This window comes from Scomber japonicus, chromosome 22, assembly GCF_027409825.1.
Source record: "Scomber japonicus isolate fScoJap1 chromosome 22, fScoJap1.pri, whole genome shotgun sequence".
Taxonomy (NCBI): Eukaryota; Metazoa; Chordata; class Actinopteri; order Scombriformes; family Scombridae; genus Scomber; species Scomber japonicus.
Window position 1 is genome coordinate 4,749,772 of NC_070599.1, and position 110,070 is coordinate 4,859,841.

The 110,070-nt window shown below is 38.4% G+C and overlaps 6 protein-coding genes across 6 annotated transcripts; 5 read left to right on the top strand and 1 right to left on the bottom strand.

Moving 5' to 3' along the window:
- Positions 1 to 13,206: 13,206 nt before the first annotated feature.
- On the top strand, positions 13,207 to 17,847 carry c22h4orf54 (chromosome 22 C4orf54 homolog). The gene has a single exon (XM_053343921.1). It carries the CDS (start codon positions 13,207 to 13,209, stop codon positions 17,845 to 17,847), a length of 4,641 nt encoding a protein of 1,546 aa, XP_053199896.1.
- Positions 17,848 to 22,146: 4,299 nt separating this feature from the next.
- Positions 22,147 to 23,517, top strand: LOC128384370 (zinc-binding protein A33-like). The gene has a single exon (XM_053343922.1). The coding sequence runs from the start codon at positions 22,147 to 22,149 to the stop codon at positions 23,515 to 23,517; it is 1,371 nt and encodes a 456-aa protein (XP_053199897.1).
- Positions 23,518 to 26,467: 2,950 nt separating this feature from the next.
- Positions 26,468 to 27,883, top strand: LOC128384295 (zinc-binding protein A33-like). Its single transcript, XM_053343845.1, has one exon. It carries the CDS (start codon positions 26,468 to 26,470, stop codon positions 27,881 to 27,883), a length of 1,416 nt encoding a protein of 471 aa, XP_053199820.1.
- Positions 27,884 to 36,500: 8,617 nt separating this feature from the next.
- Positions 36,501 to 41,212, top strand: trmt10a (tRNA methyltransferase 10A). Its single transcript, XM_053343846.1, has 7 exons — positions 36,501 to 36,822; positions 37,183 to 37,354; positions 37,452 to 37,523; positions 37,616 to 37,690; positions 40,082 to 40,231; positions 40,350 to 40,455; positions 40,666 to 41,212. Exons 1-7 carry the CDS (start codon positions 36,647 to 36,649, stop codon positions 40,851 to 40,853), a joined length of 939 nt encoding a protein of 312 aa, XP_053199821.1. The 5' UTR covers positions 36,501 to 36,646; the 3' UTR covers positions 40,854 to 41,212.
- Positions 41,213 to 57,177: 15,965 nt separating this feature from the next.
- On the bottom strand, positions 57,178 to 72,191 carry slc1a1 (solute carrier family 1 member 1). Its single transcript, XM_053343844.1, has 12 exons — positions 72,092 to 72,191; positions 68,702 to 68,842; positions 65,542 to 65,634; positions 64,833 to 64,947; positions 63,737 to 63,779; positions 63,513 to 63,608; positions 62,879 to 63,063; positions 61,392 to 61,499; positions 60,056 to 60,178; positions 58,935 to 59,129; positions 57,967 to 58,101; positions 57,178 to 57,854 (listed from the first exon to the last, which is right to left on the bottom strand). Exons 1-12 carry the CDS (start codon positions 72,189 to 72,191, stop codon positions 57,614 to 57,616), a joined length of 1,575 nt encoding a protein of 524 aa, XP_053199819.1. The 3' UTR covers positions 57,178 to 57,613.
- A 5,219-nt stretch (positions 72,192 to 77,410) lies between these two features.
- rap1gds1 (RAP1, GTP-GDP dissociation stimulator 1) lies at positions 77,411 to 106,135 on the top strand. The gene is made up of 15 exons (XM_053343843.1): positions 77,411 to 77,721; positions 81,613 to 81,720; positions 83,608 to 83,730; positions 86,884 to 87,009; positions 91,246 to 91,392; positions 94,008 to 94,136; positions 94,812 to 94,937; positions 96,313 to 96,456; positions 99,537 to 99,668; positions 99,914 to 100,048; positions 101,143 to 101,268; positions 101,397 to 101,536; positions 101,853 to 101,979; positions 102,412 to 102,540; positions 103,421 to 106,135. Exons 1-15 carry the CDS (start codon positions 77,718 to 77,720, stop codon positions 103,546 to 103,548), a joined length of 1,824 nt encoding a protein of 607 aa, XP_053199818.1. The 5' UTR covers positions 77,411 to 77,717; the 3' UTR covers positions 103,549 to 106,135.
- Positions 106,136 to 110,070: the final 3,935 nt, after the last annotated feature.

The window sequence follows — 110,070 nt, forward strand, 5'->3', positions numbered from 1 at the left end:
AATTTTACAACTATGACATCCTGTAACCAGCTGTTTATTGCAGACGCTGTTATTTTCCAAAGTGATTTCCCTATCACACACTGGCTGTCCGCTGCGGACGCAGAGCGTCAATGGTGTTGATGGTGAAGATCATTGTAGACACCTGCAGCTACAGGTACTCATACTTTCCAATTAACCCTTTAAGACATTTGCTCTGGTTATGTAGTATAACTAATTCCAGACAACATTCTGACTTTTAAGGTCAACGATGAATGGCAGCTCAGCAGTGGAAAACAACAGACAAAACCAGATAGAGGAATCAAAACTTCAGAAGAGCATGGACAGCTCCACACCAAGTCACACATGCAGTTCCATTTGATTGGATTTAGTCTGCATTTCCTGCTATTATGTTCCATAATTGCATGTATTATATTAATTCTATATAAAGATGTACATATATTCTGTCAATAATCCCTAAACCTTTGTATGGCAAGTTCTCCTTTTGGTTTCTTTGTTGTATATACAAATATACATTGTTCTCACTGCTTTAATCTATGAGCGTGTGTCTTTTGGCAAGTAAATATGCCGCATTATTCTAGTAATAAAGAATTTCAACCGTCTTTCAAGCATTTTCATAGATGAAAACAACAACACGTTATGTGTATTAGGGAATGGCCATACCGGTTCTGTGGGAATGTAGACCTGAGGAAACATAGAGCCTAGTGTTGATGGGAGGAACATTTCTTAGAAATGGGGGAGCATAGAGCTGACCCCAGACCATCTACCTCATCAGCTGACATGACTGCTGCTGAAGGAAGACTTCAGGGTCATCTACTCCCTCCTCTCATGTGACTGTATCAGAGGTCATAACTGAGCTACCACAGCCTTACATGATATATATGATCATAAAATAATATATATGATATAGAATATTATATTCTCTGCTCATGAGAATTGAAGTTGGAGATCTTGTGATAGTCAAAGATTCTTATTTTTGTCATTATTATTTTCATGTCTGGAGATGTTGAAGCTGCATTTCTCAGACTGTACACCTCAAATTACATCTTTATACAATATACAGCAAAACTATTTGATGCAACCTAAGATTTAATATATTTGAGTTTGGTCAAATTTGGGGGTTTATCATGATTTCACATCAACTGAAGCATCACATCCTCCAACATCTGTGACGGGTCTAAATCCAAGACTCAGTTCACAGATAGAATAATACAGTAGGTACTGTGACTGTATGTTTTTTGTGCACAGCATTTTTTAAATGTTTTTAGTTATTTTAGCTCAAATGAGCTCATTTGCATAATTTGGGATCATGCATTATGACACGACTGTAGATGATGAAATCATAGTGAGTGCCCAGAACTCATGTTCCATATGAGAGTCTTCATTACATTTAATTGTGGACCAACACAAAGAGTTGAAACACAGGTAAAATCAACCTATTGACGAATCCTAACCCTCTGATACAGGTACAGGTACATACAGGTATGTGTTCCTTTCTTCTTGATGTAAAAGATGATGAAATATAACAACATCAAGATCTGTGTACATTAACTCTAACCATGTGTGGCTACTTTTAAATTGAAAAGTTGGACAATGTATTGTTCTAGGTAACAGTTTAATCAATCAGTAGAAAGTGTAGCTTAATACTCAGTTTTACTGCTGTCTCTTCATTTGTGTGTTAAATAAAAATGTAGCTTGGTTTTGATTTTAAAGTTCCAGCAACTAGTTTGGATCAGGACAGTTTAACACTGAGGTGTTTATTATTAGATGGTAACAATTATTACATTTTGTTTTTAGCCATGTTTAAGAAAATCACCAAACTCCTCTCCAACAAGTACCAGCTACCCAGAAACTATCAGCTGGTGACTGTTCTGGGAAAGGGAGTGTTTGGAGAGGTGCTCCAATGCATCAAAGTGGACACCAAAGAGATGGTTGCTGTAAAGGTGCCACAAGATGAGAGAGACATGGATGATGATGTATGTTAATGTATTAAGTTATTCAGTGTTCAGAGATTATGTTGTGTTTGTGCAAGCATTAACATTTTCATGTTGTCATTCATCTACAGTTGACTGTATTTAACTACTTCAAGGAGAAGAACCTGGACAACAGCAACATCATCCGATTTATTGACTCCTTCATGTTGAGAGACAAGAGGCTTGCTCTGGTGTTCGAGATGATGGAGGTGACACTAAAGGACTTCTTAGTGGAGCAGAGGAACCTTACCCCTCTGTATTTCAGTGAAGTCAGGAGTATAATCCAACAGGTATGGACACAGTACCATCAGAACACAACTCAAAGAGCTGTCAGTGTTGGTGCATTCTGTGAATTTCTTCTCTGATCTTTGTTCTTACAGGTGGCAAATGCATTAAAAGGTCTAAAAGACATTAAAGTGATCCATGCAGACATAAAGCTGGATAACATCATGCTGAACGTGCAGCCCCTCACCGTCAAGCTAATTGACTTTGGCTTAGCTTTTCGCACTTGTAAAGGGGAGCCGGGTGACATTTTCCAAGTTCAACAGTATAGGTGAGCATCATTATTCTACTAGTTTTAGGATATTTCTGCCATCTGCTAAATTTTACATTGTTCCTCATTCTGTATTTAACATTTGTTTCATACTCAGGGCTCCAGAAATCCTGTTGGGACTCCCATATACAGAGGCCATCGACATGTGGTCTCTGGGTGTTGTGATGGGCTACATAACACTCGGTGACTCACTCTTCCTGGGCTTCTTTGATTATGATACAGTAAGTCCTCTTTACATTCTTCATATAGGATCTACTTTTACATAACTCTATATTGCATGAAGCATTATATTTAGGGTGGTGTCTATTTATGTTCTGGAAGCATCTCTGACAGTTGTAAACTTCACTGCATATCTTGATGTGATTCTGTGTTTTGTCTCCAGGTGCAATGCATGGTGGAGCTCCTTGGTGTTCCTCCGGACCATCTCCTGTGTGCCGGGATGTATTCAAAAGAATATTTTATCCAAGACCCTGCCGGACACTGGAGGCTGAAGGTATGGAATAAAATTAGGGTCATATGTTTTGTAGTTGTGTATTACCATATCTGAACGGTATCACAAGACCACAAAGTCATCTCATCTTTAACATTCTTTTCTTTAGTTAAGATTGTATGTTCATGGTTTCTGAATGTCTTTCCTATTCTTTCAGACACGTGAGGAGTACTGGGACAATAAAATACTTTCCTACGGCCGCAAGTTGTATCATTATTGCAGCCTGGACGAAGTGGAACATGTAAGTGTTTAAGTAGATGATACTGTAGCTGCTGAAGAGAGAATTTTGATTGATCACAAAGCTGATTTGATTGCTGTTGAATTTTCTCTTTGTTTCCTACATTAGTTGGACCTGGAGAACATGAAGACAGTGGATGCTGAAGAAAAGAAGGCGTGCATTGACCTGCTGAAGGGAATGCTTCAGCTTGATGGGAATTTGAGGATAACCCCCAATGAAGTCCTCACTCATCCCTTCATCACATGGAGCACCCAACAGTATACCTCATGGTAAGTATTTGACTCGTTATATTACTGCTTTGCATACAAACTATCAGACAATATAAGAGTATGGCAAGGTAATTTAGCTCTATTAGATTGACAGGTACATACATTCTTCACACTTTTGCTTTTGGTCAAATTTAAGGCTAATACTGAGATTATGTATTCAGTTTCAGTTGGTGATAATTACTTCTGAATATAACATATAACATATAACTTTTCTTTTGCCAGTCATGAAAGTTTGAAGTACAGCAGCATCCAGAGAACAGAACCAGGGACCAGCAAGACACTTGAACCTGGAACCATCCAGGACTTGGAACCAGGGTCTAGTGAGACAACTGAACCTGGAACCATCCAGGACTTGGAACCAGGGACCAGTGAGACAACTGAACCTGGAACCATACCGGAAATGGAGCCAGAAACCACCCAGGCAACTGCACCACCTGAATGTTGCTTCCTCTTGGAAGAAGACAGCGGACAGCAGAGTGAGAGTTGGTAAGATAATTTCTTCAGACTCATCAGTTATCAGAGGAGACAAATGGATAAGCTACATACAGGGTGATAGAAATGGAGATAAATGAGTAGTGGTCAAATTTAAGGCTAAAATTGACATCAAATGAGAGATTATTTATCCAGTTTCAGTTGGTGATGATTATTTCTGAATACAACCATGTTTGACTTTTCTTTTGACAGTCATGAAACGTTTAAGTTCAGCACCAACCAGGACACTGAAACAGGAAGCAGCCAGACTGATAAAGATAGAGACGTTCCACCAACAATACCTCTAGATGTTTTCTCGGGCTGGTCTGCATCACCCAAATTCTGCCTGCGCTGGGATGAGGACAGTGGACATCAGAGTGAGACATGGTAAGATGAGGAGACAGATATATACAGAATAAATTAGGCCACCATTAGAGCAGATTAGAAAGCATTGTGTACATCATGATACATCAGGAATAATATTTAACTGTGTGTGTGTTTTTAGCCCGTCCTCCAGGAGACAACGTGAGCTCCCTCTCCCTCCCTTTGTCCCAGAGCGGAGAAAGAAGAATTGCTTCAGGCGCCTCTGTTCATTAATGAAGAGAACGTTCTGCTGCTGCATCAACAGAGTGGACATCTACGAGGGCTGAACGGTAGTATCGGGCAGTACGGTGGCTCAGTGGTTAGCACTGTGACCTCACAGAGAGTTCCTGGGTTCTAGTGGTACTTCCTGTGTAGAGTTTGCATGTTCTCCCTGTGTCTGCGTGGGTTTACTCCAGGTGCTCTGGTTTCCTCCCACAGTCCCAAAAACATCCAGATTAGGTTGATTGGAGACTTTTAATTGACACTAAATTGGATTTTGGACATACTATGTAATATAATAGTTTGTAAATAAAAAAATATATATTCCTCACATGTAGAACTGAGTAACTGACTGAGACTTCCGGTAGTCTCAGTTTGTACCTCTCATTCATAATCATTACATTTGAAGTATCTTTTCACCTGAAACATAAATCCCTGGTGATGCTCTAATAAGACAAATGGTCTTCAACAACATTCACAATTCTGAAGATATTTGGTCATAAACATAAAGTATTAGACCAATTCTTTTGAGCCACACTGCTAGCATGGTCTAAAATGTACCGGATCACTTCACTATTTGATGGATCTATGTTATATATTCATAGGTCGATGATGTTTTCTTGTGTCCATGTGGTTTAGTCAAATTTAAAAGGGTTAAAATTTGAAAATAAACCTATAAATAACATAAAATTTCAGCTTTTAATGTAGGTGGGTTAAATATTTTCTTTTGTGGTTACACCATTTGACATTTTCAGGAGCATTCAGTCTTACTTCTGCAAATGACATGAAACCAACAAAAATACTAAATGTACATTTTAACAAACCTTGCTTATAAAACTATTTTTAAAACTATTTTTGAATTTCTCATTTTGCCATCCCTTATTTGTTACTGACAGACTTTAAGTCTCCATCCGAATGTAGTTTGATTTGACAATATCAAATTTAGTGATGTACTTTTCAATGTGGGTTCCAAATATCTGTCACATGACATGCAGTTACTGTCTTTTCTTGTGTTAAACACTGTTGACTTTTCTGCTGTGTAAAGCACCACCTCGACTTCTGCACTCTTACCTTCCACTCCCTCCTGCACTGACACTACAGTAAATATGGTGTTCAGTTATTAAAATTTAAGCTGCACAGGCAGAGCTATCCTAACTTTTACTGCCTGGTGTGAGTCAAGCTCCTACAATTCCCATACTGCAACTAGACTTGTAAACAACCATGTGTTTCAAGCACCACACCCCCTTCCTTTTTATTGCAGGTCGTTTTAAAGGCCTCAACCCTGAGCTTAAACAACCCGAATGACATAATCAGGGTTATTTTCTTCGACTAGAACCACAGAAGACATTATACAACTGTTTTCACAGGCTGAATAAGACTCTTTATGATCAGTAAACTGATCATCATGTGGAGCAACCCTTTAGTTATGACAGAAGATAAACCAAAGTGTCTGCATGAGTCTCTATTAGCCCCTAAAGAAGATGTCTTACTCTGCCATGCGACACAGATAGCTTTTACAACACTTTCATGTCTTCTCTGACTTTGAAACGGTATATTACACGTATGACCTGCATGTAATGATACGCATTTATTTATGTTTGGAGCTGCACTGCAGACTAATTACAGTAGTGGGTGTTTTATCAGTGCACTCTCCTTGTTAACCACCCATGTCGCCTTCTTAATCCTTTTTGACTAATGGCCCGACATGATTGACCGCCTGCTGTTTTAATGCGGACTCCAGAAGTAACTGTATCTTCTCAAGACCTGCAGTCACCAGGCTGTCTCACTAAAATAGTTGGCTAAATATATCCTGTTTGGGAGGCTGGGTTTACAGTATTTCAGCTCCAGTCAACGTTTGGAGCAACAACTGAGGTTCTCATACTGTTTGAACGAGGAGACAGTTGGAATTTTGCCACACTTATGACCTGAAAACTTGTCTCAAAGGCAAATATAGAAATTAAACCAGTTTGGACAAACTCTTTTGCAAGACTTGGTAACAGGCTTGCAATTTAAGGTTTAATTTCTTTGTATGAATCAGGCAATATATATATATACCAGTTCCTAGAGGTGCAGTGGAAGAAAATAAGACCAGAATTGAGTTACAGCTATGTCAGTCAGCTATGGTCATGGTTCGCACAAATCTTAAGTTTTAGTCATTAGTTTTCTGTTGGAGCTGCTATGTGGACTGTGTGGATATGTGTCAGAGTATTAGCATCCATCATCCTGCTGTCTTTGACCAGCTAGATTGGAATTTGACATTGAAATGACAGCAAGGTTATGTTTACTCTGCAAAACCATGACTGGCCATTCACATTATGTATTTAGAGTTGCAGGGCTGGTTTAACCTGTTTCGGGGGCCCTGGGGCAAAAATTAGTCTGTGGGCCCCTGCCATGTGTAATTTATTATTGGCTTCAGGTTTGCTGTGTCATTCGATAAAACACATATTGGCTGTGTCTGAAATCACTCCCTGACTACTCCCTGTATAATAAACACTACATAGTTCACTCTGTAGTGAGCAGCAAATTAAGATGTCAGACACTAACTAATCATTATCATTTGGTATCATCATCATCATCTGTAGAATCATACAAATAATGATTATAAAGACTGAATATTATAAGCAACTAAATATGTAAATAAATCTAATTACTAATGAATACTTAATGATAAAAGTTGAATACTCCTGAATATAGCAACGACAGACAGAAAATTCAAGTTATCTTTAAGCATTTCAGATATCTTTACTTCAAATTATTATTATTATTATTATTATTTTATTTTTTTCCCACTGAATGAATGAGTATGGAGTTCAACTTCCATTTTCATTATTCATCTAGTGATCAGACTCTTCTGACACATATGGATGTAATTAAGTGATTATCATATGAAAATGTACAAAAACTTCATAATCAGGCAAAATAGATTTTTAGTGTTTATCCACCTATCCACACACTTGTCCCAGCACAGAACACCTCCATCACAGTGATCCTCCAAACCATCATGAAGTAGGTTATGCTATTTACCACCAGTAAATAATAATAACACCATTCTGACTCAGGCAGCATCACCACATCACATGCTGTACATATCAGATTTATGCAAGTGCCTCAAATAGACATTTAAATATCAACTTCAACATGTTTTTTTCTGTGTGTTTATATTGTAGTTTTAAAACTGATCTGGGTCACATGCTGGATGAGGTAGTGTGGCTCCAGATACCTGAATTGCAGACATGTGATTCAAATAGGTCAGGTGCATTAATGTAAACAATCAGTCAGAGCTATATCTGTAAGAAGAGTGACTAAAATGGTTCCGAATGAAGCTGTAGAAGTTGTAGTAAGTTGATTTAAAGTATTAACAATTGTAGTATTGACAGTGATTGGTAAGAACAAACCAAAATAGCCAACATGAACATGATTTTTACCTTCAATCTGAATAAAAGTAAAGTAAAACTTAACTTTTTCTAAATCATCTCTGCAGGCACACTATCATCAGAAATGCTGACTTGACAGAAAGAGACCTACAGTAGGACTCAATGCTGCGGACCTTAACTGAAGCACCTAATACTTATCTTGCCTAATTCTTTCAGCATTACTATTAGCACAGGATATGGACTGGATACTAAAATAGACAGGTCATTGTATCACACTTGTATCACAGCCTTTGACACAAGTAGAGCAGAGTTTCACCCAGTTAAGCTCAGGGTCATCTCTGGTTTCCCCCTGCTCAGTATCTACTATGTTACACTGCTGGCAAAGGGTGAAGGGCATATTTTGTTGCCTACCAACAGCAGACATCACAGCCCCTCTCATAGCCTGGTGGTGAGTTCAGGGTCCATGCCAGCCAACCATCAGCATGCTAAGTTATTCATTCCAATTAGACTTTGCCCCCGGATGCTGGCTGACTTCTACAGTACTACTTCTGTTCCTACAGTTATGTCTCAGCCTGTTGAGACTCATGCCCGTTATCACTCATTTTATTTTTAGACATTTTTTAAAAGGCAGCAGATAGCATAGTTTTTATCTTTGGGAAAACATGACACAACTGTTTATAATGATTGTAGTTAAAGCTGCACTTATTAATATTCTATAGCCTCACTGTTCTTATCGCATTGGCCTTGTTTCCAGCTGCAGCAGCTGTGAAGCTCTAATAAACCCACTGACCACTACCTGCCCAACAGCAGACAGGCACAGTTAGTGACTAGCTGGTGAACATAGTGGAGCATTTAGCAGCTAAAGAGACACATATTTTACTCAGGAGATGGAGGAGACCAAAACAGAGCTAAAATAAAGTAAATATTGGACTTACATTCATCAAATGGATTTCTAATGAATTCTAATGTTGCTCTGAGTCTGCTAGACATAAGCAAGTGTTTGCTAGGACAATGACAAAATACAATGTAGTGTCCACAGACTGTTTTGCTGCCCCCATGTGGCCAAGATGAAAACAACAACAACAACAGAAAACAATCACTGCATCTTTAATGTGTTCCTGGATTGGAGTTGTTTCAGGGTCTTGGAATGCAGCTACAGTATCTTGTTTGATATAACCACACACAGTTGCCAAAATTAGATCTATTTAAACCTCACAGAGAGGCGCTTTGAAATCCTTTGGTGTCATGTGACTCATGTAAATACTTTAATTCTCCCTTAAGGAGCTGATTGCTTACTTACCAACTTATCATTATGGCTAGACCACTTCTCAAACAATCACAGCTTTTAGCTTGTGTAATTGACCTGTATTCAAATATTTGGACCTGCCATTAATTTTAGGCTTGAATAAGAAAAGTACTTTCGTTTCTCTTTCTCTTAAAACTATCTCTATGATTTACTATAAACTTACTAAAGAATGTATTGAAAAGCCCCCTCTGGAAATTATTTCAGTGAGACATTAATGGAGAACCACATTTTTAATATAAAACCTAAAAACCTACTATACCAATACATTCATTCTGAACTCCATCCATAGAGCTTACACTACACTCAGTGAAAGGTTGCAGATGTAATTACAACCCAGCTAAATCTGTCATCTTCGTAATTCTAACTCTCCAGAAACAGTACTTGTTATGTTTTAGGAGTGTACAGTGGTCCACAGCTTTTGGAGTCATGATAATAATGTCAGCAAATCTTGTGAAAATTGTGTGTAATCTTGTATCTATAAAGATAATTCTGATATTAGTCAAAACCAATTAAAAAACAAACCAAATTATTATTCCTGATACATAAAGTGGAGTTTGATGGGATCACATAATTCCAAGCATCCTTCTGTTGAACCAAAGCAACGTCCCAATCAGCCAGAATAGCAGGTATTCCACCCCATTAAAACTGTATAATCCAGGAATTCAGCTACAAAAAAATGAGCTGTCCATGGTGCTAAAAATTCCCATTGAAAGCAGGCCTTTCTTGTATTTTTTAAATTCTCGTCATTCCTAGACACTGAGATTTAACAAAGCTTGTCCAAGTCAACAGAAATTCTTCATGACATCCCAGAGTAGCTAAGGATACCAAACATGTCATCCTTTCTCTACACAGTTAAGGAAATATGTATAAAATAATACACAAGGCATCTTTTCTACTTCATAGAATGGAGCAAATCTAGGCTGCATTAGTTTCCCTAATGGGGGGAGCCTGGACACCGAAGCTCTTGTCCCCCAAACTTTTTACTTTTTACTCTGATTGGATAACACTGCTGTCAGGGGGAAACCTTGTAACTCTATATTTTGTTAGGACATACTAGGTAGGCTGACAGTGACCTCCATTATCAACATTGAGAGAATGGGTCAAGCACTGTGTTGTATTTCTGTAGAGCCGCTGAGCACTTGTCCAGATTGTCCCTATGTTTGATCCAGCCATGGTGCAAACATTAAGAAATACTATTTTGGGTTTGAATACTTCACTCACTGGTTAAAAAAACTGTTGGAGAGGAGGCTAGAAGAGTTAGAGCAAGCAGATTGGAACAAGAAGAGTAAAATGAATACACTGTAGTTTCGTTCTTGTTCAGTTCCCATCAGATACATCAGCTGTTAGAAACTCTGCAGTCCCTTCACGCCTGACGTTTATCAGACATTTGTTAGTAAGTACATGCAGTTCCAAGGGACATGGTGCACTCCACTGGGTTTTAATATCCAAGTCAGTTTTCTTGTCATGGCTAGTGTCAAATCAGCTGTATATTGTCATCTGTATCTCTGGAGGGGCTTTGTCAAAATCTGAGACAATGACTCCAGTGACCTGCTAGCTTGGGCTGAGATGTCAAAGATACCCTGTGGAGTCTTTTTGGCTGTAGAGTTTTTGACCTCTAGCAGCTCTTACGGGTCACTGTTTTTGTTTGTTTTGCACATGGCCGTGCACAAATGCAAGGTGACATGACACGCTGTCCTGCCAATGGTTTCACACTATTCCAATGATCTGAAGGAGGCTACAACACCCTCAGAGATGCAGTGATACACCAACAAAGGAGATACAATACAATAAAGATAGATGTAAACAAACTAGCCCACAGTGTTTTTAGAGTTAGAGTCAGGTTGTTGCTGCCTCAATTTTGAACATTCTGTTTTTAATCAGTGCCTTAAAAGTCTCCTAACTCTATGGAAACACAATCTTAAATTATTGGACTGCACCTTTAAATGTTATCAGTCATTATAGTGCAGCCGGTATCTCTACCAGTCACTTATCCATATGCTACGGACTCAAATGAGCCCCCTCTCCAAACTACCATGGGAAATTACACTTTGCCACTTATTCCCTCCATGGAGAAAATAACAACAGACTGAATCATGACCTACATATGTTTTGGACCCCAAGGCATCTGTCCAATGCCCCTGGTAGTCTCAGACCCCTAGACTGGCCTCCACTGTCACAGACTAACCCCTTGAGAGCTTCTGCAGTTAAACATGGCTCACTATTCATGAGTGTGTGTTGTTGCTGAGTCGTTGTCACTTGGGTGTTTATCTGCCGGGCTGCGTGCGCCTGAGCTGTTACGAAACCCTGCAAACATTCCCTCCTGTCTAACATAGCAGCAGTTTTCACATTTTGTCACGGTGCCTATATTTGAGCTGGACATATATATTTTTAAAAAGAGCTGCTGAGACGTCTGTCCGAGCAGAAATGTTATCTGTTCAGGCAGAAACGGCGAAGTCAGTCTGTTTGTCTGCCAGCACAGTGTCCTAAATACACATATATCACATGCCATTCAGTCTGCACTTGATGAGGTTTGTTGTCATGGAAACAAATCTGATATTGCTTGTGTATGTGCATAGTTACATAGATAATACCTGGGAATGTTAACATGTTTTACTCTTAAAATTCAGTCTAATGGGAATGTGTGATCAATTAATTAGAATTAATAAAATTAATAAGTTAAATACACATCTTATAACACATACAAGAGTATATAGTTAATAGTTTAATGTGACATAATTCTGCCATAATTATAGAGCTATAATTATAAATCTATAATCATGTGATATGAGAACATTGGTAAGTTAAAATACACATTTCTCATGGTTCAGTAGCATGATGCTTCACATTAGTCATACTTTATTTTTATGCTTTATTGCAAAAGTGCACAAGTTACATTTCTGAGTGATTACACTGCACACTTTCTGGAATATGTGTATATATTTTTTCTTTGACGAATATCAAAGATATTCTTTGACGATCATATCACATCATATTTAAAGGAAAGCAGAGTAATGTAAAGGTATTGCCAAAAGAAGAAGACAGTTACACATACACGGTCACCCATAAAGTTGGAATAATTTAGTTTTCAGACACATTCCTCTTTTTATTTTCTCTTTGTACATATCACTAATCACCTTTGACCAGGTATAATGAGGTTGATCAATACAATTTTGAGAATATATACACTTTATCTATCAAGAATAAATCACATTATCACAATCATTTCATGGAAAAAGGTAAAAAATATTTTATTCAAACTTTATGGGCAACCATGTAAAAAGTCGTTCAAGTCGATACTTTATCCTAATAATTTTATCCTCCAAAGATTTACTCATCCTCTCTGATATTCAGCTTGTTCATTTCTAGATCTGTAAGTAGTTGGAGTAGCTTTATTGTTAATAGTTTCAGAGCTGTAACTCTGGTGCTCCTGCATGGATATGGGTCGATTTGAGTTAGTTCATGTGGTGTTGTACCTAAAGGAATCAAGTTTGATTCAACTGCTTGTTTAATTCGAAATATTGAATTAGAAAGGATGTGTGTTTTTCATTTTTCTCATCTTATCCAACAGTATAAAGGAAGGAAGGAACCAGGCAGAGTTTGTAAATGTTAATAAATAAAGCATTCATTTTGAATGACATTTCAATAATCTCATTTAATTGGTTCATTGTTCAGGGGAGTCCTCTCAACGACCCCTATTGGTCCGTGAACCTCAGCTTGAGAATCATGTGGCCCAGACAGTAGTTAGTAATGTCTCTGGTCCTTTTTAGATACTCGGTTTTAGGCTTCATGTCGCGCTGAACTGGAATGTCAGGAGCGCTCCGTGCCATCCACGCTGACTGAGCTTTACTCGCAGCACCATCACTGCCTAAAAGACTAAGGAAATCCTGGGGAACCTCATCTCTACTGTGTCTTTGCCAGACACCAAATGTAAGCTTAACCCCGCTGGTTCAGCTATGAAGACTGATCAGAGCTGCGAGGAGACGCCGATGATTCTCCGGGAGGTCGAGGATCTGCTCCAGAAATCGGCGCACGAAAACGAGGATGCCACGGAGGAGCAAGACGAGGGAAACCACGTGTGTGAAGCCAAAAAACCAGCAGTGGACTCTGGCTTTGATGACAGAAACCTAATGTCTGTCCTCATTGACAGCAGTGACGCCGGAGTTCTGCGCGTAATGGAGCGAAATCACGATCTGGTGATTGAAAAAGACACTGAAACTGCTAGAAAAGATAATATCAGAGATGGGGAATGTGCAGAAGATGTCCAGAAGGGTCAGTGTGATCCCTTCTCTTCATCAAGTCCTCGCTGTTTTAAAACAGAGGACTGCAAATCAGGAAACGCCGACGAAAGCAAGTGCGCCATGACGCAACTTGAGATCTTCAAAGACAACAAAAGCACGCAAAGTAATGGAGATTTACACTGTGGTGATAATCAGCTGTGCTGTAGAAGTGATTCTGATGATTATGAGGAAGATGATGATGTAAGTTTGGTGCTTTCTGACGACAGCGATCCGTGCGTAACGGAGGATGAGTCCCATTACATTACCACACACGAGATCCAACTCTCAGAGCTGTCTGACCATGAGGGAGACCTCGTGGTGGGCTCCTCGGCCAGCTGGGACATTGAGGATGGTAACCAGGTGTACTCTTTTGTCGATTATGCGTCTTTTGACGGTGATGTAGTGGTGGTGGGGGAGAGAGAGGACGGCCGTGTGCCTCGTTCTGAGAGCGCAGCAGCAGCAGCAGTAGTCAGCACTCTGCTTGAAAATGATCTGTGCGAGGCGGCCAAGTTCGCCAGCTCAGATGAGAGTGTGTCAAAGCCCCAGCAGAGCAGTGGCAACAGTGCCGGACAGATCCAGCTGTCAATCAGAACCACTTCTCGAGCTATAAATGGCCCTAGCAACATCCAAGAAAAGGAAAACATTCTTTATCATGCCGGGCGCTCCGGAGACATGAGCCGATATGTGTTTAGGGGAGTTGATGGAAAGGCAGAGACGTTGTGTGACAGGGCAAAGTGTTTCATAGCCGCGCCCGGACGTTTACATTTTGGCGGCAAATTGAGGGGAAAAGAGGTCACAGGGTATTCCAGCGGTGCGTCCAGCGCCGTCAGCGAGCTGGATGACGCTGACAAGGAGGTGCGCAACCTGACAGCCAAAACCTTCAAGAGCCTGGCTTATCCTTACTTTGATGCCATTAATTTCAGCACCTCCAGTGAGTCATCTGCATCAGAGCATGGGCTAGGGATAAACAGGTGGTCCACGTTTGTCGACCTAAAATATGGCAACATGAATGTATCAAAAGGACTGGACCAAAGTGTTGTTTCCCACCAAAATTCAACGGCCTCATTTGAAATAGCCAAAAATATAGACAATAGAGGTTATAAGGGCATTGTACTGGCAAACACTAAACCGCCCACCAGCAAGATCTTCACTCTGAATGGGAATCCCCACAGCGCATCGTCTTCTACAAAGAAAATTGAGCTGATGGGCAAATTTGGAGAGGGCCACAGTGGGGTGATTAGACTCACAGAGACTTTGAATTTTCGTTGCAATGTCAATTCGGGAATGTCTGAGGGAGAAAGGCGCACTAACTTTGCACAAAACGCTGCAGGATCACGTTCCACAGATGAAGTTACAAACACTTTGCCAGGCGTCCAGAGAAGAGAGGCCAGCAAGCCGCCTTCGAAAACCATGGAAGACACACACAAGAAAGCCATATTCGCTTCAAGCGTGATCCAAAATGTGATTTCTAAGAAGATGCAGTTCGAGCAGGAGCGAAAGATGGAAAGAGGGGAGATAAGTGAGTCGCATCAGGTGCAGTCCCCGTGCTTTACGCACCAGGACAGCAGCGACAGTCACAGGGGGAAGGGAGGCAGAGAGCTGCACAGACAGAGCTCCAAGTTTTCCGAGAGCAGCTCAGACTACGCCATAATGTGCGTGGATGAATTAGGAGACTTTGTGGACAGCGGCTCATGTGATACTAAGAGCGACTCTCGGAGACAAGACGCGATCGCTGTCGCACCAGAAACTAATTTAGATCCGACGAATGAAGCTGGAATCGATACTAAAAAAGGCGCATTGGAAGCGTCCAAAAGCACGTTGTTTCGCAGCCAAAATAGCGCATTCAGATGCTGGAAGGAAGGGGAGCTAGAGTTTCAAAAGGATCATAAAAACGATAAAACTCCCGAGGAGAAGCCACCTTCAACTACCGACAGAGAGGCCGAGTGGAATCAGAACGCAGCGGGCAATAGCAAACTGACTAAAATGTCACATTTGTTTGTGCCAAATATCCAACTGCTGTCAAGTGACGGAGAAGCCGGACAGCAGCTGCCGAGCAGGATTTATTCTCCATGTGGAGATGGAGGAGGGATTAAACTACGCTCCGACAACACTTTATACATTGCAGACTCCAGGAATGTCACTACATCTAAATCTCCGGAAATTAAAATTAATTTAAGGAGCGTGAGAGACAATAAAAAGGAGCCTTTTGGCGTTTCCAAGCTGCGTGCTCCTAATATAGGTTGTAACGCTGTCAGCCTGATCAAAACAGATGACTTCAAATGCCAAGCGCTGGCTGCAGCTTTGAAGGGTGAGTCCTCGGATAAAGTCCCGCATTTTATGGTTAGAGACATTAGAGATAATAAAGGAAAGCTGCAGACGCCTATACACCAAGTGAGAGACGTGCGTAAATTGGTTAAAAGTTCCTATCACTTTGTTTCTTTGGATAACAACGAAAATAAATCCAGCATCGCCTCTTCTGACACATATCCAGAGCAAAAGAAGCAAATGTCATATAGAAACCCTGCTTCTGTTTCTCCTATAGTGATCAAATGTCAGTCTGTTAATACAAACAGTAACGGAAAACAATCTGGAAATCTTGACTCGTCTAAACATGAGCCGTTTGATATAGATAGATCGTCTCCAGAGGGCGCTAAAACTGCTCCACTGCAAAGGCCAGCAGGGAGAACACCCATAAGTAATTCAAATAATTCCACAGAGGGAGGCATTGGATTGAGAAGTGAAAGCAAAACAGCTTCAAAGAGACAGGAAAAAATACCACAGATAGCAGATATCATCACAGATAAGAAGCCTGAGTCAAAGATGGCAAATCAAGGCGCTTTGGAAAAACTTCAGGCTGCTGTGAAAACTATGGAGCAGCTCTATGTGTTTGAAAGAAATGAATGGAAAAGGAAGAATCAGCCACAGCCCCTGATAGACAGCCATGTGCTCTCACTGATTACCAGTGAGGAGATTGGAGGCCCCGAGGAGGAAGGGCCAATAGGGTTCAATATGGACAAGACAGTCAGAAGAGATTCGTATCCCCACACAGACATGATACCACCAGCTGTGGCAGCATCTCCCATGTCCCCCATCACTGACAGCCTGCTGAGGAGAGAGGAAAAAGATCTGAACAAGGCCTTTCAGGCATCTAGTGGCCGTGATGAAAGGCTGGTTGCTAAGTCCATGCAAGCTGCTAGTACCACAGGGAGTAAGAACATGTTCAGCCTCAGTTCCAGCCTAAAAGCATCTGCAACTGTCAATGCAAAGACACCCCAGCCAAATACCATCACCCAAACACCTTATAGCACCAAAAGCTTTGTCCCAAAGTCTCCCAAATTGCCAGTGTCCTTAAAAATCAGCCAGTCGAAGCTGAGTGGAAACGAAGGAGCTGATTTGAAGGAAGTGGAGAGAGCTGCACTGGAGTCCTTGAGGGCCTCGGCTGACAATGAGAATTACCTAACCATTCCGGTTAAGACTTCTGCCAGCAGCAGCAAACAGGCCTCATCTGCTGATAAAACATCAGTATATACATTCAACACCCAGTCAAACCCAACCACTCCTCCCGGATATATAGGTTCTGGTACCAGGGGCCAGGAAGACCACAACCAGTCCCCTAAGCGTGCCAGCATTGTTATGGAGACACGCTCACCAGAGATGCCTTCTGCCAGCATCTACCACTCCCTGCCAATGGGTATGTCCACCAATCAGCCACAGGTGTACTGCTTCTCCCCAGCAATCACCCCTGCTCCCACCCTGGACCCCTATCAGAACACCCAGAGGAAAATGCTCCTGGATCCCACCACAGGAAACTACTATCTGGTGGACACCCCTGTTCAGCCAGCTACCAAGCGTCTCTTTGACCCTGAAACAGGCCAGTATGTGGATGTGCCCATGCCCCAGCCTCCTATGACCCCTGTTCCCATGCAGATTTCACCTTTGGCCCTCAATCCTGGGGCATACGGACACACGTACATGATGTATCCAGGCTTTATGCCAACACCAACCGTGATCCCAACCAGGACGCTGGTGCAGTCACAGATGTCGGTGGCATCAGAGTTGGACTGTGGGGACAAGGTCCCATCACAGCAACCTGAGGGCATGTACATGGAAACCCCTTTCTACATGGCCACAGGGAAATCTCCATACCCAGGATCCGGGACTCAACAGCAGGCCACCACCACCACCACCAGGCCGCTGCAGGGTTTCTCCACCATCAAGCAGCCTGTCATCAGCATCACCTCACAGCAAGGGCCCCGGATCATCGCCCCACCTTCGTTTGATGGAACCACCATGAGCTTTGTTGTGGAGCACAGATGAACAGCTGCTAACCTGGATAGGTGAGTAATTCTTACTTTTCACCTGGTTTGTGTATGTCAGATTTATGTGGATCTAATGATGATGATGCATTTTGTGATTTCAAAACATATAGAAGAGTATTAAAAGCATAGAACAACTTATACTTTTACTACAGAACTATCACAGTGAACTCTTTCATTTTAATGCTGAAATTAACTAAGCACATGCTCTTTTTCGTTTCATAATGTCATGCTACAAATGTGTTTACAGTGGACTCATATTCATGTATTAAATTAGGCAGTAGTAGCCTACAGGTTATAGAAGTGAGCTTTTGGCCTGAGGGTTGTTCATTCAATCCCCAGACTGGCAGGATATATATGGGTGGGGAAAGTGAAAAAGCAGTGCTTGCCCCTCCCTTATTAGCACCACTGAAATGTCCTTGAACAAAGTCCTTAACCCCAAACCTGTCCAATGCAGCTGCTTGGTGGTTGTGTAGTTGTACTGGGCAACTATCAGAAGTGAATGTATATAACTGTGTGAATGTGATCAGGGCATTCTTGCAAAAGAGAGGCTTCCTTTAAGTTTCCATAAATATATAAATAAATAATTCAGCAGCAGTTCCCAGCCTTTAAACCTCTCTCTTAAACTTGAAACTTGAAACTGCGATTTGTTTTTTCCGAAGTCCAGACTGATTTGACAAAAAAAAAGTTTTTTTCATTTTCTCAATTTTTTCAATCAGCAAAACCTTAGCACAGAGATAACAATCTTTAAGGCAATGTTACTATTTATTTAGATACATTTCAATTGTTTCATAAAAAAGCACCAACATTTGTCTCTATATCGAAACCATCTAAATATTCCTTGAGTTAGTTTCTGCAATAGGAAAAGTAAACAATACATTTTACTGATGCTTCATGAGCAACTGTAATACAAGAACAGTATGACTGTTGCTATTATTTATAGTAAACAGCATTGGTACTGTTGCTGATAATGGAGCTACTATTGCTGCTACTGCCAATATACCATCACTGCTGCTTTTGCTACAAGTATTACTAATGTTGTTGTAGAAATACTACTACTACTACTACCACTACTGTTAATAGCACTTCTTCTAGTAATGCTGCTACTTCAGATATGTCTTGTATCACTATGTACCTATGATCATGGACTTTACACCATTAAAATGTAGAATCAACAAGATGAGAAGATGAGTTTTGTTCTGTTACGAAACAAAGTGGCCCTATTTTGTAGAGGCTAGTCTAGTTTTAAGTTGCTTATTATTAGCTATTATTAGCTTCTATTGTTCTCACAATCACATGCTCCATATTCTGAAATAATGCTGCGTTTAATCGAACTGCCTTAAGCTAACTAACACAGTTGTAGGCTTACTCGTAGGTGTCTGCTTCTCTGGGCTCATAATGAAGCTTCCCTTTTTAGTCTGCTGCGCACACTGTTCTTACCCGGAACTTACATTTAGTAGGGTACATTCAAAATACCAAGAAGGCATTAGGTGGGGGTGGGGGGTTATCAGGGACTCGAGCACATTTTTGACTTGGAGCTCCTTCACCACCCCCCCACCCCCCTCACTACTGGTCCTTTAACTATGGTTCTACTAGTACTTCTGAACTACTGCTAGCACTAATTCTTAAACTGTTGCTGCTTCTGTTGTTTTTCATGATTAGAACTAATCAACTAGAACAACAACTTTTTTCCAATGTGGTAGTATACAAGATTTTTTTGTAATTCTAGTGGTTCAAAGTTTGAATGTGAAAGTTACAAAGGCCCAAAGTTCAGACTTAAATACATAAATTAATAAAATTAATAATCATAATCATAATCATAATAAATAACACTGATAACAAAACAAAAAACAGTAATAACAATAACAAAACCATGAAATATCCCAATACTGTTCTAAAAATCATTAAAGCTCAATTATAAAGAAATGGTCTTTCATCATGCCTATTTTCACACAAAAGGTAATTTTTATGCAATTTCAGCAGTTTTAAAACATTAAGTGAAACAGTTTTAAAATGTTATTTTTCAAACGTCACTTTTTATTTCACAATGCTTTTCCCTCACTGCCAAAATAAAGTATTCAAAACAACAGAAATATTACGATACAAAACAAATATTCATAATATTCATTACATAAATACAGACCAAATTAACACAATATAAGACTTTGTGATTATGAGACAGATCTGTTATTGTGAAAAGAGCATTGTGAAATAAAATATAATATAACCTCTTTTTTTAAAGAAGCAAGCTAAAATAATCTTTTATAATAACAACATGAGTTTTATAAATTATTATATTATTGTTTTTGTAATATTTATATATGTTTTATTTTATTATCTGTATTTGCGCTTGTGATTCTTTACATCATGATGTCTTATTTCTTTATATTATTTTGAACGGGATGGATGGTTGGCACTCTATCTGACAAGTGAACATCCACCATTAAGGAACCTTAGTATTTACCAATACAGACTATTTACTCATTTTCTAGTATCAGGTGAATTGGATGATGGCATAAAGAATTGCAATTTGGATTCAATAGCAAAAGTAAGAGACACAATGTGATTATAAAGTCTGCAACTGATCACCTCAGCAGGTGCTAGCACTCACAACTTAGTTTGTGATATTACAGCAGAGATGGAGAGGATTATATTAATTCTTCATGGGCTAGGTGTTTGAATGTGTGTGTGGCATGGTGGACATAGTGTGTGCAGGAGTAAAAGGTCAGGCAAAGCAGGCGTTTGTTATGTGTATACATGGACAGTTTCAGCTGCTGGTGAACATCAAGAGGCTGTCTGGCAGGTCAGAGTCGCTGCGGGGTCACTGGGCTTTTTATAGGACCCGTCATTTAAAGCCAGAGAGAGTGAGAAGCCAGCTTCACATGGCCTCTGATCAGCTGTTACATAAACACACCATGCAACATAGCAGCGGATAGCCTCAGCTGCACTGGGGGTGGACATTTGGAGTTCCCCTTATCATCTGAGAATGAGACCCACATACTGGAGAGCTTAGTTATGATTGTAACGTAAACAGATATTCTGTAGTCTGATAGGCTAGAGGTAGAATAAATTGGCTTGAGTGGAAGATTGCTATGTCCAATTCTCCAGACTAGCTGGAAAACTGTCATTGAACAATGATTATGTACCCCAACAACTACTCGAGGAGCTCTTGACAAACCTTACCTGCAGATTTCAAAATTTAGTCATGAGAGAGCATATGGATGAGTTTGTGGTACTTGGGACTAATATCAACAGATGGCATAGGAACATGCAAGGAGAACTGAATTGCTATATACATTTTCCTGTTATATAACCAAATTTACTGTACGGAAGTTCATTCATACCAAAACTAAGTGGTCAGTGATTAGTCTGCAAAGGCCACATTTAAGATTGTACAGGGACAGACTGGTGAGCACAGAACATGGTTTATCACAAAAGGAGTATAAAGGAGTGTTATGTTTTGGTATGCTGTGAAACTGGATTTGTTGGTTTATGTTTTATCTTGTACATGTACCATGAACACACAAACATCACATAACAACCTGTTTCACTGTAGTGTCAGTCTGAATTACCTCTCACTTCTAAATCAAAATTGAACCTATTGTTCAGTGGGTGATGGGTGACAGATTAATGACGTTTATACTTCAATAGTATGGGTGCTTTTCCAATCACACTTTATTTTACAGTTAACCATTTACCACATTTCTGGTATCAATAAAACACTTACTGGGTACTTGGAAAGAAATGTGTGTGTACAGGGCAGGAAGACAAGAGGATAGAGAACATAAAATATTTGTATTAAAAAACTTTAAATTACATTGTAAGTATTTTCATTTGATTTATTATTAATATATCCAGGCCTGAAATTCCATACTGGTTACATCCAAAATGTAAGACGTGTGTTACTGAATATTGAAGATACAAAATAAACTGGCAGTGTACAATACCTAGTGAGCAATAAGATAGGAATACTTTGGAATGCAACGTACAACTGGTCGCTCCAGTTATTGGTTAGACATTTACAAGAAATGTTGTGACAATCTCCTCCTATTATCTGCCTGTCAAGATATAAACCAGGAAACACAGTTTGTTTCTCAGTGAAAACAGAGACATATCAAGAGACCACACGATACATCGTCCACTCAGAGAACTGAGAGAGCAAAGGGATCGCTACTGGAAAACTGCCACTTCCACCAGTTTTTTGGAGAAGCCACGAATTAAAGCGAAAGCAACAGTCAAGGATTTTTCAAGCAACACCTAAAAGGTGTGAAGTTTCTGTCTGCTGCGTTTTCACTCAAAAATGGGTTCATGGGTTTCTCGAACAGAGATAGATTTCTCTTGCCCAATCTGTCAAGACATCTTCAAAAATCCTGTTGTGCTGTCATGTAGCCACAGCTTCTGTAAAGACTGTCTAAGGTACTGGTGGACAGACAAACTCATTCATGAATGTCCAGTCTGTAAAAGAAAATCTTCAAAAAGTGAACCACCCTCTAACTTGGTGTTAAAGAACCTGTGTGAAGCCTTCTTACAAGAACTTTCTCTACAAGAGAAAGCTTCTGCAGAGTCTGAATCTCATGAACAGCCTGCATGTGTCGCCTCTCGAGATTCCACGGCACACACCAACCACAGATTCAGACCTGTTGATGAGGCTACACGAGATCACAAGGAGGAGCTCAGGAAAACCCTGAAGCCCTTACAGGACAAACTGAGGAAATTTAATCAAGTTAAAGTTAACTGGGATCAAACAACAGAGCAAATTAAGGAACAGGCCCAACAAACCGAGAGACAGATAAGGGAGCAGTTTAAGAAGCTTCATCAGTTTCTACAAAAGGAAGAGGAGTCCAGGATCACTGCTCTGAGGAAGGAAGAGGAGCAGAAGAGTCACATGATGAAACAGAGGATTGAGGCTCTGAGCAAAGAGATAGCAGCTCTTTCAGAAACAATCACAGCCACAGAGAAGGAACTGAGAGCTGCAGACGTCTCATTTCTGCACAACTACAAGGCTGCATTGAACAGAGTCCAGCAGCACCCCCTGCTGGATGATCCACAGCTGGCATCAGGAGCTCTGATAGATGTGGTCAAACACCTGGGCAACCTGACCTTCAACATCTGGAACAAGATGAGGGACACACTCTTTTACTTTCCTATGATTCTAGATCCAAACACTGCTCATCCAAACCTCATCGTATCTGAAGATCTGAGCAGTGTGATATTTAGGGAGGTAAAGAGAGAGCTTCCACAAAACCCAGAGAGGTTTGAAAATTATGTCAAAGTCCTGGGCTCTGAAGGCTTCAATTATGGGACTCACAGCTGGGATGTTGCAGTTAGAAATGATATAGACTGGGCAGTTGGTGTGATCGAATCATCCGTCCCACGCACAGGAGACATTCTGAGTGGATTTTCATCATTATGGTTCCGTGATGGTAAATACAGAGCGCACACTCCATCAGTTACAGATGAAGTTCTCTTTGTAGAGAAGCCTCTCCAGTTTATCAGAATGCATCTGGATTGGAACAGAGGAAAGTTGTCATTCTTTGATCTGGAAACTTATACACACATTTACACCTTCACAGAGACTTTCACTGAGAGGCTGTTTCCCTTTGTTAGCACTCTAAATACAAAACCATTGAACATATTACCAGTGGAAGTCATTACAAAGTTAGAGATGTAGATGATTATGTTGATGGATTGCTATCAGGATGATGATGTTGATGTTGATGATGATAATGATGACGATGATGATGATGAGACAACGAGACAATTATATTTTTAACAAGAGTACCACTTACTTAAAGTAATAACTGTGCGCGCGCCCATTATTTAAGTCCACTTTTCTATTCTTCTCAGTTGCCTGATGTTTTTTGTGTAGCTGTAGTTCACTTTCTTCACTTAAAACAGAAAGCATTTTTGAGGGAAAGACTCTTTACCTGCTGGTTTTGGAAATTCACATTGGTCTAGACAGAGTGTGTATGAGAATCCAAAGGTGTGTTGCGTTTTCCCACCAAATACCCTAAAGTAGGGAAGTTCATTAATGCCTACAAAAGTCAGCAGTGATAAGTCTGCAATGTTAAAAGATGGCAGTGTACAGTTAAAAAAAGGTAAATGCATAGCATGTTTTAGCAAACAAGCAAAACCAAGGTTGTAAATATAACATGTTTTATGCATGCAAGACAAATTGTGTTGAAAGATGTCAAATCAAACTGTAGACATGGATATTTTGCATGTAATCATTAATGTTTTGTCAGTGTTTTATAGAAGTCCCAGGATGACTATGTTAAATTGAAATGATTAAAATAGAATTACATTTTTGTTTCTGTATATTTTGTTATGTTGTAGAACAATATTTATATGATCCAACCCATAAAAATAAAAATAAAAATTGAATGATAAAATTTTCATTTTCATTTCCAGGTTTAAAAGTGCACCACCACTGTCAAAATTATAATCAAAACAGAAAATAATTTGACAGATAGTTTGCAATGTACTCTAGAGAACAATCCTAACATCAAAATGATCACCAAATAGACTTTTCCATTTTATACTGGCAGACAATGTGCCACTTGAATTTAAATATTCAAACTTGACCAATCTTATGCATTTGGTTTTGATTTATATCACATATAACTACAGATTAGAACAAAATGCATTGCTGGTTTGCATATTTTAGATGGCATTTTAAACCAAGACTTGGATTTTGAACTTTGTCAACATCAGCCATGAGTAACAAACAATAACACTGGTGTACTCTGTAGGCTAGAGCTAGAAGAAATTAGCTTCAGTGGAAGGCTGCTAGTTCTAATTCTCCAGACGAGCTGCAAAACTCTCATTGAACAATGATTATGTACCCCAACAACTACTTGAGGAGCTCTTGACAACCTTACCTTCAGGTTTTAAACGTTAATCATGAGAGAGCATATGGATGAGTTTGTGGTACTTGAGACCAATGTCCATAGATTGAATAGGAACATGCAAGGAGAACTGAATTGCTATATACATTTTTCTGTTAACTAACCAAATTTACTGTATGGAAGTTCATTCATACCAAAACTAAGTGGTCAGTGATTAGTCTGCAAAGGCCACATTTAAGATTGTACAGGGACAAACTGGTGAGCACAGAACATGGTTTATCACAAAAGGAGTATAAAGGAGTGTTATGTTTTGGTATGCTGTGAAACTGGATTTGTTGGTTTATGTTTTATCTTGTACATGTACCATGAACACACAAACAACACATAACAACCTGTTTCACTGTAGTGTCAGTCTGAATTACCTCTCACTTCTAAATCAAAATTGAACCTATTGTTCAGTGGGTGATGGGTGACAGATTAATGACGTTTATACTTCAATAGTATGGGTGCTTTTCCAATCACACTTTATTTTACAGTTAACCATTTACCACATTTCTGGTATCAATAAAGCACTTACTGGGTACTTGGAAAGAAATGTGTGTGTACAGGGCAGGAAGACAAGAGGATAGAGAATAGTTAATAGGGTTAGATTACATTGTAAGTATTTCTTAAATTACTGAGTACCTAACTAATAATTAAAAGGTAAGATAACTTGGTAACAAGGCAGATAAAAATGTGGTTGGGATAACATTGTTGATGCAGTACAGTTAATCATGGTTTAATTTAATTTTAATATTTTCAAAAATACTTAATAATATATGTCTTATTATTGCTTATAAAGTACCACTCAAAATTTTGGACATGCTTTCTCATTGGTCGTTGCCATACCAAAATACAAAAACACTAGGTTAATATTACTACTATAAACTTAAGTTGAGCCTATGTTTTGTAATTATCTTTTTTCATATTTCATTGTTATATGGCTACTCCTATGATTTAATAGAATACATACATGTCCTTTATAAATACATTGGTTTTTAAGGTAGTGAAATCTATTTTAAAAATTGTGAAAAATGTACACCTTCTTCTCAATCATTTGTTTTGTAGAAACAAAACCAAAAGCAGGTAAATTAAAATTACTTTGGGGTGTATGTTTGTGAATGAAAAACATGATCAATATAAATTGAGTCTCAGTCTCATATAAGTTTAGTTTATATAAATTAAACTACATGCATAATATGCACAACAATGAGAAGTTAATTTTTCATTTGATTTATTATTAATATATCCAGGCCTGGAATTCCATACAGTACTCACTTGTTACATCCAAAATATAAAATGTGTGCTACTGAATATTGAAGATACAAAATAAACTGGCAGTGTGCAATACTTAGTGAGCAATAAGATAGGAATACTTTGGAATGCAACGTACAACTGGTCACTCCAGTTATTGGTTAGACATTTACAAGAACTGTTGTGACAACCTCCTCCTATTATCTGCCTGTCAAGATATAAATCAGGAAACACAGTTTGTTTCTCATTGAAAACAGAGACACATGAAGAGACCACACAATACATCGTCCACTAAGAGAACTGAGAGAGAGCAAAGGGATTACTACTGGAATACTGCCACTTCCACCAGTTTTTGACTGTAGATACAGTTTTGGAGAAGCAACGACTTAAAGCGAAAGCAACAGTCAAGGATTTTTCAAGCCACACCTAACCGTGTGATTTCTTGTGTGAAGTTTCTGTCTGTTGCTTTTTTACTCAAAAATGGCTTCTTGGGTTTCTCGAACAGAGATAGATTTCTCTTGCTCAATCTGTCAAGACATCTTCAAAAATCCTGTTGTGCTGTCATGTAGCCACAGCTTCTGTAAAGACTGTCTGCAGCGCTGGTGGACCGAGAAACAAATTCATGAATGTCCAGTCTGTAAAAGAAAATCTTCTAAAAGTGATCCACCTTCTAACTTGGTATTAAAGAACCTGTGTGAAGCCTTCTTACAAGAACTTTCTCTACAAGAGAAAACTCCTGCAGAGTCTGAAGCTCTGTGCAGTCTGCACTCAGAGAAACTAAGGCTCTTCTGTCTGGACCATCAGCAGCCTGCGTGTGTTGTCTGTCGAGATTCAAAGGCACACACCAACCACAGATTCAGACCTGTTGATGAGGCTGCACTAGATCACAAGGAGGAGCTCAGGAAAACTCTGAAGCCCTTACAGGACAAACTGGAGAAATTTAATCAAGTTAAAGTTAACTGGGATCAAACAGCAGAGCACATTAAGGATCAGACCCAACAAACAGAGAGACAGATAAGGGAGCAGTTTAAGAAGCTTAATCAGTTTCTACAAAAGGAAGAAGAGTCCAGGATCACTGCTCTGAGGAAGGAAGAGGAGCAGAAGAGGGATATGATGAAGCAGAGGATTGATGCTCTGAGCAAAGAGATAGCAGCTCTTTCAGAAATAATCACAGTCACAGAGAAGGAACTGAGAGCTGCAGACGTCTCATTTCTGCACAACTACAAGGCTGCATTGAACAGAGTCCAGCAGCACCCCCTGCTGGATGATCCACAGCTGGCATCAGGAGCTCTGATAGATGTGGCCAAACACCTGGGCAACCTGACCTTCAACATCTGGAACAAAATGAAGGACATGGTCTCTTCCTCTCCTGTGATTCTGGATCCAAACACTGCTAGTCCAAACCTCATCGTATCTGAAGATCTGAGCAGTGTGATGTATAGGGAGGTAAAGAGAGAGCTTCCAAAAAACCCAGAGAGGTTTGAGGACTACGCCACAGTCCTGGGCTCTGAGGACTTAAATTCTGGAACTCACAGCTGGGATGTTGCAGTTAGTAATGAAACAAACTGGGGAGTGGGTGTGATAAATGTTTCTGTCCCACGTACAGGAGAGCTTCTGAGTGGTTATTGGGCGGTATGGTTAAGTGATGGTAAATACAGAGCATTCTCTCCATCATTCATAGATAAAGAACTGTCAGTAAAGAAGCCTCTCCAGAGGATCAGAGTGCTTCTGGACTGGAACAGAGGAAAACTGTCATTCTCTGATCCTGACACTGACACACACATTTACACCTTCACACACACTTTTACTGAGCGGGTGTTTCCCTTCGTTAGTACTCTGAATCCAAAACCATTGAAGATATTACCAGTGAAAGTCACTACAAAGTTAAAGATGTAGATGATTATGTTTGGGATTGTCAGGATGATGATGATGATGATGATGATGATGATGATGATGATGATGATGATGAGGTGATTCTATTTTCAACAAGAATACCACTTACTTTAAGGAATATCTATTTGCGTGTCCATTATTTTATGTCCACTGTTTTATTCTTCTCAGTCGCCTGATGTTTGTGTGTAGCTATGATTTAGTGTCAATTTCTTCACTTAAAACAAAAAACATTTTTGTACAGAGAAAGAATCTCTACCTGCTGCATTTAGAAATACACATTGGCCTAGACAGAGTGTGTATGAGAATCCAAAGAAGTGTTGTGTTTTCCTACTAAATACCCTAAAGTAGGGGAGCTCATTAATGATTATAACAGTGAGCAGTGATTAGCAAAGTTAAAAGATGGAAGTGTACAGTAAAAAAGTTTAAGGGTTTAGCATGTTTTAGCAAGCAAGTGAATCCAGGTTTGTAAATATAACGTGTTTTGCATATGCAAAACAAATTGTGTCAAAAGATGTCAAATCAAACTACAGGCATGCAATATGTGCATGCAATCACTAAAGTTTTATGAGTGTCTTACAGAAGGCCAAGGATGACTATGTTCAATTGAAATTATTGAAGTAAAATTAAAAAGTTTGTTTCTATTTATGTTGTTATGTTGTAGGACAACATTTACATGAAACAACCCATAAAAGTAAAATTAAAATTGAACAATAAAAATTTCTGTTTTTCAATTTTTCATAAAGGTCCATGGCTGTCTATATACATCAATGTATAAAATAAATTTAAAATTATGTTTCTATTACCATCTTGGAGGACAAAATGTAGACACACAACACTAATCTAAATTCCACTATTTAAAAATGTGTTGTTGCAAAATAGAAAACCCATAGATAATTAATTTGCAAGGTACTCCAAGGTATAATCTTGCTATATTTAAAATGACACCGAACTCCAAATAGACTTTGACAGACAACTAGCTTTGGCAGATGGCAGAAGTGAGTGAAGCAAAACACTGCCTGTTTTCCAACTTGTTAGCCTGTTGTTTGAGGATAGATGCTTTAAAGGGAACATATAACTATAGAATGGTATAAATGCAAAAAAAATGCATAAAATTTCTTTCATGATAAATATGTCTTTTGTTCATTTTTAGTCTTGTAATGTAATTAAAATGCCACTGCCTAGACAAAGTGAGCTAGCAATGCTCATGCAAAGATATGTTACATTTTACTGGTGTGTTGAATTTTGCTAATACTGTTACTGTGTTATTGAGGTTTTAACTGCTATATATTGAAATTAATTTGATTAAGTATGTCAGTCAAGGTTATACTGCATATGCTATGTATATTTACGCTCATTAGCATCATGCTAACTCTTTTCCTATGGCATTCCTGATTGTATTGATGTGTTGTAATACTGTACATGATACGCAAAGTGCTTAGTTAACCAGAATACCAAGTAGAGTATTTCTATTTATAATTATAGGGATTTAAGGTGTAGTCAATAGACAAAAAATATCAAGGAAATATTTGTATTTTTATTTGGTTAGCAGAGTGTTGTTGTGTATTTTGAGTTACATGGCCTTGCAAATACTTTTGTAAGAGGAACCTAAAGCATAATGTACATGTAATTGACAGAAGTGAGAGAACCAAACACTGACTGTTGGTTACTTGGTTAATCTAAACATGGACTTTATTCCAGGAATTTGTAACATTAACTTTACTCAAGTTGAATTAATTGTAAACCTGGTTCCCTACTACTATTCAACTGGGTTGCATTTAACTGGCTTCTTCCTACTTAATCTAATCATTAGTTCTCTGTTTCCATTGGTGACAAAGTGTGTGATTGTGCTCCTCTGATCTGTGGAATTCCTCATGGGTCAATTCTCAGAATTTTCTTATTCTCCCTCTACCCACTTTAAAGGCACATTGTCTGTTAGTTAGTTACATCCTAGTGAAGCATGAGGAAGCTTCAAATATAGCAATTTTACAGAATTTTCTTAAAGACATTAGTGGATGTCATAGTAGATGTGTCATAGTTTCTTGTAGTTAAATCATATGAAATATCCAGCCCTTTTTTTAACACAGTCAAACTACACCCCACCATATCTTTTCAGCAGCTTAAACAATTCATCAATTGTTCTGTCTCATTGCATCTTGACTATTGTAATCAAGAAGGTGATACATATTGGCAATCAGCTTAAAATTCATCTGTACAATTGCAAACTAAAATCGTACAACATTTCCCATATCACTGTGGTGCTGGCTTAGCTACACTAACTTTGCAATTAAATTACTTTTATTGTGTTACACAACGTGGCTCCACCATACATCAGTGAATTACTGGTCCTATATTGGCAACCTATGATAGTAAGCACCTCTGTGTCAGACATTGGGGCAGATACATGGATCACTTCTGATTGGTTAGGCAAAATAGGATACCTCTCAAGCAGAAATTGGCTATGAATATCATGTCAGATTTAATAGATAAGTTAAAAATAAATGGTGATTCAGTCTGAATATTAGACATTATGAATGTGGTCAAAATATGTTCTGGAATTACAAATCTGTCTCAGAGTACTCTTAGATCTCAAATTGGTGTTTGAATAAATCTTGATTTATTTCTCAGTAGTTTTGTCATTAATAAACTTCTATACAGCACTAATCTTGTCTAAAGGCAGAGTGTATCATGTAATGCATCATGTAATTCTTTATACAGTCACAATGCTTTTTGGTGAGACAACAGGACTCTACCGTCCTATTGTGCACTTGTGAAACATTCCATGTGCTGAAACAAAGTTTTCTTGTAGCTCTAGTAAATACGTATATTTGAGTTTCAGCTGTTAATGTTGTATTAATAGGAACTTTGTGTCTATTTGTCTCCTCCTTTCCCAACAGAGTGGAGCACTGAGTGGATGCTGGACTGCTCTGGGTTTGGATCTCTTCATTGTGCAACATATGTTAAGTTTATTACCTAAAGGTGATGTTTCGGGGTCTTGTATAAAAGTCCACATTTACACTTCTTCACCTTTCTTAGTTTGTACAAGATGTGTATAAAGTATATTTTTCTTGCTTTGTTTTATATTATCTTATTGTAAAAATTTGAAAGTCACTTAATATATATATCTAAACTGCACTGACATCCTCTAAACCAATCAGGGAAATTCTATATTATCATGTCATTTTTCTTCTTTACTATTTTGGAATATACTTTTAGAGGATAAGCTCAGACATTAGGTCTACATTTATAATTACCAAAAGTATCTCTTACAATCAAGATTCAACTTTCAACAGAACATTATTGCATTATAATATTTACAACAGTGTTTTTCTTACCATCTTTTGCGTGTTGGTTTTTATGCAGTGTCATTGCTATTGCTTAAAGGTCAGCATTCGTCACCATTTTTTATATAACTAGAAGTGTCATCATTTAATCAACCACCATCAATTCATTAACACATTATTGTTAATGCGTGTCTGTACAGTGGTAGACATCCTATAGGCCCCTCATCATGCACTTGTCCTCCTTTTAAATCATAACATTTCTTCATTTATATAGAAGTTATGGTGTAATTATAGTACAGTATTATATTAAAGAGGGGCCTCTTGGATAACCGAACTGTATGATCTTTAAACTGATGTACCTTAGCACCCATTTGCACCCCATCTGATCTTAAATTTCTTAATGCTTATATTAACAATGATTTCATTTTTGTTTGTTTGTATATAATACTTCACAATCTGTGGATCTGCTGGCCAGTCCATGGCTCTTTTATTCTGAAGCTACGTTTGGAATTATGCTACGTTTCTGTTTGTTACACTATTAAAATCAACTAACATCTGCATTCCTTTATAATAACTGCAGTAACAATTTTATAATGGTTGCTGTGTTTGTTATAAAAGAAAAAACTGCATGAGTGTCATATGACAAGGAAGAAATGAGGTGGAAATTAAATAAACTGTGCATACATAAACTGTACAGGGTAGTGTATTAAATAGTGTTAAAGTAATGTAATATGTTAAAGTATACTTGCTAAATGAAAGCACAGATTAATAATCCATGTCAGGAAAATGGAATACTGTAATATACTTTAGTGGCACATATTAGAGTGAGCTTCAGCACAGTGTAAATTACACACTGTGCACAAATCCTATACTATTGTAAAGCGTAATTCATACTCATGGCCAGATCTATCATAAGGGCAATCTGGGTGAGTGCCCAGGGGCCCTTGAGTAGAAAGGGGCCCTGAATGATGGGAGAAAATGAAAAAGTGCACATTTTTTTGGGCCAGGCTCCACAGAAATATGGCACAAGGCTTGACCCATTCTATTGATATTGATAGTTATCATCACTGTCAATGCTGTATGTCCAAAATGAAATATAAAGTTACAAGGTTTCCACTCGACAGCAGCGTTATCCAATTGGAGTAAAATAAAAGTTCCAGGAAAATAAATGTCACAATTGACTGTTTTATTTGTCAGTTTGATAGCTGGGCAAGTGATGATTGGGTAAGCAGACCACAATACATTGTGGTTAGTTTGTATCAATGAGTGGGTTCCTGGCCCCCTGGGGGTACTAATCCAGCCTTGTTTATACTGTATGTCATAAAATGCAGGTCAGGTGAGGTCTTTTGAGATGTTGTGCTACAGAGGAATATAATGCCTCACATGCTGCTGACTTGCTTGTTTTGTACAGCATACAGTACATGATAACATATACAGTTATTGGTCCATGCTTTCATTTAGCTTGTATGACAATTAAATACATAATTACAATACTTGAAAACTCTTTTATTACTCTGAATGCCAGATGCATATTCTTAAGAATCTACTTTATTTCCCTTAAACTATCCATTCAGTTCAGCATCTAGTTTGCATGGTTTATTAATACCATGCACAGTGTAATAATGCCATGCACAGTGTAATAATACCATGCACAGTATTCACAGTTCAGCCTTGTGAACTGTGTACACATTTTTTATTTGTATTAATTGTTTTATGTACTACAATTAATAATTAAACAGTTCCACTGAATTCAACACCTGGATGAGTACAACCAAAATCATCCACATGAATGAATTGTTTTCTTTTTCTTTTTTTTGTAATTTGGGTGAGCTGACCTTTCTTTGTATACCCAGAAATCCTAAATGTAGTGTAAAATTATGTGATTTTTTTAAAGATGCTATTGTTTCACTTCCTGTATACCAATTGGTAAAACATTTCAATAGTTTCTGGCACTTTGATTTTAATGTGATAATATGAATTTCAGAAGTTCATATTATGGTTGGCCAATGAACTCACTGGTCCCACTAATACAGTTAAATCTATGAAATGTTTGTTTGTTCAGACAGTGGTGACGTCTTTACCATTGCTATGTTTTGTGGTTATTGCAACACTCATATTATTTGAATGTGCATGAAGAAAACTTCTGTACAATAGAAAAAAGTGTACAAGTGTAAATATTTTTTTCAAAGGTCTAGATCAGGGCCTTGTGAAGGTAAATGAAAGTAGGGAGAGAGACTTTAGAGACTTTGGAATGTAGGGGGTGAAGTGGTGAATGTGTAGCAGCGGGATGTGGCTTTAGATGAATAAAGAGAAAAGATACAATGGAAAATATGTAGTTGTTTTATCCAGGAAAGAAGGGCGATTTATAGGTTTTTAATTTGTATGTGTTTTTCAGATTTACACTCTTGGTTCAAAGTTGTGTCAGGGGTGCTAAGGATGTTTACATCACACGATGTTAAAAGTGTTTGTGCATTGTAGAAATTCAATAAATGCAGAACTCTTTTACAGACCTGCTGCTCAGCTTTTTTCATTCGTTAACTGTCTAAATGATCTACACTAATGGTCTCCAACCTTGCTCCTGGAGAGCTACTGCCCTGCATGTTGCCCTTCAGATATCTCCCCAGTATAACACACTTTGACAAGCTTAAGCTGCTTGATAACGAGTTAATCATTAGAATCAGGTGTGTTAGAGTGGGGAGATACCTAAAACATGCATGGCAGTAGATCTCCACGAGCAGAGTGGGGGGCACTGATGCCCAGGAGTCATTTATCTAAAACTTAGAGGCATTTAGTAGCATTTAGTGACATCTAGTGACATCTAGTGGTGAGGTTGCGAAATGCGAAAAAATGCAAAAGGCTGTCTCTAGAGCCAGTGTTTGCATTGTCCATTCTTGGCTACTGTAGAAACATGATATTGCAACATGGTGGGCTCCGTGGAAGAGGACCCTCTCCATCTGTAGACCTCATTCTAAGCTAACAAAAACATGATGATTCTTATTTTCATGGGATTACACATTAATTAGAACAGATTAATGAATATTATATTCCATTTCTGCCTGTTATGTTCCACTTGAAGGCACTAAATTCCTCTGGTCCTTTAACTGGAGACTTAGTTTGTAGTTTCTTTACTTGGCCTTGCAAAAATGTCTTGACATTGGCAACCACATTAAACCACGATGGTGTTTTGAGTCATCTGCTGTTTTTTTTTTAGCTGTATCAATAAATCCCTCAATTGCTGAACCTGTGACACGGGTGGCACACTTGACCACAAGCGACCACACACAGCATCAGGTAAGTTGTTCCAGGTTTTGAATCCATTGTTAGAAGATCTGTATGAATCTGCGGTTATGGAAGAAAAATCGAAACGAATGTACATAGTTAATGATGTAGAAGACACACGTCTTGTCACATAAAGATTGATAAAACTTACAGGCAGTTGGTTTCTGGAACATCAACTGTAATATAATTATGTGTTATGATCGTCTAAAATTGTCTAACATTTCCCAAAAAACTGAACAATTCCTTTAAATGAATAAGGGAGGTTATTTATTGACTGGTCTGGACATGGAGGAAAATGTCCATTTAATGACCCTTTCTGGACAGCCTATTCAACTGGCAGCCCATGGGCCAAACACAACCCACCAATCAAGTCACACCAGTCTGCTGATCAGCTCTGTTTACCATGCCAATTGATGAAAAAACATCATGCGAATAAAGGATTTTTTGGCCAAAATAGATTGTTCAAACCAGCAGAGTGCTCATGTGTAATATATCCTACTCGGGTACTTGGTGGGTTTGCAAACACAAAGAAAAGGAAGAAGTGCTCCTAGATAACAGATGGGACAATGTCACTATCAACATTGATTAAAAAAAAGAAAAATTAATGCCATTCTGTCTGTATGGCCCCAGGCTCTTAGCTTTCTGACAGTGTGGCTCCTGCTTTAAGGATTCTATCTTTATCAAAATCCTGTTCAGCACTGTTAACTTTGCAAGATTGAAAAGTGGCTTAGCACTGTTGATACTGGAATGTGTGCTAAATAAGCGGTCAGTGTTAAATGCTTCTCTGCTGGCTGTGGGCCCATATAATAAGTGGGTTAGGAGAGGATGCAGGTGGATAACTGCAGTCTCATGTTGCAGAGCCTTAACTGTACACACTTAGACGCATAATTGCAATGTGTCTGCAACACATTCCATCACAACCACAGCCATACCTCACACACATATTGTATGTCTCTGGATATTTTGTAATGCATCAACACAGTAACTTGTGTATTCAGTAATACTTAATGGATGGACTCCTTTATTAATTACTTTATTAACATTCATACAAGCAGAATTGATGGTTTATTAAAAAGTGAAAAACTCATGACCATCCATAATGCCAATTATGACTACTTTTTAACTTGTGTAAAGGACGCTTTATATATGAAAGCAGATTAAGCTTGTTATTTTTTTCTGATGGAAACAGTTTGTTATGGTTGAAAGCTCTGGGAAAAAAGCTAGGAAGTGGACATTAAGATTCTCATGACTGTACACATCAAACCATGCATGCGGGTAAGATAAGATAAGATAGTACTACGATAGTAGTAAACATATAGTAAACAAAATAGTAACATTGTGTACAAAAGTAATATTAGTGATGAATGATAATATACTTTTTATTGCACAGATTTTAAAGCGTAAATATAAATATGTAGAGTATACAGTATGCAAATATAATTCTGTTTCTTTAGGAATTTAACGAATTTAACATTCAGCAGTATTCATTCAAATCAGATTAATGTCACAAGTTAATTATAAAAGATTTGTTGATTTCATTAAATTCCTGTGTGATCTTTTAAACTACAAATAAAACCATTCCTGGCTTCCACACAATGCTGCGTTCATATGCTCCTCGTAAAAACCTCTCCTTTAGTGTTTATTGTGGAACATTTTTATTGTTTCTTCAAGAGGCTTTTGGTCGCAAGTAAGCAAATAAATAACACATAGTCAGTATTTTAAGGTGACCAGTGTTGTTTTTGACGTTGTAGAAAATAAATTAAATAAAGTTACTTTGTTTAAATTGAACCACGTTTAACCTGGACGTTTATTTTAATACGTTGACACAACAAGATGGCATCATCAGCTGATGAGAGAGCTTGTGTACTGTCCGAACATGAATGTGACAACTCGATAACTTACTTATTTGGCAGAAAGTACAATTCTTTTTAGAAGTGTGTCAAACCGTCCATAAAACCTCCGACAGCATTTGAATGCATCTGGCGCGATTAAATGACGTCAGTTACGCGCCACAATAACATACATGTGGAATGGTGGCTCAGTTGAATGGCGTGTGATTACTTTCTTACTGCTTCGTTGTCGTGACATTAAAAGTAACGATATTTTATTGACCATTAAATGCAACCAGTGAGTTTCCCGCCAAGCCTTGTCAACCAGCTAACTTCAGAAACGTTAGCAGGCAGCTAACTCTCAGCTATCTGCACTGATGGCTGATGACAGTGTGAGAAGTGAGGCTTCGTCCCAGCTGGACAATGAAAACACAGAAAATAAGACTGGGAGCAGTAATGGAGAAGCTGCAGCAGAAAACCAGACTCTGTCCAAAAGGCAGAGGAAGAAGCTCCTGAAGCAGCAGAAATGGGAAGAAGAGAGGGAGCTACGAAAGTAAGAAAGCTTATTTTAACACTCATTCGTGCTTTTATTGCTGCATTTAGGTGTGTCTACAGTTGTCTGTTAGTGTAGCATATAATGCACTTTGTACTGTTTAAACTGAATATCAAATTATTAACTTTAGAGGTATGTCACACCCAACTCCATTCAAAAGTCTGCCTATTTAAGGCTAGTTCTGTCACGCCAAACTCCATTCAAAAATCGGACAATTTAACTTGGTTGACTTGCACCTAGTGACAAATTTAGTATTTTAATTTAGTGTAGTTGTGTGATTGATGGTTATGGGAGAGTTTGCAGTTTAGTGTCACATCATTGCTCATGTTGATAGTATCTGTGCTGTGCTTTCCGCTGCAGGCAGAGACGAAAGGAGAGGAAGCAGCAGCGTCGCCTGGAGAGGCAGAATCATCATGAAGAGGAGGGAGGAGGAGAAGCCCACAGTGCCAGGAAACGTCTACGTAGAGAGGTGATGCCCAGCTCACTCAGGCTGGTGGTGGACTGCAGCTTTGATGATCTCATGCTGGTCAAGGTAAGCAGTTTTAGGAGACAGTTCAGAAGGTTATCCACCATGTGTAGATTCAGAGATATTACTTGGCTTTTATCGATCAACATTCTTGTCTCTTCAGGATGTCTGCAAGCTTCACAAACAGATCCAGAGGTGCTACGCTGAGAACAGACGAGCCTTACATCCAGTCCAGGTGAGAGGATACTGATGAACACATGAAATCAGTAGAGACAATCCTGTCTAATGCATGGATGCATGAATGGACCTCTGCTTTGCTCTCTCCAGTTTCATCTAACAAGCCTCGGAGGACAGCTGAAACAGAGTATGGATGCAAAAGACAAAGGATGGGTAAACTGGAAGGTAGGCAGCCAGATTTGTACCAAATCAATTAACACTAGAGTGAGTCTCACCATGAATGACAAACATAAACCAGTCTAAATCTGCCAACATGTATTCACTTGGATGGAAAGTAATTGAAAATGCTGCAAAATGGTAAATAGATTCAAATATATTTTTTACAGAGAAGAGAAACTATGTGAAGCAACATTTTCTACAGGTCTGTAGATTTAAACACTACTTTTTCTCAATTAAATGTGAAATGTGATATAAGGTGTATTCGTAAATTGTCAAACTTGAACAACATGGTGACTGTCCAAATTTATGTAAAATTATTTAATTATTGTATTTAAATGCAGAGCATGTAATCTGATTTCTAAATAGCATCAAAAGTTATCTTAAAAAGAATATAATTTAGAAAAAGAAATTCTATTCTTAACTGATATTGTTAGTGAAATCATATTTTCTAGTGTAATTTTCTCTTGGCATAAAACTCCCTTCAGTAGCATTTACACAATATGGAAGATTAAAGATGCCTACATTTAAAAAAGTCAAACAAAAATAAAGTGAAATAAAATACACATGCACTATATGTATTTCCTATTTTATGCATGCAAAACATATGTTAAAAAGACAAGGTAAAAGGATTAGGAATAAACGTAGTTCTATGCTACTCTTAGTAATATTACACACCTTCACTTTGTTTTCCATGTTGATTTTTAATGTAGCTGGAAAAATACATGTCATCATTTAAACAAGTTCAGTAATTAAATATAAAAGGCTACTGTAAATAAATATTTTATTTATTATTACGAATGATGATGATGATGATGATAATAATAATGATGATAATAATAATAATAATAATAATAATAATAACACATTTTATTTATAAAGCACGTTACATTTTAACCCTCGTATTGTCTTCATTTTTACTACGCACCTTGTCCTCCAGGGTAAATTGACCCGGTCTTGTTCAACTGTTTATAAAGCATGAAATATAAAATGATCATCAATTTTTTTGTTTCACCTTTTCATTGAACTTGGTTCCAACACATTAACATATATGTCACACTTATTTTTGTAATATATGGTATGATAGACCCCATTTACATAACAGTATACCTCATTTTTGAGTTAAAAAAGCAGAAATTCTGAATTATTTTCACCATGGTTTTGATCAGAGGCACACAAGTGGATGGAATACCACAGATTGGTATATGTCAAAGTTTAGTCAGGATATTGTTTTGAAACCACTTAAATTGTTTTAATGGCAGCAAATAGTCACACCTGTTGGACTGTTTAGAAAGCATGAAGTATAAAATGATCACACAATTCTGTGTTACACCTTTTAGTCAACTTGTTTCCAACACATAACCACATATTTTACATTATTGTTTTGTAATGTACGGTGTGATAGACTTCATTTACATGAAATGTCAAATTAACCTGTCTAGTTCGACTGTTTATGAAGCATAAAGTGTCAAATGATCACATCATTCTGTTGCATATTTTTAGCCAACTTCATTCCAACTCATTACCACATATTTTAAACTTATTTTACACCTCATACCATGCTTTTCAATGAAATAAGCAGAAATTATTACTTATTTTTGGATCACCACTGACACTCCAAAGGGGTCAAAATGAGGTCAAGCCAGTGATATAGTGTAGGTCATCTTCCTCATGCTGTCTCAGAGTGAAATGTGAAATGCCCCAAGGATGCTATACACTCTGTCTTTTGTTTATTGTTATCTTGTCCCCAATTGGGGAAAGGCATATCAAAGGTGTAGCTTGTGTTTTGACCCAATATAAAAGCCCAGTGCTTTGAAGTGTGTTTGAGTGTGTGTAGCCCCATGTAGGTAGATCAGAATTGTGATGTAATCAGATTTACACACCTGTAGCTTTGAAATTGTGTGCGTGTGTGTGCGTGTGTGTGCATGTGTGTGCGTGTGTAGCCCCATGTAGGTAGATCAGAAGTTGTGATGAAATCAGGTTTACACATCTGTAGCTGTGTGTGTGTGTGTGTGTGTGTGTGTGTGTGTGTGTGTGTGTGTGTGTGTGTGTGTGTGTGTGTGTGTATTGTGCTGGAAAGCGCAATAGCGTGACCCATTACAGCACTAAATGTGACCAGGTCAAATTGACCCGGGAAGACCATAGGTGCTATACATTTTAATAAAACACATAATTTAACAAAAATAGTCATAATTAATTTTTCTTGCAAAGAACATAGTATGGAACCACCCATGTAATCTTGAGGCAATTATATGTAAGAAACTCAATAAATGCATAAAAGGGAAATATAAAATAATGAAATGAAATGATTTTTAATAAGACACTGTATACATGCACAGATAAACCCCTCAGTTTTTACATGGACTCCCCTTAATGTACTGTATGTGTATGTGTGTGCAGGATATTACCATCTCAACAGAACACTACAGTGAAGTTGTGGCTAAGGAAGAGCTGGTGTACCTGACGTCTGACTCTCCCAACGTACTGGAAGAGCTGGACCCAAAAAAGGCCTATGTGATCGGAGGCCTGGTGGACCACAACCACCATAAGGTCAGTCTGCTGGTTTGACTGACTAAGCTGAATAGGTGATGGAGAAAATGCTTCCAAGTGTAATGTTTGTATCCTACTTCCTGATTTTGAGCTGGTCAGTCTTCTGTTTGGTTCATAGGGGATCACCTTTGACAAAGCCAAGGAGCTGGGGATCGATCATGCTCAGCTTCCTCTGAGCAGCTTCGTCAAGATGAACAGTCGGAAGGTTCTGGCAGTCAACCATGGTGAGCACTAATAGCAATATGTGGCAGTGATATCAGGTGTTTTGAAGCAGTGTAGTAACTAGAGGGAAGGGCTTAGTGTACGATTCTTAATGTTCCTAGCTGTAGTTGTATGAACAATGGTTAAATGGCTAAGTGGTTTGACTCTCAAACTTGTTCCCAATGCTCAGATGCTCTGGTTTGGTTTTGAAAGTGTTTTCATCTCTCTCGCAGTGTTTGAGATCATCCTGGCGTATCTGGAGAAGGGCAGCTGGCAGGAGGCCTTCTTCACCATCCTGCCTCAGAGGAAAGGAGCGGTGGCTGTCAGTAAGGACGGAACAGCCGCTCAGGAAAAAGACGAGGAGGATTCCGACTCAGACTCTGACCCTGACACACCAGACCAAACTGAGAAAAATGCTTAAAACAGCTCATAAGTTTGGACATCTGATGCTATAAAAACAAAGACTACGTTTGGATTTATTGATGCTAGGACTGTTCGAAAGAGTGATGTTCCTGTTTCTTTATCATATTTTTTTGTTACTCAACATATTTATTGAAAGTTTTAATTTACGCCTATTTTAATGGCTCAGAACTTAGTTGAACTGCTGATTTAAATGGAACATTTTGAATTTGCTACAATTTTAGCTAGAATATTCAGTTGGTGTACATTCAAGAACATAATTCTAAGTCTTTTTTTTGTTCAGAGCTGAAAGATAAAGCTCATATTTGTGCCAAATTAATGTTTCAAACAGCATAAAGACTACACATGACCATGAATGTCAGTGGCCCTGAAATTCCTTTTAGTATTTTAAACATATATTTTCTGCAGAACAAGAATCTATAAGAGTACAACAGAGAATAATGTCATCAGTATTAAAATTGAAAGAGAAAATATATTAATATTTGGGATGCACTGATTGTGGAATTTTGGGCTGACACGATAACCATTTTTAAAACAAGAATTTGACCAATAACCAATATATATATTGATACAGGTTTTTTTTTTATTGTTTTGGATGATGTTTTGTTATTATTTATTCTGCAGGTAAACAAAGAAATGATTGTAAAAAAACAAACACAATCCAAACAAACTGAATAGTTTTACAGTAATTCATTACATTATTTTGATGAGCATAAACTCAGTCATGCTAAAAAAAAAAACAATTGCTTCAAAATCCCTTTAGTCTGCTAAACAATTAACTACTTAAGAAGAAAATGTTTGCATAGTTGTACTTCCATATCTACTGCTACTATTGCTACAACTGTCAGAGTCTGACTGCAAATAACCGGAACATCGGCCACTGACATGGGTGAATTGTATCTTACTTATCGATAGGCTGACGTTAGTCATCAAGGAGAATATCGGCAGATATATCGGTGCATCCCTAATTAATTTTACACTATTATTAGGACATATCAGACCAAAATACATGTTAATAAATGTAAATATAAAACCCTCACTATTGTACCAGTATATACAGTATGAGATGCCAGCCTCACAAGAGCAGAAAGTGTCTGAGACATTAATGAACTGAACTATACTACCATGTTGCTAACAGCTCTGCAGCTATTATACTATTCTATGAAGACAGATTTGAAAATGATAATACTGCTTAGGACGAAATATTTGATATTAAAAATTATTCTATAATTGACTGGGGACCTAGCTGCTGAGGCCCCTATCATGGACGACTTCTCGGGACTAGTCACCTTTCTCTGACTTTTTGCTTTTGCTAATATGCTTCATTTGATGCTAATATTTAATGCTAATATTTCCCGCTAATTGGTTTGACGAACCTTGGAACCAAGTGGCCAATTAAAGGCCACTAACCTCAATGGCGACACATTATAGTCATAGCGGATAAGCTGTAAAGGAAAGAAACTGAAAACGTTTTAGGAGAGATACTGCTTAATGTCTCCCATATTAGGTGGCTCAACTCAGGTTGCTGTGGCAACTACACCGGACGTTGTGGTAACTAGGGTAACAAGGTAAGGCGACGCTAAACCAGAGAAGAGTACAGGCTTCAGTGAGATGTAGCCGTAGCTTTGTTAGTTTGTTTTTATCACTTTTAATAGGAGAGTCCAATGTCTCGAAAAGCACTGAAAGTGGTGGTTGAATTAAAGTTCAGAGCGGTAAGATTCGCCTTTTTCCTAATTAAGTGTATTGGTGCTGAATAGAAAATGGCAGGACCAACTCTAGTCTACATTCTTACCACTGTCGTTTTAATATTGGCCCTGTACACTGACAATAAACACGATTTAAAATGCTGTATGGAACGTGACTTTGAAATTCGACATATATGTAATGAACCGAATATTCGTTTAATGAATGAAAATTATGTATGTGTATGAAACTTGAATATTTCATTCCTTTGCACTATGTTCAACATGATGGTGAATTTTACAAAAAGTTCTCAGTAATTATTAACAAGACATTCAACACTGAGAGTTTGAGAGAGCTCACAGTATTTTCATTTAGTCCTGTTTTCCATTTCCTCTCCACTCCATCAGTTCACTGTTGACTCAAATAAGCATGCTGTCTCCTTGTTAAAGTATCCATATTTATTTAATATTGAATTGAATATTAAGGAAGGCATTTTATATTGTATCCTGAAATACAATTCGCAATTCAGTTTTTTGTAACATTGTCAAAAAAAAGTGTATTGGAGTGCATTATACTACTGGTGTTTCTAATATTTTGCCCCTGTCATGTAAGTTAATGGAGTGGACAAAATATTAGGAACACCAGTCAATATAAGGCACCATATACATCACCACCATTCACTATGACCTCAATAATAAACATAAAGTAGAATGATTACCTTTCTGCTAATGTCAGCAAAAACTGAACATGTATAAGCTTCATAACAGTAGAATTTATAGCAGAGCTGTTGTATTGGATTGGTGTTCCTAATAAAGAGGTCAGTGAGTGTGTTCATAATCTAACAGCACAGGTATTTTACAATCAGACTTAAGTGATTTTCAGTGTTTCTGGGTATGCTGCAGTGTTATCACTGTAAACTCTAGCTGAGATCCCAAAGTTACCAAATATTCTAAATATGTCATACTGACTCTTGGGCAAATTAATAGATAACTAAATGAACTAGATAAATCACAGAATGTTCCTTTAAATCATAGCATAAAGTAATTTAGGACTTTTGTTGCCCTCTGTTGCCCTCTGCTGGCAGCCAGAAGAAAATGGCTCAAACACAGAACACATTTTATAGCTTTTTGAAGAAACCAGCAGTCTGAGGCAAAGAGACTGAAGAGGAAGGCCTAAAACCAGACAGACACACCATCATCACACCTCATCTGAGCCCATTCTGGAATAGACTGCCACACCCCATGTTGCACCATTATCACCATCCAGAGCGCAACTCCACCGTCTCCTGAGACTGACAGATGCTTACTAAATATAGCCTCTCCTCATGTAGATGAACTAATATTTACTCCTCCTCTGTTCTCAGGTTTCTTGTCCCGGAGTTCATCTGTCAGTCAAGGATGATATCTACCTCAGCATGTGCTTCATGGGCCAGTACCGTCAGTCTGAATGTGTCCCTGCTGTCTTCCCTCTGCTGTTTCATGAGAAGATGACCTTTGAGAAGGCAGGTGTTTGCTAATTATTCATGTGGGAGGAAGAAAGATAAGAAGAGGCAAGCTTTGAATAATATGAAGTAGTGCAGAAGCTATAACTGCTCTGCATTACTGAACTATTAAAAGTGTGTAAGGGTAGATAGGACTGTGAATGTATTAAACTCAAATGGCTTGTGAGTTTTCCTCCTTTTATTGCATATATTATTGCAGGTATTAATGAGTTATTTCTAGTTAAGTTCAACCTCCATAAAGTCTATTGAGACCTCCCGTAGATAAACTTTATTAATATCGTTGCTAAAATAATAAAACTTAATAAAAGAAAAACCACAATCAGCAAAAAGTAAGGCATGATTTTCTTTTGTTTCTAGATTTTCAGGCATGCAGTTGACCCTGGAGACATCGCTGTAATGCTTGAGTGTAAGTTGCTTCATATTTGTATACAGTTCTATGTGGCAGGTATTGTATTAGTTAATAAACTGACACACTCATAATCCTATTCTTAATCGTCTCTCATATATTAAACAGGCTTTATCATCATTTTTTGGTGTGTTAGCTGCCCAATCTTTCAAAATAAGATAAAAATGTCAAAATGATCTTGACTCATGGAACATTCACTAGCTCTTTCTAAGACTTTCAACCACACTTCATCAGCGTTATCTCATGACAGGAGTATGGAACAATGAAACTGAGTAACTGAGCACAACTGACTAAAACTTATGAAGATAGTGAAACATGATTGAAAGCCCAGGAAAAGGCTGGTATGTTTCAAATGTGTAGTAGTATGGAGCTGTGTGAAATCTGTCTCCAATGATGCCACTTGAGTTTGAAAAGTAATAAAATCAGTCAGTGGTTGAGTTGCATTGTGGGTAATGTAGGCAGCAGATTTTTATAACAAAAATGAATGTGCAGAGTAAAAAATATGATATATCTGATTCTGCAACATTGATTTAGATTTCTTTTGAACTTCAAAGTATCACACCTAAGGGATAGAAAGTGCATTCATGCGTTGGAGTAATTTTAAATTGAAAGGCAGTAATAATATTATTTTTACTCCATGTGTGTATAGTATATACCTAATATTATCACAATAATCTGAACGAATGATTATTATATGTTGAGATGTATTTCAAATATATTAAACCTGGTTTTCTTTATAAAACTATGAATATCCTCATTGTGAATTTGAGCTATGGGCCCCTAGTTCTATAGTGTATCATACAGCAGTATTTGCTGCTGTATGATACACCATTGATGGCATCTGCACTGCCAGTGGCAACCAGACTAAAATGTTGGAGCTAATTAAACATAATGAGTCATCTCAACTGAATCTCATCACAGTTAATCAGAAGTTTACAGAGTTTCAGCAGCCTCTACACAAACAAATCATAATTTACCTGAGCAACATTTTAATAAGAAACAACAACATGTATCTCATATGCTGTGAAATCAGTGTTTTATTTCCTATGGTGAGATTAACATGCTTTGTGTGACCTCTATTGTATTTATAGCTTGTTTTATTTTTTATCATACAGTAATATGCATTCTGTCTACTTGAGATCTGATATTATGGATCTTTTTGAACCTGATACGTCTTCTCCACAGATGAGACAGTAAGGATTGAACTGGTGCAGCTGACTCATCCAGGTGAGCTTATTTTTGTTTTCTTTTTTCATATCCATATTTTCTATTCTTTGTTTACTATGTTGCTTTTATAATTACAGCTATATCTGCACATTCTCAAACTGTATTCCGATTTCTTAAATTGTCCATCAGTCCTTGACGTTTGTGTGTTTGTGTACAGTGGGAGACACTCTAGCCTGCTTTGAGGAAGATGCTCGACGTTTTTTATTCCCAGAGCCCAAACTGGTTCCATCATTCTCTGGAGTGGACCGAGAGGTTCTGATGTCCCGAGCACCGTACTTTCCTGTAGGTGCAATCCTGATACTTTAAAGTGTAGAGTAATGTTAACTATTGTCTGCACATAGCCTGAAGGTATTTTATGTTGCCTTTTAATGTTCTGAACCCTTAAGGAGCATCCACACTCAGTTTGGGATGTTGTTGAAATTGTCTGAAAACACTAAACACAAAACACTGCTAGGTTGAAGATTAAACAAATATTATTGTACCATAAGGAGACAGCATATATACAAAATGACACCAGCTCATCTCAACAAGCAAATAACAAACCTAATCTATTGTAATCTCTGAAGGAACATAGAAATGATCTGTACTTTTACAGGGACCCACTTGTTTAAAGTTAATATTGTTTCATATATTTAGGCTGGTGCTGTGGCTCAGGAGATAGAGCATGTGAATGTGCCATCAGCGTATGAATGAGTGTATGAATGAGTGTATGAATGGGTTAATTTAACTTGTAGTGTAAAAAGTGCTTTGAGTTATAGAAAAGCACTATGTAAGTACAGTCCCTTTAGCATTTACCATATCTCTCCAGAAAATGAAAATGATCATTATTGAATTTGCTGTCCACAGTTCAAATTCATTGATTCATACTGTCACAATGCCTCTATGGCAGGGAAGCATCATGAAATGGTATGTGATTATAACACCTCCGCTCTGTTTGCCAGGGTATTGCTCCACGGTTGGAGTTTTCCACTAAAACGACCATCATTGAGTGCTCAGCTGATGCAGAGATCAACATTTACCCCAATGTGCCCATGGTAACCATTATGTTAAGTGACTCAAAATGTCTGTAGAGTCTACTAAATACAGGTATAATGTAAAACTATTCACTGAAAGTGTTCAGCTATGATGACTTCACCAAATGTTGAAGCTGACAGAAAATCTTTATTTATCACTGGCTTTTACTTATTTATTTTTTTAGGTTGCAGGTTTTAATGGTAAGGCTGGTGCTTTTTTTTCTTAAATACTCAAAATCCAATGAAAGATTAAAAAATGTAATTATACCTACTTACAATTATAATAAAACATATGTATATATACAGTATGTGTGGACTATATTCAAATTCAGTCCATTATGTAATTAGGATCAGTGCACATAAAAACAAGTCTAACAGTGATCACCTTTATAATTAATACAATGTATAATTAATCAAACTATTAATTAAACAAACAGAGATTTCATTTTTCTCAGCTTTTATGACTTCCTAGAATGTGTGGGCTGATTTTTTCTGTTTTTTCAAAAGAGATGCTACAACACAAGGAAGGAAGTAAAATCAAAAGCAATAACACATTAAAACTGAGCAGAGCAACCGGAATCAATGAATAAAATAGTAAAGCAATAAAACAAAAGGACTTTGGTTAAGGTCAGATTATGGTTTCGGTTAAATGTTAATTAAAGTTCTTCAATAGTTAAACCAAAGTCAGCATTTTTCCTCAAAGTGCTGAGTGCCTATAAACAGAAGCATGAAAAAGCTGAATAATGCTGGAGATGTATCTAGCAAATATGAGTAGGCAGTATTATAAAACCTGATATTCTAGTTTCTAGAAAGCTAATGAAATATGTTGCTAGTGAACATTTGGTGACTTGCAAGATATGTTAGCTTTTCCTCATTATGTTGATAAAACACAGTGTGGGTGGCATTATGTTTCTAACAAAACATGTTTGCTGTTATAATAATGTAATTAATGTAATATTGAATTCTTAGACAGTGTTGACATACATGCATATATATATACATCTACAGATACACCATTAGGTTGAATCTGTTCTATATTCTGGGGCCAGTGCTTTCAAAGTAACTAATGTTAATGTTAATTTTAATATGTATAGAAAACCAATGCAATAACATTTAAATACCCTTAAAAAGCCTGAGACATGAATATAAAAACTATAAAGCCCTTCCAAATCTCTGATGGATAAGGAGGATTTTATTTTGATGATGGCAGCTTCTTATGTTAAGCGTAACTTTTGAGACATCTTCTCTTTTTTTTCTTCCAGAGGTCGGTGACAAAGAGGAGCAGGAAATGCTCCAGCAGGCCCAGGACCTCCTCTCCTCAGAGGAAACAACCTCAGACTCAAGGAAGGAGACAAAGCAGCTGGGTTGTCAGAGAAAGACTTCCTAGATCCCAATCTCTGTCTCCACTGAGGGCTGGAAACAGCCAGCGCCTGGCCCGGCTCAGCCTGGCCAGCTGGGACAAAAGCAGGAGCTCTCAGCCTGTAAGTTCACACAACACAAACAGCACAGCACTGCTTTGTGATTGGGACAGCAGACATCTTTATTGTAAAATGAAGATTTAAAAAAAAAAAAAAAAGACCATCATTTTCAGCCAGGAGATGGCAGAGAAGAGCTAAGTTGTTTATTTTTACAGCACTGGGCTTACTGTGTATCCTTCAATTTGGAGCCTATCTAATACAAATATGATTCTGAGCTCTCTCACCTTTCTAAACTCGGCTCCTCTCACATTTTTTGTAACATTTCTATCTATGAGAAAGTTGTAGTCAGTCGTAGTAAAGCACAGAACAACTCATTTTAAAGTTCGGTGGATACTTTAAAGACAGATACCCATAAGCAAGCCCCTTAACTCCAGCTGTACCAGTGGATTTACTCAGGGGTCAGCAGGTCAGACTGTGGTTGTACTGGGTATCTTCCAGGTCTGAATGTGTGTAACTATGTGAGCGTTTATCAGGATGTTTTTGGAAAACAGAGCCTGGCTGCCAGTAAAGCTTCCCAGAATAATTAATGATAAGGTTGAGAAACCCTGGACATTTATTACTCAACTGGACACAAATGATTAGAAACCTGAATACTGAATCATGTATGCAGGGATATGGCTAATGCCTGGTGTTAGTGTATAGTGTCTTCAGGTTTTGAATGTTGACTTTGTATATTTTGCATCACTATTGTCTTGCATCAGGATGTCCATGGTTCCAGAATACTGAGATCAATAGACAGACTAGTTTTCTTTAAACTTGTGGCTTAGTGACTTTTTTTTTTTTTAAGTAAAGTTTTAGTAAGGTTAAAGCAGGAGTATTTAACTTTTGGTGAACAGCAACCACGATGCCAATAAGTGGAAGAGCAAGATTCTGTTGAGTTCTTAGAAGAAAAACAAATATGTCGCCCAGTGAGGTTTAGTGTGTTACTTCTATTTCAGAAGGTTTGCGCATACACTGTCTGTTCTCACACTGTCTTCAATGGGAAACATTGAGGTACAGTGGCAAGAGTGGGAATCCTGACAGCGATGAACCTACACAGAATTACGCTACCTGCTCAGCACCAAACTGCAAGCAGACACAGTTAGCTGTAGACTAGCTGGTGAACATAGTGGAGCATTTAGCAGCTAAAGAGACACATTTTTTTCCTAGGTGGTGGACCCCAAAGACAGAACTACAAGGAGAATGAATATTGGACTTTTGAAGGGTCATGATGAAGGGTGAAGACATAATCTGTCATTCTGTGTTCACAATTTGAGTGGCATATGTATATTGTCTTTTGCTGTTTTTTTGTGTATTAGCCACAGAGGACATACAATTTCGTTGTACTGCTGTGCAATGACAATAAAGGCATTGAACTGAATTGAATTGAATTGAAAAAATCAGTTGTTGCAGATTTAAAGTTAAAGATACAGTTTCTGATTTGCTTGTAGTGTCCAATAGTAGCAATATGTAAAATCAGGGAGTAAACCCATCCATCCATCCACCCATCTATCCATCCATCTTCTACCACTTATCCGGGGTCAGGTTGCGGGGGCAGCAGCAGCCTAAGCAGGGAAGCCCAGACTTCCCTCTCCACGTCCACTTCGTCCAGCTCTTCTCGGGGGATCCCGAGGCGTTCCCAGGCCAGCCAAGAGACATAGTCTCTCCAGCGTGTCCTGGGTCTCCTACCAGTGGGACGTGCCCTGAACACCTCACCAGGGAGGCGTCCAGGGATGCATCCTAACTAGATGCCCGAGCCACCTCATCTGGCTCCTCTCATCGCGGAGGAGCAGCGGGTCTACTCCGAGCTCATCCCGGATGACCGAGCTTCTCACCGTATCTCTAAGAGAGAGCCCAGCCATCCTACGGAGGAAGCTCATTTCGGCCGCATGCACCCATGATCTTGTTCTTTCGGTCACTACCCAAAGCTCATGACCATAGGTCAGGGTAGTAAACCCTTATCTTTGAAATCAGAAAGTCTTAAGGAAGGAACCTACAGCGAGTTAACAAAAGTATATTTGCTTTTCTGTCTCCTCTTTCCTGAGTACCATAAAACGGTCAAATAAAAGCCAACCTCTTTTCCGGCGATGGCTCCAGCCCTGGTTAGCTAAACTGATATAAACCCTGTAGCACTTTGACCCACGGTGTCATCATCCCTCTGTGTTTTAGATGCTGGCTTCGTGGCCTGGAGCCAGTCGATCTGCCTCACCCCACCGTTCTGTAGTGTTTACCAACTCCTCTTCACCTTTGACCAGGTCTTCATCTACTGGTAAAAAGCCTCATATAAAGTTGTTTTCTTGCTACTAAGCATGCTTTACAGTCCCAAACAACTTACCGTAATATCTTGTAAAATGCACCACGATTATACTGCTCTGTTGACATGGCCCAATTCACTGTAACAAGCTGTTGGACTGGAAGTGTGTTGATGTATTTGCAGTTTAGTACTTAGCTGTAATCTACTCACAGTTAGGCTTCTGTCATCAAAGAAATGCATACCTGTTGTGACTTTTCCTCTTTTTGTTGTTTTAGTGAGATATTCTCCTACTGGCCGAAGACAGTCTTTATCTAATGGTTTGGTAGGAACTATTTCCTCGTCTTTCACTTCTTGGACTGGACATTTTGGGGTTTATTGGATGTGGTTTTAATTTTGAGAAACACAAAACACTGAAATTGAAGACATTTTGGGAAATATGCTATGTTGGTAGCAGGGGGAAAAAGCTAGCCTTACTCAAAGTGGAAAAGCAAAAGCGTTTTCCAACACATCTAAAGCTCACTAATTTCACATTGATCTTGCTGTTTTAATCTGTACATGACAGTTTGTGGTTTTTATGTGGAACTATGTCTTATCAGTCAGCAGCCGGTTGTAGTGACCATCAGCTCCCTTGGTGTCTTGTTACAAATATCAGGTGTTGTGTCTGTACAGAAATCAAAACCTGTGCCCATAAAAGTGTCTGGCAACCCCGAGTTGTAACTGGTGACGCTGCACAGAAGTACTTGGTGGATGGATATACAGTTGTTTGACAAGAAATAGTTCCAGTTCATAATTCCTCCTACTGTAAAACCACGGGCTAGCTGTTTCCCCCCTGTCTCAAGACTTTATGCTCAGCTAAGCTAACAACATCCTGACTCTTGTTCCATATTTAACAAGAAATTGATATCAACCTCTGCATCTTTTTCTCAGAAAGAGAGTCAATAAATATTTTTTTAAAAAGGTGGAACTACTCCTTTAAAATACCACTGGTATAGCATTATGGATTCCAACTGAACCGACTGAAAGTGTTGACCCTTCCCTGCTTCTGTTGGTAGGATGGAGGTGTATCTGAAAGTGATTCCAGCTCTTCAGAAACACAAGACCCTCTCGACTCCCACCAAGGTCCTGAACCTTCAGCTTTGTGGCGATCTTACAGGGAACAAGCTAGACACAACAGGTCCATTTCTTGACTAGTTTTGAATATTGACATTGGTGGTGCTGCTTTTTCCACAACTGAATGTACTAATCTGAGCTGTCTTCAATTAAGTTTTGGAGCTGTTTGAAGGTGGAGATTGGCTAGCAATTTTCCTCTGCTTCCAATCTTTGTGCTAACATGGAGCTACAGTATCTCTGCTTTGCATGTTAAGTTTTGTCATATTTCATAACTAATTGACAAATTCCCTGGTTGTTTCAGGTCTCAGTCCTGTTCTCACAGAGAATGGGAAGAGGTCCACGAGCGTGTTCGGGGACTTCTTACAACACCAAAAGCTGTACGCCGACTTGTCTACGTAAGCAATGCAAATGTTAGACTCAGCAATAGATGTTGGTATATGAATATGTGTTTCAGTCTGGTGTTAGACTTGGTGCCATGTTTCTGCTGGCTATTTTATCTTGCCTCAAAATTCAATATTTGTGATATGCAGTTGTGTATATTTATGTGTTGCTTTGTGAACCATAAAGAAAATGTATTTTTTCCATCATATTTCTAATTACTGTAATTTCTCATAAAAATACCTCAACTGTGGTGGGGACTTAAATTGAAAACAGGCCTTTGTTTCAAATGTTCCCTATTTAATCATTATATTTCATTATATTTTTGTAAGAAATTCAACTTTGCTCCTTAAATGTTTCACATTAAAAGCCCTGCAATAGTTAAAATAGTATAATCCCTCCCATTCATGATTTTATTTTAATTTGGAATGCACACCAGCTTCTGTGGGAAGTGAATCTTTAAAGTACAGGTGATTCCATTCTTCAATGTTTTTGGTTTTTTTAACCTTACCATTAGTGATCCGCCTTTATTTATTTGTGCTGGCTGTAATTTTAGTATCTTCCCACCCATATGCAGCTAACATCTACGTCTTGTGTTTCAGGGGGCCACACACTGCGAGGTAGATGAGATTTTAACCAGGAGGTCCATCTCTCCAGGTCCACCATGATGCCCTGACTAGGCTCTTGAAAGGTGAGATGCAAGTAAAGAAACAATGTTGAATTAGAATTGCTGTAATCAATTCTGGGCCTCTTCAAGGTGAATGTTACAAAAGATGCTGTCGCTGATATATAGCATATGTGTCATGTATAACGTTTAACTTTTGTTTTCTGTCCATCAGGAGGAGAGATCGTCACCTTGCCAATGAAGTCTTCAGATATCATGAGTCTGATGTGTGTGAGTGTGCAAAACAGAGAGTTGTTTTATTGCAGTGGTTTGGTAAATGCACACATCTTGTATTAATGACTGGCAAAATAATTCTAATTTAAAAATAAACCTTTTAGAGCTGAAGCTTTTAGTTACATCTGTTGGAGCACAGCGTGTTGGCAGTGGTGTTGGCTTGACATCATTAACTGTCTATCCCGTTAATCTATCAAGCTGACATTGTCGAGTCCTCAGGTAAATCACGCGAAGACCATTAAAAGTAAATAGTGTCTATGGCAATTCGGGTTCTATGTGAACTACTGCCATATATCAGAGAAATAGCTGCTCACTATAACTGTGAGGCATTAAGCAGTGACTCTATCAGGAACATTGTGATCTATAGCAGAATGGCTCCTAAAACAGGACTCTATTTTCTTATACCAAGCAGTCAAACTATAGTGTAAACTTTGGTAGTTTACCTAACCTTTGCAGACTAAAGGTCTCAATATGCTTTAAATAATCTATGTTAGACAACATGTTTTGTGTAAAGGCACTAGTGTTAATACATGTTCCAAATGGCCAATGAGCTGTTGCTGACAGTAATGAGTTTCTGAGAAAAACTCTTCATGGGATTCTAACTGCTTGTGTGTCATGATCGGGAACATGCTATGTTTAAAGGGAATGGAAGTAGTAAATGTGATTTGCCAGTATTGTCACAGCCTTTTATAGTAGATAAGCATGTGATGTGCAGTTTGCTCTCTGCCATGCCATCCTTTTTGATATTACCACTCGGACATTCCAAAGTCAAAAGCCTTTTTTAAATGCCTGTTCAGTGAATGGAGAGAAAATAGATTCTTCTGTATGAACACTCTCACATACTATTTTTTATTATGGTGAGAATATGAACAAACTCAACAAAGTCAGAGGAAAATATTAGCGACTTTCTTTTATTAGCTTGCAGTTACACATAATGTAGTACATGTTGATTCACATACTGTAGGTACTCAAGTAGTTGTCTGTACAGAAAGTGGGTTGGTTGATGCCATCATAGTGTGCTTTTGATTGACAGATTTGCAAAAGATTATCTTCTATATGCCATCTGTGATCAATATAGAAATACAAACAAGAACCTTCATTCACCCATGTTTCATTTCAAATATGTATGGCCCTTTTGGCAGTGTAGGGACGACTAAAATGGAGACACACAGACTGTGATTCATGGATGTATGGAGGTGTGGCCCCATTTATTCCACGAAGCCAAAAAAGCCTTTTCCCATTGTAAAGAAATTACTGTGACATGGAGCCTGTAGAGTGTGAACACCAGAGACAACCACCAGCCAATCTGGCTAACTTTCAGTTTAGCCCTCTGCTAACTTGAATGGGGATAAAATAATTCCATCGTGGTGGCTCTTCTGGACTTTCAAATGTTTTCAGACCAAATGTATCAAATTCTGATTGGGAAACAAGTCATTTTGCAGGGGCTGTGACACCCAAAGCTTCATCCACTGATTTACAGACGTCTCTTTAACAATGTAAGTTATGGGAAAAACTATTTTTATGGCCCAATTGCATCACATGAAGGACCTGGAAGTTGTAATTACATGATTCTATGTCAAATTGGCTTCAAAGTCCACACACTTCCTGCAGGCTTGCTAAGACTGCTTTCCACACACAATGGATTCAGAAATGTTCACCTCTTGGAGGAAAGAAAAAAATGGAAGGCCCTTCAAGGCTTTATGAGAAACTTAGGCTAGATTTGTAACCCCACCATTGTAGTCATGTGATACTAAACTGGACATGGTAAACATTATTACTTTAATGAACTTGTATTCTGACAAAGTTCAGTTTTCATTACTGCATGACCATAAATCTATCTAAACATCTGCACGATAGTAGATCTGTACATCCCTCCATAAGATTCAGGAGAGGTATGACCATGTTTATTGTGATGTTAGAAAAGAAACCAAACAAAACAGGACCACTTTTAAACTTCAAAATGATTGATTATCATGCTGTGAACAGTGACTATGGGACCAACACTGGGACTACTGAATGTATATATTCAAACATACTGTAAATAAATAGCATAAATATAACAGCAGAAAACCCTCATTGATACCATTGTTGGTCCCATGTCATTTATTTTTTTAAACTGACTAATAAAAAGGTCAAACCACTTTTTCTAAGCTCAAGTACTACATTTTCAAGCATCTTAGTCCAGCTGCTGCATGGAGTCAAATACACAGCTCTCAGTTACAGAAATGGAAATACATATGTATAAAAGAGCGCAAGACTACAATTAGATAGGAGTTTTTTCTCCTACTGTCAGCATCACAAGTAACAGTGCAGCTGGCAAATGTTAACATAATTGCAGACACTTGTGGCATTTGCATCAAAGCATCAACTGTCATGTACATTCTATGGTGATGGCAAGGCCTGTCAGTCAGTCTGTCCAGATTTCAAAGGGGGAGATTATTGCCACCATCAAGCCCACATTCACACCCCAACGTAAGAACTATCAAAATGCTCAGCAGAGGGTGAACCCTTTCTAATGTCATTGCTGCTTTACCTTTCATCTTTCACCAACCTCAAGCTATCAACTTTTTACAAAATTACATAATTACATTTAGGCTGTAACTAATAATTATTTCCCTATTAATCATATAGAATATGTAATGTAATATGATGAAACCATGCCCATCACAACTTCCCTGAAACCAAACTTCATATCTTGTTTAGTCTGACCACTGATCATAAAATCCAAAGTTATACATTATATATATATTTCTTATATTAATTAAAGTGCTCTCATATAAAAGAAAAAAGAAAAGCTGGAAATTTGGACCGCTACGAAGATTTTGTCATTTTGCTTGAGAAGTGATTTTTAATTAATTATAATTGATCAATCCACTAATTGGTTTAATACTAGAGAAAATTCATGCTTACAAAAGTTAAGTACCGTTACTTTTTCATAAGCTTGTTTGTTAGCTATGGTTTCAATGACAAGTTGAAATTTCCTCTACAGGGTCTTCCCAACCTTTTTTGCACCATGGAACATAGATATATAGAGTATACTTGCTGCAAACTGGCTAACAGAGGTTCAGGGTCTGTCCCATACTGGTTCTTTTTAATCATGTGCAACAGTAACGGAACACTAGCACATTTAGATAGTTAAGTTATGGATGTTATTACTGACCGATGGTGTTTTGTGCTGATGTAGCTGATGCTACCTTGTAACGCAGTCTTTGATGTTATAAATGACACAACTTCTCTGAGCAATGCAACCAAAAACCTATTTGACTTTGGAAATGAAACTAACTAAGTGTTCAGGTTATGTACATCTGTGTTTCTGTAGCTTGTGTTAATTACTATTTTATTTTGGATTATATGGCTATTCACTTTTTAGCTGACATTTTTATGAGAAAAACAAAAAAGTTATGTCTGTGTCTTAAATACATAGCATGAGTCAGGAGGTGATAAGCTTAGCTTAGCTTAGTCATTGAAAAGGAGCTCAAACTACTAGCCTCTCCAAAGCTTAAAAATACACCAACCAACACCTCTAAAACTCCAAATATGTCATATCTCATTTGTTTATACAGACACGTTATCTGTGGATTCAGTTCTTTTCTGCAACTATTTCTTGACAGAGTGCTTTCCAGAATGCTTGCCATCTTGGTGTCGTTGCCAGATAGAAATACTTGGTGGATGCTTGTCTTAAACCACATTTCTGTTTGTGTTCTGATTGATCAATCTAGATCATTGTTGACTTTAGAAACGTTGTAGGCATATTTTTGAGCTTGGCTAGCTAGAAGACAAATAAGTGTATTTCCCAAAATGTCAACCTATTCCTTTAACAGCTGACCAAAGCTAGAGTTTGGTACATCCTAGAGTAGCTGGACTACCATTGGTTTAAGAGCATTTGAACATATTTCTACCCTACACCACAGCGAAAGTGTAGAAAAAAACACTTAAAAAGACACTCTAAATGTTGGATTATTGACACATAAATCCATTGTACAGTTGAACTGGTCTTGTTTTAGAAGGTACGATTTGGGGTTTCTAATATACTATATTATTTCCCCACACTGCCTAAACACAGACAATATTTATGATTAATATACTTTGCAATTGATCAACAAATGTTAGTGATTTGTTCTGAAAAAATGTCCTCAAATTTCACAGTGTTCAATGACTTCATAAGCCTTCTTTAATCATATCTAGTCTTTGTTGAAGTCTCCATAAAAGAAGTCTGTCTGCAGCTGGAGATCAGCATTTCTTTAACATATTGCTTCATGCAACTCGGTGAAAAACCTCTTTATATGTTTGGCACAGTTTAAATATACAGATAGATACAAGCAGTGCATTATGGGACACCGACATTCAACAACAGCCACACAAAAAAGATCATTCAAACATTTTCAAGAGTTATGGTCTAATCAAGACACAAATAAAGTTGGATTGAATTGTAAAATATTATTATCTTGTTTACTAGTGTTGAATTGATTTTTTTTTTTGCAGAATACATACACACACCATCCAAAAAGAAGGTCCTCATGCACAACTCACACAAACAGCTCTTCTTTTGAGTGCAACTTTGCAAGAAAACACTCTTAATTAAAAAGATAACAGACTTTTCGTAATCTTGGCACAATATCAGTGTAAGAAGGAAGCACTTTAATCTGGTCGTGGTTGTAAATGTCCGACATGAAGGGTGATCATCTTGGATAAGCTTAATGGAGGCTGCTATTGCTAATGTTTGAGCTTTGTTGTGGCGCTCACTCATCATGGTGCAGATACATGATGGAAGGTTGTTCTGCTTTACATCCGTAGCAGCATGGCACTTTCTTTGCTCCACTGAGCCGACTAGAAGCTAAAACTGGGAGGTTTCAGTAAAGGAGATTGCATCTGTCTTGTCGACGGTGAAGCCTCCGTTGACATAGGATTTCTTCTCGCACTCTTCGTCATCTAAATTGGCTTCCAGGGCGAAGGGGTTGGCGACGTCCACGTCTGATGTTAGATCCATCCTCTCCAGTTCCCTCTTGGATAGTTTCTGGACAATGCCGGCTCCGTAAGCATCACCAAGCACGTTGATCATAGTTCGGAACCGATCCCTGGAACAAACCACCAAATGAATTCTACAGCATCTATTTTACTTTAGAATCTTACATTTTTCATCACAGAAGAAAAACAACTTGCATAGAAGATTGACAGAAAATAACTTACAGCAGCCAATCCACAGCAACTATCAGTGTGACGTCATTTGCAGGTAATCCTACAGCTGTTAAGACTATCACCATGGTAACAAGACCAGCATTAGGAACTCCTGCTGCTCCAATACTGGCAACCGTTGCTGTTATACTAAAGCAAAGAGAAACAAGCATACAGAAAAAAAATGTTACCTCTATACCGAAGAATTTTGCAATTTGGCAGTCCAAATGACTTTTTAAAAAAGTACAAATATCCATGATGCCCCAACAGTGAAGCCTATAATGATCCCTGGTTTTTCCTCTGTGCCACCAGCAAAACCACCAATCAATGTTCTTTCTTTAAAGGGGACATATTCTGCACTTTTGCAGGTCTAGATTTAAGACTACCCAATAAGACGATGTAAATTGTAGTCAGATTTCACATCTTTCTCTTGCTCTTTACTCAAAATGTGAACTTCTCATTATGGCATTATATAAATGACTGAAAATCTCAAGAAAATGACAGTCTCACAAACAAGTTTGCCAGTTGTCATGCAATTGTAGATGTTCAAAATTCTATTTTTCTAATCATACTAGGGACTTCTCATTTGAATGAAGAATGAACTTTCAATCCCAGCAGAGGAACATTATGGAAAATTGTTTTTACTTGAAAGCACTAAAACAGCTTAAACATCATTTAAAGGGACCTTATGATGAGGTTGATTTATCTATTTTCCTTTTTAAGGTAAAGAACTAACTTTAAACCGTCTAGGGGGAACAAAGCCAGCAGTTATTGTGCCTTAATGTCCGTGATGTCTGTGATAACTTTATTATTATACATGCTGTAGATCACCACGTCATTCATTTTTTAATGTTTTCTTTAGTGTCTTATGTTTTTATTATTCTTATGGTGTTTTAAGGTGTGGTTCCTTGCTGGTCAATAATAAAGTTGTGTATTGTATCATAACCTGCAGTTAGAAATGCCCCAGAGTGACTAAATTGTACCTGATGGTAACAATCTGGCCAATGTCCAGAGCATAGTCATTCAGCTGGGCGATGAAGATAGCAGCCACTGCCTCATACAGTGCTGTGCCATCCATGTTAATGGTGGCACCCACTGGGAGGACGAAGCGGGTGATGCGCTTGTCGATGCGGTTGTTCTCCTCAGCACATCGGAAGGTGACGGGCAGGGTGGCAGAGCTGGAAGACATGTATTAAACTCAGTGGTTGCTTTGTTATGGTGACCTTATTGTCCACGGTGGTTTAAAGTCATAAATATGAAAAATGAGTCTTTCCCTGCTGGCCTGAAATTAAATAGACTAGTGCAGTGCCCGTTAAAAATGTGCCAGTTTGCAACGGGCTGATTGCTTGGCCACTGGCCGCTGCTTTGATACTTAGAAAAATTGATACAGATGGTGTGAGGTGTGAATGAGTATATACACCAACAACATGGAATAAATGGACAAATCTCTTTTCGATTGGCCTAAAATAAGGGCTGCATCTAAAATAAAGTGGATGGATCATACTGGGCTCTGAGATTGTTCTTATTTTTTATTGTGCCTTCAGTTTGGATTTGAGTGAGTATGTCTCCTCCACAGATTTGTGCTTTGCCTGTAGTTGGTCTCACAATAACCAAGGTCTCAAACCATAATAGGTAAACTGGTTTTGAACTGCCCATGTATTTGCCCTGTTTGATGTGCATAACTACAGTCATTGTGTATTGAGCTTTGAGCTCTCAGACACTCTTTTCACTGTCTACTTTTCTCTCTTTAGAGCACTTTTCGCTGACTCATGTCACACCTTGTCTCTGGTCTCTACATGACATGCAGGAGTCAGTCGTCAGAGCCTTGAAGCTGCCCTAGCTAGCTAATTGTTGGTTTATTCAAAGTTTATTAATATTAAACAAATCGTGTGTCCAAATTGCACCAAAATTGACACTGCACTCCCTTGGTTCCCCAGCCATACACCCAACAACTGTGGATTTGTTTGGATGAATGGTTCAAAATATATGTGAATGACATACATACATACATACATACATACAGCAATAGAGAGATTCCTTCCTTTAGTAGAGGTAAAATGAATGGCAATTTATGAATGAATGCAAGCACAAACAAGATTCTGACCTGGAGGAGATCATGAGTGCTGTCACCAGTGCCTGAGCCATTCCCAGTGTGAATGTATACGGGTTCTTCCTCACAATGACAAAGAAGATCAGTGGCAGGCAGATGACGGCATGGATGGCTAGACTGAGGAACAAAACAGCTTATTCTACAACAATGTACTATATACTGGTTCTGTATCACTAGTTCAATATAAGGCATTTAGAGAAATAGGTACACTTCATATCTATAATCATAAGACAAAAGAAAAGTGCTTTTAGTTTATTATTACATCATTAACTATTCAGTTGCCCCATGAAAACGTAAACTCCCTAAAATGTTTTGCACACTGTTAAATCAAGATATAACTAGAATCAATGTCATGCACTCACTTTGTGCTTATACTTGTTTACTTTACAAAAGATCCCTCAAAAGTAGAATGCAACCATGTAAAATATACTTCATTACAGGTAAAAGTGCTGCACTGACCACAGAACACAAAAATATTGTATTATGAACTGCAAAATGTGCTTAAAAAAGTACTCCCTATGCAGAATATCCTCTTCCAGAACATTCTATTATATATATTATATAATTGTATAACTGATGCGATAAGGTTAATGTAGCAGTATTTCATTGTTATAGTTGGTCAGAGTAGGTGATTTTAACTACTTCATTTATTGTTTGGTAGTTTAATCCATAACAATTCATCACATTTTATGAGGTTTTATGTACAATCTTCTTCTAGAAACTACAGTTGTCAGCTAAATCATTTAAATGATTAATTTCTTGTAATTATCTAATTTCTTCTGAAAAGTAGATCAAGTATAAAGTGAAACATAAAGGAAATATTCATGTAAAGTGTCTTAACATTGTACTTAAGTAATTATCACATGAAAAACATAAAATTAAGTGAGGTGTGACAGCTGGAAGTTATCATGTGTAAAGAGTCTACACCTCAAAGTTTTACCCCTTTCTACATGTGAAAATTTCAAATTCACAAGTAACATATTTTCACGTAAAGTTTTTTATCTGCATTTTATGCTGTGGTCAGAACATTACAACAAAGTGCGAACACTATGCACACTGATGTCACACTCAGAGCCTTGGACTAACCCTCTGACCTAAACTAGAAGGGATTTACTGTACAGTCCTTAATGGTGTCGCTTAGATTTAGAGGCAGGAGCGAAGCTTTCATTACTGCATCTGCAGGTTGAGCAGTTTTAAATGTCCTTGGCCCTTATCAGTGCCCACACAGAGCTCAGCTTTTACTGTATCGCTGGGGGGAGAATCAGCCCAAATGTCAACCATAAATCCCAGTGTCTGGAACAGGCGGATACAGAGTAACAGGACAGCTTACCCACTCAGCACCGTCACCATATAAAGACCCATCTTCCTGAAGATCTCCCAGTCTTCCACTTCAATGATCTTAGCAGCGATTAGGAACAGGATCCCTATCGGCATGTAGCTGAAAAAACACAAATGGTTTGAGTCATTTGGGGTATGGAATATGTGATTATAGCAAATACTGTGTAGTTGACTACAGACTACAGATAAAATGATAAGTTTATTAACCATAAGTCAGTTGACAAAATAATTCCATTCTAATGATTGATTCATCCTCAAGTATTTTTTAAGACCAAAATGTAAGTTTTGAGCAGTTGGTGGGACAAATGAAGAAATGTGAATATGCCAACTTGGGTTCTGGGAAAATTGTGATGGGGATTTTCCACTAATGTATAGACCAAGCGATTTAACTAATCTAGACTTAATTTTGACACAGTATAAATTTTTTTTTTTTATTATTGTATCTATCAAAGACCCAAAGACTTCTGCTACCTATGTGAGTTCAAAGCTGTTTTATTATATGTAGCTTCAAATTCCAGTCAGTTTAGTCATTTTCAAATGTAATTTAATTTTAATTTGGAAGTTCTGTTTTCCTTTCTCAGACTGTGCCAAGTTCTCTAAAGCTATATGTGTCATGTTTTACAAGTAGCTACAAATGTCCCAGTGGGAAGTCCCCAACACTGGAAATGGATAAAGTAAAGCTAAACCAGAGGGGAGTTATAATTCAGAGGATGGTCCATGCATTCTGGAAATATTGTTGTGACAACAATGTTGAGATTCCAGTGCCAAACACACACATACACACAGTAGGAAAAAACCTGGCATCTCCATAACTTGATTTGGCCTTCATATTGTTCTATAGTGCTCATCTTACAAATATTTGTAAAAGGTTAAATTTATCTTGGATAGAATAAAAAAAACTTAAATGACAAAAAAATATATCTAGGATGAACAGGTATAATAATAAAATGTTATGAGATGCCACATGTTGGCCTAAGAGGTATAGTTTATTGGCTAACTAGCATAAGCTGACTGTTAGTGTTGGTGGGCCACCATGCCATATTTTGTGTTGGTCTACTATGTATAAAAATCTTCTTCTAACACATCAACTACATCTCACCCCCAAGTTTGCAACCCCATCCAAATAACTCCATCGGGTGAGGACCATGAGATGTGATTGAAAGCTCAGTACTAAGAAAACCTTGAGGTAGATGTTTTGTTAACTACTGTTTAAATGGTGAAGAGCGAGAAAATAATTGAAGTTTTCAGTACTAGCCAGATTCAAAGGGGCTAGGCCATAAAGAATGTGTACTGGCCAAGTTCAGGTCTCAGATGTAGGAACATGCAGAACCTATACATCCATCCTTTAAAAAGTACTGACAAAGTTGCACTTACATAGTAGTCCAAGTTTTAAAAACTGAAGGAATGCTCCTCAGTTTACCTTGCACATAGGTTTTAACTTTGGAAGCCCATGCCTGTAGATCAATCTTTTATACATACCACATAATTATTTGGACCAGTTTCATGGTTGCTTCATTTAGGGCATCGAAAAATTCCAGGAGGATGCGTCCCTTTTCACCCATCTTCCCAATGACGAGTCCAAAAGCAACACAGAATACGATAAGGCCCAATACGTTGATTCCATCAGAATACGCCCCAATGATTTTATAATCCTTGGTGATATTCTGCCGACAGAGGAAACAAGGAAGGGATTCATTCAGTTAGCCAAGACTAGGCCAGGAAGCTGCTTTCACAGCCACATTAGCTGACTCTAAAGAGCCATTGATGAGCTGTGCAAATGTTTTCTATGGGATCACAGCCCACTGACCCATAGCTACTTATAACTCATTATTGGGTCTTCTGATGAATTTAGATCAGACGCTGGTTGCCAGGTGCAGAAACATGAAACTGCACGTGAAGCAGATGGCTCAACAAGGACACACTGTTGTCGTTTTAAGATCAGAACTCGAACAAGTCGACAGAAGAATGTTTTCTATAAAGGACACTTGTAGACTCGAGCATAAACCTTTTTTGATTCCTAGAAATTTGGGAGTCAGGAAAGGCAATGACATTGATAGCATTAAGGTACTGACTGCTCTCTAGATGATCAGAATAGAGGATTGATCACACCTACTTCTACTGCTGCCATGATAGTAGTAGTCAGAGGTGGAATTGTGGTGGTCTCAGCTGACGGTTTTGGAGGCTCCAACTCTTTGCGCTTGGTCTTGTACTAGAGGTCACAGAACAGAACATTTGTGATACCTTCATATGGCTTCATACTGTATTATCATTATGTACTGCAGGTCTGAATCACAGTTTAAACAGTGGCACAGAAATGAATGATGGATGTACTTTTACCTGTTGAAAACAAGCCTGCACCAGATTTTCTGGAAACATGTTTCTGTTGATGGGAAAAGATCGGGGGTGGATGAAGGACACAGAAGATAATGATTACAAGAGTATTGCAGTCATTCAGTGACAGATGAGGCATTGCAAAAGACTCTTTAAGTTAATTATGTCATGTTCCTATGCTTGTGTCTTTTGAGGCAATAGTGCTAAAACACTGAAATCAGCTATTTGAAGATTGCTTTCTCCAGGGATACCAGGGAAGATTTTATCAATAGAGAGATGTGGGGATATGTGATTTTCAGTACATTCTACACATTATTTTCAAGGCATCTTCTTTTAATTCAAGAAACTTATTAGTGGCAAAAGTCTAATCTGAACCTAAGAGCTCTGCAATTAAAGGCCTCAATTTGCTTCAAGCAACGTGCTTGTCTAACAGCACCTGAAAACCCTTTTCCAATGTCCAAATTAACATAATCTTTAAGCTTTCTGAAGACAACACCACAATCAGAAACACTTTTTCAGAGAGATCGGCCAGGTGTGTGGGTGTATGAAAGGAAGGGAAGGTTCAGACGACTCATTCAAGCTCCCTTTTCATTCTTCACACAACTACTTCTGTCACTTCTGGTGTGTACAACCGAGAACACTGGCAATGCTTTCATGGGTTGTCAGAAAATGTGTGCCCCATTTCTATGATTTATTGCATTGAGCCTACAAAGACATGCAAAAAGCATACAGAGTGGGAGAGGCACTGGAATGTGGCAAAGAAGAGGCTATGGCCCACCCTCAATCATGGCCATTCCCAATAAGTATAACCACCTTTACCTTTGGATGGTGTTGAACAATATGTTGTACAATTTAATTTATTAGAAGCTTAAAGACAGAATAGGAGGCGTCAAATCACTTGATTGATCACCATAGGTCTAATATTTCAATTTTGGAGCATCAGGGAAAGACATAAGCCTACAGATTCTTTTTCTAAGTTGGTCAAATGGAAACTTTCACTCGGCTGTTGGCAAAAAGCAGTAACATGGGTTAAAATGCTGATGCCCCCCTTCTATGTGTATATTTAGCATATTCAATTTCTTTCACATGGCTGTTAGGTCACCTGATGAGGTCCAGGAGTGTGTCAACTGTTGTGACGTTGGGCGTGGTCCCAACTCTGTCAATGTGATCAGCTGTCTGAGAGACTCCTGGTTTGATAGTCATCACTAAAATAATGCCTGGAAAGGATGACCACATCTCAGTAACACCGTCAACCACCACTTTTACACACAGCATCATTGAAGTGAACTTTAAAGTCATTCAAAAGATAGAATTTAAAGCAATCGTTTCAGTACAGAGTTGGAATCAGGATGTGGTTTAGCCTAGCATGGCATAACAACATGTGGCAAGGAAATGGCTAGCTTATTGGGTCTATCCAAATTTTCAAAAACACCTCTAAAGCACACTAGCTATAAGTGGTATTGTTGTACTTTAAATTCATACTGAAACAGTAATGTAAAAACTATAATTTGTGGTTTTACTTGGAGTCACATGCTAGAACTATTTTGTGACAAGGTTTCCCGCCTAGCTTAAAGACTTTAAAACATACACAAATCAGTTTTAATTGATATTACTCAGTAGCTGCATGTCATTCACTGACTCTTTGAATTATACTTATGAAGCTTGTATCGGCTATTAAACTGCTGAAACTAACACAATATGTGTTAATTGGTGAAATCTAAAGGTGTTGGGAGGCATATTTTCTAAATTTTGGACAAAGCCGGACTGAGTAAAGTGAAGAGAGGCTTGAGAGAAGGAAAATATCAACTCACCGAGAATAACTGCAATGATAGTTGTTGAGAAGTAATATACAACAGCTCGCAGACCTATCTTTCCTGATACCTCAGAGTCCAGGGCTGCAACACCTGAGGACAAACAAACACAATTTTTGATCCAAATCTAAACCAAAGGCTTGCCAAACAGTCTAGTGTCAAAAATATAATTGCAGCTTGTAAATTGACTGAAAGGTTTTTCATGCCAAAATTCATAATAGACAAAAGCTAAAGGAGGAAGCAGCCCGATTGACTGTTTTTTCATCTAATCAGGCTGCTTCCTCAAGAGGCAAGCGAGGGATTTTGAAAACGACTGATCAAGAAAGAAGAAAAGATTTTTAAAGAACATGAGAGAAAATGACAACAGAAACGCTTAGATTTAGTAGCTGAAGAACATTCAACAGTCTCTACTATATAGTTTAGTGTTATTATAATGCTGTTTGTATTATCATTATTTGTCATTTTCTTCAAAGTTCTCTTAGTTGGAGCTATTTATTATTCTTGTTCCACTTAATAATTAAATGTTAATTTATTTTGTAGTTTGTTTTTGAAAAATATAGCTGAAGTAATTTCACTTGTTTTTTCAGGTCTTTCAACCATATCCCACAGCCTCCCTCATTAAAAGGAATGAGCAAACTCGATCTGCTGAATACCAAGCCATTAAAATACATGAATACCACCAAACACCACATAAATTCAGCTATGATATGCCATTCATTATTGCTGAAGACCATGAGAGGAAGTAATTACTGAAAACAGTTAGTAAACTGACCTTTAAGTTATTTCGTCAAAGCAGTTTTAGATACTTCCATAGAGTATATTTCTAATAATTGGAATAATTGGATCCTTATGTTCTGCCGTATAACTGCTGAAAACCAACATCCAAGACAGATTGAATTGATGTCAAAGCTGAATAATCTGTAATCAGGTTGTTTACCATCCATTTCATCCCTAAGCAGGATAGAGACAATCCATTTGTCTCCTTTTGTGGACAGAAAAAAGGTATCAGGAGAGCTTTCGATACTGACTGTGCAGCTGCAGGCATTGCTTAGATTCATTTAATACGTAGTAAGAAATGATGGTACACAGGTGGGGAAACTCAAGGGAAATGCAGGTGGGAAAAACAAATTCTACTAATCAACAAGTACTGATGCGGAAACTGGCATCATGGACTAATAATGGAACAAAATGACTGGATGGAAAAGTTCTTTATCAAACATAATTTGTCATTTATACTCATTGATCATTCAGCTTTAGTTCAAGCTGAAGGTAAAAAAAGAAAGAAATCTTGCTATCAAAGTGCTGCTTATATTCCTCACTCTCTGTCATATTATATAAGATCAGTTTGAGGCTTCTGTGAAATATGCCATGTCATTTCTTCATTTTGCATCTATAAGAATGGATTGCTTCTAGGCCTACTTCCATTCCAGCAGGGAGTCTTGATATGCTGCTGTGAATGATGTGAGGAGGATTAGCTTAGGAAGATGTAATGCAGCCTCCTAAATGACATTCTTCACCAGTCAGCTGGAGTATCAGATACCCCCCTGCACTCGTCTTGTGTGTTTTGAGACTGTTTCTTCCTCTTGACTGAGCTGAACACAACCAGATAGATGTTTATCTAACTGGAGCTTCATTGCATTCAGGCTGCAAGAAGCTTAAAACTGTGTTGTGCACAGTCTGACACGCACTGGTTGCATCTCATTGGTTTACAGCTACGTGCCATGCATTTATCTTCCAGTATCATTTCATTTTGACATAACTTGCTACCAAACACTAAAAAGGTTCAATGATGAAAAGCCTCTAGTGGCCTGCTAATTTGTTTACCACCAAATAGCTACTTATCAATTAATCTGTCATATCATTTGACAACAATCGCGATGTGTATCACAAGTCATTAGTTTATTGTTACTGTCTTTTATTCCATTTTATTTTACTTTATCTCGTTTTATTTTATTTATATATTTGTATATTATATTTTCATCATCTCCTTACTGTTTTTCATTGTCCTCTATCTTCATCGTATCAATGTCAGTCTTGTTGCTTTTGCTTTGTCTGTCAAAGCCCTTTGTAAACTGGTGCTATATAAATGAAGTTATTATTATTATAACAAGTTTGTAGATTTGAAGGTTAACCAAGATGGTGTAAAATGTGTGTATTCTGTCTATACAAAAGTTAACAACCAAAGGCATTCAGTTTGTTACCACCACAAAGAAAAGCAGCAAATTCTCACATATTTACCATCTTTGCTTGAAAAGCTAGCACATGCTGCATAACTACGCTAAGGGGCCCCTGGGCACTGAACCTCACGCCCCCCAAACAATTTTATTCCAATTGCTGTCGAATGGAAACCTTGTAACTTTATATTTTGTTTACATACTAGGTTTCCAACAGTGATCATAATCATCACAAGAGAATGGGTCACACTGTATGGTAGATATGGTAACTGATTGTCCAAATTGTCGTTGAATCATTTTTGGTCCATTGACTAATTGGTTAATCAACTCTACTGTCTATACACTGGTGTATTTTCCTATGCTATAATGTAGTTAAAGTGAGGAGAACAAGGCCTCCATGTCCATCCATCACCCTGACCTCTATGCTCTTGACCTTACATCAAGGTTGGAACAGAATGCAGAATCATCCAATATGAACATACTTCATATGGTTCAAGGCTGCATTAGTATCCCCAGGATCCCCTGGGCACTGAAGTCCACGACCCCCAAACAACTTTTATTCTATTCTAATTGGATAATGCTGCTTTTGGATGGAAACCTTGTATCTCCATATTTAGTTTTGGACATACTAGGTTTCTGAAAGCGACCATAATTATCAACATCAAGAGAATGGATCAAGCCTTGTGTCATATTTCTGTAGAGGCTCCCCCAAAAAAGACATTTTTACTCCCATCATTGAGGGTCCCTTTCTGCTCAAAGGCCCTGGGCACTCGCCCAGATCGCCCGGCGGGATGGTAGATCCGGCCATGATATGGATACTGGACTGGTTTTCTCTTCTAATGGAAACTGATGAACACCTTGTGGTTTGTTGATTTAGTTCATTGGATAAATTAAACTGGCTAATTGCTTGAAGCTCATTAATTAAAAGTACACTGACCTTTGTAAGCATATGGGTGCAATTAGATTAGTAGTTATATTTAAATTACCTGTTATCATGCTTGAAATGATGAGCGGAAGGATGACCAGCTTAAGCATCCGCATGAGGATCTCTCCAGGAAACCCAAAATACTGCTTGTCGAGATTAGAGAGGGATGCATACTCTCTGACCACAATGCCCAAACTGATCCCTGCAAGATTAGAAGAGAGGTACAGTCAAATAATGAAGACTAGTTGGTTTCAAAAACAAGAATACAGTCATAATCAAGTTAAAAGATTAGTCTGGTTGGTCTTGGCAACATAAAAATGAAATACAGACATAGAAAGACACAACGCTGCACATTTCTAATATTTAAAATGTATTATATCTCTTAATTGGATGCAGAATTAGCTCTGTATTAGCTGCTGTCACCATCATATTAATACACAGGTCAGTAAGGTTTACTCTCTATGGAAATCATGTGACACAGTGCACACTGGTGTATATTTTCCAGCTATAAAACTCACATGTGTCCCACTCAGTGATTTTAGTAAAGCACTCCAAACATTTGAGTGCGTTATCACACGTAACAGACCACCATTAAAGTTGCTTGTAAAAGACTGGGATGACACAGCAAATGGTGATCCATTAAAATATGACCTATGGGAGGAGGTATTTCAATTATCCCTGGTTCAGGAAGATCTATTTCATTTTTTTCCCATGGACGATGTTAGGTGAATGACATTTCTATTGCTTGAATTGGAATGAAACTTTCCTGGTTAAATGATATGTCTAGAAGATGGAAAACTGTGTTGTTCTGCATGTTCAAAGTCAAAGGTACAAGCCTGTGTACAGAAAGGAATTGGAGACTTTCAATCACAGCTTAATATTCTGTGATGTATACTTCTAATGACCTGTGGTGCCACCATCCCATTTCTTAAAGGATTGCCTCTCTCAAATTACAGATAGTCCTCTTGCATACTCATGTATGGATCACAAGTATGTATTCATATTGTTTTGATTAGTTACGCAAAATTAATGCAAGAGGAAATTATATAATGTTGAAGCAGGACTCTGATCTGCACCTGACTGGACTCTCTTCCATAGCATTGGTAGTGAGGATCATGAGTACTGTAGTATTTGAGCCCATCCACCATGCCAAAGTGACATATAATGATAAAACCCAATTTCTCAAAAACATCACAGTGAGCATCAACCAGTGACTACATCAACTTGTCACAAAACAGAATTTTGTTAAATTATGTGGATCATTTCTCCAGTTGTAGCTTACAAGAGAGATAATATTGATTAGTGTGAAGGTATGTCTCATATTGCCATAGTAGATGGAATGTGGTCGACACAAAAACGTAATTTCAATGCAATGTTTCATATAAGATGTAACAAATATGGAGCTATATAGTAGGGGTAAAGCAGAATCTGCACATAGTATTTGTAAAAGCACAAAAACTGAGTTTTGACAAATTTATTTCATACATATATTTTAAGTTATTTGTATCCAGGGAGAAAAAAACATTTTCAAATAACAGCACGCAGGTCAGGACTCGTTGCACAGTGAGGTTACATCACTGTCTGCTCCTCTGCTCTGCTCTGTTCTGCTGTCTGCCTCTGTCACAGGTGTATACATGGCTGCAGGTGTGCCTCTTGTGGGGCTGAGATTTGGATGAGTGGTCAGTGCAGTTGTCTATGGTTTGAGTGAGACCCAGTGTGTGATCCTTCCTTCTAAATGTGAATAATGAATTATCTTCAAAAAGTTGGTGAAAAACTTTCACTTTTGAGCCTGTTTTTTAAACCCCTTTACAACAGGAACATGCTCACTGATGGCCATACCATAAATCCAGTTGATTGTTACTTCATCTGGAGAGTATTATGTTTCTATTTTTACAGCTTCAAGATTGGAATACAAAATGGGAAAAAAAGCTTTCAGCAACCAACGGCAACCACTTACTTTGCAATGTTGGTATTTGCTGATGTAGAGCACCATGTTCAAGCTGCTTGTAACACTGTCTCTAAGGCTACAGGTTCTCCACGAGGTCAAGCCAATTGGGCAAATTCTCCAAATGTTAACCTGCACCAACTACTGTATTAGCATCAGCAGCAGTTTCAACAGTACAGGCAAAGAAAGTAACAATTGCCACATTAGTTGCTTTGACTTTCTTTGAGTGTGTCCAAAGCGGAAGAAAAACCCCTATCATGATCTTTAAAGATGTGCTCAGAGAGAAAGCAAAGCCAAATTTTGTCTCCTGTCATTCGCACAAATTTGTGTTTAAACAACCAATAAACCAACTGTATGTTGGCTGTAAGCTAGCTAGCACCAGATGCACTGACTGCACTTTGTTATTTCCTTCAGGTCTCTCTTTTTACATCTCTGTTCATTTATGGTAGATTCATAAAGCCACTGTCCATTGTCTTTTTATGCCTCTATAATTTGCTTTGTGTTATCTCTGTAATTTACACATTGAATCTTGTCACAAACCAAACTGTAAAATTGTGATTTTAAGAGGAGTTACAGGCTGGAACTAATTATTGACGAACAATGGTCAAACATTTCTGAAGTCCTGTCATTACACATTTAACAGTCTGTACACAGACTATACTAAAACCTGTCCTCACAGGTGATGATCTGGCAACCTCCTGTATAAGTTCAAGGTTCAAGTTATTGCCAGAAATGCAGCACAAATCAAAAAAATGTTGAGTTCCAGCACATACTGTAACTCCTTATAAAACCACAAATTGCTATATTTCTGTACAGATTGAACAACTGACATACAACATACAACTTTAGACAGAACCAGGGTACCTTTTTCCACCCCTTTCCAGGATTAGGATTAGGGTTAGGGTTAGGTTAGTTTTATTTTACAAACATTTTGAGCTATTTCTTACAATCTGAATGCAAGCAGGTCTTACTAATCTAGCAGCTCGAAGTAACCAGTCAAAAAATATGAGAAGACATCCTATAAGCAGAATTCAGACATTGTAATGCTTTCCAAGTCCACAGATAGCGTACTGTACACTGTGCTGTGGTGCCACACATTGACCCAACATCAGCTGTCACTTCAGTCTGGTCACGTTTGACTGAGACACATCCAGACACAGAGGAGGAGAAACCTGCTCTTTGCCTCTGGAGGACAGAGGGATATGTCTCCTACAGCACCACACAGAGTCCTCATCCTCCATTCTGTATTATGTATTATATATTCAAAATGAATATTTAAAAAACACTGCATGTGCCTACTTACACACTCACAATTACTGTTGCTGTTTAGTCAGCTGATGTAAAAGAGGCTAATTTATTTCAACACTGACAGCGGCAGAAAAAAGACTGAATGGTAAAACAAAGATAATAAAGGAGGGATGGATATGGAATTAAAAGACGACATCAAGAAAGCTGTAAGCATTCTATCAGCATACATGAACAGACATCGGGGGGGCTTTCACATACCGAGCAGCACTGATAGAACCGTGGCAAGCAGGAGCCAATTCCTCTTCAGCAAGCCTTTGAAATTCACGCCTCGTCGCTCTTTGTTGCCCATCATGTCCATGGTGTTGCTGTCTCTCCAAAAAAAAGGGGAGAAACACAATGGCCCCCGTAGAGGCACAAAAGGCTCCTGCGGTCCGGATGTCAGACGCAGATGAAGAAGGCAGAGAAGAAGAGGAGGAGGAGGAGGAGGATGGAGAGTCGCTGCGTTGCTACAGCAAAAGGATGCAGCCCGTCAGACGCTGCTGATGGCCAGTGTTGGTGTGAAGGAGGGAGGGAGTGTGTGTGTGTGTGTGTGTAGCAGAGAGGGAGGGAGGGAAGGAGGGAAGGAGGGAGGGAGACGGTTGCCTTCCCCCTCCACCACCACCACCCTTCCCCCCCTCTCAAGGTGTCTGACATTTTCTCCTTTTCATGCCTGTGATGCAAGAAGAGGGATACAGATTAATCCAGTTTCTGATTTGAATTTACGGATGATTCCAGGACTTTCAATGAGTCTTAATTTAATCTAGAACACTTACACAGACTAAAGCTGTTCAGGTCAAGGCCTGGGTTTATCTTGTAGTTGTATGCAGACAGAGTGTGGCTGTTGCAGTAAAAACTACATATCTGGTTTTATTTCTTATCTCGTACCTCCAGTTGATATTCTACTATTGCCTCACTCAGTATATTGGTTTCTCTTTACAATTATGTTATGTGACAATGCTGCCATCTGCTGAGTCCATGACAGCTTTCTCTCCATGTCACCAGTGGTGGAGGAAATACTCACATCCTTTACCTAAGTAAAAATACTCCATTACAAGTAAAGGTCCTGCATGAAAAATCATAAGTATTATGAGTGATGTAGTATGCAGTATTACAGTAAAAGTAGTGCAGTATTATGAGTGATGTAGTATGCAGTATTATGAGTGATGTAGTATGCAGTATTAGTGATGTAGTATGCAGTATTACAGTAAAAGTAGTGATATATTATTATATATGACATCATTAGATTATTAATAATGAAGCATCAGTGTTAGAGTAGCATGTTACTGTTGTAGCTGCTGGAGGTGGAGCTAGTTTATACTACTTTATATACAGTTAGCTAGTTTACACTACTTTATATACAGTTAGCTAGTTTATACTACTTTATATACAGTTAGCTAGTTTATACTACTTTATATACAGTTAGCTAGTTTATACTACTTTATATACAGTTAGCTAGTTTATACTACTTTATATACAGTTAGCTAGTTTACACTACTTTATATACAGTTAGCTAGTTTATACTACTTTATACACAGTTAGCTAGTTTACACTACTTTATATACAGTTAGCTAGTTTATACTACTTTATATACAGTTAGCTAGTTTACACTACTTTATATACAGTTAGCTATTTTAGTCCAGTGCTTCCCAACCTAGGGGTGGGGCCCCTCCAAATGGTCAGCAGATAAATGTGAGGGCTGATGAGATGATTAATGGGAGAGGAAAGAAGAAAAAACAAAGTTCTGATACACAAATGTGTTTTCAGTTTTTTGACTTTTTCTCTCATCTTTGATTTTTTGCTGAAATATTGGATGATTTGAACATTTATTGAAATGAACGCATGTGAGAAGTTTAGAGGGAAAATCACTATTTGGTGGAGCTGGTAACAACTCATAGACATCTGAAATGTGAGCCTGACTACACACTGCTTTTTATAAGATGTCAAAAGAAGCTTGTTATATTATCCACTGTGTCAAATCTTCATCTGAAAAGTCACTAAAGCTGTCATATAAATATAGTGGAGTAGAAAGTACATTATTTCCCTCTGACATGTGGTAAAGGAAAAGCATGAAGTAGCATCTACTCATATATTTGTTCAATGGCTTCATACAAACACTGAAGACTTGAGCATGGAAGTTCATTTTTGACCTTTAGTACGTGAGACAAATCTCAACTCAATGTCTAGCTATTCCTGAGTTTTTTACCCTGACCTTCATCAGTCCCTTTGTTTAATATAGTAAATTAAAATCAAAGCAGGTTTTCACCAGAATTACCTACTAGGCACCAGACCATGATGTAAAACCCACTGTTAAATACATACTTTCTTTACTTCTTTCTTAATACTCCGGAAATTCCACAGGGTTTGTTTGCCAGTTTGTGAAAAAGGTGTGGGTGGGTTATTTCTGGGAATTTAGACTTATGACCTCAGTATTTCTGAAAGTCCTGGCTATGGTCCTGAATTAAACTGTATTTCTGGTCTTTATCAGTTAAAGAAACTGGCTTGAGATTCACCATGTCAACACCTGTGTTGAAACCAGTTACTGTAAGAAATGAGGAACTGGGGGCATTTTTTTATTTCCTTCATGAAATTTTAGAGCAACTTATTACTGCAGTATTTCTTTTCTGATGTTATTTCATTTATAGATCAAATGTATTCAGTTTTGATTGATTTTATTTTCCTTTTCAATTGTTCACTGCTCTAATGCATTGTATTGACCTTATGCAAAGCACAGTATTGTCTCTGTGTTTGAAAGCTGATGAATGGCCTTGCATTACCTTAAAAAAGTCAATTATTCATAAATGTATTATCACAAAATCAATATTTGGAGGTAGTTGGACAAAGTTAATCATGACCAAAGTGATCATGAAGTTTGCTGTGTGTATAGTAGTATTAGTCATAGTTCCCACATGGTAAGCCCTGACCCTCCATGACCTTTCATCTAGCTCCACCCTCAGGTTAACGTTAACAGTTGTGTGTACATTCATATTCCGAAGAGGATGAACCTCTTCACTTTGTATTGTTCTGACACTATCAGGACAGAATGCTACCTTTGCACCCAAGAGATCTCATAATGTGAAAGCTGCTGAGCACATTTATACACCCTGGGAAATTAAAACTTTAGTTTTTAATGACTACATGCCCCTAACCTCCTGAGACCTGAGCTTTAGTTTGGTATGCATTTTTAATCTCTCCTAGATATTTGGGATCAGTAGAACCTGATAAGTATTGTCTTTGAACAGAACATATTTTTTGAAGAAAAAAAGGAGGGTAGCATGACTCAGAACAGAGATACAGATGACCCCCCCCCTAGAAAGATAGAATGCTACAAATAAGTCAGCCTTCATATTCAGGGATATCTGATAGGCCTAATTCTACAGCACAATTTGTACATCATTGCAGTCAATACTTGGACAGTACCTGATGTTGGTGTAACTCCTTCTATCTACATGCACAGTGAAGTACCTGGTGATACTCTCCCTGCCCTCCCTGAAAGATAACAGTGTGCTTTACTCATGCTTTCAGGTAATGGAAAGCTGAGATGATCTCTACATTTTTACTACCACAAGTTTTGAAATCTTGCTTCTAAAAAAAAAGAAAAAGAAAACTGAGTAGCAAGTACTGATCATAAATATAGAGACATTTACAGTCTGACACAGAGACAGAGAGCAGAGCAGAGGAGAGAGATAGAGACAGTGATGTAACCTGGTTGCTATGCTACAACTCCCAACTTCACCCCTGATCGCTGTTCGTAGCTGAGGGCTACACACCCACTGCCCAAAGATTGATGCCCAGAAGTGTGCTAAACACAGCAAAATAATAAGAAAATGCAGTCAAAGGGCAGAGTCTCTGTACACACACTTCTAGTAGGTCATAAGTAATGGTTTAAAGGGATTACTTCTGAAGAGTCTATACATTGTTGGTTAAGAAAACCCTGCATCTCTCTACTAAATGAAGTCATCTCTGCATGTATGTATGTATGTCCTCAGCATATCTCAAGAACCATTCATCCAATTGACTCCACATTTGGCAGCTCTATGGCCAAGGACCCAAGGGAGTGCAGTTTTTAATTTGGTACGATTAGGACGTGTGATATATTTAATAATTCATTAATTAATAAACTTTGAATAAACCATCAATCAGTGAGCTGCTCTCTAGACCAAATATGAGGTCTGACATGAATCCGAAATAAGTGCTCTAAAGAGTCAAAAGTAGACAGTGAAATCAGAGCTTTTAATCAAGAAGAGACACTCTGACTCTGATATGACTAACTCAGACTGCTGAAGCCTCATATAAGTCTGACATCTACTTTTAAATGACTGTGTGGTGTGGACACACTGTGGATACAGTCCTCCATCACTTGATTGCACATTTGAAGGAGATCTTTCTTTTTTCAGTATGAACAGGAGGAATGATTACAGCAAGGAAAACCTTTTTCACTGTTCATATAACCCTGACTGCTGCTTTAAGACACACCTGAAATATTGTGGACCTGTCCTTTAAATACTTAGTGATGATACACATAACAGTTCTGGACAGGATGCTAAATGTTTGTGAAATAAATAAAGCTGTGATCATTCTGTCAAACATCAACCTGACATGTCTGTGTCTGTTTTAAACTAATGTGTCTAGTTTTGTTCCTGAAAATGGACACATTAGAGGCTTCTGGGCAGACATGATGAAAACCAGAAGAGACTATCCTTTGGTGTAACAGCACCCCTCTGTGGACAAAATCTATCGGACTGACTCGACAGTCTCCATGGCGGTGTTGTATCTCTTCATTCCACACTCACTGTTCACATTGTCATATAATTGATAAGTGATGTGTATTTTCATTGCACATACTAAATGTGGTTTAGGCTCCCTTGGCATGTTATGGTAGGAGTTTATTTTATGTTAAGCATTACCTTAAATTTTCAAAAGAAAAAAGACTATAGTCACTATCTTCAACACATTATCTTCCATGCGTGGTTGTGTATCTTTAAATAAAAAAATTAAAAAAAACTGTGAAAACAGCCACTATACTGTTTATATACTGAATTCAGCATGATGTTTGCTTTTGATATTTGGATATGAAGCTTTAGAGTAAATGGTTTCAAACAACTTCCTGCATTGCTAGTTCATTTTAAAACAGTGATAAATTAGTAATCTTTTAGATTATTAGTCATTACAAATTTCAGGTTCTAGTGCTTCACCTGAGTATTTTCATTTTACATGTCTTTGTGCTTGTACTGCATTACATCTGCATTACATTTATTTGACAGCAGTTTTTACTGGTTACTTTTCAGTATTTTAATATGCTGCATTATTAAAGATGCATGCATAATAATGCACTTTTGTTGACTTTAGGGTACCAACCTCAGCAGCCTGTAAAGCTATCTCTAAAAAAACAGCCTGTAACCATGAAAAAGCGGATGTAGTCAAGAAATTATAGCAACTAACTTTTATTTTGAAGGTTGTCACCGGAAGCTCTGTTTAGCTATTCTTCCGGCTGACTTGATAGTGGCATGTCAGCAGTGAGCCAGTCGTCCAGGGGAGCGGCAGCCAGCAGGACTGTGTGTGTGAGCGGCTATGAGAGGAAGTCAGATGTGTTAACCTGCTCGTCTCCCCGGTGTACAGGCCGCTGTACAGCAGGACCGCCAGACCGGCCCGGACGCTGCTGTCGCTAAGTAACCTAACTGACTAGCTAGCTGGCTAACCTCAACCAGCTAACTCCTCCTGCTCGAAGCGGCGTAAAAGGGACGAGCTGTGTGAGGAAAGCGGGGCCTCCGGCTACTACGACTCCGTCTACGGCTGCTGTGGAGAGCTGAACAACCCGGCTTATTACCCGGAGCAACATCCTGCTGAGATGGGTGAGTAGACAGTTAGCTACCACGAACTGTTTTCACCATTTCGTTTAGTTAAAGCATAAAAATGGACGTGAAGAAAACGCCTTATAGTCGACATTATTTATCATAAATGAATACCTGCAGGAAATGTGCGTTTACCTTCACTGTTTCCTATTTTATTACAAATGAATGTCAGTCATATGAAAAGCTGACTTTAGCTCAACCGTGTGTAGTGCCTCAGTAGTCGGGTGGGGTAGCTTCCCTCTCTCTCTCTCTCCCTCTCCCTCTCTCTCTCTCTCTCTCTCTCTCTCCATCCACTCTCACTGCTCGTCATATTTTCTCCTCTGTTAAATATTGTTTATTCTAAATGCATTCTCCGATGTAAATGAACCGGGACTCGACATGGTTTGATGCTCTGAATCTCTAAATGAACGTACACCCCCCCCCCCCCCTGAAATGGCAGTGAGTGCTGTTGATGGTGTAGATGGCACTCCTCCATCTCCACAGCTGTTATGCAATGGGGCTCCAGCAGCCCACTGTGTGTGTTGCTGTTTATACTGCACTGCTCTCCACACACTTACTGTTCCTGCAGGTTAGAGATGCTCACACACTCACACACACACACACACACAGAGAGAGAGAGAGAGTATTATATCTGCATTGAATTGAATGCAAATGCTGTAGATTCATTCATTATTGCTCCTTCGTTTTAATCCCCATGAGATAGTGACATCCTTTTGAATGAGGTATTTCATACGATCTGATCCCAGGCAGGATCGCTTCTTTTCCCATTGATAGAAGGCACCAGGAGGAGGATGGAGGCACGGATGGATGTGTGGGTTGTGTGCAGTGCATTAGCAACTGACAGCAAGAACCAGGTCACTGCAACATCTGAAATCCTTACGCAATCTTACCATCACCTGGTTTGTGGGCAAAATGCTGGACGAACACTTGAGAGAATTTCCAGTGATTCTACCATTTTCCAAATTGACCTCAGTTTCTTCTTCTTTTTTTTTGAACCCTTCAGGGAAGTAACTGTGTCAGCGTCAGAGGTAATTAGAGTGCTTTCTGGACTGAACCTGACAGGTCAGTCCTAATCAGATTTTTGCAGGGAGTGTAGACTGAACTGAAGGCAGCGCTGCGAGTCAAAAAAAAGCAGCTGTGAGAAGCATCACTTTGTCTCATTGAAGCTACTTGCGTAATAGGTATTCAGCAGCCTTTATGTAGCTTGGCTGTACATGAATGTCAAGCTTTAAAAAGGTCTTCAGAGATTGTAACTCTACAGTAGTGAGGTACCACTCTGAACAGGATCTGTGGGAGCTGTTAAATGTCACAAAATGCGAGCCCAGAGTCAAAAACTGAATTATTTAACACAGTATAAATATCCTGTCTGTAATCTGCTTCTTTCTCTGATTAATAAGACGAACAGGAATGATAACCTGATTTGTGCGGTGGCGTGTGATGAATACGCAGCTGTGCAGCTGTGTGGCAGACTGATGACACTGTGCATTATGAGGAGTAAAGAGAAGTAGAAAGAAGAACATTGAAGCTGTCTGTTGTTGGTGTACACTGGAATATAGAAGCACTGTTCATTAAGTTAATGAGGGAAGCGCTTCAACTAAAATTGGCTTTACATTGGTGGCGGTTGACAGGAGGTCAGCTTGGAAGCTCCATCATATTAAATTAAATTGTGACCATGAAAAGTACTGGGCTGGACGTTTTGCAGTCTCCAGTGGAAAAACTACTATGGCTGCATCTTAGTTATTTTTACTAACAATTAATTTGCAGATTATTTCCTCCATTATTTGTTTTGTCAAAACAATGTCATAAAAAAGTGAAAATGCCTGTTCAGATGTCTTGTTTTGTCTATTTAATGCAGAAAATCAAATTCTCACATTTGAGAAGCTGCAATGAGCATGTTTGGCAATTTAGATATTTTAATAAACATCTGAAGTAAATATTACTGATTCATTTTCTGGTGATCAACTAATCCATTAATCGACTGTAAATTGAATTGTTGCAGGTCTAAACTACAGAATATTGATTTGTCATTCATGGGCTTCCATACATGCTAATACTGATATATCTGCAGTGAGTTAACACCAGCTGTTCTATCAGTGGGGCTCTGCTAGGTAGCCATTATATTATTAGCTTGTAGAGCAGGCCAGCATTTTTAATCTTGTCGCAGATAATTAAAATGTATTAAATTAAAAACAGATGATGCTACTTTGCTTTTTTCCAGTAGCAGGTTCTAGTTTGCATGTTTCCAGGTCTCCAAAATGCTTTTAATGCTTTTATCTCTCTTCACTCTTTTGTATTAATGTATATAGAAATAGAAAACATGCAGGAAAACAGGCTTCTAATTTAGAGTCGACTGACCAAAGTTTTAATCTCATACACAATATGAGACTTTCTGCTAGCCAGTGGTTGTATTGTGCCACTGTTGACGTGTCACAGCAGAAAAAAAGCAGATGTTTAAATAATAAAAAATGTGTCACATTGTCACGGCTCACTGTGACGGAACTTATACTAATAACAAGTCAAAATGTCTGCTGTGAAAAAGGCTTATTGTGGGCAGACTGTGTGTTCTAGCGGCTCAGCAGCAGAGTGGTGTGTCTTCTCTAAAGAAACAAACTATGGTTAACCCCACAGTGAAACTTTCATACATATTATCCTGCAAAAACACATACAAATACATATTTCATCAACATTTCATTATGGCTTTAGATCATAGTTACAGCTTATGAACATGTATATTGTATCTAACTACTAAAATCTTTTAGTTAAGACAGTTATTTTGTTATGTAATAATAATAATAATAATAATAATAATAATAAATGAGTACAGTCAAATCAATTAAACACAATACAGTAAAGTCTCTAAAAATAGGTGAAAGGAAAAAAATCTGACATGTACACAGAAAACATAAATACGTGTAAAAGTACACACCATCAATATAAATATATTACATCTTTAAATGCTGACACTGAAGAGTCAACAGTCCTGAGTTTGGGGGAGGATCTAAGATCACATACAGGCTCATAGAATGTTAAGAGGTCTGTTGTTGGCTCTTGAATGTGGGAAGAGAAACATATCTGTTGAAATTGTAATAAACCCTGTCCTACCTCTTAGCTGCCTGGAGTCTTCTAGCAAGTTCTACCTTGTTTTAAAGACTTATTGCTTTTAATTTGACTCAGCACCAAACTGAAAACAGTATATATTACACTATATTTCTTTTTGTATGTGTCTATGGTCCTGTTCTTAATAAATGGAGCATATCAGAAAACAAACGTAAGATGAATCTAAATCTTCTGTTTCCCGATGCAGTCCATCAGCTGGGTGATGTGACCAAAATCTCACATCCTGATAACGATACCTGACCCCGTCTTAGTTCAACAAGTAAATAGTTGCTCTGTTGGAGCTTCTGGAGGATCCAAAGATGGAATAGTACAAGTTGAGATTCTGTAATGCTGTAATTTAGCCATTAGCAGGTCTCTCTAAATCTCTGTGTGCAGTGTGTGCCTGCAGCTGCCTCACAGTGAAATACATCCAGAGCACCTGCAGCACCTCCCGACGTTTAAACACTTGGCCAGGTTTAAAAAGCTCATCTGCCTGCATGACAGCAACATAAAACTGTACGCATTCGTCTTCCCTCTGTCAGAAAAAATGGTAATTTACAGGACGTAACTCCAGCAGTGAGCACGGAGATGTTAAAGAGATTTAGAAGAACGTTGACTTCTCACAACTGAGCCAGCTGGAGTGGTATTGGTAAATTTGCAGAGGTTTGAAAGCTGCTTTTAAAACATTTAGCTCTGCCGTCAGCTTCTAAAACAACTGAAGAAATGTGTCCTACGACTGATTCACTGATTTCAAACCTTTTTAACTCTTGTAAATGATGTTGTTTCTCTACCCAGACAACCTGAGCGAAGCCCTGGAGAAGCTGAAGCTGGCATCTACAGACAGCGCCACCGACAGCGTGGAGAGCTGTCTGGACTGCCTGCTGAAAGCGCTCGCTAACAACAGTGAGTACAGCTCAGATTCACAGCTAGAAGGATTTAAGTTGTTCTTAATCTCTCTGGCAATCTGCCTCATTTGTACCCAGTAACATTTGTGCACATGACTCAGAATCTAAAGAGCAGCAGTCGATGTTTGAGCCGCAGCTTTGTTTTTTTCGGGGCAGCGTGGCAGTGTTTGTCAGACGGCTGAGTAATGACATCTTGCTGTTTTGAATCACTGTGATAATCTGCATCCTTTCATATGTCTCTAATAGTCACTTATTGTTTTATTTCAGGGATTTCCAAACTATTCCATAAAAGGTTCATGTGGCTGAAGGTTTTCAATCCAACCAAACAGTAGAACACCAGGCTTGATTCATTTAATCAACTGATCTCCAGACAGCTGATTGGTCAAATCGTGTGCTCTTGATTGGTTGAAACAAAAACCTGCAGGCACACGACCCTTTATGGAATAGTTTGGACATGCCTGTTTTACATCATGACGCAGAGCTGCAACCATTAGACTATAATTGAATTATTGTTTTTGCCTTTTAAAAAAAGCAAAAATGCCAAATATTTGTTGGTCTCAGCGTCAAAAGAAGTCATTTGACATCATCTTTCTGATATTAGACCATTAAAAAAACAGTATTGATTAATCAAGAACATAATCACACACTAACCTCTAACTCTTCACTCTAACTATGGTTGCAAAGAGATTTTTGATTATTGCCTTTTCTTCCTAATTTTAACTCTTTATTGCCAGGAGTTATCACTAGGCCTGTCATAATAATTATTGACATAATTTTCAACATCATCATGTCTATATATGGACTTATCATATGATACATGGACATGACCTTTGACCTCAGTATTAACACACTTCACATTAGCAGCTAAGAGTCTATTCATGTCACACTGACTAAACAAGTAGTGTCCTCTATTCCTCACTGTGTACGTCCTGAGTGGAGACTGTAGAAGAATTAAAGGTTGATAACTCTGTCCCCAACCATAATGACACTCTGTGTTTTTGTGTGTGTAGCACCCACTCTACAATCCCAACCCCCACCCTCCTTACATTATTATATTATCATTATATCAGTGGTATAAAATGATCTTCAAATGACAATAATATCATTTATCACGATTATTTCTGAGACAATATATGGTAGTTATCATGACAGGTCTAGTCATTGCGTTATATATATTCAAATATCTGTAATCTGAAAATAAGTGTGATGACATTCTCCAGCCTGTAAGAAACACTGTGCTGCTGTGATTGATTACTACAAAGCCACATATGATGATGTGATCGATCCAGTACCTGCTGAGCTGAATCACACGGATCTTAACTCATTGTCACTGGAGTTGGTAGATAACAGTTTCATTCATTTAGGCACTTTTTTATGGACATGGTATCAGCTGTAAAGCCAAATGTTTGCTCTGTGAACAGCCACTATGGAAAGTGTCCTTCTAAAACAACAGTAAGTGAACACAGCTGTAGCTACAGACGGCTGTTTGTGTGACTCAGAGCTGATTTGGGTTCCAATAATGGTCATTTCGCCTCTATTTCAGTGGCAGTTTGCAGGTGTTAATGCTGAGGTTGAACACACACAAAATGTTATAATAAATAGAACAGGAAACCAGCAGATTATATGTTTGATAAGCACAGTAATTAGTAAAATGTAAGGTGAAAAGAAATGAATTAAAACAAAATGTTGGCTCACAAAATATGGTGGAAGTCAGATAGTGATGATAGTTGCAGCTCAGTATAGAAATGATGCAGTCAGAAAGCTGGATAATCAATAATAATGTCTTGTATTCTATAATATTCCAACTGTGATGTGTTGAAACTAAGAATGTGTAAAATATGTTGATACTTTGTACTTCATGACCTGTGTGTATTTTGTCCTGCAGACACAGAGGCCAGTATGAAGATCCAGGAGATGGGTGTTCTTCCTCTGCTCCCCACCCTGCTAAACCCCCAGTCTTCCTGCACCCCTAAAGTAGCCAACATCATAGCTGAGGTGGCCAAAAATGGTGAGGTTCACTTTTTTTCTTCCAAAGCCTCATCCACCCAGGAACCATCCTGACCTTCTGTTCCCTCCTTTCATCAACTATTCAGTTCTAAGTGTTTCACAGTTGATTGACAAGCTGATAAAAAGACAGAACAAGTGTAGACTGAGGACAAAAGAAAGAAAGAGAAGGAATATGATGAAAGATAAAAACAAAGAAGAAAGAAAAAAGATTTGGAATAAAATGAGAGAAAATAAAAAGTAAGAGAGAATAAGAGAACAAGTTTATTAAAAGGTAATAAAAACAAGGTTAAAATGGATTATTAAGACAAATAAAAAGTAAAATGAAATAAAAGATTTAGGATTAATAAGAACAATCTAAAATTAAAAAAAAAGAAAAATAAACAAGAAAAAATAAAAAGAGAAAGTTTATTAAACATTAAAGTAAAAAACCTTGGTTTAAATAAAGATTCAATTAAATACAGTAAAATAAAAATAAATAAGAAATAAAAATTAAACAAAAAAAAGACAAAGTCTATAAGAGATTTAAAAGACAAAAGAAACACAAATAAAATCAATAAGAATATACATATTGTTGAATGATAATATAACTGTCTTAATCATTGAGTGTGAATGGAGCAACCTTATCATTTATGGATATGTTACAACTTCTCTATTGATAAAAATAGAATGGATCAAAGCGTAGCATCAATTTGATTGACAGGTGCTTCTTGGCATTTCAGAGCTGAGCTGTCATTGACTGTGAGTTTATTGTGTAAGGACTTGGAGCTTGCATAACTGCATTGTCACAGAGACTCCAGTCTCCACAAAGCCTCCGTGTGAGTACAGGAAAAAGCTTTTAGAGCCCGAAAAGCACAAGTGAAAAGAATTCAGGGCAAGAAAAGGTTAGGATAATGAATGGGGGTTTTTTTAGACAGCTTTTAGACTGCAGCTAATGATCACTCCTGCAGCAGTTTGCCAAGCTTGGCAACAACCTGCTGGCATTTATCTGTCTCCGCTTCAGGAAAACGACTGCCGGGGCTTTAAAGACAGCTCCCTCTCTATCTGACGCGAAGATTGTTTAAAGCTGCACCGGGGCAAGATTTAATGTTACCATATTTGACTTGTTAGTTTAAAACAGCAGCAGTGGTGTACTACCCCCCATCCCCCCACCCCCCCCTTCAGATGAAAATTATGGTTACTTATTCAAAGCAGGGTCGCTGGTGACACATCATCTCCAAATACAGAACATAGTGACTCAGAGAGGACTGTAAACTGTCTGGATCCACACACATAAGCCTAAACTGATTTCATCTTACATTACCTATGTTATAACATGTCACAAGCATCAAGAAACGTTTTTCTATCAGCCACCATCACCTCATTAATATATTTGTGTTTGTGCATTTTGTGGGTTTATTTGTGCATCAGCCTATCACAGATCTCTCCTTTTATAAACACAAAGGTTTGATTTAGCTATTCCAGCCTTTTTCCAAGCCAAGATTACTTCTCCTGTCCAAATATGAGGCCAGATCTGCTGTGAAGAAATATTATATTGCTACAATTAGTTGATTAATTAGTTAGTTGGCCAGCAAAAAACTCAGCAAATAATGATTGAATAATCGTTTAAGCAATTATTTTGAGCTAAAGGGAAAATAATTCACTAGTTCTAAATATCTAATGTGGTTTTCATACTGCTCTGTGATGAGAAACAGATTATTTTTGCAATATGGTGACACAATACAAGACACTTTGTTATCATGGGCTCTGGACATTTGTTTTTTACTATTTGTTGATACTTTACAGATCAAATAAATAGTCGCTTAACCCAAAAAAAAAAAAAAAAAAAAAAAGGTAAATTAATTGATAATGAGAATAAGTTCCAATCTGATACCATTGTTGGTTTAATGAACTGTATACCTTGTATGTGGAAAAGACTGAAGGTGGGGGGCTTGACTTCAATATCTGGGCCGATATAGGATATTAATATGGGATCAGTGCATTCCTAATACTGGCATGATTCCACCGGTCACGTTCTGGCTCCAACAGCTGATCGCTGCTACTCTAGTCTCAATGATTTTAGCCCCAACAAGTGCACCACAGTACATTTCAGAAGCGTCCCTCAAGTGTCTCTCTGCTCCACTGCCCTAAAAATACGTGAGCAGATCCAGCTGGACAGAAGTCAGACACAGAAACAGCATAGAGCATTCGGTACAATTTCAAAGTAAAACAACCCATGCGACTCCTGATAGTGTTTCAGAAAAAAACAAGAAAAAACAGATCGATAAAGAAACTATTTAACTATGTAGCCTCCTGACACACAGTTGAAGCACAAACATGAAGGAAAATTACCAACTAAACCAAATTATCAACTAAATTTTAGCAAGCTAACAAAATCGGGTCGTTTAGTTGTGCTGCTCCTGCAGTAATTACGGTAGCCTAAAGGCACTCGGATTCGATTGAGCTGCTGTAATTACTGTATTAACAGTGCAACTTGATTTAATGCTGTGCTTCAGAAATGCTCCTGGTGCAGAGGCGTGAACTGTGGCGCAGTTGCAGCGTGGTGCATTCGTGGCCAGTGGGATCTTCGAGTTAGCCCACAGAGGAGGTCAATGCAAAATATTAATACGTGCGGGGTAAAAAGAGTGTATTTTTAGGAACAGGTCATAACATGTAGTCTGTATCTTATCATGTTGTGAGTAACAGCAGTCACAAGCTGTGAGTGGTTCCCATACAGCAGGATGTAGTGAAGAGCCTGCTGCTTCTTTAACATCCTCCCCCTGCAGTATTTACAACTGATCAGCTGAGGGGGAAAAAAATGCTGACAAAGTTGATGTGCATGCAAAGTTGGAGCCAATAGCAGCAGCTGGTACTAACCTCAGTAATGAATGTATTATATTTCCTGTATCTGCTTTCAAATAAAGGTCTCTGGGTGCTTTGCTAATGAAAAGCTTTTAATGTGAAACACGAGCAGCAGGAAGTGATGGCTTTGAATTAACAGTAGATATACTGTAAGAAACAGGAGAGATCATATGGTTTATACTGTTGTTTTCTAACTCTGTCATTTCTCTACATATATTGCTTTTTCGTGGGCAGTGCTGCAGTTCAATGAGTACAACTGATTTAATGCAATTATCCTCCAATTTATGCTGATGTGTTCTGCTCACTTCTCCCCTAGAGTTCATGCGGAGTCCATGTGTCGAAGCCGGCCTCATCCCTCCTCTAATTCAGCTGCTAAGCTCCAGCGACCAGGAGGTTTTACTGCAGACCGGCCGAGCTCTTGGCAACATCTGTTATGACAGCCGTAAGTAGGAGTTTGCTTTTGCTTTAAGGAACATTGAGCCCGGTCATCACTACCACAGAGCCAATAGAACATAAGTCATCAAAAAAACCCAAAACGATGCTGCTTTTGGACCGCAGCAGACAAAAAGTGATGTTTTTAAGCAGCCACACAGCCTTTAACAGCTTTATAGGATTACATGCAGAGACATGTGATGCCATTTATTTCTTTTTTTTGTTTGCTTTTGAGCCGTAAATAACTCGCTCGCTGCTGCAGAGCGTGTATTCTATTTGCTACCTCACTGTTTTTTAGTCGTGAAAAGCTTCAATTGAATTTGATGGTAGTTTTTTTAATCACATTTCGGGAGGATTCACCTTGAAGGAGCTGCAGGTTTGTGCCAGAAGAGTATATTTGATTATATACTTTTCGAACACACTTCCTTTTAACTGTATAGCATGTTCTCTGGTGCTTAATGTTATACTTCCAGCAGCAGATGAAGATTTTAAAGTGATGTTTACATGACTAGAACACCTGCTACCTGCTAACACTGTAAACAGCCTTTTATTACAGATCAGATACCTCAAAGTGAAAATGTGTTATTTTGTCAGGCAGTTGTTTTTTTTTGTCGATGCAACCGTCGCCTCATGAAGAAAGCAGCACCCTCCTCAAAGCTGGAGAACAGTCTAATCCTTGTTGAATCTGGGTATGTTCCTTTCCTCTGTGACACAACAGCTGACAGTCATCACGACCCAAAAACGCGACGCTTGTCAAGAGTAAAGTGATCCAACAGTGGCTTTATATGATTATGAGCCACAAAGCCCCCTGATAATGATATATTTCAGAGGGCACGAGGAAAAAAAAACCCATAATTAAACTTTTCACTTTTGTGCTTGGGGTATTGCTCATTAAAAACCATCAAGTTCATTCTCATTTACAGCTGAAAGACATGCTGGAACCACATGTACCTGATATGAAACGAAACTTAATATCACAGTCCATTTAACAATGATGTGGTCATGTTTGAGGCTCCACGTGGCGCCTTTGGCACCATCCAATTTCAGACCCCTTTTTGATTAGTGAATGTTCCAAACAGTAGAGTTTAAGCCCCCCCTTTTTTTCTTTTTTTTTTTGCAGACAGCTTTAGAGGCTTTAATCACAGCTGTCAGTTCTGGCGCTCACTTCCTTCCCTCTCGTTGAAAAAAGCTGGGTATCTGCGGAATCTGGCGGGATGTGACATTTGTTGGAGCGGAGGGGGGTCTCGGCGGGGCTGGCACCGCTTTATGATAGACACGCTGGGAGAGTGTGGAGAAGCAGCTGCTCACCACCTTTAAAGAAACACACACTGATAGGGAAGACGCCTCAGTCCCTTTAGCGGATATCAAGTAATCACTACGAAGTTAGAGAAGCTGTCATACTGTCACAATATGAATAAGACTTTGATTAAACATTTCAAAACATGAACAAATATTGAGACAATTGAATGAACAGTATTAAGGTTAAATTTGAGTCATGTACAGACATAATTTAGTAGTTTTACATCTATATCAGTTATAGTAAAGGTAATGAGGGTAAGTATACGATCAGATGTCTGAACCTCTTGAGGTCTTCTTTCCATGTGAAGGAGCAGCTCGTTCCACTTGTCTGAGCCGCCCCCCCAAAAGGTTTCATTATGCTTCAAACAACCGTCTAAAGGCTAAAGTGTCTCCACCTGTTCCTAATGGCTACGCTGCCTCCTGATCTCTCTCCAAGCCATTCAATGTCTTTGTTGTCTCGCTGCAGGGAACGGTACAAATGTTGCATATTTCACATTCTTTGAAGCAGCCACCGTTTGCCTCGATGACAGCTTCACACACTGTTGGCACCTTCTCAAGCGGCTTCACGAGGAAATGGTTTTACCAACAGAGTTGTCACAAATGCTCGGCACTCGTTGGCTGCTTTTCCTTTCACTCTGCGGTCCGACTAATCCAAAACCATTTCAGCTGTGGGACCTGGATCTGAATTTCATGTGTGAAACCCATACACATTGGTAAAAAAAAAAAAAAGCTTCCAAGCTTGCTACCAAGGTTGACACAGGTTGCCATGTGGATACCACAACATTCACAAGGTTTTAAACAAAACAGTCCAATAAATAATCCTACAAGAAGCCCTCATTGTGACAATCAAGTTAGGCTTCAACCTTAGCTAAAAATGTTTGGATGAGCCCCAATTTTATCACGAACCGACTCAGAGTCAGCGACAAAGAAGAGAGTCATACATGTAAAAGCCTCTGAAAAAACATTTATTATCAACATCAAACAAGACAGAGAGGGGTTAACAAAGACGCCTCCTAAATAGCTACCCAGGTGAGGTACTTTCCTGATGTCCTCTCTCACCTCACCCACTAGCTCCTGGGCCAGGAAGTCAAAGCAACCTCTTAAGTAAAAGGAAGGGAGGGACATCACAGTTGGGTTTACATTGGGTGATTGTGACGCAGCACTCATCACTCTGTTTCTTGGTCAAATAGGTCTTGGAGCTTTGAGTAGTATTGTGGGTCATTGTCTTGAAAAACAAATGATGGTCATTGCCAATACAGTCATATTACTAATAGGGCTGCGTATTGTAGCCTCCACCACTCCTCCACACCTCAACGCCACAGATAGGTTGTACCTTCTGTGACTGTGGGCCAGTCATGTGTCACATTAAATGGAAATACACTGCGCTGATTGGCTGTGAGAAGTCCATACAAATAGTCATATTTTCTAGCTCTGGGTGCAACAAAGATCGATTGCAGGTATCGTTTGATGGGAGATGTTTCCATACTTCTTCCTATCAATATATTCCAGTCGATACCTTAAAGGTATTGAGTACTGATACCCAGCCCTAATTACCACTAGTGTACAAAGCTGTTTTCAAGACAAACAGTGGTGACTACAAGGAATCGAAAATATGTTGACATATTGAACCCTTTTTTGTTCATTACATGATTCCATATGTAAAAGTAGTAAAAAAGAAAAGAAAAGAAAAACCCTTGAATTGGTACCAATAGGTGTATCCAGTCTTTACTGCTGCTGTAGTTATGTACAGGAGAAGTGATTTAGGAATAGTTGGATTTAGGACTTTCGTACCTCTGCACCCCTGACCAATTGTGATTGTCCCCTTGTGTATTTTGGAAAATTATAAAAATTGTCAAACAGAGTTTCCACCTTTCCATCATCAGAAAATGGCTTTCAGACAATGTAAGATGATCTAACAAGCATTTCTATAGAAGCACACTGAGACCTGTAATGTGAGCCCAGGCACCCAAGGAAACTCAATCTTGGTTGCTTGTGTCTTTGATTTTATGCTTTTTGGGAACTTCGAGGAACAATGACAGCATTCACATTAAAACAAGCTGTGCTGAGTGCTTAGCAGCTTAATGTGAAGAGAACAGAAATGGGCGATATTAAGCACCTGGCATTGCAGCAGTGCTGTGTGGTTAGGCGACTTGGGCCACCAGGTGTGACTGGAAGTAGCGAACACACTTCTACTGAGAGGGGCTGACTCATCTAACGCTTCTTTTGGCAGCTGTCCTACCAGACAAAGCCTTCCCAGAGAGACCACTGTGCATTTATTGGTTCTCTCAGCAAACAAAGAAATGAAACAACACAGATGAAGTCATTTGTAATAAATCACAACATCAAAGGTAAAGTGCGCTTGCTTTGAAAGGAGTAGGATCTAGAAATGGACAGCGCACAAAGGCTTGATTATACCAAGCATCTCCACTGTCAGTAGTCGGTTTATTCAAGCTTTTATTTTTTTGTTGTTTTCTAAGATTCTAAGCCTTTGATTTTGCGGTTGTTGAGTTTTTGGCTGCAGCAAAATTATCGTATTTAATAAGATAATTTTAGCTTTATTCTTTTGCCACACATATAAAGAAACTATATAAGAAAAGGGAAGAGTTAAGGCCACCAATGTCAATTGTGGCATTAAAAATTTGACTCTTTTGTATAGATTTGAATAATAAAAAGCCTTTTATTAGAGAACCAGCCTCATATTAATCCTGATTCGCCTCACACAGGACTCGGATTAGCTTTTTGTCATACAGCTGTGGTCATAATTCTTTACTTTGCACTTACTTTATGCAGCATTGTGACTGTTAGTTAGCATTGATTTGTATATTCTGTCTGCTTATTTAACGTTGCTTTTTATGTGTATTTTTTCAGGTTTTTTAATTTAATTTTTTCTTTCTTTTTTTCCCTTTGCTTTGTGGTTGATTTGTGTCCTGGCCTCTTTGTTTTGCAGATGAGGGCAGGAATGCAGTTGACCTGGCAGGAGGGGCTCAGATAGTAGCTGAACACATTAAATCCCTCTTCCAAAATACTGAGCCGGAAAATGAGAAGCTCTTGACTGTCTTTTGTGGCATGCTGATGAACTATAGCAATGATAATGGTAATGACCATCTTCCCCCGAGAAACAACTGTTAAATCATTTGAACTAATCAGCGGATCTTCTCTTTATACGCAGATGATGTCACGTTATTTTTTACAGACCGTAAGGGGTTGAGTTATTTTGGACTGACCATTCTCTTGATCTTTTTCTACCATGCTCTCTTTTGCTTTTCCAACTTCTACCTCTGAGGTAATCTGCAGTTATTAATATTTGCTGAGAGGTTTTATAGTAGCAGTACCTCCTCTCCCTCCTCTCCCTCGCCCCTGTAAGTTGGCATTGTAAATAGACTCAGCAGGTAGAACACATCCATCCAGCTAGTTCCTCTCCTTGCTTCCTAACAGATGAAAGTATCAAACTGCTGAATCCTCCTTTCTGTTTAGCATAAAGCATAAATGTAGCACCAAATGACTAGTAGTATTATCTTGGAATAATGGAGATGGAAATCAAATATTACAAAAATAACACAATCAACAGTTATGGATGATTTATCTACACTTGTTTGTGCTGCTGTTAGTTCTGTACACTGTGTAGGTCCATGGTATTGTCTGTTATGAATTAAATGTTAGCATTAGCATACTGTAGCTAGGCTAGTTAAAGGTGTAGTTCAAAATTTTGGGACATGTGATTAAACAAGCTTTGTTTCCGAGAGTAAGATGAGAAGATAACTGTAATGTCTGTGTCATAGTATAGAGCTGGCGTCAAAGCTTGGTTAGCTTAGCATGAAGAGAAAGCAAATAAACACATTTTGGGCCTGTTATTTCTTTATTAGATAGCCAACTGTAGAGAGATGGCAGGAAATTAGGGGAAGTAATGTTAAGGTGCACATTTTCCACCTTAACTAGGTGCCTACTAAGTAGTACCACATGTGCTCTAAATTCCATTTATCACTATATTTAAATTAACAGATTTGGCCAAAGGTGGAAAAAATTGATAAATCCATTGTATCACTGCATACACGTTTTTCCGAACTATTCTACAGTTTGCAGCTTGGTGATAACAAGGCTTGTTGAGAGCGGTGGGTATGCTGTCTGACAGACTTGCACCTCCTGCCAAGGTGTCTTTTGGCAATGATGGTTGAATCTTTTGGAGTGGGCGGCGTGAGGTTTGGGGCTTACATTAAAAAGAAGAGATGAGATATTGTGGCTTCAGCAGCTTTCAGCATCTAGCTGACTTCTCACATCTAGCTAATGCACACTTACTAACACTGAATCATGGCGTTTAATGCAGGTGAATGAGTGCACTCACCATGCGCTAAATGAATTAGATAGCTACGGTGTAATATCTGAAGGTGCTTTGTGTATACTGTGTAAACATTAATATATAACTGGCATATTAATTGCGATACCTTGATGCTGACACTGTAAACATTATAAATGAGACCACAGGTGAGTTGATGAAGTGGTGTTTTTTTAGTGGCAGTATTTTCCCAGCAATGCTAATTAAGGCTGGTTATCGTTTAAAAAAATTACGATACCAGTACCCTTAAAGTCATACTGATAGCAATTCATTCGATACCCATTCACACACATTATGAACACTTGCTTTTATCTGGTGTAACAGGTGTGTAGTGTAGACACACTTTAAAGCGTTTAGGTGGCATCTTGGCTGCTGAACAGCTAAACGCGCTAACTCTAACTAACTAAATTCACCACGACTTCACCACCACAGACAGGTTGTAGCTGCTGTGGCAATGAGCCAATCACATGTGGCATCAAATAGAAAAACACTTGTGATGATTGGCTGTGAGCAATTCCATACAAATAGCCATATTTTATATCTCTGGGTGCAAAAAGGATGGATTGCACGTATCGTTTGATGGGAGACTTTTCAATGCTACATGGTATCGATTTATTTTCGGTCGATACCTTAAAGGTATCAAGTACTGATACCTAGCTCTAATGCTAATGCTTCTTGCCCTTTCTGTTTCTGAACTCTTCTGAAATCAAGTTGATTTATGTACTGCAGTGTCTCAATAGATTCTACAGAAGGTTAAACACTGGCATGTAGCATCTGTTGGTTTCAAATCTAAATTTTCGGAGTGGTGATATTGTCGTGGTCGACCTTCCGTAAGGATCTGAAGATTCTCCTTCTCTCTCCTGTTGTGCTCCTTTACCCTCTCCTGCGTCCCTCCACCACTGATTCAACAGCTCTGGGTTTAAAATAAAAATCTAAATGCTTTCTTTTTGCTGTCCAGGTGCTTCTAATAGCTCTACCATGATTTGCCGTGAAATGGCAAACACTTCTACACATTTCCTTTGTAAGGTTTTGGGGGAATCTTAGTAGCCAAATGTACTTTTCTAACTCACCTAACTGTCACAAAGAGAACCTCGTGTATATTTTAGCTGATTTATATATTTAATCTTGTGTCAATGTGTGAGTGTGAGTGATTTTAATGTAATTTTTTAAACACATGAGGCATGAATTGATTTTTTGTTGTTATTTCACTAGTCTTAATGCACATTTACAGTCGGTTTATGGTATCATGTATGTTCAATTGAAGCGGTATATAGTGTTTAAGAAAGAACATTTTAAATCTTTTTTTTTTTTTCTTTGTCGTCTCAAGACTCAGACTTGGACTGACTTCTCATCTTTCTGTCTGTCTCTGTTTTCCTCAGATTCCTTACAAGCCCAGCTGATCAATATGGGTGTGATCCCCACTCTGGTGAAGCTGCTAGGCATCCACTCCCACAACACAGCGCTGACAGAAATGTGTCTAATTGCCTTTGGGAATTTGGCTGAGCTCGGTGAGCATATCTAAGTAGTTGTTTAGCCAACCACTCCAACATTCACATCTCAGATAACTCCAACTTCATATACTGATACTTTGTTAATCGGCTATGTCAGATATTGTCAGATTGTTTATTTAAGAAGATAATCAGTTGTCATGGTACATATATATAGATAGTACTTGAATAAGATTAAATAAGAGTAATAAAGCAAAAATACATAAAACATTTTTTTAAATTCTTTTGTACATCAGATGAATATGCTGACTAATGAAATGAGGTTAAACAAAACATTGTCTCTGGTCTGCTCTACGCATGAGAATTTGGAGCAAGTAGTCATCAGTAAGCATATCATGTGCATCCCATGATTGGGCCTATGAATGGTCAGGAGTTATTTCCAGTCTGCTGATAGATAATCAAGGAAAGGTGACCATACATTCATGAACCATTCATCTTTTCTCCTTAAAACAGCCTGTGTATATCCACATATTTTAACATAATAATGTGATTTCAGTTGGACTTAAACATGGTACGTGGCTCAGAAACATCAGTCTTATCATAGTCTTAACTGATTAATACATGAACCTGAATGCAATGCTCATCAGATGTCTCACTGTATTTTCATTGGTTTAGATTTGTAGATAAGAGGGTCTCTGTCGTGACATGTGTGTGATACTCCTCTTGTGTTTTCAGAGTCCAGCAAAGAGCAGTTTGCCTCCACCAATATCGCAGAGGAGCTGGTGCGTCTCTTCCAGAAGCAAACAGAGCACGAGAAGAAAGAAATGATTTTTGAGGTTTTGGCTCCTCTGGCAGAAAATGGTAATTTCTTTTTTTTTCTTTTTTTTTTTTTGGATCTATTTCTAGTTCTAGAAAGAGCAACGTGCATTTTAAGGGAAGTGTGGAGACTCAGAGATAAACAGAGAGACTGCAGTGTACCGTCATACCTTTACATGTAAATCATGTCCACCTACTGTACAATAAATGATCCTCTTACTGTGAGTCATGCTTTCCAGTCTAGCTGCTAACTGCACAGTCATGGCAGACAGCTCCTGCATTCGCTCAGCTGCTCTTTTTCAAACGTGTGTATGTGTGTGTGTGTGTGTATGTGTGTTTCAGCCACAGAGAGAGCATCTTACAGACTGTTGTTATCACCATTCCAGGCACACTGGGCGCTCCCACATTGTCAGTCTCCAGGACAACGTCCTACTTAACTCTACTCTAGAGAAATATCTATCTCTCTCTCTCTCTCTCTCTCTCTCTCTCTCTCTCTTTCTCTCTTTCTCTTTCTCTGCCTCTCCATCTCTCTTTCAACATGTCTTCATTTGTCACTCTGTGTGTTTATTTGGTCTCCGCAGAGACTAAACAGTCACAATATTGTCCGAACATTAAAATGGTTTCAAAGGAAAATTTAACCTTCACATACTTGTTCATATTGTGACTCATAACTAGTCTCTACACCATCTAAATTCCCCATCAGACATTAATACATGTTTTGTTTTGAATAAACAGGTGAAATTTGTACATTTGAACATATAAAAATGTGTATCAGCTGCACCAAAATGTAAAACTTTTATTTCCATGTTTGTATACTGTGGGTCACATTAGGAAAAGTCAGTTGAAAAAAATAGTATACAGTGTTTTTAGAGCTCTCAAATGTTAAAAAAGGGTTCAAATTTCACCTTGAACAGTACGTAAGGGGTTAAAAAGTTAAAATACAGGCAAATGCTCATACAGGACTGTAACAAACAGCTGATTTTACTGTGAATTATCAACCAATCATTTTCTTGACGCATGATTTAGTTTATAAAATATGAGGGAAAGAAAGTGGAAAAGCTCATGGTGACGAAGCAATCTGGCTTTTCAGGGCTGATAAAGACAACTATCAGTTTGTTGTGGCTGACGCAGATACAACAGATGAACAGAGATTGTTTCTTCCTTTAAACAGAAGAAGCAGTATTGACTCCAATATTCCGTCTACTGCAAAACAAACAGAAATTACACTCATTCAACGTTCTACTTTCTAATATTTTTTATATGTAAATGATCCTTAATTCTCTCTTGATCTCAACATTGAGTCTATCAAGCTTCACATGCAGAGCAGTCCTGGGTGCTAATATATCATATGATGCACAGCAGCAGCAGCTTGTCTCAGTGTTCCTCCCTGACTGTCTCGTCCTTTTTCCCCCCCTGCCAGATGTGATAAAGCTGCAGCTGGTGGAGGCGGGCTTGGTGGAGTGTCTGCTGGATGTTGTGGCTCAGACTGTGGATGGAGAGAGGGAGGAGGACATCGCCCAACTCAAGACTGCCTCCGACCTCATGGTTCTCCTGCTGCTGGGAGGTAAGCAGGAGATGAATACACAATTACATATGTTAGTTAATTAAGTCATTGACAATAAATAAATGAGTGATCAAATACACTATTGATAAATTAAATAGATATTTATTAAATGAAAAATGTAAATATGTCTCCCTTAAATAAATAATAATACTCAGTTCCAGCTTGACTGTCTATTTACAGGCTTCCCGTCTTTGGCATTATGCTTTCAGGTTGTCCATCCGTCCCATTCTCTCTTGAATGTATTGTCTCAGGAACGCCTTTTAAAATTTGGCACAAACATCCACTTTGCACTCTGATTAGATTCCGGTGGTCAAAGGTGAAGGTTGTGCTGACTTCACATCAGCCAAATGTCAAGAATTCATATGCTGATTACAGTATTTCCCCTATAATTTTTTGTAGCAGTGGTGCTGTGTATAGGTAACCTAGCAACACTAGGCAGGTCCGGGGTTATGCTCCCCTAGAAGAAAAAATGGAAAAATAACCCTTTAAATAGTGACTTCTGGTGAGTTTGTGGAACCAAACACAGATCTATCAGGATGCTTTGCTCTCACACGCACTGCACTGATAGTCACACACACATGCACGCAGTCACTCTCTAGTGCGTGCTCTTGCTCGCTCACTCCTGATTCCGGGAGATTATGTCTTATTTCCGGGCGTCAAGGAGCTGCTATCAAAATGCGGGAGACTCCCAGAACGTCCAGGAGATAGTTGGGTTGTGTGCTTTTATCCTCCTCCTACTTCAATAGCTTATGAAGGGAGGAGCAGGTTGTGTTATGAAACCTACACCGAAGCCAAAAGAAGTTATATGGTTAACTAGCGACTAGCATATTGTAATGAAATCGTGCAAGTGATCAACATAGTTAACATCATGTTACTTCAGGCACAGTCATTTTGCAGCGACTTCAACAGTGGTGGTGCGCCGTTGCTGAATGTACTTAGGGGAAACACTGCTGATTATGACAAAGTTTCACTTCAATGTCTAACAGGATAAAATGACACAGCAGACAGGAGTAGGTCTGTCACAATAATTATCGGCTTATTGTACAATAATGTAATTATCAACATCATCATATCTATATATGGACTTATCATATGATACATGGACATGACCATGATCATTTTTTGACCTCAGTATTGCCACACTTGACATTAGCAGCTAAGAGTCTATTCATGTCACATTGACTAAACAAGTAGTGTCCTCTATTCCTCACTGTGTACGTCCTGAGTGGAGACTGTAGAAGAATTAAAGGGAAATAACTCTGTCCCCAACCATAATGACAGTCTGTGTTTTTATACAAGTGTAGCTCCCACTCTACAATCCCACCCCCCACCCCCTTTACATTATTATATTATCATTATATCAGTGGTATAAAATGATTTTCAAATGACAATAATATTGTTTATCGCGATTATTTCTGAGACAATATATCGAAGAACAAAAGTAGTTTCCGTGACAGGTCTAGACAGGAGAGCATTACATAGTCCAGCCTGCAGGAGATAAAAGTAGATAAGAGAACACTTAGTTGTGTTTCCAATGTGACATTCATAATTTAGGTCAGAGTCACTGATAACAAGGTTTTTGCTGTTCCTTGGCGTTTAGTGTGAATAAATTTAGGTGTGAGACATTTTTTCTCTCAGCTTTTGCTCCAATAACTAGGATCTCACTTTTGTCTTGATTCAGCTGTAAGAAGCTGCAATCAAGTCGTTAATAGAGCTATAATCATTTGAATTTAGATATATATAACAGGTTATTGTCTGCGTAATTACAAAGATTGATGTTGCGATATGAGCATAAATATAAATGAACAGTCTGAAGAGTCCTTCATCCAGCACTGATAAGAATGAATAATTCAGCCTTAATGTAAATATTTTAATGCAACTGAATAGATTTGAACATGGACTGATAAAATATACATATCCGGTCTCTTAATCTTACCCTATCAGATCACTTTTTTTTATACTCTATATTATCAGGTATTCTCACTGAGGTTAAGATATATTTTTCAATAGAGACCAGAGAACAGGAGACATTCATCATCAGACAACCAAATTAGTCAAAATAGTTACAAGAGGTGTGAAAAACAGATACTACAGTTTTAATATGGAAGAATCCAGCTTCAGATTAGTGGTTATATAAAAGATATTTAAGTCGTTATAGGAGTCACAAGGTTGAAATGAGAGAAGAGATGTGAGGAAGATTGGAAGCTTCAACACTACAGTTAGGGATGAATATCATGAGATGTAAGGAATTCCAACCAACCTTGTGATACAAGGAGAAACAGCTACTGAAATAATCAAAGTACAAGAATATGAAATGTAGAAGCTGACTCAGCAATAATGCGATGGTTTAAAAATGACAGATGGTCTTTAATTCTGTACAAGAAGCCTAGTTTCATTTTTACATTTCTGAGTCATACGAATTGAATATGAATCTTGTATGACTCAGCAAGAGTGACGTGGATGTCACATAATGATGTCCATCTTCTCCTCTCATTTGTGGTGAAGCAGTTGATACATGAAGTCTCAGCAGTGACTGGCCAACATGTTGAGCTGCTGCTTGATAAATGTGCTCACTGTGTCACATTAAACTATCATCTGAGATCAGAGTGATGAAGTCTTGCTGCCAAGAGTTACGACAGACATGTTGGATGCTGGCCAATCAGAGCTTGACGTCTTATGTCATATATATTAGTTAGCGGTAAGTTGGCAGGGGCCGAATTCACTGTTCTTCCTCTGATTGAAAGTGAAGCTGGAACCATTCAAAGTCTCTGATTAGTGATGATGGGCTCTGACTGTTCAGACCAGCTGCTCTTTAAATGAGACAAGACAGAAAAACCAAGCAATAAATGAGTAAATAAATTAACAAATGAATGATCAATAAAAACAGACATGTCATGAATAAGAGGTAAGATAGAAATGTAAAACTTCAGAATGCAAAACAGGCTAAAACATCAAATAAGAGACAGATTAGAATCAGTGAAATAAAGTTAAAATACAAGCCAGATTAAAGGTAGCTCTTAAGTCAACTTTTAAATCATTTATCTGTATGACTGATGTATTGTCTCCCCTCCGCTGTGTAGATGAGTCCATGCAGAAGCTGTTTGAGGGAGGGAAGGGCAGCGTCTTCCAGAGGGTGCTATCCTGGATACCATCTCATAACCATCAGCTGCAGCTGGCTGGAGCTTTGGCTATCGCTAATTTTGCTCGTAACGGTAAGCCACACTTCACTTTGTCATGGGATGAAGTTAAATCATGACTTTGCAGAGTACAACCAATAAAATACTGCTGCTGCTGCTGTTGTTGTGTCTCTACTTCTTCTTATCTGTATTCACGTCAGCTGAGAGAAAAAACAGTGTTGAAAGTGATGTTTTACTGGAATTACTGACTAAATCATTTCTAACACTATGACACAATGTTAAGGCATCTCCTCTAACGTGTTGTGTATTTCCATGTGTAGACGGTAACTGCATCCACATGGTGGACACTGGGATTGTGCAGAAGCTTCTGGAGCTGTTGGACCGACACGTGGAGGAAGGCAACGTCACCGTTCAGCACGCAGCTCTCAGTGCTCTGCGGAACCTGGCCATACCTGGTGAGCTGCTACCACTGTGTGTCAATATCTCTGATACCTGAACGGACCCCAGTGGACTCACTATCAGCTCTGATCATGTGGTGCATCATCATCATCACTGCACAGTCACATCTCTTCAACTTGTAACTTAAACAAAAAACAATACTTGCGTAAGCTAGCTGACCAGACTTGGCAGAAATGAAATATAAGTATGTGTTACTTAGTATATAATAATTTTGGGTACTATATCAATATTATATCAATATTGGGATATGATACTAGATATCGTCTTAGATTTTGGATATCATAATATCGCGATATGTCATCAGTTTGTCTTTCCCTGGTTTCAAATGCTGCAGACTGTTCTAGCTTTTACCCACTTTGTCTTTACATCCACATTACTGATGATTTAATATATGATTATTATAAAAGTTTCGTAGTGTTAATATTTTGTGAAAGCATCAAGAATCATCACTGCAATATTGTTGCAATATCCATATTGAGGTATTTGGTCAAAAATTTTGTCATATTTGATTTTGTCCATATCGCCCAGCCTTAATATATAATCAGCTGAAAATAAGAATTTTGTTTATTTTACAATAAGCCTTTATATCTACATAGGGAGCGGGTCCTCTTCCACAGAGCCCGCCATGTTTCTACAGTAGCCTAGAACAGACAAACCAAACACTGACTCTGGACACCTGATTCTAATTATTAACTTGTCATCAAGCTTGTTAACGAGCTTTAGCTGCTTGATAACGAGTTAATGATTAGAATCAGGTGTGTTAGAGTGGTAAGATACCTAAAACATGCAGGCCAGTAGCTCTTCAGGTGCAGGGTTGGAGATCACTGTCCTACACAGTTGCAGTCTTCAATCTCACCACTAGATGCCACTAAACCCCTACATATTGTTCCTTTAAGTGTCACCAATATTCTATAGACGAATGGCATCAGTCTTTTAGTTTGTGTTACCTAAATATATGATAAAAATATATTATAATTATAATTCATTATAAACATTATAAATATTTTGAAGCAGAACAATCACCAAATGGTAGTAATATTGTTAAGATGGTGTTATAGTGTGTTAAACTCTACTGTTTCTCTTTCTCCAGTGGTCAACAAATCCAAGATGCTGTCAGCTGGAGTAGCAGATGTGGTGTTGAAGTTTTTGCAATCAGAGATGCCTCCGGTCCAATTTAAACTCCTGGGGACATTACGTATGCTAATCGATACACAAGGTATGCACCAGAATGTTGACTGTCACCTCACACACTGAGAAGCGCTGTATGATTTTTTTTTCTTTCTTTTTTTATGGTGAAAATTGAACAAAGTGAAATGCATTTGATTCTGTGTCGTGTTGGTTCAGCCGAAGCTGCGGACCAGCTGGGGACCAATGGGAAACTGGTGGAGAGGTTAGTGGAGTGGTGTGAAGCCAAAGATCACGCAGGAGTGATGGGCGAGTCCAACCGCCTCCTGTCTGCTCTCATCAGACACAGCAAGTCCAAGGTCAGACACCACGCCGCTCTTACAAAGTCTATACAATAGTTCTATTACAAACCTGCCCCCCAAATATATTGTAGGAAGAATCCCCTGTATTATCTGATCAACAAGAATATATGGTTACATGTAAAGCATACTTTAGTGAAGAAAATCCTGGTTTTAATTGTTAGATAATGAGTTTATTGCTGTAGTGCTTTTGTTATTGTAATAGATCAACCAGCAGAATAAATATAGGAAAACACAGATATGTACTATCTTCCATCCTTTTCCTGTTTGTCCTGCAATGTTTTTCATATCTTTTTTTTTTCCCCATGGATTTCAGGAAGTGGTCAGAACTGTCATCCAGGGAGGAGGAGTCAAGCACTTAGTTACTATGGCAACAAGCGAGCACATGATAATGCAGAATGAAGCGCTCGTGGCTCTGGGTCTCATAGCGGCGCTGGATTTGGGTAAGAGCGAGAACGGAGGAAGAAAGATACTAATTCAGACTTCCACAGCAGCTTTTCTATTTTTGAGTTCTAGCAGCTGATAGAGGATCTGTGGGATTGCTTTACTTAGACAGGAATCCAGTGTGATTCATGACTAAAAATGCTAGAAGCATGCATCAAAAACAAGCAGACCAATTACACGATGTGGCTGATCCTGAACAGCAGCTGTCACCATGGATACACACAAGGGTCTCACATTTCCTACGGCTACAAGTTCATTCATAATAACAGCCAAGATAAATGACCAAACACAAGCTGATATTTATACTTTACATTTTCAAAGGTTTTAACTGTGTTTGACTCAGAAGAAGAAGAACATTCCACTCGAGAATACTGAAACACTCCCTTCTAATAATCACAGTGATACATTAAGACTGTCTCTCTGGGTTTCAGTTGCAGCTGAGAAGGACTTTGTCGGAGCCAGTCTGGTGTCAGTGCTTCACAAGCTGCTGTCAGATGAGAGGAGCGCACCAGAGATCAAGTACAACTCTATGATCCTCATCTGTGCAGTCATGGGGTCAGGTGAGTCCACAAGTCACAGCTGAGCCGGGTCAGAAATGTCACACACTAGTACTTTTAATATTCCTCATATTGATATTTACAGAACTTACTTGTCATACCGTATATAGGACAGTATTTATAGGCAGATCATTCTCCAGTAAAGTTTGATGATGGTAATAGTTACTTTTTGAAATTGTGAGTCAATATATTAACAACTATGCCTTCTGATTTCTATCAGTCATACCGTTATTCCTAATTTCTACTCTTTTATAAGTGTGTTTTATCATTTCTGAGAAAGTGGCTTATTGCTATTGATGCTATTTGCTGCAGCCTCCCCAGTGGAGGGATGGCTTATCAAGCTCCATTCAATATGCAGAGTCCCTCTCTGTTTTTAAGAAAACACTTAAGACCCTGCTCTTTCATGAACACCTCGGCCCCTAATGGACTTTAAAATACATGTGCACTCATTACCTCTGTGCGCTGCCTGGTGACACTAATGTTCTGTTAAACCTGAACTTGGCTTTACAGCACTTGCACACATTTTTCTCCCCTAACTACTAGATCCATGCTTGCGTTGTATTAACTCATGCGTCTGTTGTCTGTCAGGAAGGACGAAATGAATAAATCAAGAACAATAAAAGCAGCAACGTAGGAAACGCTACTCTCATGAATCTGCAATAAAAATGTAGAATACCCAAATAAAATAGAAGATAATAAAAGATTAACATGTACCTGAGAGGGGAAGACTTTTAATGTAGAACCTCAATGCAAGAAGTGTTGTCTCTCATTACAAAGACTTAAAAATCTATTTTCCCTCTCTTCTCTTTTTTTCTCTTCTCTTCTCTTCTCTTCTCTTCTCTTCTCTTCTCTTCTCTTCTCTTCTCTTCTCTTCTCTTCTCAGAGCCGCTCCACAAAGAAGTCCAGAGCCTGGCGTTCATCGACGTGGTGTCCAAGCTGAGGGCTCACGAAAACAAAACGGTATCACACCAGGCGTCGCTCACGGAGCAGCGACTAACTGCCCAGAGCTAAATGACTGTGTTCACCCCGCCCCGAAAACCACACCCCACCCCACCCAACCCAAATTGCCTGCCTGACCACCTAATCACCCGACGACACCTCATGACTGCTCTCCCCTGTGCCCCATCGTCATGTGCCAAGGTACCATGTCGCGTTAACTGCCAGCCAGACAAACGGTCACGTCTCTACCCCCAACCCTCCGCCTCGCCCTCCTCCAGCTGGGGTTAGACTGATGTGCATTTTAGACCGGCAATATTTTGTGCTGATGTACGAGTCAGTAAATCTGAGCATTTTCTAATTGAATTTTTATGTTGAATGATAAGAATTCACCCAGAATGAATCACTGTTAGGGTGGAAGAGCCTCTGAAACTGTTTTTGACCACCACGGGATACCAAAACTCTCCTCTGAAAGCCATAATAATGAGATTTATTTAGGTGGGTTAGCAGGTCCTTGAGGAACGGTGAGGCAGGTTTCATTCCAGGCTTTACAAGACTGACACCCATCATGCTTTTTGAGTCAAACGCTCAAGAGGTGGAAGCCATCTCTTTTTCTTTTTCTAAATCAAGTAACACATCAGTCTATCCCTGGTCCCCACCTCTACTTGTGCATGCATCTTCTGCTACAAGTAGCTCCACTGGAGCTGAGGCGCCATAGACAGCCTAACGCAATAGATAAAGAGGACAACACTCTTTTACGACCATAGCTGTGATACCATCCGCCGGTAACCCAACAGTTTAAAAAAAAAAAAAAAAAAAAAAAAAATGCACAAAACTACAAAAAAACCCCACTCTTCCTGTCGTGATTTTTCTTTCATTTTTAAGAAGAAGCCGCCATCTATGATGTGCCCAGTCGTGTCCCATGTAGCTCAAGTATAAATTGACTAGAAACTGTGCATGTTTTAGTCCTGTTGAAGGTGTGCCAGTGTTCATTTTACCTCTCTACTGCTCGCATACTCCAAAGTACAGCCTGCCCTCCTCTACTGACACCTCCAGTCTTGTAAACTCCTTTTTCTTTTTTTCTTCTTTTTGCACTCGTTCTTTAAAAACATGGATCTCGAGATTTTATTCCGATTTTGAATTCCGCAGTTGTCCAGACACAATCTCCCTGTTCCAACAGCTGTACAGTGAAGTTAAAAGTTAAAGTCTCCACCCCATGTTTGCTGAAAGAGAACTATGTAAGAACCAGGTGAAGCACAGAGCTGTAGTCAAAGTCTAGCTCCAAGACTGAGTGCAGTCAGGTTTATATCAAGAAAAAGTCCAAATTGGAATTAATAGTGTTTCCAACTGGAAATATAAGACATTAAAGAACAGTAGAGATGTTCAACTCCTTGCAGGAGCTCTGTTCGCCCTGACTTAGGACTGCCAAACTGTCCTGAATCACTATCATTAAAACTTGGACATTAACGGATGGTAGACAATCTTCTAAGTTGCCTATAAGATGGGTGAAAACAATGTTGGGTAAGTTAAAAGTAACAAAAAACATAACGATACATATTTTAGTCTGACCATGAAAGGTCAGTACAAACTGTACAATAAAATGCTCCATGAAGTCTTTTGCATCTTACTTTGCACCCACCCGACAGATTTTCCACATTATAGTTCACTAACGTGAACTAACAAGATTTTCTTCCCTCCAGTGAGATCAAATCTTCAACATTACTCCCAGAAATGACACAAATGTCCAAGTTCCAGGAAATAGAGATGCAGAACTGTGATATGACAGTCTAAGACGAGGGCGAGAACTCTACGAAGTGTATGAAAAGCTCAACATCGATTCAATAAATGCATCATGATTCTAATCAATGCTTGACAACCTCTACATACCAAGATTTCTACAGTTCAAATTCTTCCGTTTGCAGATCTGTGGACAAAACTCAAGGAAATACCAATACAAATATTTTTGGGTAGCAGGAAATCATGGAGTAAACAACTGAAAAGCAGCTAAGAACGAGAAGAGACAAAGTCAATATAGGCATGAGACCGCAGCCAAGATCATGATTCACTCCCTGATCCTGTTATAACACACAATAATACCCCTGAAAATCTCCAAAACCAGGGACATTGATGTGTGCTGTAAGAAAAGAAGGGAGTGTCATTTTAACAGTACGAAACAAAGCAGCCACCATTCCTACATGTGTGTTTACAGTATGTATGTGTGTTCTGAATGTACTGTTTGGGGTAGGCAGCGTGGAGCAAAGTCTGGATTCAGACGTGAATAAGCAATTGGACGCGAAAACAGAACAGTCAGCCGTTGAACCGCCTGACCACCACACAGGATTCTCTTTGTATATGACGGTTGGTTCTTGTAGTGGAAGGGATCTCTGCTAACATGATAATCTCAGCATGTCCGACACTGTACCGACACCCTGTTAACATGCCACGGTGTGTTTCCTGGTCTGGGCCCACGCTTTTTATTTGTTTTTTGTTTTTTTAAAGGTATGAATGGTTATTTATCAGATTAGTGCTCTTCTAAAAGACACATGCCAGTGGAGATGTATCCATAGTAACTGCGTAAATTACTATAAACTTAAATGTTTGTTGTAAATGTCATGAGTTGTACATTTGGAGGATTGTAACACAGCAGATAATAAAAGATGATAGCTGGTGATGGCTGATGTCTTTATTTTTTCAGGATCTTCTGTTATTTTCATCCAGTTATAAAGTATTTAGTGAAGCTGTCGGCTAAGCATAGCTTGAACCCTCTTAGTACCTGACACCTTTTCAACTCACTCAGGCGTCTTTGCCTCAGTTTGCTAACCTGACACACCAGATGGTTTGTTACAAGGAACCATCTGAGAAGTCGTCCTTGAAAACAGTTTGGAAAAGGGCAGGCACTTAAAAAGTACTTGGCAGGTGATTGGATGAACCATCTGCGTGCCACTGTCTTACTCTTGGATGTATTATAAGAGCTGAATACAGGACTGAAAATGGCACCCATGCAAGTTCCCCCGTGGCCAATAGACTTTACATTGTGATGATGTTACAAATATTTAAATTGGGGAGAAACCTTTTTGGGCTTTAGGGGTAATTTTTTTCTTGAGTACTGCAAATGACAACTTGGAAAAATGTGCTGCAAGGCTGAGTCCTATCCAGCTCTTATAATACATCCATAGTGTTACCATGTGAGGCAGCTTCACGAGATCGAGTACAAGAGCGTAACTTGAAGCCTTACAAATTGAATTCTAACATGATACAGTATCACGAATCCAGCTGCCTCGCAAGGTAATCAGTTTGCACCACTGAAAGCAAATGTTCATGTTTTTGCATAGCTGGTTGTTACTTTGAATGCAATGAACATTCACCTAGCACTTTGTTTGAATGTGTCTCAAGGCAGTAGGATATTAATAAGCAAATACTGCTGAATCCATAGTTTTCCCTTAATATGAAATCCATAATACTTTCTTTCTTCTCAGATGAAACAATTGCCTTGTTAGCTTACACACTGAATGTTTAGTTCAGACAGAACACAGATTGAAATCTTTTTAAATTCCCTTCCCCACCCCCGCCAACATTTGAACTGTAGTTTTTGAGTAAAAGATGACAGCCCAATTAGCATTCAGCTTAACCATCTGGCATTCAAGGTTGGTCCACTTCATGGCACACATCCTGTCCGACACAGAGATCTTTTCTGGAAGCGAGTTATCAGTAATAAACAGAATCAGACTAGTTTGTGTCTGCAGCGACAGACACCAAAAGATGTCCAAGAACTACTGACAGATGATGTGTGGGAAGTGTGATGCATAAACACAGCCGTAAACTCTTAGTGCCAACAAAAAAATATCAGTTTTTAATCCTCAAGAATTCAAAGAACCCAATGTTTTTGTTGTCTTTATTAATTAATTTTACTTGATATTAAAACCAGTCAAATTTTAACAGGACATGAGACAAAAAAAAGAGAGGAGGTAGTTACATTACAATGTTTGTGGGAAATACTGTGAGCTAAATAATCCATGGAAGTGATGTAGGTAGTGATGAGTAAGAGGCCTATACAGCAGGACCGTAGAATACTTCACCAGAGCACTTAACAACCTAAAAATCCCGCCACATTCACTGTACTGTGAGGAGTTTAAAGTGACAAGTCAGCTTCAGTAGTTTCAGTATTGAACATTTTTACTTTGCGGTGCACCAGAGACCCAAATCATAATTATAAAGTATTAAAAAAAAGTGTTCAATCTGAGCAGCTGACTACAATACTTATACTGCAAATACTTAGACAAAATGAGCCATTTATGCTTTGAGCAGGTATCACTTTAACAGTTAAAATTAACAGAAAAACAAGCACTTTTTATTTTGAAAATCCATGTATACTGGTCAGTTCTGCATCAAAATACACACAGTGAAAGACAGTAATGGGATACATGTGCCAGTGTTGTTTTCATTCAAATAAGAGACAATAGCGAAAATGTACTAAAATGCCGATCTCACAATATGAAGAACTAACGAAATGACTTGTTCCTTGGCTTTTATTCCAGCTTCACACCAAACGTCATTTAAACCTGGTAAGTGAGTCATCCTGCTTGAATATAACCTCCTTGGTGAAGGCAATAATCACAATATGAAATGGAATGACAGTGGGTGCACAGCTAGATACATATTGTGGTCATGTGTGTATGGGGGCTTAAACATGTCTTCTTTTTTTTTCCTTTTTCTTTTTTTTAACACTTATCCAGACCTTTTCTCTAAAAATGTCAAAAAGATGGGAATACAGGGTAATCAGGATTGTCATGGTAACCCTGTACAAATTACAATGACTTCTAGAACTGTGTATCACTTGCAATTTTTCAACAATAGTGCCAATTTAATGTCCAGGTTTTGTTACTAATAAACTACACTATTTGTTAATAACTTTGAGAAATAAAATAACTCATGTTTCTCTTCATCCCTTCAATCCATTTTAAATTTAAACAATTGGTTCAGATGTTTTCAAAGTCTTTCTAAATATCACACTGTACAAATGTTACTGATATTCATACTGGCTTTGCTATTCCCTCATAGCATGACTACAATGTAAGAAATGGCATTGAGTGAGTATTTCTACAATGTTACTGGCTTTTTTTGTACGAAACTCCCTCTTTAGGTGCCGTACTATGACAGTCCTGGATATGTCCTCATAGTGGCTCAAAGGTTAGTGGAACTGGTCCCTGTTTGGTTTTTTTTACAGTGTAGTCACTATACAAAGGTATCACTTCACAGCCAGTATGGACAGCAACCAATAACTCTTTCAACATACACTGCATGAGTTTTGTAGATTCAAGTTATACTTAAAAACATTCAAACCTGTGTTTGATTTAAATCAGTAGATATCCAACTGTGTTGCTCAGAATTCCTAGCGCTCAATCAAGCTATGTAGCAGTAGCAAAATCTTCTCTCTAATAATTGAAAATAATCTACTCAATTAACTGAGATCCCTTTTAGCCCATTAGCTGAGTAATAACTCATTATGCTAAATAGCTAAAGTTCTTTGTTGTCATTTAGGATATTTAGCACCATACACACAAATATCCACACTGTTGTTCAACAGTCAAAGAGTAGATAGTAATTAAAAATTCATTGTTAGTGTAACAATTAAACTTCTCTTTTTAATTTGCCTGATAATGCAAAATGTTCAGCTATTAAATAAAAAGTCCTGGAATCTGCTGCAATACACAAACATCTTTAAGTATCATTATGAGAAATAAAAAGACTTCCTCCTGTAGTAAAAAAAACAGTGCAAATGTATGACTGAGTGGTGGGAAAGCAAGCACTGAACTTTAAAACAAGCACATCCTCAGTTTCTTGGATACAACTATTTCACAGTCCTACAGAATACCATGTTTTTTTAAGCAATGGAGCCTTATTTCCACAGTGAAAAATACTGATCTAATATCAAAAAGATGTATCAAAACTCCTACTCCTCTACGTGTAGCTATCAAAACGAGCATTGTGACGGTCCGCATGTAGTGCATGTTTAACCTTCCTCTCCAACAATGTTTTAACAGTAGTCACACACAGTGTTATATATACAGAGCTTTTCACATATTAGTGCCTTGAAAAGAAGGTGCTGGTTCAGTGAACAGAATGCAGGTGCAGGTGCTCCTTGACGTCGTCCATGGAGGCACGTTCAAGTCCTGGAGCTGACAGGAAGAAAATCACAAGACAAGTAAGATTAGTTTCCATTTTATATGATACTTAATTTGGTTTGTAAAGTTCAATTTCATTAAAAGGAAAGGTCACCTGTTAAGAGTCAAAATGCTGCTTCAGCATTAGGTAAAGAAGCTGGAGGAAAAGAAGACAGAAAGCTGAGTTCAAAAGAAAGCTTAGAAATCATCTACAAGACCCCAACGCCCGTGACTGAGGTTCAACAACTGGGACATAAAAGATGAGGATGCACAGGAAAGCAGAGAAGTCAGGGTGGGAATGGCTAGAAAATAGTTGTGTAAAGGATCAACGGTCTAAACTAAAGGCTGCAGAGAAAAGACAGGAGTGGAGGATGAGACGGACAAAATACAAAATAATCTCTTCAGTTGGACACAGTTATAGTCAGTGGGAAAAAAG

Bases quoted from the DNA above. Each gene is read 5' to 3' on its own strand.
- LOC128384370 (XM_053343922.1), top strand. From the start codon at position 22,147: ATGGGTTCATGGGTTTCTCGAACAGAGATAGATTTCTCTTGCCCAATC.
- slc1a1 (XM_053343844.1), bottom strand. From the start codon at position 72,191: ATGGACATGATGGGCAACAAAGAGCGACGAGGCGTGAATTTCAAAGGC. The intron at 65,635-68,701 runs GTAATTTAAATA...GTTTGTCCTCAG, and splicing joins CATTTCAAGCATGATAACAG to GTGTTGCAGCCCTGGACTCT. The intron at 63,609-63,736 runs GTAAAAGTACAT...TGTGACCTCTAG, and splicing joins TGCAGGCTTGTTTTCAACAG to TACAAGACCAAGCGCAAAGA.
- LOC128384295 (XM_053343845.1), top strand. From the start codon at position 26,468: ATGGCTTCTTGGGTTTCTCGAACAGAGATAGATTTCTCTTGCTCAATC.
- trmt10a (XM_053343846.1), top strand. From the start codon at position 36,647: ATGGCTGATGACAGTGTGAGAAGTGAGGCTTCGTCCCAGCTGGACAAT. The intron at 37,355-37,451 runs GTAAGCAGTTTT...TTGTCTCTTCAG, and splicing joins ATGATCTCATGCTGGTCAAG to GATGTCTGCAAGCTTCACAA. The intron at 40,456-40,665 runs GTGAGCACTAAT...TCTCTCTCGCAG, and splicing joins GGTTCTGGCAGTCAACCATG to TGTTTGAGATCATCCTGGCG.
- rap1gds1 (XM_053343843.1), top strand. The intron at 94,938-96,312 runs GTAATTTCTTTT...CCCCCCTGCCAG, and splicing joins GGCTCCTCTGGCAGAAAATG to ATGTGATAAAGCTGCAGCTG. The intron at 99,669-99,913 runs GTAAGCCACACT...TTCCATGTGTAG, and splicing joins CGCTAATTTTGCTCGTAACG to ACGGTAACTGCATCCACATG.
- c22h4orf54 (XM_053343921.1), top strand. From the start codon at position 13,207: ATGAAGACTGATCAGAGCTGCGAGGAGACGCCGATGATTCTCCGGGAG.